This window comes from Patiria miniata, unplaced genomic scaffold, assembly GCF_015706575.1.
Source record: "Patiria miniata isolate m_02_andy unplaced genomic scaffold, ASM1570657v1 HiC_scaffold_9, whole genome shotgun sequence".
Taxonomy (NCBI): domain Eukaryota; kingdom Metazoa; phylum Echinodermata; class Asteroidea; order Valvatida; family Asterinidae; genus Patiria; species Patiria miniata.
In genome coordinates, this window is record NW_024037076.1 from 4294598 (window position 1) to 4438776 (window position 144179).

At 41.7% G+C, this 144179-nt stretch overlaps 6 protein-coding genes and 1 long non-coding RNA gene across 10 annotated transcripts; 3 read left to right on the top strand and 4 right to left on the bottom strand.

Annotated features, from left to right (window-relative positions):
• Positions 1–6396: 6396 nt before the first annotated feature.
• Positions 6397–9699, bottom strand: LOC119720201 (40S ribosomal protein S18). Its single transcript, XM_038189786.1, has 5 exons — positions 9575–9699; positions 8871–8969; positions 8580–8666; positions 8010–8203; positions 6397–6698 (listed from the first exon to the last, which is right to left on the bottom strand). Exons 1-5 carry the CDS (start codon positions 9575–9577, stop codon positions 6623–6625), a joined length of 459 nt encoding a protein of 152 aa, XP_038045714.1. The 5' UTR covers positions 9578–9699; the 3' UTR covers positions 6397–6622.
• A 39-nt stretch (positions 9700–9738) lies between these two features.
• On the top strand, positions 9739–37234 carry LOC119720200 (vacuolar protein sorting-associated protein 52 homolog). Its single transcript, XM_038189785.1, has 17 exons — positions 9739–9826; positions 12443–12571; positions 14049–14124; positions 15012–15079; positions 17622–17797; positions 18816–18966; positions 19614–19714; positions 21577–21709; positions 22469–22526; positions 23270–23400; positions 24691–24846; positions 27176–27294; positions 29555–29678; positions 30351–30554; positions 31487–31664; positions 34904–35022; positions 36113–37234. Exons 1-17 carry the CDS (start codon positions 9779–9781, stop codon positions 36257–36259), a joined length of 2118 nt encoding a protein of 705 aa, XP_038045713.1. The 5' UTR covers positions 9739–9778; the 3' UTR covers positions 36260–37234.
• A 13765-nt stretch (positions 37235–50999) lies between these two features.
• LOC119720108 (quinone oxidoreductase-like) lies at positions 51000–58403 on the top strand. Its single transcript, XM_038189653.1, has 7 exons — positions 51000–51266; positions 52071–52223; positions 53067–53282; positions 54585–54734; positions 55690–55791; positions 56333–56428; positions 57520–58403. The coding sequence occupies exons 1-7, from the start codon at positions 51141–51143 to the stop codon at positions 57679–57681; spliced, it is 1005 nt and encodes a 334-aa protein (XP_038045581.1). The 5' UTR covers positions 51000–51140; the 3' UTR covers positions 57682–58403.
• Positions 58404–61555: 3152 nt separating this feature from the next.
• Positions 61556–104898, bottom strand: LOC119720109 (fibronectin type III domain-containing protein 1-like). 4 transcript variants are annotated; one of them, XM_038189654.1, is made up of 22 exons: positions 104514–104898; positions 93285–93465; positions 90938–91068; positions 87449–87549; positions 86600–86694; positions 84541–84737; positions 81951–82029; positions 80662–80851; positions 79748–80094; positions 78984–79050; positions 76295–76491; positions 75450–75519; positions 74521–74586; positions 72143–72204; positions 71443–71478; positions 70155–70233; positions 69285–69358; positions 67630–68729; positions 65328–65423; positions 63657–63880; positions 62301–62451; positions 61556–62014 (listed from the first exon to the last, which is right to left on the bottom strand). In XM_038189654.1, the coding sequence occupies exons 1-22, from the start codon at positions 104708–104710 to the stop codon at positions 61954–61956; spliced, it is 3801 nt and encodes a 1266-aa protein (XP_038045582.1). In that variant the 5' UTR covers positions 104711–104898; the 3' UTR covers positions 61556–61953. The 4 variants fall into 4 exon arrangements, with proteins under 4 accessions (XP_038045582.1, XP_038045583.1, XP_038045584.1 ...); XM_038189655.1 differs by lacking the exon at positions 71443–71478; XM_038189656.1 differs by lacking the exon at positions 65328–65423.
• On the bottom strand, positions 93667–95050 carry LOC119720110. Its single transcript, XR_005270064.1, has 2 exons — positions 94769–95050; positions 93667–94034 (listed from the first exon to the last, which is right to left on the bottom strand). It is a non-coding gene; the product is annotated as an uncharacterized LOC119720110 (long non-coding RNA).
• A 298-nt stretch (positions 104899–105196) lies between the features above and the next one.
• LOC119720111 (endonuclease G, mitochondrial-like) lies at positions 105197–110620 on the top strand. The gene is made up of 4 exons (XM_038189658.1): positions 105197–105321; positions 106788–107326; positions 108186–108298; positions 110114–110620. Exons 2-4 carry the CDS (start codon positions 106793–106795, stop codon positions 110385–110387), a joined length of 921 nt encoding a protein of 306 aa, XP_038045586.1. The 5' UTR covers positions 105197–105321; positions 106788–106792; the 3' UTR covers positions 110388–110620.
• Positions 110621–121222: 10602 nt separating this feature from the next.
• Positions 121223–121998, bottom strand: LOC119720320. Its single transcript, XM_038189962.1, has 2 exons — positions 121571–121998; positions 121223–121451 (listed from the first exon to the last, which is right to left on the bottom strand). Exons 1-2 carry the CDS (start codon positions 121996–121998, stop codon positions 121223–121225), a joined length of 657 nt encoding a protein of 218 aa, XP_038045890.1.
• Between the last annotated feature and the right edge of the window lie 22181 nt (positions 121999–144179).

Consider the following 144179-nt stretch of genomic DNA (forward strand, 5'->3'; position numbering starts at 1 on the left):
CCCCGAGATTTGTCTAGTGTGAAAAGGGCTAAAGATGGTTGATCACCTCATGAGGAACGAGCGATACGAAATATGAATATCATTTGAAGTAGGGTGGGGCTGGGATGGGGCTTGGGGTGGTTGGGGGTGGGGAGGGGGGGAGGGGGGGTGGAGGGGGGGGGTGGGGGGTGGTGAGGGACAAGGAAAAGTAATAGGCTAAATTTTTGAGTGAATGAGAGCATTGTAACAATGCCATGTTCTGGGAACAGACTACTCCGAAAATTGGAAAGCTCAACTGTTGGGCTTCAAATTGAAATCAACTGGCTTCACTCTCGGGTGCAACATGTTAAAGAAAAGTCTCCTTTAAAAATTGAATTGAGACTTCAAACTTGGCTGGTGAAATACTGAGGACCTTGTCTTTGCCTTATGGAAATTTTGGAGAATTCTTTCAGCTTCTTTCGGCTAAAAGAGTGAGTAATGTTGACCTGATTTTGTTTTGCATGTTTTTCTGTAGTCGGGGCCTAGTCTGGGTACAGACATTAATCAAAGGTCATTGATGTAAGTTTAGACAATAAGCTAACAAATTGCAATTTCAGATTTAAGTAAACTGCTGCGATTAATGGGATTATTCTAAGGTTTGAACCCAGAATATGGCATCGTTAATATGCGCTCAGAAATATGGCCTGAAATTTACAGTCCTGACTCCCTCAAAATACTGCATATTAAATTGGAAATGCCTTTTACTTATGCTGACAAAGCAAACTTTGCCGATACTTGTAATATTTTTGTATATATCCAGTGAGAGATTATGAACATTGGCAATGTTTGCGATGTACTCATGAGTGGAACGCGTGGTGTTATATTTTTAAGGATTTCGGGCAGTTTGGTTAGGCCCAAAAAAATTTCTGGTTTCTGGTATGGAGCTTGCCCCAAAAGTGGTGGGGCGACGCGTTTTTTTTTTTCCCCCCAACTTTTTCTTCTTCTTCATATGTCGGCTAATGTTGCAAGATGATGCATTGATCCCCTTAAAACTCTCAAAAATATCCTTCAGGGTGGAGCTTGAGGTGACCTCAGTAAGGCCATAAGGCTTGAGAATTCTGCACCCACTTACAATCTCGACCAACACGAACATTCTTCGGGAAATTTGGATATAGTCAAGACAACAATCAGAGAAAACGGTAACGTCAGACCATACAGCGACATCAACTTTGTGCATGTGCTGCCAGGCTGGTCATTAGTCTGCAACCTTACATATTGCGCTAATTAAAAAGCGTTTACAGGTGGCCAGATACACGACCATCGCTCCCTCAGTCTGGCTTCCAGACGTACAATTACAAAATGTACATAATTACAACACGGTCTGCTAATGGTGCCCGACTAAATTTAGTGCAAAATATATGGGAGCCCATAGAAGCCACACAAAGCTCATACTCGATCGTAACCCCATCTAAAAACATGTTAAAATTGTGCAGCAGTAGGATTCCAATCAGTTTTGAGACATCATCTTACGTAGAAAAAAAACCTTTTTAATTTTGATGACGCGCATGGCTATGGCGACACGCGCATACCAGAAACCAGAGATTTTTTTTTGGCCTTACTAAAACTCAACGTATGTAGCTGCATTGCCTGAAATACTTCCAAGACGTTTTTGGTTAAGTAGTAACTTGACCACCGAGAAATAAGTTCTGATGTTTAAGATATGTGCTGTGCTTTTTACCATTCTCGACGTATATTGTTTTATATCCATGAAGTACGTCTTCCAGAGCCTTTATTGTGTAACTTTTATGAACATTATCAGCCTTTTAAAATTACTAAATTTGAAGAAATTCACTTGATGGTTTAGTATCCAAATACTTGACTGTAAGGGTTTTTTCCTCTTTTTTTTCAAAATCACCTAGAGAAATTGTCGTCGTCTTCGGATCCGAGACCAAAGTGGTTAGTGGGGCAGATAGGGGATATATTTGGGGGAATTGTGCCTTTGATGATACAAGCGTGGCATTTGGCACACAGTCAGAGTATGTCATGAGAAAGATATTTGGCTATAGGGCCATTGCAGATTTGTTCTTTGAAGAAATATCGGTAGAATTACAAACAATTTTTCAAATTTCAAAATGGCTGCCATTGCTTGTTATCCTACCTATATTTTTTTAGAGGACAAATCTACGATGGCCCTATAGCCAAATACCTTTCTCAGGACATACTCTGACGGTGTGCCAGATGCCATGCTTGTATCATTAAAGGCACAATCCCATCACCTATCTGCCGTACTACATGGCACTGCTTTATAAGCAAAGAATCCCAGTTTAAGGGACCGAAAAATCCCTGCTTACTATAGCAGAATATTCCGTGCTTACGGTAAGTGTATTTCACGCGTAAGTGTATTTTGGCTTCTGCGCCAGGTTTATCCCAAAAGGATTCTGTGCTTACGGGTTTGCACAGAATTTTTCTGCCAGCACAGTTAGCACAAAATTTGTGGTCGTAAGCACGAAATTATGTGGTTAGCAGAGCCAAGGAATTGGGCCCAGTATTTTTTCGTTTCAAATTAAAAAAAATCATGCATTGAGGGTGGTTTCAAATCCTCGTTTGTACCCTAATTTCTTAAAGTGAAAATACAACATTTGCAAACATCGAAAAATAAAACTACCAAGTTTTTACGACATACCTTACTAGGATGTTGGTAAATGACAGTATGAAGCATTCTGTAAAATTATGGCACCTGGTGTGAAGTCATTTTCAAGAAAATGGTATTTTTGTATAAATTTCCAACGGTGGTTGGCCGACCACCGTTGGAAAAACCTAACTATTTTTTCAACTACCGGTACTGCTTCATATTTACCATTTGTTTCAGTCCAAATTGTGTTTGCTATTGGTTACATGTTCATGAACGGGTGCAGGCCAGCTAGACTTGTTCCCTATACCTTACAATTTTCCGGCATCTATAAATTGATCCATTTCATTTTTAGTGGAGTCAGAGAACCAGACTACTTGAACATTTTTGTTTTTCTTGGTTTTTCAAGCATTTTTGGACACAAAACTTCAAACATGTCAGTGTAACAATATTTTGTTCTATTATACTACCCCTCAACTAGTTCATTTCTGAAAATTACAGCGAAAGCCAATGATGTACATTCCCTTTAACGTTTTCCTTTTTTTTTGCACTATGTTAATTTTGGGAAGTTTGTTTGCTATATTCCTATTGCTTTGCAAGTATCTACAGGTTTACAATTTTACTGTTATCCTTTTTCAGATATATGTGTATGTGCATGTGTGACCACCCAGCACAAAACGGGGTCTACCCGATGTTCCCCTATACCTATGTTCCCTGAAATCCTTAGGATTAGGGTTAGGGTTGGGTAAGGATTTCGGGGAACATCGGTATTGGGGAACGTAGGTATTGGGGAACATAGGTATAGACCCCACAAAACCAGTCAATTTGAGGACAATTTTTGAAAACTGGCATTTTGGGTTCATTGGAAAGGACATTGAATTAGTTTTCCTATGATGTACATGTAAATTAGAATCCGGCGACCAGAATTAGAAGCTTTGGGCAAGTTCGGGTAAGAACTATTGTTGACCAATGGTTAACCATAGTTTGACTAAAGTTAGCCCGAACTCTGTCTAGTCGATTATTTGGAACCAGCTTACTGGGTCTGGTTGCATCGCTGGTAACCAACAGCCACACGTTTTCATAGCGTACAGCAGGGAGCCAGGACCCAGAAGTTTTGCGATGACATTTTGACCAGCGTCTGATTAGAGACGTTCGCACGTTGCTATAAGTGTGCAGGCGTAAGGTACGTCACAAATCAACCACTAGTCGACTAATGGTCCTTGCCGAACTTGCTCTTTTACTGCACTGGTGTCATGCTCATGCGCATGCTGCATGCGTTCTTAAAGACGAGGCGCACCGCATTTTGGCCCAAAGTGCATGTGTACTACCTGAGTGCGACTCGCGCTAGCCTTGCACCACCGCAGAAAATGACTGCCGCCAGATTTGTTAATAGAATGATCAGTTCCCAATTTTTGGGTCTGTTTTGGAAAGTAAAAAGAGATTGAGAAATTTGTCGTTAAAAGTTTCCCAAATGAACTCCTTAGAATATTTTTACAAATGAAATTCATTGAGAACGAGATATATTCATTATTCTAGCTTCTTACTCCTAAATCACCATTTCGATCATTTTTACCATTTCGATAATTATTACAGGCTGTGTCTCAAAATACGGCTGCGCGACTTCCGATGGGTTTTGTGCTGGAGGGTCACGTATGTAGTCGTAGTTTAAGATATTTTATGCTCTTTTTCCTTTTGCAGAAATACTTATTTTTAAAAAATGCATTTTTAATTTTGATGACATCAAAGCATACTATCCGTAATATAATAGTTTTCACCGATTCTTCTCAAAACTAAACTAACAAACTTTCCACTTAATTGCCGACTTAAAAAACCTTAAAATTGTTTGCTTCAGGCTTTCAAGTATTCCTACTTTTTCTACTTTTTTCCTGGGTTTTTTTACCTTGCTCCAACTTTTCCTCCTTTTTTTTCTTGAAATCCCTACCTTTTTGTCCCACAACTTCGAAAAATGAAATCTCATTGAATATTTTTCATAAGTGTTACACACTGTCGTATGTAAATCACACGGTGAAGGGCTTGGGCGCAGGAGTACTGCAACTGTACTTCCCAAGAGCTTAGTTGAAGATTGAGCACAAATGTTGAGTGCAGAACATGCCAAATGCGTCTTATGATGCTGTGGATAGGATGAATCAATGAAAAGTACTCCTGAAAGCCTGCAAAAGTCCCATTGTCCTGGGTTTTGGGTGAAAATTTGACCCCACTGTTCTCCTTTTTCACATGGGTCTGCTTGAAGTCCAAAGAACATTGTTTAACAATTTATTTTTTATAGTCAAGGTATTTTTGCCAGAGGTTTTTATAATCACACGACATGCAAATTGTTGTGGGAAAAAAAGAACTTTTGAAACAACAGCAGTAAAGCACAATAATTTTAGTTTTAGGCATGTTCTTTTCACAACACTTTACGATCATATCTGATTCAAGGAAAATCTGAGAGCTTTTGAATGAAAGCAAATTCAAGCTGTTTCACAAGTTGTAATTTTGAAGGAAAAAGGTACACAAGTACATTAAATTCTATGTGTCAGTTGAACTCTTTCATTATCATAGCGAGCCAATGGGAAAAAAAATATTTTGTTTTTAGATTTAAGTCAAGTTTACTTAAAGGCACATGGAAACATTTGCAATTGCCTGTAAAGATGCCCACCGATTTACGAGAGATTTTTGCTCGAAGGGAAGATGGGTCTGGTACCAAATATCTAGTGAAATTATTTTGCCTGAAGTGGTATCATTCGGACAAAAACAATCATTGATGGTGGTTTAAAAAAGTGTGCCTACGGGCACATTTTTGAAAAAATGTTAATTAGCAGCGGCCATATTCAGTAAGGAGACCCTACAACTGTGCATAGGTTTTCTGTTTTCTCAAATTGTATACATGTACATCTACAGCCTGTCTAAAAAAAAAATGGTACAATCGAAAACGATTTTTTTTTTTTTCAATATTAAATCTCAACATAAGTAAGTCGTTTTGAGCATCACATTAAATAAAAAAGACCAGGCTTTCCAATACTTTTTGTCTCATCTCATTTGCTTTTGTCAATCCAGAGATAACTCCAGTTTACTGCGGAACACAAAAATCGAGTTTGTTTCTTTTGCCAAGTTGCAGTCTTTTGTGAGCTTCAAGACAGCATGGCACAGTACTCGAAACAGCTCTGCCCATGCATAAAAGTGGCACAAAATCGATTTTGGTGTATTGCACTAAATGGATTATATCTCTGAATTGACAAAAGCAAATAAGATCAAACAAACACTATTAGAAAGCCCAGGTTTTGTTCTTTAATATTATGCCAAGTAAGAATGACTTATTTTGAAATTTCATATTCAACCAATTTGTTTTCTGTATGTACCATTTTTTTGAGACAGGCTGTAGTATTCACCGAGCTGAAACTTCAACAAGTTAATTGTTCCGCACCCTTCTGAAGATTTTGGGCAATTTATTGCTTCAACCAAAAAAAAAAGTTTGCAAAGCAAATGATCGTATGTACCTCAAAATTGGACGTTGTTTAAAGTATATATAAGCAGACAGTATTCATTTATCAAATAATGCAACACATTTAATTTATTGCTGTATTTGTGCTTATGTCATTTACATTTTATCAAGCAAACCATTGTATTGATAATGTACAAAATGTATATGAAATTATTTTTGAATTGTACTTTCATAGAGGATGCCTGTATTCCGTGTACAAATTGGGCACAATATGAAAAATGTGGGGGAAATAACACATTTTATGGGTACATGTATGTATCTGGAGTATAAAAGCTACAGCCAGAAATAATGACAAATGAAAACGTTCTCCTTTTTACCAAATATTCCCTGTTTTGGGCATTTATTGATCTCGCAAAATATGTCCCTTGCAACTTTTTACTTCAAAATTCCAATGAAATGTAACTTGACAAAGGTCTGTTGAGCCATGTTTGCCCCCTTTGGCACAAGAAGGGCAGTATATGCACGATGTTGTCTGATTGGCCGCTTCCCTCAAGGACACACCCCCATGTTGACAATCTTGGGCTCTGATTGGTCTACTTCTTCTTGGACACACCCACTGTTCTTCCTCTTCTGCCAGTGGTCTTGGTGTGCTGTCCTCTGACACGCAGACTGCAGAAGATTTGGAAAAAAATGGACCAAAAAAATTAATCAAAACAAAAGCTTTCATTTTTACAAATTTCCAAATTTGATGATGAATTGCAGGTTAGGTCCAGGGGTACTTGCCTGACCATCCTATGTGGCCCAGGTTCGATTCCCGCCCAGACTAAAATGTTGATCTGGATGTATTCTCTGTTGAGGTTTTAATTAGAATATGTATCCAGGGTTTTCCTCCCACATTTAAAATTGAGAATTTCTTTGTCGTCTTCTTTCCACAGGTTTTTCCAGCTTACAGTGGAGTCAAGGCGCAGTGATTCGTTCCTCGCCTTTCACCTCTACGGCTCGGGTTCAATTCCTGCCCTGGTCCGCATGTGTATTGGGTTTTCAGTCCCTACCTGATTCCGTGTTTTTTTTCCCCCATAATACTTTTCTGGGCTTTTCCTCCCGCCTCTAAAATTGTAACTTCTTCTCATTGTCTTCTCTCTACAGGTTTCTTCAGGCTTGCAAGCTACTTTGCCTAGGGCACTTTTGAGGAATCCTTGGTACCATTGCCAGAGTATAATACCTACAGTGCCATGGCTACCTTCGTTTCATTAACTAGAGTTTTCTCTCCAAACCTTAATTTGTTGCCAACTTTGTCCTCAGATTTTAAGCCCCTCAGACTTTGACGACCCTTGCTGAATATATGACCAAATTCTGTGCTTTGACCATTGAATCCTATAACGGTGTTCCCAACATTTTATGAAAACAAATCCCTGAATTTTCTCTGATATTCCCCTGAGAAATTTTAAAAATTCCATGAGAAATATTAACGAGGTTGCTGAGAAGTCAAGAGGTGGTTGCAGCAAAGCAACTGAGATGATAATACAAAGGTAACTTGTGGACAAGCGATGGCCTCCCTTTTTCCCTTACAGCCTTCCTTTCCTCACCATATGCAACAGAGACCAGCATGCAACTTGGAAGTAACAAAAAACGAGGAAACTCCAATCTTTACAAGACTTTGTACAGTGTTTTTCAATTTTTAATGGCATAAGTGTGAAGTGAAAAACGAGGAAATCAGCTGATCCGAGGAAAAGTTGCATGCCTGAGAGACGCACGTCCGCTAAACTGGCGAAAACCTTTCCCTTCTGGGTCACTGTCACATTCCCTGATTCTGGCATTTTCCCAAAATTCCCAAATTTTTCCTAACTGGAAAGATCGAAACTGATTTTCAAGGTTTCCCCTTGCGTTTGAACACTGACAGCTTCCAAATGATCCTGAATCTAGCGCCAGACCCGAGATTTTGGAAAAAAAACAGTGGACAATCGAGTTACGGTGACCTACCCCCAGTAGTGACGCAGACCGCGATGGGCCCGGATCTTCTTCAGTCTCTCCAAGTCCTCGCGGAGTTTGTTGTCCAGGGCGTTGGCCAGGACCTGACTGAATTTGCCGTCGCGCTCGTCCTTCTGCCTGTTCAGGAACCAGTCGGGGATCTTGTACTGGCGCGGGTTGCCGATGATGGTGATCACCTTCTCAACCTTACGTGAAAATCAAACGGACCATTTAGGAATCCTTTGACCAATTGAGAATCCGTGCACTTGCAGCAATTAGAAACCACAGACCAATTCGGAATTGGGACACTTACAGACTCCACCAAAGAAATTAATATGGCATCCTGACATGGCATCATGAAAATTAAACGGACCATTTAGGAATCATTCGACCAATTGAGAATCCGTGCACTTGTACCAATTGGAAACCAAAGACGAATTCGGAATTGGGACACTTATAGCCTCTACAAAAGAAACTAATATGGCATCAGATACCAAAATCATTACCCACAATTATTCTCCCTTCTGGAAATTTAATTTGAATAAAAAATATTCAAACTCTTGACAACAATTAGGGGCCTACCTCTTCTTCTGTCAATTCACCAGCACGTTTGGTCAGGTCAATATCGGCCTTTCGACAGCAAACATTGGCGTAACGTCTTCCTACACCCTGAAAGATAACGGGAGTAAACAGAAAACAATCAGTCTTTGCAATTTTTTTTTGTATTTTGATATTTTGTAATTTTTAAATTTATTTTCAGGCCTAAATTAGTTTTTTACGGTCAATTGTGACTGTTAAGTTCAGTTCTCGTTTGTTTCTTTTGGGCAGATTTTTCAATAAACATATTTTTTAATGTTTGTTTGAAGACTTCACCTTGATGGCGGTGAGGGCAAACATGATCTTGCGTCTGCCATCAATGTTGGTGTTCAGAACACGCAAGATGTGCTGAAACTTTTCAGGTAGAACCAGAGTCTGGAAAAAAAAGGCACAACAAAATATGTTACAACATTTGCCGTGGCTATTGTATGTTTGGCAACCAAAACACGACTTTCAACTGCTATGGTTATGGAACCGACGTCATGATCTTAGGCCATGTAGGCTGTTGGAACCAAACTATCAACCAAATGGTTCTCTGGCATTTTTTTCCTTTTTAAAACAAACCTCCGACATTTTTTTGTCCAAAACCACTGATTTCATTTTCAAACAACACGCTAAGGCCTACGTAAACAATTTAAATTCTTGTGCAGAGCATGACATTCGAGTATTTTTAATTTAAGAATCGCGCGTCTGTGACATATTTTTTGTTAAGAATCCATATGCCTTTCTAATGGCCTACTGAACCTTTAAAAAATCTTAAAACAGGGGGGCCTAGTTGGAACGATCGAAAGTAACTGAAACAATCAACCCTCCGGTTCTTTTTCACTTTTTTTAGGTAGTAAAAGCATATTCTTTTTTCACGAGAAACCACGCAATGTGTGTATATAGTTTTACATTTATCGAAATGTCACATTTAATGTTGTTAAAAGTCATAACATCGACGATTATAATGGATTTTAGGGAAGCCTCCGGTTTCTCACCATGATGGCTTCAGAGATGGATCAGAAAAGACCGTACAAGAAGTCCCACAATGCAATAGTAATTTACGGGGATTCGCACATTTAGGATACGAGTATAATGATTGGCTTGTAGTCACATCATATACATTACAACGAAAATTCAATTGACCAATGAGGGCGAGTCTTGCATAATGATGGAACTAAAGGTGAAAGCGACTGAACAAAATGGCGACCACCGAGGGCAGCTCAGCAGAAGTTGGGCAAGAAGAAGAGGTGAGTTTGTAGTGGAATAACTATTGCATTGAAAATCTAGCACATAATTAATATGAATATTCAGCCTTCAGGTGGTAGCTTTGTATTTGAACAATTTGTATGTTAACAAAAGTAATAAGCTAATATTCTCTGCGTCTGACGTCTGTGCACAAGACGTTGAAGGTTAGTGCATAACGTTAGAGGGCGCCCTCCCGTACTCCCAACAGTATGCTGGGCGGAGGTGTCATGATTTGGGGGGGGGGGGGGGGGGCTGGGGGAATTATGTTACTTTAATAGGATTTCGAAAACAGTTATAGATGGGTTGACAGAAATTCAATGGGTTGAAAAGAAGGGTGAACAGTGTTGGAGTTGGACAACATGCTTTTGAGTTTTGTTGGCTACTTTTTTGGAGGGCATATAGTCGTGTTCCTAACGTGGCGCACTTCGAAGCTTACCGAACTTTCCTCGTGTAGTGTTGCCAAACCTCTTTGTTGATAAACCTCAAATTCATGCAGTGAAATGCTGGTACTTTTACCTTTTTAATGCTTGCTATTTAACCTCTGTGAACAATTTCGGTTTCATAAAATTTAATTCGAAATGCAAAAACGGTCGCGTCCGGAAATTGGGCACAAATTGGCGGAGTGTTCCCCAACGTGGCGCACTTGAATAAATCTCAGAAAATTCCAAATTAACATTTAAGAATTTCTGTAAACTTGATAAATTCTGATAAATCATTATAATCTTTACTTACAAACCCAGCCAGATGTTTGTCAGAAAATTATTTTCTTATTTTTCGGGGCATTTTCAAAGGTTCACTTTGCACTTGAAAATAAAATCGGAAAATCACGCCAAAATAATGTTTTCTTTTAACTTTGTAACGGGTAAATAAACTCGCGATTTATGAACGGGAGTGTTTAGAACTTGATGAAATTTCACTTTCTGTGAAATTTCAGTTAAAACTTTTGCTCTAGCTAGGCGCTACAGGCGAAAAATAAAAGTGCGCCACGTTAGGGGCCGCGCCACGTTAGGGTACATCAACAATATGCCATGACGTTGGGGGGCGGGGGGGGGGGGGCGATTAACTTTCTGTAACGTGTAGGATAGTCGGCGACGGCGTGAATCACCTTTTAATTATATTTGGAACAATGCAGTACCCCGCCCCTTAGACAGGTGAACGTGGCGTTGAAAACAACACCACGTTCCGGTGTAACTGTAAGGCCAAATAAAACATAAACATGTTTAGTGTCCAGCCTTTTTGAAAAAATGGAAGCAGAAGGCCCTTTTTTTCCCCTACAAAATGGCCGCCGGACCAGGCTATTTTTCAAGATGGCCATCATTATTTTTTTTTAATGGCCGCCATTGGACTCGAAAAAATGACATGCAGGCTCTTGGCCAAAAAAGAAAAGTCTCTGGTTTCTGGTATGCAGGCGCGTCGCCATAGCCATTCGTGTCGGCAGCATTTAACAAAAAATTTCAATGGAAGATGATGTCTCAAAACCGCCAACTCACTGGTTTGGCTGGAAAAGTGCTGCACAATTTTAACGTGTTTTTAGATGGGGTTGCGATCGAGTATAAGCTTTATGTGCAGGCATCCAACTGGGAAGTTACAAAAAGTTTCCAAGACTTTGTACAAGTGTTTTTCTATTTCTAATGACACACATGGGAAGTAAAAAAAAAGAGGAAATCAGCTAATACGAGGAAAAGTTGCATGCCTGTATGTGGCCTCTTTTGGCTCCCATAGCACTGAATTTTGTCGGGCACCATTTGCAGTCATCAACCGACAAAAACAACGCGTCGCCGCACCACTTTTGGGCCAAGCTCCATACCAGAAACCAAAGACTTGGGGGGGGGGCCTTATATGGGCTAGATGCAACAGACAAATGATGTCATTGTTTAATATTTAGCGTTTTGTCAGTTTAAAAAAAGAAGAAAAAAAAGAGGTGGCCTCCCAAAAGGAAGCAGGTGGGGACCCTCAACCTGTTTTTTTTTTAATTTGGCCTAATTTTGAATCACTCGATGTCATTTTAGTTTGATCTGTTACATATTACCATGCATAATTTTTTTGTCCTATAGGTAAATCATTTACTTGTTGGGCTTTCTGTGAACTCACACGAGTGTTGGATCTGTCATTCCCAAGAAATTGGATGAAAAATACGGCACAACAAACGTGTTCAAAATAATCAGAAAATCAAAGACACGCATGGTACTCTGCTACCCCAAGTTCCGCATGCGCAAAACGGTGGAAGTCCCACCAGTGGGTACTCGTCTTACGTTGCAGGGTAACCGCGTAATACCATGTTAAAATTCCGCTAAATCCACTTCAAAAATCTGCCAAATCACACGGTGTTACACGAATACACAACGAGTCTAGACGTTGTTATGGTTTGATCAGCAATATTCAGCCGCTGCGATAAAACCCCGCAGTGAGAGGGCGCTATCACGACCAACCAATATCACTCACGAACCGGTCAGAACAACGTCTAGGACATTTCCTAAAACCTAGTGTGGACATCCGTGTTTGATGGCACCGCGCGCTACGCTCTGATGAGTGGTATATTTCTACTGCTGGAATCCTGATATAAATACATTGTGATTATAATAATTATTTCCAGTTTCCATTTGTGTTGCCTCCCTCAGAGTTTAGACCTTCCTGAGCTGAATCTAGGAGTTCTAGATCTGACTTCAGATGAGTTCATTCTGGATGAGGTGGATGTCCACATCCAGCAGAATCTTGAGGATGACGTAGTCAAGGCCGCTTTGGAATCGGTGAGTGCAAACCAGTTGTAGTATTAAAATGGGGGGGGGGGGTGAGGGGGAGGGGGCTGGGGGAGGGTGGTGTTGGGGGGGCGGGGGTAGGTTGCATATAATTGGCCAACATCAAGTTTGGGGCCCTGTTTTAAATAAAGGCATTTACAGGTAGCTCTGTTGGTCAACCTGTAGTACTACATGTAAAAACTAAACATCCTATTCTTGTTCCTAAATAACTCTGTTGTTTACCGATAAAATTAGACCAACCTTTCAGATCATGTAAACAAGGCATGACAAATTTTATGGAGCGAGTTTCATCAGCTTTGTGCAAGAGTGTGATACTTAAAGGCCATACGAAAAAAAATCACTCTCGGAATCTGCCATTTTCCACTTGGTGTCCTCCAATGTTGATACAGCGCTGGAGACGGTGGCGGAAGGGGCACGCTGCGGCCGAAAGTTTCTGAAGAAACGCAGGGTCACCCCCTCGATTGCACACCTCGATAGTTTGGCGTTTTCAATCCTCTTAGGGAGCGTAGCACCATCGGCTTCGCCTTGGGTGCTATGCGCTCCTCGGTTGTTAACCCTAACGTACCTGAATCCATCAAAATCCACCCCCCTGTTTCGGGGGATTTCGGCGGATTCAGGATACCTCCATATTGTACAAACTAGGGGATTTTGATGGATTCAGGATTGTAAGCTTAGCGGAACTGCAGGATTTTGATGGATTCAGGATACCTCCATATTGAGCTGTTGTGGATTCAGGATCTCAACAGAAAACTCTTTGGCTATTTTTGTGGTCAAGTAAATACTGCTTGTAGCCCTGCCAGGTCTGTCACATGCTGTACAAAATGTATGTACTGGGCGGTTGGGAGCTTGTGACTGTGGCTTATAAGGCCTCAGCATATAAACAATGGATTATGTACATAACCCATCCAGACAAAGCAACGCTGGGGTCGGACAATGGCTCATTGAAATAGCCCTTCCAGACAATGCAAACATCATAGTATACATAATTACCCACAGCCCAAGTTGAAAGGAAAAACAACCCACATCATATCCACCAGTAGTTGAACCATTGCATTGGTGTATTGAGATGGATCCTATGCAACAACACACATCACAATTTTCATGCGAGCATGGTATCCTGAATCCGTCAAAATCCACCAGAAATTTAGGTGATGGATTTTGAAGACTCTATGGAAAAACATGCTGTATTTTTTTTTTATGCCACCATGGTATCCTGAATCCGCCAGAATCCATCGAGACTTTGGCGGATCGGGATACCTCCAGCATCTACACTGGGGGATTCTGATGGACTCGGGTTACCAGCAATTTTTTGCGTGACAAAATTGGTGGATTTCGGCAGATTCAGGATACTTTCTAGTAAAAGAGCCCCAGGAGTTGGGGTTAATGTGCAATGTATCCCACGTCACAGCAGTCATCAGTAGTCATCATGTTAAATGTCAACTGGTTGATGTTTGTCACTTGATTTCAGGGTGTGGATCTGAGGCAGTACTCCAAGCAGATTGAGAGTGAGCTTCAAGCCGTCGAGAACGCCTCCATTCAGGACTGTATCCTTTATATTGAACAATCATTACATTGTTCTCCAACCTGTAAAAGTAACCTGGTGCCCCGCCAAGCTCTCTGAGGCACCCGCCAAGCTTCAAAAGCTGCCGCCAAGCTTAAAAAGTTGCCCGCCATGCTTAAAAAAGAGGAAAATATAATATTAAAGACAAACAAGTGCCACTTCCATTAACCACCAGGATATATTTTGGCCAGAAACTCTGCCAAAAACAGTAACATACCAACACTTGTCAAACTGACAAGCCTGCCCATTGTAGCAATCAATCAGGTCAAAAGTCTCAAGGCCAAACTGCCTCAGAGTCCCTGGTCACTGATGTGTTAAAAAAGATGATGCTGAGCCAGTAATGAACTTGATTGTTAGTGTTACTGTGTTAGAAATGACCTAAAAGCTGTTATCCGTACATAAAGTACATGTTCATCTGCAAATAGCGCCCCCTAGCATACAGTTGTGTATGACTGCAAATAGCGCCCCTAACATAATTATAGCGCCCCCCCCCCTCCGCTTTTTGACGGCGCACCGACCTTTAATTTTCGAAGTTGGAGAACACTGCATTATACTCACAAGGGAAATATGCTACGGATTGCTCTTGCCAGAAATGCACCATTGTATCCCATGAAATACATTCAAATTCAGTCTTTGTATATTTCAATTTCTAGCAGATTACTTATTCTAAATTTCCATATTCCTCGTCAAAACATCGGTGTCAACTTCACTTGAATAAAATTTAGCATGAAAAAAAGGTTGACTTAATAATTTTTCGCACCAATTATTTCACATTTGAGAATCATTTTGTGAACCCTTTGACTCCCTTAAATTTGTGGAATTCACTTCTTCCTTGACTTTGAGCCCCCTTCCCTCTCCTCCGACCACCAGATATCAAAGAAAGCCAGAACATTGCCAGCCTGCATAACCAGATCTCAGCATGTGACACAATACTAGAGGTAACATTCATGTATTGCTTACATAACTATATTGTTAACCCTTTCATACCCACATTATTTATTGACTTGGCTCTCCCCAGGACCAAATTGTTTGCTCAGTCATGCGGAAATCGCTAGAGCGTGAAAAAAATGACCACTAGTCGAAAACTCACTTTCTTCAACCCAGATTTTCACTGCCAAGGAGTGATTAAAATCATAGGAGTTGTGTGTAAAGTTTGTTCCTTGAACCTTATTCTTTAATGTGATGTAAAAATGAAGTCCATACGTGCAAATGTAACAAAAGTTATGCCTTTTTGTTCATCTGGTCCCATTTATCAAACTGCGAGCCATTTCACCACATGACCAAATGGCACTCCATACCACAAATTGTGTGTGGATACTTATGAAGCACTTTTCTCATTTTTATGTAATGGTAACACTATGAATAAACTTAACCATTAGAAAGATCCAAAAACCCTCTTTCAGATGGTATTTAGTTGATGTATGGGCGGCCAAACATATCAACATGCCACCTTTCTGAAAAGTTGTAAATATATCAGTGTTGAGGGTGTTATGTGTGTGGTTTCCTGGCCGACTTAAGTCGCCCATGGGAATCAGCAGGGGGGTAGTTCTTGTCGGCAAAAGTCACCCATGGTAGGGAAAGGGTTAACAGCAGAAATGCAAAAATCTGTTCAACATGCGCCCCAGCTCTGAAAGGGCCTTTCACACTCTCCACAATCTCCACGTGGGACCCAGGTCTGACATAGAGGTTTCGGAAACCCCTTTCACACTAGCAAGAATCCAACCCAACCTGTGCGTGGGTCCGGTGTTTACACCGGTCTTGGGTTGTACCCAGGTAAAATCCTACCCTGGTAAGGACCAGCGTGGAGAGGCTCTACCCGGGTAGAGAATCCAACATCTACAGCCAACCCATGTGCACCCGGGGTAACTGTGAACGGTACACCATGCCTACCAGTGTTTGATTGACCCAGCTGCAACAGTATAGGTACGGCGCTCTACCCGGGGTAAAATCCCACCCTGGTCGGGACCAGGGTGGAGAGGCTCTACCCAGGTAGAAAATCCCAAATCTACAGCCAACCCATGTGCACCTGGTGTAAGTGTGAACGGTACACCATGCCTACCAGTATTTGATTGACCCAGCTGCAATAGTACATAAGTACGGTGCTCTACCCGGGGTAAAATCCAACCCTGGTCAGGACCAGGGTTGAGAGGCTCTACCTGGGTAGAAAATCCTAAATCTAAGTGTGAACAGTACACCGTGCCTACCAGTGTTTGATTGACCCAGCTGCAACAGTACATAGGTACGGAGCTCTACCCGGGGTAAAATCCAACCCTGGTCAGGACCAGGGTGGAGAGGCTCTACCCGGGTAGAAAATCCTAAATCTAAGTGTGAACAGTACACCGTGCCTACCAGTGTTTGATTGACCCAGCTGCAACAGTACATAGGTACAGTGCTCTACCCGGGGTAAATCCAACCCTGGTCAGGACCAGGGTGGAGAGGCTCTACCTAGGTAGAAAATCCAAAATCTACATCTGACCCATTTACACACTGGTGTGAGTGTGAACACTATGCATTGCCTACCTGTGTTCGATAGGACCTGGTTCTACTAATGCTGGATTTCAACTGGGGTAGGCAAAACGATAGTGTGAAAAGACTTAGTGTGGCATGTACACATTTATCAGTCGATTAATAAAGGGAATATACAACATTTGCAAACATCAAAAAACAAAACTTCCAAGTTGTGAAATATCTTACTGGACTTTTAGTGAATGTCAGTCTTAAGCCTCCTGTAAAATCATGGCACCTGGTGTGCTGTTATTGTCCAGAAAAATGGTGTTTTTGTATCAATTACCAATGCTGGTCAGCTGACCAGTGTTGGAAAGAAATAGCCTTTTGCAAATACTGCCACCAATTGACCATAGTTAGGTAGATCCGCATTTTGATTGCCATTGATTACACACCTACGAACGGGTACAAGCCAGCTAGACTGGTTCTCGAACCAAGGAAACAAAGTCTCTCCAGATGTCTCTTTCCATTAAAAAAAATTGAAACCGAGATATTATTGCTAATTGGAACAGAAGTAGGGCACATGTGAATCAAAGGGAGATATCCTCTGTTATGGTTGAATCTCCTCTTTAAAATGACCAATTTTATGAAAGGGTCTATTTACAGGCTTGTGCCACTTTTCAGTTGCGGTTTTTGTGTTGCCATTTGTCACAGAGTGAAAGGCTATGGAAAGTAGCACAAGCCTCTAAATAGACCCTTTCATAAAGTTGGTCACTGCTCAGTCAACCGTGAATGCAAGGACATGATCAGGGTGTCATTTTTAAGAGGCGATTCAACCCTAACAGAGGATATCTCCCTTTGATTCACATGTGCCCTACTTCTGTTCCAATTAGCAATAATATCTCGGTTTCGGGTTTTTTTATCCACCCTGTATAGTCTCAATCCTGTAAAATCCTCCATTTTGCAAAGAGTATTTTGGAGGATTTGGGAAGGTTAGGGTTAAAATGATTTTGTTTGGTTTATTTTCTCTCTCAGAGGATGGAGGAGATGCTGAACGGATTCCAATCGGACCTGGGCAGCTTGAGCGCGGAGATTCAGACGCTACAGAACCAGTCCATTGCGATGAATATCAAGCTGAAGAACCGACAGGCCGTGAGGGGGGAACTCAGCCAGTTTGTGGACGAGATGGCCGTACAGGAAACCATGATCAAGTAAGGGAAAAACTTCAATCACAAATCTTGATAATTCTGCATACTGTTCAGTTTTTGAACAAAGTGCCTTTTCTAAGAGTCACTATTCAACAGCATGTAGGATCATTTGCTGTTCTTGCATTTTGTTTGTTTCCAATCATAACACCACTCAAAATCCAAAGGAGAATGTTCAAATCTTAACCTATTGAAGTATCAGCTCCGTGGATATTACACATTTTAAGAAAACAGTGAAAAAGCAGGCACAGCCTTTTTATCTTGAAACACGATTTCTTTAAAAGAACTCTTTGTTCCAAAAATCAGTTAACTGACTGATTGTTGGAAATCACCTACATTTCTTGATTTCTTCTAAATGACAGCAAGCCAGACGGAACAATTTCATGGGGTGTTTAGTACCAGGACGATCCTTAATCCAATTAAGCTTTTATATAATAATTTAGTGACTTTTGATAATAATTTAGTAACTTTCGGAGAAATGAAAATGATCGTATATGCTTTCAAATGATGGTACATGCATTGGAAAGGCACAACTGTATACTGAATTTAAAGGTACAAAGAATCATTTGCTTTTTTGTGCATTTTTGTTTTCGTATGAAGCAACAACAGCAACTAACTTGTTGAATTTTCCACTCAGTTGCTGCTATACATTTTGAGAAACCAGAGAAATCATAATACACCATTTTTTAGGTCTCATGACTGGACTCCGTTGCTAACACATCGAAAAGTGCGCCTGTGGGCACCCTATTTTGAAACCACCTGCAGTGTTAGATTTCTCCCAAACGATACCATTTCAGGCGGAATAATTTCACAGGTTATTTGATACCAGTCCTATCTTCACTTTGAGCAAGTTTGTATGTCATTGAATCGGTAGGTACTCTTCCATGTAATTGTAAATGATCCTACGTGGCATTCAATCTCCCAAACGCAAAATTCCATCTTGTAAATAGTTTCAGTTCAATGTGATTGTCTTCATTGAAGTACTTCCTAAGCATTATCTACTCGCCTTTTGTCTTTTCGGCAGTCACATTCTCGACACCCCGGTGACAGAGCGCCAATTTCTGGAGCAGCTCCACGAGTTGAACCACAAGATCAGCTTCGTCAAGGAGCAATCATTCAAAGAAGCCATCTCGTGCAAGGACGTGCAGGATATCTTGGACAAACTCAAACTCAAGGTAATGTTCTAAATCCGCCCTCAGGTTGACATTGGAACAACGACACAGAGCAGTCAACGACTGACTTTCAGGATCAAGCTGCACCTGAGCTACGACCGTTGGGAACATTTCAGTCGCAGCTTTTTTTGGCATCCTTAGTGTAACTGCAACGATATTAAGACGATCGGCAAAATTTACAGTCGCAGAAGTAGACTTTTTTTTAATTTTGCGTCGTGATGGAATCCATCAGGCAGGAATCCATCGCAGTCGCCCTGTGTGAAGTTAGGACCTCCTGCGCGCATAAAATGTTATTGTAAATTGTCGTCTTGTTGTTGGTGATGTGAGCATGGTTGCGATTATTCTGTGTCGAGGTGCCGCTTGTTCGACGATAATCACCCAATTTCTCAGTTTTGTGACCTGAGCATGATTTTTGAGCTTGATGCCGACAGTTCCGTCGCAGTGCAAGCAAATCGTGGGTCGACCTGAGGCCGGCTTAAGGACTTGGTCATGCACCAAAGAGGGCGCTGTGCAGTTTAGCCAAAAAAGTAGAAGTTGAACATTCATTCTTTTATACTTTTTAAATCCCCATGAACGATTTAACTGAAGTGGTGCCAGTATTCGAGGAATAGTGACCGTATTTATTTTTCGTCAACTTTGCGTTTCCCCAGGCAATCGCCAAAATTCGAGAATTCCTTCTGCAGAAGGTTAACCAGATGCGGAAACCGATGACGAACTACCAGCTACAACAGAACACGATGCTCAAATTCAGGTAGCGGAAAACTTTCTGTTTTTTTTACATTTTACAGCATAGACATGTTCATCATGTTTGTTTTTGGAGAGACTGTCATAGCTGTATCACAAATTGTAAATCTACTAAAGGTTTAGCATAAAATTGAGCACTGATTTTTTTTTTTTAGATTTTTTTTGCATTTTAACTAACTTTGAATTTCTGGCCATTTTGTAATATTTAGTATCCATAAAGGTAATGGACACCATTTGTGAATTTTTTTTTAATGTTTTTGCCGATTCAAGGAATAACAATACAATAAATCTGAAGCAGCTTAAAAGGAAAATACAACATTTACAAACATCAAAAAATGAAATGATCTAATTATCACGAAATACCTTACTGGATTGTTAGGAATGACAGTCTAAAGCATCCTTTAAAATTGCGGCTCCTGGTTTGCCGACATTTTCAAGAAAAACTGCATTTTTCCAACGCTGGTCGGCCCACCAGCGTTGAAGAAAACTGGCTTTTTTTCAAAAACTGTTCTTAGTTTTTCATATTTTAGTTTTCTGAATTTTCTTTGCAATTGATTACACACCTCTGAAGGGGTACAGGCCTGCTAGACTGATTCTCAGACCTTACAATTCCCTAAAGTGTATGGTGCTCCGTTTCATCTTATTGGGGTCAGGGAACCAGACTACAAAAACATGATTGGTTTTCTTGGTTTTTCCAGCATCTACAAGCCCAAAACGTGAAACATGTCACTTCAACAATATTTTCTATAACATACTAATCCTCCAAATCTATTTATTTCTGAAAATTTGATGCAAAAGCAAATGTTGTACATTCCCTTTAAAGAACTTATCTTTCAAACTTCCAGCTCTGTAGATATCATGTGTTTGAGGAAGCTGTGAAAAAGCAACTGTATTTGTCTTGACGTAAAGCAAGCTTTCCGTTGAAAGTCTTCGCTTTCAAAATTTTTGTTAATTATATTTTGACTTGCACCCTCTTGTGGTATGATGCCCAGTTCGTTACTCAGGAAAATAATTTTCAATCACAGATAATGTAACCGATTGCAAACTTAATTAAATTTGGTCGATTGAAAAACCCTGGCTTTTTTTTATGATGGTTCAGTCCAAACCATTGCGAGGAAGTGATGTCAATTCCGCTTTTTTTGAAAATGACAGCGTACTAGGCGCAAAGATTTTATGGGATGCTTGATCCTATTATTGACCAACAGTGAAGTAGGATATTTCTTAAAGCTATAGTCCATCATTTGCAGCTATCCGAAAAGTAACTGGCGTAATTATCGTTGAAAAATATACTTGGTTGAAAAATAGTAAGGGGACTAAACTCCCTGTGAAATTATTTTTTCTGGCAATCTGTCATTTTGAAGTAATCAACAAAAGAAGGCCTTTCCAACGGTGCTTCTTAAGACGCACCGTAGGAAATTTAAATTAGTAGTTCGTTTTGTTATTCGGCGAAACGCGCGCAAGCATTGGCACAACGCACACGCACACGGGGTTGCTATATTTCTTCGGATCTGTACGCGACATCGCGTAGCTGCAATCGGCTCAGTGAGAACGTGTCTTGGACGATGAATTCAGGCCCAATTCAAAACATGATTCAGCAACTTTTGATTTGAAATTGAGGTCCTAGAATGCTGTTTTTCTCGGAATATACAGCTGAAGCTGTGCTGAAACTTCATCAGGTTAGTTGTTCAGTCCCGTTCTTTAGATTTTGAGCCACTTTTGTTGCTTCAAACGAACAAAATGCACAAATTACAAATGATGGACTACATGTATATCTTTAATTATTTTGTCAGTTTCGTTTTTGAACATTTGCAAATGGTTTCCATCTTTAAGTTGTAATCTTTGTACCTTTGACAACTGCATCTTCCGCAGGTTTTTCTTTGAGTTCCTGTTGTCCAATGAGAGACAAGTTGCTAAGGAGGTCCGCGACGATTACGTGGATACCATGAGCAAAGTGTACTACTCTTACTTCAAGGGCTACATCAGCAGGCTTATGAAGCTACAAGTGAGTCCCATTGAGTTTGAGCCATAGTCATAGCCATAGCTACAGTCATAGCCGTACATGTAGATACAGCCATTGCCATAGTCACAATAGATGTAACTTATCACAGTCACAGCCACTGCAATGCATGTAGCTAAAGCCCTATCCATAGTTGTTGTCGTAGCCATAACCATATTCACAAAGCAATAGCCATTGTCATAGCCACAGCAATAGCTTTAGCCATATCCTTATTAAATAATCGTTATAGGGCTCGTTCAAATGACGTCATTTTCTACAGACCATCCACACGTGGCCACGTGCATCGGCATTTTGAGCGTCATCTTGCATAACGTGCATCGGCTGCGTTGTATTTCGAACACATTTCGAGCAGCACGCGCGCTTGTTTGGAACATTTCAACACTGATGCGTGCTGGATTGCGTAAAATACGCAGTTGCAGTTCTCCTACAGAGATGGCCGTCGAGCCCTATTGTAACACCTCACCCACAGATTCTGTATCGTGATTGGCCGAGAGTGAGTCACATGGCATTCGCTATTTTTGCTGAGTTAGCCTAGACGTTGTTCCGACGGGTTCGTGGGTGGCATTAGTTGGTCGTGATAGCGCTTGGTGGCGGGGCGGGTTATCACTGCAGCAGGTTATCGCGTATCAAACCATTAAAAGTCTAGCCCCTAGACTATGTACAACGCGATATGAGTTAAATTCAAAGAAAATAACAGTTTGGGCATATTTATCTAATTTCTCTTGGTTTTTAATTTGTATTCAGTATGATGAAGTTGCAGACAAGGAGGATTTGATGGGAGTGGAAGACACTGCAAAAAGAGATATCCTTTTGAAGAATAATTACTGAATAATCAACTTCAAAACGTATCTGTTTTGAGTACATGGTGGACATTTGCGTATACATACATGTACCCCCTTGGGATGAAAATAAGAGACTTAGCAATTTCCCAAAACTTAGCGTGTTCTCCATTTTTGGCTACATCTCTGGCTTCAGGTTCATTGATCAAGATGCCTTTGATGTTCATTCAAAATTGACACTAAACACCACGTGAAATTATTCCGTCTGGCGTGCTATCATTTAGAAGAAATAAAAAAATGTAGGTGATTTCCAACGATCAGTCAATTTTGGACCAATGTTTGGAAATACAGAGTGCTGTAGACGAAATTGTGTTTTGTGATCAAAAGGTTGTGCATGGGTTTTCATTGCTTTCTCGAATAGTGTAATATCCCCCGAGCTGAAAATTCAACATGTTAGGTTTTTTAAAACACTCTTCTCTGGATTTTGAGTGGTGTTATTATTGGAAACAAAAAATTGCATGAAAAGCAAAGGTGGAAAAAAAATCAGTACACTTCTGTGCAGTTGTTATCAAGTTTCCTTTTTACTGGGATCCTAACCCCATGTAAAGCATAAATCAGTTTACGAGTGCGGTACTCACTCCAACAGATTCTAACAAAACATGCAGTTGGATTTTGAAGGGTTGGGGGTAGTTAGGGTTAATACAGTCTTAGTTCAATGGATGTGTTTTTAAAGAAGATTTATAGACGTTTCCTTAGCAGAATACACGGTTCTTTTCCAAGCCCTCGCTGAAGAACAGATCCACCGTCTTCACGCTGGGAAACAGAGGCAGCATCATCACGAGCAGTCTGGAATCCCCAATCATCATACCCCACGCGGCGCAGAAGGACGAGATCAAGGTAAAGGGGACAATGCAAAAGTAAACAGGCAGTAACTCGATCTTGACCCCGAGGTTTGCCTCAAGGTGATCCTCAAAGCTTCATGAGGTTTTACAGTGTTTTGTTGGTTACCTCAGGGTAAAACCAGAAGGACGAGGTCAAGGTAAGGGGAGAATGCATAAGTAAACAGGCGGTAACTTAAACTTTAACTGGAGGTTTACCTCAAGGTAAACCTCAAGGCTTTATGAGGTTTTTACAGGGTTTTGTTGGTTACCTCAGGGTAAAACCATGAGTTACCGCCTATAACTTGAGGTTCACCTCAAGGTTTTACGAGGTTTAACAGGGTTTTGTTGGTTACCTCGGGGTAAAACCTTGAGTTACCGCCTGTAACTTGAGGTTTACCTCAAGGTTTTATAAGGTTTTACTAGGGTTTTGTGGGGTAACCTCAAAAATTACATTACATGGGTCTTTTAAAGGGCCATGCAATGTAAATTTTCAATGCAGTCCTTGAAAATGCACCTGAAGTTGTGTCCTATTTAACCTTATTTTCAAGTTTCTTTTTTTGCCGTTTCAACAATATTTTGATGCCTTTTTGGTTTTGATGCTAATGCCAATTTCCATATTCATGAGCAAAAGTGTGATGTCATTTCAGGCAGAAACCTCAATGTAACAGCTATTTCAGCATTGAAAGTTACCAGTATTTCTGATATTTTGCTGTCGTAAAATTCTATTGCTTTGGTGAGTCATTGTTGTGTTAGTACGTGGCACTATTAAGCCAATGAGCAAAGTTTTCTCACAAGTGTGTTCAATGAGCAATTGTTTGGGTTCACAATTTGAAACAGAAAACTGTAACTGAACGGTGTCTTCCTGAAATGACATCACAGCAATAGTGCTCTCAGTTGTCTGGAAAAGCATGGACAATTTTAAAGTTTAAATATTTAAATGTAATATAGTTATCATATATTTAAGAGGAGTAGAAAGTTGCCCAAAATGTGTTCCTAAGAACAATCCTTGTTTATGGACCCTTTAAATCTTCTTTTTCTCAAACAGTTTTGAGAGTTTGTTTGAAAAAAATATGACTGTGCCAAGGCAGTCAAGCACTTTTTTTTAGAATGTCGTTTTACAAGAAAATCATAAAAAGCTTGAAATTACAGGTTTTTTGTGACACTTTTTAATTGCCACGAGAAAGTAATATCTGTCAAATCAGTCGCCAGTTTAAAAACTTAATCAATTTGAGCAAAACTTAACTTTGACAAGACCAATTGTTCAAAACACTGCCATTGTTAAAAAAAAAGTTTGGTTTTTTTCCAGCACACTTTTGAGAGTCTCTTTCGGAGCCAGCACTATGCCCTCCTCGACAACTGTTGCCGGGAGTATTTGTTTGTTTGTGATTTCTTCATGGTAACCGGCTCCAGTGCGCAGGACCTGTTCAACGCCATCATGGGCAAGACGCTATCTATGTTCTTGGTGAGTGCGAATTTGGTCGTGCTATTTAGCGTCAACAAAGCGTCACCAATCGTCAACAAACACGATCAGCGTCAACAAAGCGTCAACAAGCTCAAAATGCACTCTCAAGCTTTAGAAAGTTGTCATCATTATTCAATAGTATACAAATGTTGAGTGGCTCAGAGTGAAATGGGAAGAATATTGTCGCAAGGTAAAATCTGGACTTTTCCATTTTAAAAGGTGAAGCCGAGTGAACTGAAAAAGTCCAGATTTTACAGAGTGAAAGTATTCCTCCCATTTCACAATTTTAAAGCTAATATTTGTATTATATAACCTACTTATAGATCCTTGTAATTTGATAAATTTGAACTTTTATTTCAATACAAAATTGGTGGAAAATGTATTTCTCACTTCCAAACCACCCCTTGACATAAATGTTTGAACCCAACTCCGTAGCGCTGGCTCTTTGGACAAATTGGAACAACATGTGCTACGCGCAACGCTGAACGCGCACATCTGCATGCATTTGCAGAAAAATACCGCGTCATGGAACAAGAACGATCCTAACTGTTGAATAGTATTTCCCATTCCCCATGGGTGAATGGGACTTTTTAAGCCCCGGCGTGAATGGGAGCAATAACAAATGTCACGTGATGTGAATTCCACCAATCAAATCAAATGACACCGATCTCTGGGTCAGTTACATAAACTCTCATAGGTCGTACTTATGTTAGAAGTCAGTGGAATTCAAATTCACAATCCCACATAAAAACAAAATTTTTGGCAACAAATTATGGTGGCAGGAAGCCGCCATCTTTCTTTTCTCAGCGGCAATACGCTTTGCACATGCACGATTGTACCATTGTCCTAGGCAAAAAAGATGGCGGCCAGTTTGTCCGGAAGAATGGCACCGTTGTTGTCGTACTTTTTCGCTTAAAATTGCATATTTAAACATACTTATGTGATATGTTGGAAATAATCGTTGACAGCCCACTGATTATTGTGAACACCTTATGTTTTGCTGAAAAGTGTGTGTACAGCTTGTTGACACTTTGTTTACGCCTTGTTGATGCCTTGTTGATGCCTTGTTGATACTTGTTGACACTTGTTGAAGCTTATGACCCATTGAATTTTGTCAAAGAGTTTGTGGAACACCCAAATCTTTGTTCCAATTTTCTTTCTTTTACGTTACTTTTCTTTCACATACACAGGTTGAGTAAAAAAAAACGAAACCCAAAAGTCTGGGCCATTGTTTTAGTGAAATTCTACATGTAGCACTTTCAAAATCTAGGATATGAAAGCCCAATCACATAGGGATGTGTGTGAATTGTTTTCGTTTCGAAAGAACACTTACCTTTTTGTGAACCGTAGACAGAACTTTCAAACGGTGGTTGTGTTTAAAATTCCGTAACTTGAAAAGTACATGAGTGATTTGAATGATTCTTGTACTAAAAGAAAGCTTATGAATTGGGCTTTCGTATGCTAGATTTTGAAAGTGCTACATGCAGAACTTCACTAAAACAATAGTCCCGTCATTTGGGCTTTCGTTTTTTACTCACCCTGTATGTAGTAACACTAACATGTATCTTACATTTCGTCGGTTGTACCACGAACCGACGTATCGCATTATTTTGTGTTTCGAGAGAAAACCGATTTAAAGTTGGTCATTATTTTGTAGGTTCATTCCATATACTCCCTGTGTAAGAATTCAAGCTGTTTCGTTTTTGCTAGTAAATTATAGATTGAACTTTATTGTATGCAATCCGTGTGCATCTGAGTTGCTAAGTTTTTGAGAAATTCTGCTCCAAAGTTATTTGTCACTTCGTGAAACAGATTTTTATCATGTTTATCCTATGTTATACAACGCGCGTAATAGTGGCCGTGTGCCAGATACAGAGATACGTCGGTTCGTGAAACACTAAATTCCAATTTTTCATGTCTTCGCTGCTTTGTGACGTCATAGCACTATGGGAATTAGCGTGTAAAGCGGCGTATCGGGATACGCCACTTCGTGGTGCAGCATTTTTCATTTTTTAGAGATACGCCACACAGTCTAATTAGCGTTCTTAGTTAATTAGAACTCCGATCGGAATAAAACTTTCTGAGAATGAGCACTTTGATGAAATAATAACGTTTAATGACAAAAACTCAATTTGGTAAAAAATCGAGATACGCCGGTTCGTGGTGCGACCGACGAATTCATGAACCTGTACATGTTGTATGGCCTGAAATCACAAGGTTCCAGGTTCGAATCAAACTAGAGTCAATTGTGTTTTTCAAACTGAAAAATATGTATAAAGTGAAGTCGGTCAGTGTATATTGAAATTTTAATCCTTTTTGGTCGTTCCAGAAACACATGGACATGTACACCAACGAGTGTTTCGATTCCATCGCCATCTATCTGTGCATTCACATCATCCTGAGGTACCGAATGCTGATGCACAAGCGGGCAGTCCCTGCACTGGACAAGTAAGAGAATTCTAATCTGTCACGGGAACAAATCTGTATTGGATCCATGCATTAAAGGGAAAATACAACATTTGCAAACATCCAAAAATTAAAACTACCAAATCATTTTGAAATACCTTGCTTGACTGTTAGTGAATGACAGTGTAAAGCATCCTGTAAAATCATGGCACCTGGTATACTGTCAGTTTCAAGAAAAGTGGTATTTTTGTATCAATTTCCAACGCTGATCGGCCGACCAGCGTTGGAAAAAACTGGCTTTTTTTCAACTACTGGCCCCAGTTGACCATCGCACTTGTTTGCAATCGATTACACACCTATGAACGGGTACAAGCCAGCTAGACTGGTTCCCTGACCTTACAATTCCCCAATATATGTAAACCTGCTCTGTTTCTTCTTAAATGGAGTCAGGGAACCAGACTACAGGAAAATGATTGTTTTTCTTGGTTTTTATAGCATTTTCGAACCCAAAACCTCAAAAAAGTCAGTGTAACTATGTTTGCTATATATTTCCAACCCCCCAATTCCATCCATTTCTGAAAATTACAGCAAAAGCAAATAATGTATATTCCCTTTAACTTGCGAGGGCAGCATTCAGTCAAATCGTGTATGCCAGAAGTGTTTGCAGGCCATCAGCCTGGGGGTTTGGTCCGTATCAAACAAGGGGAATAATTCTCATTGTGATTTTTGGCAAGGTATGCACCCCTGTAGTTGGAAAATATGTGATAGCATTGCAGCGGTTGCAACTTTTTGGGTGCTATCACTTAAAAAAAAAAAAAAAAATGGCGGCCAAAACATGCTTGTTACCACATATAATTAAAGAGGTTGTGGAATGCTCAAAGACATTTCCATCATTTTTCGGGTATATGTAGCCTAAGGTGTGATGAAGTAAAAACGAATATTGTGTCTGTCATGAAATGAGTACAAAAGGTACTTTTGAGAGCTGTTTTTCGGGCCCTGTTTCGACCCAAACGTGCAATTTGTGTAAAAGTCGTCGTTGGGGGTAGCAAACAAAACATAGTAAATCGTGACATAATAAACAGGACTCGTTTATACTACGCTGCATCGGGAGTCCTGTTTATTACGTCACGATTTAATATGTTTTGTTTGCTGCCCCCAACAACGACTTTTACACAAATTGCACGTTCGGGTCGAAACAGGACCTGAAAAACAGCTCTCAAAAGTACCTTTTGTACTCATTTCATGACAAACACAATAATCGTTTTTATTTCATCACACCTTAGGCTACATATACCCGAAAAATGATGGAAATGTCTTTGAGCATTCCACAACCTCTTTAATCCGGTAACAAGCATATTGGCAGCCATTTTGAAACAAAAGTTAAAAGTAATATTAAACACCCAAAAAACCTCCACCACTCGCACTGCAAAGCTGTCACACATTTTCCAACTCTAGATATGTATACCTTGCCAAAAATCACTATGAACATTTGATACCGGTGGCCCAATTTTTGGACCAAAGCTGATAGCCTATCTGGCAAAGTAGGAAATATAGATCTGCTATTTTTTTTGGCTTGCATTAAAAAATTTCAGTGAAAGGCATCTTACCCAATATCCATATCTTTGTAGTTTCACCCAGTATCCATATCTGCAGGGTTCGACTTTAGCGGTAGCCCGCTAGCCAAATGCTAGTCAAAACAGCGGCGGGCTAGTCAAACTATTCCTTAAGTAGCCCGGCTGGCAAGTCAAACATTATTGGGATACAGCAAAGATGAAAGGACAGGAAAAAAAATAAATCATTAAATTCAGAAAGCTAACTTGTATCAATTTGTGTCTAATTTTATTAACTTTTTAGGGTTATTAAATCTTTTTATGAAAAACACTGACAAGATTGCCTCAGGATACATGCTTTACATGTATGCACATTGAGACACTCTATAAAAGAACAAAAATGCGGGCTAGTAAAAATGCCCACGGGCTGGTGAAGAGTCCGTTTCAGTAGCCCAGCTGGCTAGTGAAAATAAAAGTTAAGGTCGAACTCCGGTATCTGTCCAATGTAGATTCGTACAAGTATGCACTTGTACAAGGCCCGGGCTTTGCTTTGTCATATTGATTTTTGAATGTGACCGCTACCAGACCTAAAATTTGTCGGAACATTCAGAATCTTTTTGTTCGGGTACCAGAACCTTCTTAAAAGAGCCGTACCAATGCTGTAATGCCTTTGAATCGGGTTTATATCAGATTGGCAGTAAGCATGTTGATATGTTGGTTCTAACTTTGTTGCTTCTTCTTTTATTTTTTAGATATTGGGAGACCCTCTTAGAGATGCTGTGGCCTCGTTTTGAATACATCTTAGAGCTCAACATCAACAGCATCCGAGAAGCTGACCCACAAAAGATGGGCTCCATCGATGTCAGGCCTCACTATGTGAGTATGAGTTTTCTGGAACCCGAGTCTGAGCTTTCAAATTCCTCAGTTAGGTTTATAGGAAGCTGTGAGTAACTTGGTTTGAGTAACTATATTATCATGGTTTGAGTCAGGCTTCACTTTGTGAGTATGAGTTTCCTGGAACCCGAGTCTGAGTTTGCAGATTGCTCTGTTTGGTTACGAAGCTGTGAGTAACTTGGACTTTTTTCTTTTAACTTTTTTATCCAGCCTGAAAAATCCTCTTTTTCTGATTGAGTTACCTTGGTTTGACTCGTTGAACAGATTTCCTTGAATCTGAGTCTGAGTTTTCAAATCACTCAGTCAGATTTATAGGAAACCGAGAGTACCTTGGTTTGGGTAACTATATTTTTATGGTTTGAGTCAGGTGGCAATTTGTGAGTATGAGTTTCCTCGATCTCAAGTCTGAGTTTTCAAATCAATCAGTTAGATTTATAGGAAGCTGTGAGTAACTTGGTTTGAGTAACTTTTATTTTTATCATGGTTTGAGTCAGGCTTCACTTTGTTAGTATGAGTTTCCTTGAACCTGAGTTTTCAAATTCCTCAGATTGGTTAGGAAGCTGTGAGTAAATTGGATTTTGTTCTTTTCACTTTTTTGTCCGTGCCTGAAAAATCCTCTTTTGCTGATTGAGTTATCTTTGAATCGCTGGACAGATCACGCGTCGCTACGCAGAGTTCTCCGGCGCCATCGTTAGCTTGAACGAGACCTTCCCAGATGAGCGCGTCAATCGTTTGTTAGCGCGCCTCATGGCCGATGTAGAGAACTTCATCCTGAGAATGGCCGCCGAGTTTCCTGAACGGAAAGAACAACTCATCTTCCTCATCAACAACTACGATATGATGCTCAATGTCATCAATGTGAGCTGCAAATTTTTTTCTTTTGTTTGTAAATAATTGTATGATAATTTTGACTAACATCCCATGAACTTGTTATTAACTTGTGATAGACTTGTGATTGACTTGTGATGGACTTGTGTTTTGTGAATGACTTGTGATTGATTTGTGATTGACTTGTGATTGACTTGTTGTGCTTGAGTTGTGATTGACTTGTTGTGATTGAGTTGTGATTCAATTGCGATTCAGTTGTGATCGACTTGTTATAAGCTGGTAATTGGCTTGTGATAGAGTTGTGATGGACTTGTGATTGAATTGTGATTTACTTGTGTTTAACTTGTGATTGAGTTGTGTTTGACTTGTGATTGACTTGGGATTGACTTGTGTTTGACTTGTGTATGACTTGGGATTGACTTGTGAATGACTTGTGTCTAACTTGTAATTGACTTGTGATATGATTTGTATTTGAATTGTGATTGACTTGTGTTTGACTTGTGATTGACTCGTGAAAGACATGTAATAAACCTGTGATTGACTTGTGATTGACTAGTGATTGACTTGTATTGACTAGTGATTGTCTTGTGATTGACTTGCAACTGACATGTGATTGAGATGTGATGGACATGTGATTGACGTGTGATTGACTAGTGATTAAATTGTGATTGACTTGTGTTTGACTTGTGATTTACTTGTAACTGACATTTGATTGACATGTGATTGACATTTGATGGACATGTGGTTGGCGTGTGATTGACTTGTGATTGACTTAATATAAACTTGTGATTGACTTGTGATAGACTTGTGATTGACTTTGTGTTTGACTTGTGATGGACTTGTGAATGACTTGTAACTGGCATGTAATGGACCGGTGGTTGACATGTGATTGACTGGTAATTGACTTGTGATTGGCTTGTGTTAGACTTGTGAAATATCGTCTGAGTCCTATTCCATCCTAGGAGCGGACGGCAGAAGATTCCCGTGAGTCAGACAGCTTCCGGCAGCTCCTGGAGGCACGGACACAGGAGTTTGTGGAGGAAGTTCTGATGCCGCATTTCGGCGGCATGATGATGTTTGTCAAAGACGCGGAGTCAAAGTTGGAACGTGGCCAGGCGGAGCACATGAAGAACCAAGAACGTGAGTTGGTTTTTTCCAATCTCGTTATATTTCCAGGATAAATTGCAGGAAACTTTGTCAGCAATTGGTTATCAGGAATTGGTGGCAGGATTCTGAATAAGTTCCCCTGGAATTTCTCCCGAATTTAGAATTCTCCTGATTTTAGTGTGCAATTAAAGGCAACCAATAATCATAAGCATAAACAGCCAATGATCAGGATAGGTTTGAAATTTACTGACCGCCGGAGATTTGGACATCATATGACACTAGATGGCGCTATTCAAAGTTGACAGGACTGGATACCATCCTGACAGTGGGTGGCGCTGTTCATGTGACCCCTTTACAGTCGACTCCCGTTATAACGAGCTCGGTCATAACGATAACCTGGATGTAACGAGCACATTCTGCCAGTCCCGATCAATTTGTGTACATTACTATGGGGAAATATTTGGTTATTACGTGCACGGACATAACGAGACTTCGGCTATTACGACGATTTTGGCTGACCCAATGCGAGGAAAAGCATTGTTCTCAACCCATTTACAACGACATCTTTTCAAAACTACGGGCATTGCAGCTTGTCAACGACAGACCTTTTGTCCCGAATCGGGTATCATGCTCCCGTCTTCCAATTCAAGCAACACACTTAAGCTTCACCCTTCAATGTACCTTTGTAAAGACTTCAACCCAACGTTATTTCATCTCGCCGATCTTTATAAATAAATTCAATGGGACTGTGATAATCGGCGCAGTGGACCGCTGGTCTAGTCGCTAATCCCCCGCTGCGGTTTCCCTTAGCGTGACCAGGTTTGAAGTTTGCTTACGACTGCGGTACCACGTTTCTATATTATTACAAACTAACAATAGGGGGCGCTCAGGAGTTAAGTGTTAACATTGTAAGGAATAGCCTTTAGTACTAGCCTTTAGCGTAATTGCTCCCTATTGTTGGCTTGTGGCTATAAAAAAAAATACGAAGTAAAGAACACAGCATCACAAAACAAACGGCTCTTTTCAGAGCCACCACAACTTCCAAACAGAGATAATTCAGTCTGTCTTCAAAAAATAAAGTTTAAAACATACCGTGTTTCCCACCCCCAAAAAAGAATCCGAAGAATAAAAAAATAAAAATCTTAAACAAATTAAGAACCCCTCCGGCCCCGCCGAAAAAACAATCCCAATGAAAACAGGTTTCCAAGATCTTCAAACGCCCCACCACATATACATTGTACAAATTTTAATCCAAAATTATTACTTTTGTTTATTTATTATTATTATCTTAAAAGAATCCCTCCCGACAAATAATAATCACCAATTGCTGCGAAATTACACATTTAGACACTTAAACCCGGAAGTAATATTAGCGCCCTCTCTTGCCCGATTCCAGCAAATGCAAAACGAAAGCAAAATGTCACTTGGCACGAATGTGCGCTATAGTTAACCGAAATAATTACAATTTCAAAGAATCCCTTCAGAAACAATAATACCCAACTGTTCCAAAAAGTCAACAACCAAAAAGCATCTAAGGATCAGGAGTCATTAAAACCCGGAAGTAATGCATGTATTGGCGCCCTCTCTTGCCCGATTCCAACAAATGCAAAATGAAAGCAAAATGTCACTCGGCACGATTTGTGCGAGTGACCTACTTGCCTGATTCTTCTCAGCGATGATGCCTTTTCCTCCGGATTCAGGTCCTCAAATATTGAACAATGTTCCCTCAAAGGTATTTTATTTATTTCATTTATTCATCACCATCAGTTAAATATTTAATATACATTCATAAATACCTCAGACAGTTTAGCCATTCCTATTGGTCGAGAGCCCGTCACGTGGCCGGTATTAAACGGATGATAAAGACATGGCTAGCTGGTCTTAAACACTTTTCCAGTGTCACAATAAAATGTGGACTCCTAAAAATCCAGTGCCTCTTATCGTTTCATTGGTTGAACGTTCACAATCCTCACGTAGGCATGCGCAACACTACCAGGGAGTTAGAATTTTATAGCTCTAAATTCAAAACGCAACGCGCCAGGTGCGTTCTGCGCGACATCGCATAGAACATGATACGCGCGCGTCAATCTCCATAAAAGGGTTGTTTTCATCTTACTCGCCAGCTGAACACTCCATTATTTTGCAGGAGGGATGATTCAAAAAGCATAAAGTGAATTTGTTGAACAAAATCGGGATGTTTTGAACGAATTATATGATTTTTTTTTACCGAAAAGGTATTTATGAATGGGAATAAATATGTACTCCGTCGGTATTTATCACTCTGTTTAATACCACTTAGAGTCTGGGTGCTGATAATTACCCTCGCCTCCGGCTCGGGTAATTATCAGCACCCAGACTCTAAGTGGTATTAAACAGAGTGATAAAAACCTCCGGAGCACACATTTATTCCCTTATTATTAACAGACGTACATACCAACAAATGACCATCTTTTCATGTCTTCGGACGTGCGTTACACGATTAAAACACGCACGCACATGTACCGTACCTTGTGCACAACGAATGGGGAAAACTGCGCTCCGGAATTAGCGAGGTTCCGGCTATAACGACAGTATTGTGAAAGTCCATCGGACCTCGTTATAACGGGAGCCGACTGTATAACACACACTGGCTGCTTATAAACACAGGCACGGCTGACAGTTTAAAATGTCAAGATTGCCTCGACTTGCCTCCGGGTGATGTCTAAACACGCTTATCTCTTGTGCCTTTTGTACACACACACACAAAGTCTGTGAAGTCTGTGGAGGCGGGGCCGTGTGTTGATCTTGAATTGGCCGTTGTGCACGGCCTATTGCTGTACAATTCACGCTCCAGTGCACACCCCAGAGTATTGAAACATATGATTTTTCGGCAAGAAACATCGTACAAATGCTGTTGAAATGAGTCTTGCGAATCAGTATCTGTGGCATTTGGCTGTATATCAACAGTTGGCTGGGAAATTTTGCCTTAAAGCAAAAGTCCACATTTTCGGCAAAAACAATGCTGGCCCGAAGTGGTTAAGATTTATTACTTTAATGTTGTCTGCAGATAAACATATTATTATATGTGTTGCTATATCTTTATCAATTTACAGAACATAAGGAGAGTAAATCATAATGTAATCTCCAAGGCATACTCTTAGTAAACCCGCATTTGTTTTTTTGTATGTTTAATTTCAGTGTTGTAACCCTTCCCCAGGATTATGGGGTTTGTTCCTTTTTGTGGAATAAAACATTACATAAATATTATTTATAATTTGTTGATATTTTTTCAGGTCGTGTGGAGCAACTGGTGAGAGACTTTAGCAGTTCCTGGAAGCCTGCCATTGAGATGATTAACCAGGACGTGATGCGATCCTTCACTAACTTCAAGAATGGCACCAGCATCTTACAGGTACATGTCTAACACATGTCAAGCACATGTGACTTGCATGTGTATCACATGTTTAGTTGGGGTGCTGTGGTCCAATGGTTAAGGTGTTCGACTCGTGTGCCGTGGTACATGGGTTTGAATCCTGGCCGTGCTCTTGAGCAAGGCACTTTACCATTATTGCCTCGTCCTTTGGATGGAAAGTAAAGTCGTAGGTCCCATGTGTTGTGTAATGCACGTTAAAGAACCCAGTAACACTTATCGCTAAGAGAAGGGGTTTGCCCCGGTGTTTCTGGCAGTGGCTGTAATATGCGCCGCAGCACCTTGTAAATCCTTATAACTCCAGTAGTATTATTATTATTATTATTATCACATGCCCACCAGAAGTCAACCACAAGTCAGTCACATGTCCATCATGTGCAAGTCTATCACATGTCCATCACAATGCCATCACTTGTCGGTCACAAATCTATCAGTGATGACTTGTGTTGATTTGGGATGACTTTTGGTGACGTGTTGACATCTGGTGATGTGTGATGACATGATAACTCGTAACGCTTTGTGATGACTTGTGATAACTTGTGATGACTCCCGATGACTTGTGATGACTTGTAATGATTTTTGATGCCTTGTGATGACTTGCAATGACTTGGGATGATTTGTAATGAGCTTTGACATTTTGTGATCATTTGTATGATGTGATGTCTTGTGATGACTTGGTCTGGTGCACTGAATTCGCGGTCTGCGGGTAATTCTGCAGGTTGTGGGTTCAAGTCCAGCCTGGGGTTATGGTGTGTATGTGTGCCCTTGGGCAAGGCACTTTGTCGCTCATTGCTTCTCTCCACCCAGGAGTAAATAGGTACCTGCAAGGGCAGAGATGGTTATTGTGATTGATTGTAGCTGCTTTGCACCGAAATGGCAGCATCGAGCTGTATACTCCCCAGGGAGCTGAGATTGTCTTTGGAATGTTTCATTGGCCCAATGAGCAGGGTAATAATGATGTAGCGCCTTGAGCACCAATAATGGTGGATACATGCACTTTATAAATACGCATTAATAAAAAAAATTAATGACGTGTGTTGACATGTTATGATTGTTTTTTTTGTCTTTCCAGAGCGGTTTGACGCAGCTGATCCAGTACTACCATCGCTTCCAGAAGGTGCTCTCACAGCCACCCTTCAAGAACATGGCGGTGCGAGGCGAGCTCATCAATATTCATCATCTCATGGTAGAAGTTAAGAAATTCAAACCTGCCTTTTAATGACATCTTTTAATCTTTTGCTTCCATGAGAGTTTTTGAATCGTGTCCATCTTCAGGAGATTTAAGGCCCCAATATAGGGCCATGTTCTCCTCTAGGGAAGATCAGCATGAATTCGAATCACAGCACTTGTAAATGAGACAGATATATATATCTCATTTGTAAATAATTGTAGATATCTAATATCTTGTGGTATTCCAAGTTTGTAAAAATCGATATCTTAATATCATCTCAGTGTTATAAAACTGCAATTTATATGTTAAGTGATTATTAGGAAAATGTTGTGCCCGAATACCGCAAATCTGTTCATTTCGGTTGAAAAAACAAACTATTTCTTATATTGCATCAAAAGGACTTACTGACATTTTCTGAAGGGATGTGCAATTTTACTTCAATAATGCGTCAAATAATTTTGCTGTTTTCCAACAATGGATACTCTTTGTTAAAATTTTTGCCCATATGCTTGTTGTATGAATATTCAAATGTTCTCATCTATTACATCTAAAGGTGTGCTGAAATTTTTGCAGAAGTCAAATTCTGACCAAAGTAAATTCTAAAATTGCAAGGGGTTAACCTTTGAAAATTAGACTTTACTGCAAACAACTCAAAATTACCACTGGATGTAAGAAGAATGCATTTAAAATGTTTATGCATCCAATATTTGGGCAAAAACGACGACAATTTGGGGAAAAGTTATAATTTTTGACAGATTTTGCCAGAATTTTTGACACATTTTCCTTTTGAATGGAATTAGACAGGAATCGCACAGGAATGTGTTTTTTTCTGCAAGTTTCGAGCAATTTTATTTCTTGGCCAAAGTTAAACCTGGCATTTTTAATGAAATTTGGTCAAACATTGACTTTTCTGCAAAATTCAGAAATACCTTTTGATGCAAGATAAACATGTTTTAATAATCATTAGCATGTTTCGTCAAAGCTTTGACTCCTTTATAAAATAAAGAATTGATCGAAAAACTATATTTTTGGTGCTTTCATGAATTAACTGTGTCCCCATTAGTGACCACCCCGTTCCCAGGGCCATCAAACTCATTCCGGGGTCTTTCAACCTTGTTTCCAGAGTATCAACTGGATTATCAACTTCATACCCGGGATTATCAACCTTGTTCCCTAGAAATTAACCTCAATCCCAACTTTGGAACCAACCATCCGCGGATCTTATTTTTTATCGTTCGTGAGGGACTTCCCCAGGAAAAAGATTGACCTATTCCCCAACAAAAAGTTGAGATGACCGAAAAAAGATGAACTTCACAAACGATGGCATTAGTTCTGAATTGATTCAATTGCATGTTAATTCCAATACTTGTTCAAAACATTAATACTCTTGTACGTCGACCAGCTGAAGAGGGACGCAGGATACAGGATGCCGCTGAGGATACTGCGACATGATACCACTGAGCTGAGGACGCTGATGCGTGGAAGGTGACCATCAGAGGTTCCCGAGAAGGTGTCGGCAGAAGACGACCTCTGGCATCATCACATAATAACAGTTGACAGCTTCAACAAATTCTTGCTCACAGAGATGTAATGAGTCACTGATTTTTGTGACTCGAGTCGAGTCGAGTCATTTTAAAGAAGTGACTCGAGTCGAGTCGAGTCATTAGGTCAAGAAGGTCGAGTCGAGTCGAGTCAAATACTTAGCTCGAGTCGAGTCGAGTCACAAATATTTGAGCACTATACAATAAAAAACACAAGAGAGAAAGTCATTTGTTGGCTTTTTAAATGTTGCATTCGGGCTACTTCATGAGGCGACACCACATTTGACTGTAGCACGCCCTCTTTTTTGTGGGGGTGCATGTATTTGATTGTTTTTAAATTTCTCCCTGTGAATGCAATGGCACACATATCCAAAAATCGAGGAGGAACGTGTTCTGAGACCCTTTAGGCAACTTCCTTGCGTGATTCAGGCAATTTCAGTTTTCGACCAAAATTTGAAAAATTGCAAGGGGTTAACTTTGCTTAACGTTTTGTTTAATCAAATTTGGCCACAAATTGACTTTTCTCCAAACAACGCAGCAATTCCTTTGAAATAAAAAACACCCATTCAACATTTTGAACATCTTGGCAAAAACTAACCAATTGTTTTTTGATTGTAAGGAATATTTCTATTCGATTCATTCTTTCGCGGTTCCTGTCAATTTTCGAGGTACACTGCATTGTTTTGGCTGCTCATATTATTTCTACTGTTTGACCATTTCTCTTGCCATTCAACAGGCTTGTGTTATATATAATGTATAATCACCAGAGGCTATTTCACTTCGATACATGCTGTATTTCTAGGGTTAATGTTGGACAAAGAGTATAAAGCTGATTTTGTTCCATAAGTCGGATTGTAGTTTTCGCGGTGAATACACTGGCATGGATTGTTCGGGCCACAATACTTTTAATGTTCAACAATTTCTCTCAGAAATCAACAGACTTGGGTTATTTATCACAAACAAATACCCAGACCGAAATTCAACTCAATACATCAACATTTTCTCAAGTTATCGTTCGGAAAACGAGTGTATTGTTTTGTCCCCCTGAAAGTTTACTTTCGTTCGGATTGTATATTTCGCGGTGAACACACTGAACTGTTCGGGTAATAATACTTTTATTGTTTGACAATTTCTCTCAACAATCAACAGACGTGTGTTATATATCACAAACAATTAACCATACCGAATTTCAACTCAATCCATCAACATTTTCTCAAGTTATCGTTCTGAAAACAAGTGTATTTTTTCATATGTAAGTTGACATTCATTCGGATTGTATATTTCGTGGTGAACACACTGAACTGTTCGGGTTATGATAATACTTTTATTGTTTGACAACTCAACAATCAACAGACTTGTGTTATATATCACAAACAAATAACCAAACCGCATTTTGCGCATTGGAAAATATGTTCTAGGGTCCCTTACGCATCTTTCCTTAAAGTTTGCCGCAATTTAATTATTTTTTTTTGGCCAAAAATGGAAAAATGCAAGAGGTTAGCCTGAAATAACGGTTGCCGCTAGAGGTATCTGTGGTCATATGTGCCATTAGGGGTGACAAAACGGAAAGTACCTCCCTTTGGCATCTTTCCTGAAAGTTTGTCGCAATATTGCATCAAAAGTCAGAAAATGTATTTTTTGGGCCAAAATTGAAAAAATTGCAAGGGCCTTAGGGGCCTACATTTGTTATCACATTTGGCCAAAAAATGACTTTTCTTCAAACAACGCAGAAATGACTTTTGATGCAATGAGAGTATCATACAATATTCAGACTGCCGTTATTTCAAATATTTTGGAACCAATAATCGATTTATTGATTATAAAAAAATCATATTTTCCACTAATTTTGACCCAAATTTTCGACGCATTGTTCCTGTCTAACGACACATCTGTCCAGTAATCGAGTTGGAATGTCTTCTACGCTCCCTTGGGCATCTTTCCTGAAAAATTGGTGCATTTTCATTTTTTGGCAAAAATTCAAAAAATTGCAAGGGGTAAGCCTTACATTTTTCATCAAATTTGGCAAAAAAATTACTTTTTCTCCAAACGACGAAGAAATGACTTTTGATGGAAGGAAAGTATTGGACTGCCATTATTTCAAATAATATAGCGACAATAGTCGCCTGTAGCGGTATACCGCTGGAGGCGACCAACACAGTCGCCCCTAGAGGTACGTACCGCTGGGGGCGCTCAACAACCGTCGCCCGTAGCGGTATACCACTGGAGGCGACCAACAACAGTCGCCCCTAGAGGTACGTACCGCTGGAGGCGACCAACACAATCGCCCCTAGAGGTACGTACCGCTGGGGGCGCTCAACAACCGTCGCCCGTAGCGGTATACCGCTGGAGGCGACCAACAACAGTCGCCCCTAGAGGTACGTACCGCTGGAGGCGACCAACACAATCGCCCCTAGAGGTACGTACCGCTGGGGGCGCTCAACAACCGTCGCCCGTAGCGGTACCGCTGGAGGCGACCAACAACAGTCGCCCCTAGAGGTACGTACCGCTGGAGGCGACCAACACAGTCGCCCCTAGAGGTACGTACCGCTGGGGGCGACTCGCCCGTAGCGGTATACCCTAGCGATATACCGCTGGAGGCGACAACACAGTCGCCCCTAGAGGTATGTACCGCTGGGGGCGCTCAACAATGAGTCGCCCGTAGCGGTACATACCGCTGGAGGCGACAACACAGTCGCCCCTAGAGGTACGTACCGCTGGGGGCGCTCAACAATCGTCGCCCGTAGCGGTACCGCTGGAGGCGACCAACATCAGTCGCCCCTAGAGGTACGTACCGCTGGAGGCGACCAACACAGTCGCCCCTAGAGGTACGTACCGCTGGGGGCGCTCAACAACCGTCGCCCGTAGCGGTATACCGCTGGAGGCGACCAACAACAGTCGCCCCTAGAGGTACGTACCGCTGGAGGCGACCAACACAATCGCCCCTAGAGGTACGTACCGCTGGGGGCGCTCAACAACCGTCGCCCGTAGCGGTACCGCTGGAGGCGACCAACAACAGTCGCCCCTAGAGGTACGTACCGCTGGAGGCGACCAACACAGTCGCCCCTAGAGGTACGTACCGCTGGGGGCGACTCGCCCGTAGCGGTATACCCTAGCGATATACCGCTGGAGGCGACAACACAGTCGCCCCTAGAGGTATGTACCGCTGGGGGCGCTCAACAATGAGTCGCCCGTAGCGGTACATACCGCTGGAGGCGACAACACAGTTGCCCCTAGAGGTACGTACCGCTGGGGGCGCTCAACAATCGTCGCCCGTAGCGGTACCGCTGGAGGCGACCAACATCAGTCGCCCCTAGAGGTACGTACCGCTGGGGGCGCTCAACAACCGTCGCCCGTAGCGGTATACCGCTGGAGGCGACCAACAACAGTCGCCCCTAGAGGTACGTACCGCTGGAGGCGACCAACACAGTCGCCCCTAGAGGTACGTACCGCTGGGGGCGCTCAACAATCGTCGCCCGTAGCGGTACCGCTGGAGGCGACCAACATCAGTCGCCCCTAGAGGTACGTACCGCTGGAGGCGACCAACACAGTCGCCCCTAGAGGTACGTACCGCTGGAGGCGACCAACACAGTCGCCCCTAGAGGTACGTACCGCTGGGGGCGACTCGCCCGTAGCGGTATACCCTAGCGATATACCGCTGGAGGCGACAACACAGTCGCCCCTAGAGGTATGTACCGCTGGGGGCGCTCAACAATGAGTCGCCCGTAGCGGTACATACCGCTGGAGGCGACAACACAGTCGCCCCTAGAGGTACGTACCGCTGGGGGCGCTCAACAACCGTCGCCCGTAGCGGTATACCGCTGGAGGCGACCAACAACAGTCGCCCCTAGAGGTACGTACCGCTGGAGGCGACCAACACAATCGCCCCTAGAGGTACGTACCGCTGGGGGCGCTCAACAACCGTCGCCCGTAGCGGTACCGCTGGAGGCGACCAACAACAGTCGCCCCTAGAGGTACGTACCGCTGGAGGCGACCAACACAGTCGCCCCTAGAGGTACGTACCGCTGGGGGCGACTCGCCCGTAGCGGTATACCCTAGCGATATACCGCTGGAGGCGACAACACAGTCGCCCCTAGAGGTATGTACCGCTGGGGGCGCTCAACAATGAGTCGCCCGTAGCGGTACATACCGCTGGAGGCGACAACACAGTCGCCCCTAGAGGTACGTACCGCTGGGGGCGCTCAACAATCGTCGCCCGTAGCGGTACCGCTGGAGGCGACCAACATCAGTCGCCCCTAGAGGTACGTACCGCTGGGGGCGCTCAACAACCGTCGCCCGTAGCGGTATACCGCTGGAGGCGACCAACAACAGTCGCCCCTAGAGGTACGTACCGCTGGAGGCGACCAACACAGTCGCCCCTAGAGGTACGTACCGCTGGGGGCGCTCAACAATCGTCGCCCGTAGCGGTACCGCTGGAGGCGACCAACATCAGTCGCCCCTAGAGGTACGTACCGCTGGAGGCGACCAACACAGTCGCCCCTAGAGGTACGTACCGCTGGAGGCGACCAACACAGTCGCCCCTAGAGGTACGTACCGCTGGGGGCGACTCGCCCGTAGCGGTATACCCTAGCGATATACCGCTGGAGGCGACAACACAGTCGCCCCTAGAGGTATGTACCGCTGGGGGCGCTCAACAATGAGTCGCCCGTAGCGGTACATACCGCTGGAGGCGACAACACAGTCGCCCCTAGAGGTACGTACCGCTGGGGGCGCTCAACAACCGTCGCCCGTAGCGGTATACCGCTGGAGGCGACCAACAACAGTCGCCCCTAGAGGTACGTACCGCTGGAGGCGACCAACACAATCGCCCCTAGAGGTACGTACCGCTGGGGGCGCTCAACAACCGTCGCCCGTAGCGGTACCGCTGGAGGCGACCAACAACAGTCGCCCCTAGAGGTACGTACCGCTGGAGGCGACCAACACAGTCGCCCCTAGAGGTACGTACCGCTGGGGGCGACTCGCCCGTAGCGGTATACCCTAGCGATATACCGCTGGAGGCGACAACACAGTCGCCCCTAGAGGTATGTACCGCTGGGGGCGCTCAACAATGAGTCGCCCGTAGCGGTACATACCGCTGGAGGCGACAACACAGTCGCCCCTAGAGGTACGTACCGCTGGGGGCGCTCAACAATCGTCGCCCGTAGCGGTACCGCTGGAGGCGACCAACATCAGTCGCCCCTAGAGGTACGTACCGCTGGGGGCGCTCAACAACCGTCGCCCGTAGCGGTATACCGCTGGAGGCGACCAACAACAGTCGCCCCTAGAGGTACGTACCGCTGGAGGCGACCAACACAGTCGCCCCTAGAGGTACGTACCGCTGGGGGCGCTCAACAATCGTCGCCCGTAGCGGTACCGCTGGAGGCGACCAACATCAGTCGCCCCTAGAGGTACGTACCGCTGGAGGCGACCAACACAGTCGCCCCTAGAGGTACGTACCGCTGGAGGCGACCAACACAGTCGCCCCTAGAGGTACGTACCGCTGGGGGCGACTCGCCCGTAGCGGTATACCCTAGCGATATACCGCTGGAGGCGACAACACAGTCGCCCCTAGAGGTATGTACCGCTGGGGGCGCTCAACAATGAGTCGCCCGTAGCGGTACATACCGCTGGAGGCGACAACACAGTCGCCCCTAGAGGTACGTACCGCTGGGGGCGCTCAACAATCGTCGCCCGTAGCGGTACCGCTGGAGGCGACCAACATCAGTCGCCCCTAGAGGTACGTACCGCTGGAGGCGACCAACACAGTCGCCCCTAGAGGTACGTACCGCTGGGGGCGCTCAACAACCGTCGCCCGTAGCGGTATACCGCTGGAGGCGACCAACAACAGTCGCCCCTAGAGGTACGTACCGCTGGAGGCGACCAACACAATCGCCCCTAGAGGTACGTACTGCTGGGGGCGCTCAACAACCGTCGCCCGTAGCGGTACCGCTGGAGGCGACCAACAACAGTCGCCCCTAGAGGTACGTACCGCTGGAGGCGACCAACACAGTCGCCCCTAAAGTTATGTACCGCTGGGGGCGACTCGCCCGTAGCGGTATACCCTAGCGATATACCGCTGGAGGCGACAACACAGTCGCCCCTAGAAGTACGTACCGCTGGGGGCGACTCGCCCGTAGCGGTATACCCTAGCGATATACCGCTGGGGGCGACCAACACAGTCGCCCCTAGAGGTACGTACCGCTGGGGGCGACTCGCCCGTAGCAGTATACCCTAGCAATATACCGCTGGAGGCGACAACACAGTCGCCCCTAGAGGTACGTACCGCTGGGGGTGACTCGCCCGTAGCAGAATACCCTAGCGATATACCGCTGGAGGCGACAACACAGTCGCCCCTAGAGGTATGTACCGCTGGGGGCGACTCGCCCGTAGCGGTATACCCTAGCGATATACCGCTGGAGGCGACAACACAGTCGCCCCTAGAGGTATATACCGCCGGGGGCGCTCAACAATGAGTCGCCCGTAGCGGTACATACCGCTGGAGGCGACAACACAGTCGCCCCTAGAGGTACGTACCGCTGGGGGTGACTCGCCCGTAGCGGTATACCCTAGCAATATACCGCTGGAGGCGACAACACAGTCGCCCCTAGAGGTACGTACCGCTGGGGGCGACTCGCCCGTAGCGGTATACCCTAGCAATATACCTCTGGAGGCGACAACACAGTCGCCTCTAGAAGTACGTACCGCTGGGGGCGACTCGCCCGTAGCGGTATACCCTAGCGATATACCGTTGGGGGCGACCAACACAGTCGCCCCTAGAGGTACGTACCGCTGGGGGCGACTCGCCCGTAGCGGTATACCCTAGCAATATACCGCTGGAGGCGACAACACAGTCGCCCCTAGAGGTACGTACCGCTGGGGGCGACTCGCCCGTAGCGGTATACCCTAGCGGTATACCGCTGGAGGCGACCAACAACAGTCGCCCCTAGAGGTACGTACCGCTGGGGGCGACTCGCCCGTAGCGGTATACCCTAGCAATATACCGCTGGAGGCGACAACACAGTCGCCCCTAGAGGTACGTACCGCTGGGGGCGACTCGCCCGTAGCGGTATACCCTAGCGATATACCGCTGGAGGCGACAACACAGTCGCCCCTAGAGGTATATACCGCCGGGGGCGCTCAACAATGAGTCGCCCGTAGCGGTACATACCGCTGGAGGCGACAACACAGTCGCCCCTAGAGGTACGTACCGCTGGGGGTGACTCGCCCGTAGCGGTATACCCTAGCAATATACCGCTGGAGGCGACAACACAGTCGCCCCTAGAGGTACGTACCGCTGGGGGCGACTCGCCCGTAGCGGTATACCCTAGCAATATACCTCTGGAGGCGACAACACAGTCGCCTCTAGAAGTACGTACCGCTGGGGGCGACTCGCCCGTAGCGGTATACCCTAGCGATATACCGTTGGGGGCGACCAACACAGTCGCCCCTGAGGTACGTACCGCTGGGGGCGACTCGCCCGTAGCGGTATACCCTAGCGATATACCGCTGGAGGCGACAACACAGTCGCCCCTAGAAGTACGTACCGCTGGGGGCGACTCGCCCGTAGCGGTATACCCTAGCGATATACCGCTGGGGGCGACCAACACAGTCGCCCCTAGAGGTACGTACCGCTGGGGGCGACTCGCCCGTAGCGGTATACCCTAGCAATATACCGCTGGAGGCGACAACACAGTCGCCCCTAGAGGTACGTACCGCTGGGGGCGACTCGCCCGTAGCGGTATACCCTAGCGATATACCGCTGGGGGCGACCAACACAGTCGCCCCTAGAGGTACGTACCGCTGGGGGCGACTCGCCCGTAGCGGTATACCCTAGCAATATACCGCTGGAGGCGACAACACAGTCGCCCCTAGAGGTACGTACCGCTGGGGGCGACTCGCCCGTAGCGGTATACCCTAGCGGTATACCGCTGGAGGCGACCAACAACAGTCGCCCCTAGAGGTACGTACCGCTGGGGGCGACTCGCCCGTAGCGGTATACCCTAGCAATATACCGCTGGAGGCGACAACACAGTCGCCCCTAGAGGTACGTACCGCTGGGGGCGATCAACAACGGTCGCCCGTAGCGGTATACCGCTGGAGGCGATCAACACAGTCGCCCCTAGAGGTACGTACCGCTGGGGGCGACAAACAGGTCGCCCCTAGAGGTATATATATGGAGAAAACAATTAACTGATTTAAACTGATTTAAGTTTTAACTGATTTTAACCCTAATTTTCGTCGTAATTTATTTACAAAAGCACCTGCCCACAAATCGCAAGAGAATGTGTTCAGGGGTCCCTTTAAAGCAATTTCATTTTTTTGCCAAATTGAGAAATATGCAAGGGGTTAGCCTTAAATTTTTAATCAAATTTGGTTAAAACTTTACTTTTCTGATAACAATGCAGAAATTCCTTTGGCAGTAAAGAGAAGCATCAATCGCGCATTTTTGTCGTATGTGCCTCTAGGGGCGATCAGTAACGGTCGCCCGTAAAGGTTTGTACCTCTTGGGCTATCAACCTCATTCCCAGGGGCATCGACCTCATTCCCAGGGGCATCGACCTCGTTCTCAGTACTATCGACCTCATTCAGGGGGCACCAATCTCGTTCCCAGGAATATCAACCTTTTCCCAGGGTTATTGCCTTGTTCCCAACTCTTTCCACCCAACCACCCCTGGATCTTTAATTTTTGTATCATATTTGTCATATTACCCACAGATTCCATTCTTCGACTGATGCGTGTATCATTACCCACCCCCATAAAAAAAAACACCAAAAATGGGCTCAGTTCAATTTATTTATTCCAGTAATTGTTTCTCAACATCAAACGCTCAGTTCAGCAGCTGTTAATCAATATATCGCTAATTACAAAGTTCTCATAGAACAATGGCATATAGATTTAAACTGTACAAAGTACGTGTAGTAGTTTTTTATTACATACAATGTATAATTCATTTGTTTTACCATACTTTAGTTACTCAATCTTTACCTAGGGTGGTTTGCCATTTAAGTGTAACAACTTACTAGCTCTACTTATTGTCTCCACAAAGTGTGTTTTATTTTTGTTCACTTAACGCCGACTTCGTTTGGGCAGATCGTGATCCACGTTTACAGAAGTCTATACAGGTGGTGACCAGTATTTGTTTAGCGCGCCCTCTTTTCGTGAAAATTCTGCTCCATTATTTGCTAAACTAAATATATTACAATACAATAACCTTAATTTAGGAAAATGTCTATATAAATGTATGCATAATCTACTCCCATCCTGTTTTAATTCTTGTTTTACCTACAGCATCTACATTCATGTATATAACACTCAAAGTAAAGTAGTGCTAGGGGAAATTTGTTCGTCCAATATTAACAGAACGTCAATGTCAAAAAACAGTGTTATTCATTCAGGCACTTTGTACTGGAATATTTTAGATGATTCTCTTAAATCATAACCCTCACTATCTGTCTTTGTTAAAAACTCATTTTCGCGAATTATATTCATAAATTGAAATGTTATTATTTTGTGCTTTAATATTTAGGCCTTGTCTCACACTTGTCCTGTCTGTCCCACGCAGTGTTTAGTTTGTCCCTTATTACAGTACTTTGGTTGTATGCCATTGGTAAGGGCACAAAAGCGTCTGCTTAACCTTACACCTAAATATTGTCATTTAATTTCACACTTTATTATTAAAGAAAAAATGCAGTAGCAACAATACACACAAGATCTTAATACTTGTTTTCATTGGAAGTGACAAGAATATAGCGGTAGTTTTTCAATTATTACCAAATCCTTTCATCAATACATGTAAGAGGGTGCTATTTTGCTTTTGTCACACAAGGTACTCCTTGTCAAAAGTGCATACGAACAGTACACAATCATGCAGTCCTTCTAAATAACCCACAAAAAGGTTTGAAGAAATATTGGACACTACCATTGTCTAAACAAGCTGTTTAACATTATTAACAAGTAAAAGGGGAACCGTTATACTCCAAGAAAATGAGGAAACGTTTGACATTATATTTGTACACAAAGCTATAGAGACACTCCTGTTTTGCCTTGAATAACGGCTTTGGCTCATGAATATGAAAATGTTCATTAGCATAAAAAGTAAAACGTTGAAATTTCTCCCTTTTACTGCTACAAAGGAGGTGAAAAGTCATAGTCACATGGCAATAAAGCTGTTTAAAATGTATCTGTCATACAAATCATATTACATGTTCCCTTCAATCATTACGTACATAACTATCAAATAATTATACTACTGACGTTTTCTAATTTATACATGCATTGTACATAATTGTAATGAATGTCATCATTGAAATAAATGTTACCACTACACTGTACTTGTATAACTGAACTTCTGACACCATTAATCAAGTAAACTGAACGCCATTTTCATTCAATTTTTTCAATACAATTAAGTAACCCTTCACGGAGTAAACTTGTTATTCAAAATAGGGCTAATGAAAATCAGTACAAACTAAACATGTTTTTTTAACCGTATTTTTTTGGGAAAGAATCTCCTATTTAAAAACGCTAGTGCAGCCATGTGGTTGCGAAGGTTGATTTCTAAAGGTTACGTAATACTTATTTCAAATGCAACAACATGCACACAGACATATACATATATGGAAATTCGCTGGCGAAATCTTTGAAAATCAATGTCTCACGTTTGGAATTTCACTGCTCTGTTATATATAGCGTCCAAGTACGTTATCGGATTAACTTTGTTTAACAACGGCGACGCTTAGGCCTTCGCAACCGCGTGGCTGAGTGGAGTAGAAAATTATGTTTATCTTGCATCAACAGGTGATCCAAGGTCGTTATAACGAAAAAGCGATTTTTGACCAAATTTCATAAAAATTGCAACTAAATTCGCTCCAAACAAATTGGGCATCTCTCCTGCAACTTTAGAGCAATTTACTTTTCCAGCCAAAATTGGGGGGAAATGGTAAGGGGTTTATTCCCTTACACTTGTTGACGATGTTTGGTCAAAAAAAATTACATTTTCGGAAACGCTCCAGAAATGCCTTTTTGACACGCAAGAAAAAAGCAATATACCCATCAGTACGAATACTTGGGCAAAGATAATCAAATTTAATGAGGAGAAAGTTAATTTTTTTTTCCACTGATTTCGAATGTGGTCGCTATTTTTAAAGGAGAATTTTATTTCAAACTTGAGAGACCAAAGGAAAAATAAATTGAAATGAAAATGTTCTAAAACTGGACATCATAGTTTGGAGAAAAGCCTCATGGAGTAGCCTCATGAAGTGCGTATCTCATTCTTGGCCAATGTCCTTCAAGACGTTCCTGCTAGAAGACGTCTTTAACAGATCCAGAGAAAAGGAAGCAAAGGGTGCATTTATTAATGACTAAATAACTTTTTTATCAAGTACACCAAGCTCTTTTGACATTATTAATATTATATCAACTGTTTTCTATCTAGGCCTATAGATTTATTTGAAAGACTATAATTGATGGAAACTTGAGGCCTTATTTAGTGGACTAAACGCACGAGATTTTTGCTGTTTCCTGGTTTTTGTTTTTGCTAAACACTCCATCCAGTGTAGAAATGCAATTGTTTCAAAATGAATTAAACAACTTTTAAACAGTTATTCCCCACTTGCTGAAATATGTTTGGGAGGATCTGATATTTGGTGGTACAACTTTGGATTTGGATTTTTTTTTTTTTTTGGCAAAACACTCAATCCAGTGTAGAAATGCAATTGTTTCAAAATGATTTAAACAAGCTTTTTTAAGCAGTTATTCCCTCTTGCTGAAATCTGTTTTGGAAGATCTTATTTTGGTGGTACTTCATTGGATTTGAATTTCAAGTTTTCAAAATGGACAAATAAAAGAGCAAAGTTAAAAAGAAGTTTGTTGTTCTTATATACTTACCACTAACAATGTTTACACTGCTCGGTTTTAATGAGGTGAAGTTTTTCTCTAGACTCTGGTACCCTCTACTTCTGGCCTTCGTGTTGTTAGCCCGGGTTTACCTCCAGAAATACAAAAGTAATTAAATACAACAACCAAATCCAAGAACTTAATTTGATTACAATACTTGTGAATCAGAATTCTCTGTTTAAAATAATGACAACTCTGTGGTGATATTTTTGATGTACATGTATGTTCTCAAAACTCCAGGAACTTCTCCGCGCTTTTGATCCATTTTTAAATTCAACACAAAAACCTTTTGTGAGCACAATTTCTGACGATGATGTTGTCTTTTGCTCCTACATATTTCAAAGTATAAATGCAGTCAACTGTTTTGAAAGACTATTGTTTTAAAAACTCATTTGAAATTTGCCTGCCATGACATTATAGCGTGTCCAGAGTGGTTTTGCACACACATTGGGAGAGAGAGCAGGGCACAGATAAACATTCAAGTCTGACTTACTCTGAACAATCCATCAAACGACTCCACTTGCAAACTGTACTTGGGTCTTGAATTCTTGGGTCTTGTGTTTTCGCTGGCTCAAATTCGAGGGCTAATGGCTGAAACAAAGGTACCTTTATACAGAATGAGTAAAAAAAAAGCGGAGCCCAAACCCCCTAAATATATTTCATATTTAAATATATATATATATGTAGCACCAAATTAACATATGACTGGAAGGCCAATTTGAGCTACTTTAATTTAGATAAAAAATTGCTGAAATTGCTCAATCCGTTCTCAGAATATCACCATTTTAAACGTAATGAAATCTGTTTTTTCCAAAAAAGCAGTTTATTGTGTATTCTGATCTGACTCTTTTTGGAACAACAAAGAAAATGATACAGAAAACTTGTTTTAACAACTGTCAACAACAGTAGTTAGGCAAATATATGATTAATAATTTTTAAAAGATTGGCCTTTAAAAGGACTTTGTTGAATATTTTTTAACTTTTAACTTAAGTTTCATCGCTGTTGATGTTTAAAGACGATTGGGACGACGATTCTTGAAATCGCATTTTTTTTTCTCGAAAGATATGTTTTAGGGTCATTGTGTTTAAATGGTGATATGCTTTGAACGGATTGACCAATTTCATTACTGTTTTTCCGAAAGTACGTGGCTTATGGAATTGGCTTTCCAGTTATTATTATGTTTGGGATGCATATTTGTCTAAATATGAAATATAATTTTGGGGTTTAAATAGTTGAGGGGGACAAGTAATTCAATCAAGATCTGATCGAGTAGTCAACTTTGGTTTTCTGCGACACAACTCCCAACATGACACGCCCACAGACTGTGGACACGCCCCCTGCATAGCCCGCCCTCAAGAGGCAACTGATGGTTAAGTTTGTTTACCTGCTCGGTTTTGTGAAATTCTGAACTCGCATTGCTGCTTGTTTCTTTGGTTCTCAGTTTGTTCAATGCGCTGATCGCCAAACGAAAACACATGCTTCAAGTGTTAATTCATGTCTAATAAAGTAGCAGGTGTATTTCGTTCCATCATGAAGGCGATACGTGTCAATCAATTCGGTGGTCCGGAAGTTCTCAAACTTCAGTCAGATTTGCCCATTCCGAAACCGTCTGCTGGGCAGGTGAGTCCTACAGATTTATCGAGATTTTGCATTTGATCGAATGTTTGAAAGAAAACACAAAATCTAAATTTATAGAGAAAATGGTGAGGTGTCAATCATACAAAAATGTCAACATTTTTGCATAATTTACTTCAAAACAAGAACTTCACTTTGAACTTCAGTGAACTTGAAGTTTGATTTTGTAAATTTTTTGTTGCTACCCGTACCCTACTGAGATTCAATTTGCACACGTGTGGCGAACTGTGGAATATAATAAAACTAAAACATGAATCATGATGTACGTGTGTATGCGCGTTGAAATGGTGAAAAGGCTGGCTTATTGTTTGACAGGAATTTGACAGGAACACCAAAAAAATAACAGAATGCAGATAAATTCTAGAAGTAGCAATACTAGATACTGACACTGTCCAGTTTATAATACCCAGTCTGCCAGTGTTTTCTGGCCAATCACAAGCCCGTCACATGCCTGGTCACAGTGATATACATAAAGGAATGCTTTGATCAGAGTACATTTGAGTAGCTTGTGACTGGACTTGGGACTTGTGATGACTTGTGATTGACTTGTGAGGACATATTATGAGGACTTGTGGTAGACTTGTGAGGACATGTGAGGACTTTATGATGGACTTATGATGAGCTTGACTATTAGCATTACACTCCAACTATACCAATGGCCCCTATACTACAGTCCCAGATATAGTTGAGGAAGTCATAACTCAAAGACAATGCCAACTTCAGTTGGGACGATGTTGAGTTGCGGCATATAGACAACGAACAATGTCTAGAATTACTATGAATCTACAGGTACTGATTAAGATTGGAGCCGCTGGAGTGAATCCCGTCGAGACTTACCTCCGCGCTGGTGCCTACGCCAAGCTGCCTGGCCTGCCATGGACTCCTGGGAACGATAGCGCTGGAATCGTACAGGAAGTGGGGTCAGGGGTCACCGACATTAAGGTCAGGGCCTGGTCACCAACATTAACTTGTCCAAATATTGACAGCAACAAACTGAATGTGCACAAGTAAGCTGCCTAAGGCTCATTCTAGACGCCGTGCTACCGCCACGCCGAGCTATTAGAAATGTGTGTGGCAATAGCGCGTCCACAGCACGGCAGTTGCTCTAAACGCCGAACTTCATCGTCTGACTTTAATGCATCTGGAGTAACTGGCCAGGTTAAAGCAGTTCAATGAACTTTCAACGCGGTCAAAATATTTGCGCCAATAAGCCTCTGTACTGATGGCGTCACACTTTGTTTACATGTGCACTTTCCTATGGAGCCAGTGGGGGCCCACGGTCCACTGAGCACCATAGGAAAGCACACACGTAAAAAAAGTGTGACGTCAGTAGTACAGAGGGGTTATTTCACTCCCCATGATGCGGACGCAAGAGAGGCTATTGTGAGCATGCGCATTCCTAAAATGTTTGCTCCAATTTCGAATTGAATTCAGTTCGGCAGTTGGCATGACAATGGCGCGCCGTTTGGAACAGTGCCGTTCAGAAAGACGACAAAGTGGCAGCCCTGTCAGCCTAAGGATGGTGCCATGCCGAACTCAATTCGCCGAGCCAAGTAGTTTTAAACGCCTGCTATCGCCATGCCGAATTAAATGGCACACTCTTCGTGGAACTTTTTACCGGCGCAACACGCAGTTGCAGCTGGCAGTTTCGAATATCCAAATATTCGGTCCAACGCAATTGCGTGTAATCGAACACTAAATTATTCGGAAATGAACAGCCCTAGTAACAAAAGTAGAACTTTGATTCCTTTGCAACTCACTATGAAATTATTCCATTGTCAACAGGCTGGGGATCGAGTGTTCACCAAGGGAACGTTAACTGGCTCGTATGCCGAGTACGCTGTGGCCGATTCGTCTTGCGTCTTTGGTCTGCACGACGGGCTGGATTTCAAACAAGGTGCGGCGTTAGGTATACCTTACTTCACCGCTTATAGAGCACTCGTGCACCGCGCCCGGGCCAGGGCTGGCATGACGGTGCTAGTTCACGGTGCAAGCGGGACGGTAAGTACAAGCAGTGGATTCCGCGCACAAGTACCCCCTCAACGGTTACAAGGGGAGAGTTGGGGGAGACATCTGGGAGGGACATTTTTACAATATTGGATGGCTTTGAGGTGGATACAAGAATATATTGCACGAGCTATGACAATATTGCACGAGTCGAAGACGAGTGCAATATTGTCATAGCGAGTGCAATATATTCTTGTATCCACCGAAAACAAGCCATCCAATATTATTATTATTATTATTTATATCAGGCTGACTTGATCCGCAAGAAGCACAATTCAAGACACTGTCTTCATTACATCTTTTTCGTTTACATCAAACTTTTTGAAGCTGCCACTGTAATTGTTGACAACAGTGCGTGTATACCTGGCCTTCTGCGCGCTGCATGCGTGCGGCATGTTCCATGTTTGACCGTACGCGCGCGCTACGCTCTGTTGAGTGGTTGACAACTGTGACTTTCTATGCTCTTGATCAAGCGCGAACCAGCGAAAATGCCCGGATGACTGCAATAATAATGTTATTGCAGTCAACCTGGTACTTTATTATTGTAGTCATCCGGGAACTTTTTATGAAAGCATACAATACGCTGATTTATTTTTACCGTTGGAAGCTGGATATAAATAATAATCAAATACATTGATGCTCATTGAACATGCTACGGTGTTAAGCATAATCAGACCATAAAAATAAGTCATGTGTACTTCGCACGATATATGAACCAGTGTGACACGTGGTGTGTTTCTCTCACAGTGGGTTTTTTCAAGTAGACACGAAACTGCATCTACCGTTTGTGCACAAAGTCTTAAAGCTGCAGTCCATCATTTGCAGCTATCCAGAAAGTAACTCTCGTAATTATTGTTGAAAAACATACTTGGTTTAAAGATAGTAAGGGGACTATTCTCTGTGAAATTATTCTCTCTGGCATGCTGTCAAAGTTGGAAATTTCTGTCAGTAGTTCAGTTATTTTCAGCGAAGTGCGCGCAAGCGTTGATACAACGCACATGGGTGCGCGCCCTCTATAATTCATCAGATCAGTGTGTGACATTGCTTAGCTGCAATCGGCTCAGTGAGAACGTGTCTCGGATGCTGAATTCATCAGGCCCAATTCAAAACATCATGGTTGGAGTCTGGAATGCTGATAATAACCCTCGGCTTTGCCTCTGATAATTATCAGCATTCCAGACTCCAACCAGGAGTCTTTAACATAGTGTTTAACACCTCCCTAGCACACATTTATTCCCTTATTAATGAACTGGAGATGTTTTCATCATTTCGCCTTTTACTCCCCTCTGCATACAGGTCGGCATCGCGTCAGTCCAGTTTGCTCGGGCCTATGGTATGACGGTCTTGGGTACAGCCGGATCTGAGCAGGGCATGAGCCTTGTTAGTCAGATCGGTGCCCATCACGTCTTTAACCACAGACAGGAGGGATACATAGAAAAGATTACGGTAAACTTGACAACACAGATTATAACACCTCACTTGAAGATTCTCTTGATTGGTCGAGAGCGAGTCACATGATCATTTTTTCTATTTTAACTATTTTGCCTTGCATGGCCAACAAGACTATACGACGACAACAAAGACTATCCAACATCTGTAGTAGCAACTGGGCCTGCGTTGACATGCATACAAGCATGGGTGTTGCACGTATTGTTTCCACATGCTACAGAGTTGGGTTAAAACATTTCATGAAGGGGTAGTTAAGACAAGTGCAAGTAAATTTTTGAACTAATTTCATGTTGAAGTAGAGGTACATTTTTATTATTTAATCAGTTATTTCTTAAAATCAAGCGGAATCTGTGGGTGAGGTGTTATAAAACAAAAATTGACTGCTTTAACTTGTGGTGTAGTAAAACTAGCCTTCCTCGGTGATCTATGGAACGTTCCATTTGATTTTTAAAATAAAAATCTTTCTTCAAAGTTACAGTGTAATAGCTGGGGTTGACTGACCAGTCAAACTATTCCTTAAGTGGCCCGGCTGGCGAGTCAAAATTATTGGGCCACGGCAAAGATGAAAGGACAGGAAGAAATAAATCATTAAATTCAGAAAGCAAACCTGTATCTAATGTGTGTCTAATTTTATTAACTGTTTGGGGTTAAAGTATTAGATCTGTTTATTAAAAACACTGACAAGATTGCCCCAGGATACACGTTTTACATGTATGCACATTGTTGTTTACGAGACACTCTATAAAAGAAAAAAACATGCGGGCTAGTGAAAATGCCCGCGGGCTAGTTAAGAGTCCGTTTCAGTAGCCCGGCTGGCTAGTGAAAAAAAAAGTTAAGGTCGAACCCTGAATAGACGGCTTAACATACAAGTTGTTCAAGACCCGACAATCCTTTTAGTATTGTAAAGTATCATTTTAGAGAAATAAAATCCATTTTTGGGTGCGATTTTCAGGAAGCAACAGGTGGGCGAGGTGTTGACGTAGTGATTGAGATGCTTGCTAACGTCAACTTGCAGCGAGATCTGGAAATCCTAGCACCCAGAGGAACGGTTGCAGTAAGTATCGCATGCCCCCTCCCGGAGCGCTGTGTGTTTTCAGATAATTTTATGAGTACATATTTATTCCCATTCTTAAAAACATTTTCGGTCACAGTGTCAAAACAAATCAAAAATTATAGCTTTCCAACAAATTTGTTCAGAACTTTGACTTTATGTTTTTGAAACACCCCTTTAGACATGTTATGGTATCTGCCTCTCGCGGGAAGTCGTAAACAACTCCTTATATGGAGATCGGCATGCACAGAATGCAGCTGTGCCAGTGTAGTGTGAATTTAGGACTATGGGTAGTATTGCGCATGCCAAAGTTGGGATTGTGCATGGTCAAGCAATAAACGGGTAAAAGGGACCTAATTTCATAGAGTCAAATTTTCATGTGCCACTGGAAAGGGTATAAGACCAGCCAGCCGGTGTTTTATCAACGCAGCCCATCTCTGCTAGAACGTCCAATTACAACGATCAATCACCAAATTTGATGTCACGAAATCATTGAAAACTTTAAGCAAAAATAATCACATGTAGTACAATTCTTTTTTTCCAGGTTGTCGGAAATCGCGGGAACATCGAGATCAACCCTCGACTGACTATGGGCAAAGAGTCTTCAATTGTTGGTGTTATGGGGGCAATTATAACAGAGGTTAGTTTAATGTATGAAATTTTTTTCAGTACATGTATTTGAAAGAACAAACTCATCAGCTTTAATCTGCTATCCAAAACAGAGAAATTCACTGATAACATTTTTCTAAAAAAGGCAAATGTTTCATGGTTGCATTTTTTGGGGTCAACATGTACACGTACATGTAGGTTAGGCATTACCATAGAGCTATATTAAATTACTTGAGCACTAACTCCTCATTCTTGTGCGCGGAGACGCTCCGGGCGCAGACATTTTGAATTCATGTGCGTGTTTGTAGAACATAATGAAATTAGATGGATTGAATTTTGAAAGTGTACTCTATAAATGCAACGCACAAGTAGAACGTACGCAAACAACTTCAGCGCACCACGATGGTTTAAAGAAAACGTCATGGTAATCATCTGCACGCGCGTTGCGCTGTTTGCGTATAACAATATGAAACGCTCACTTTCTGATTGTGCGTTTAGATGTTGGGCGTTTCGGTTTCGATAACGCACTTATGTAGAATACAAACGCAGATATGCAAATAGCCGTATAAAAGCCGTACAAAATTTCGAGTTTTCCATAGGTTTGTGCACAACCAGCAGGCATCACTTTGTACACGAGTCAGCGCTTTAGTAATTTAATATAGCTCTATGGGCATAAGGCCAAAAATAAAAAAGTCGGTCTCTGGTCAGCGCGCGCGTCGATTTTAATCATGCGTGTCAATCTGTTTTTTTCCAAAATGTTCCGAGGTAGCTCCAACAACGCCCTCTATTGCCGCACCTCCTCAATTTTTTTTACCAAAGAGCACCAAGGAATGGGAATTTGCACCAAGGCAAATGATCGAGAGCCCCAAGGTAAATTATGGAGGACACCAATGTACATGAGGACACCAAAAAAGCAAAATAGTACCCCACCTTGTCTGTACAATCCAAGCTTGAAGAAAAAAAAAAAAGCAAAAAAAAAAAAAAAAAAAAGCCGCGTTGCCGCGTCAATTCCGGAACTTTGGTCTGACCAGAGACCAAATATATTTTTTTTGGGCCTAACATAACTACAAGGGAAAGTGACATTAGATACATTTGCGTATTTATTATCCTTTTTTTTTTTAGGCCGATAAAAGGGAAACCAATGCAGCAATGCAGGCCGGTATGGAGAGCGGATGGCTCAAGCCCTTTGTTGGCAAGGAGTATCCTCTTAAAGATGCTGCTGTGGCCCATGAAGACATCATCAAGACAACATCAGCCTTGGGAAGAATTGTGCTCGTACCATAGACAACCAGGATCATGGAACAGTTCATGGATGACATCATGATGACATCACACTGACATCATCAGTGTGACATCAGCCATGGGAAGAATTCTACTCGTACCATAGACCATCAGAATGATTGCGTGGATCATGGGTGAAATCAAGATTCAAAATTCATGATTTTTGTTATTAGTCATGTAAAAAAAATTTACATGACATATGCTCACCCATGTGCAATCAGTAAAAAAAATTATAAAATATCCATACAAATATATGACGTCACAATGACATCAGCCATGGGAAGAATGTTTGTGATATAATTGACAACCAGGACAAATTGAACGGAACACGATGACATCATGATGACATCACCAGTGTGACCACAGACATGGAAGAGTTGTACTCATACCATAGACAATGATACACATCCAGAATCATTAAATGAATCATGGATGACATCACGATGACATCATGGATGACATCATGGATGACATCACGATGACATTGTCAGTACGACATCAGCCAGGGGAAGAATCGTACTCATAACATAGACCATCAGGAGGATTGAATTGATCACGGATGATCAGGAGTTTGGGTTAAGTTGGTAATTTGAAGTTGTTTTCCTTTATGAATCTTTAGGTTATGAATTCATCAACCTCGTGCCCCGTGGGTACGATCTTGCAGCGCCATGTTGTTTCCCATCATGCCTTGCGCGATCGTAACCCCTGGAATTGTGTAATTTAAATGTACCAAAATACGGTACATTATAATTAGGGCTGCAGTTTATCCATTTTACGTGCCGACGCCATCTTTAAAATGTTAAAAGTTGTGATTTTGAAGTATCAATCCTTTCAAACACAACGTTTGGACGTTGTGTTAATTAGCAAAGATTTGTATTAAATGTACATATACCCCTTTTGTGCCTTTACAACCTTTACAACCACAGATACAGGTTTTTTTAGCGAAAAATGCGGCTGACATAATCCATATCATACATGTCATACAGGCATCACGACTTATGAATCATAATTTTTTTTTTCGTACGTGATGTTACGTGTAAAGCTAAGCATGCGAGCGCGAGCGCATTATGGGCGCACCCGGCATGCAATCTTCGAAATGCCCGCGCAGTGCGCTGTGAATAGCCATTCAGCGTCATTTACGTCATCATCACAGCCAGGGGTTAGTGTAAGGAACGAGTACGCGCCCCTGGAGTCGAGGCTGTCAATTCATATACCTAATTTTAAAGATTTTAATCTTATTTTTTGACTGGAATGCCTAAAAGGCAGCTCCAAAACAACACTTCGTACATTTATGATGACATAGCATACTCATCGTAACATACGATGAGTAACCATGAAAGTTGCGCTGAGTTAAATCCATCGTAAGTTTCTTGAAATGGTGTATACCATCTATCATAAGTTACGATGGGTTACCCGTTGTAAGTTAAGACACAAAAAAAATTCTAGCGTTTCGTGACATTTGCCTTGGGATGCATGACATCATGATGACATCATGATGACATCAGAGTGACATCAGAATTGAATTAGTTAGTACCATAGCCAACCAGGACGGAATGAGTCATGGATGACATCATGATGACATCATCTTCAAGACAAGACCTTCCAGTCTGCTAAAAAAAAAGGGAAGAAATTTATTGGAAAATATTGTTTCTCTTCAATTATTTTGTTCGCATTATTATTCATACAATTTTCAAAATATACAAATGGTGTAAAGATTTATACAAAATTTTTATAAATTCTATACATTAATTATGTCATCAATTTATTTGAATAATAGATTTGTCTGATCTTTTGGGAAATAAGAGGGAATTTTACATTTTAATTCTCAATGACTAGCTGAAGAAACAAGACACTGAACTGAAAGTTTAAATTAAATATTTTTTTTAAAGCTGGTAGTGAGAGCCCCCACTCTAAAGTGTTAAAAAGCAGCTGCTTTTGTTTTCCTGTATTTCAGAACAAATTGCAGATTAAATTAATTAAAGGGAAGATACAACATTTGCAAACATCAAAAAACGAAATGATCAAATTATCACGAAATGTCTCACTGGATTGTTAGGGAATGACAGCCTAAAGCATCCTTTAAAGTTGCGGCTCCTGGTGTGCTGACATTTTCTGACGAGAAAAACTGGCTTTTTTTCTTCAAAACGTGCTCCTAATTTTTCATATTTAGTTTGACTGCATTACCATTCTTTGCAACCGATTACACAACTGTGAAGACTACAAGCCTGTTAGACTGATTTTCATGATCTTACAATTCCCCGAAGTCTAAAATTGCTCCGGTTCATCTTAAGTGGCGTCAGGGAACTAGACTACAAGTACATGATTGGTTTTCTTGGTTTCCCAGCATCTACGAACCCAAAACGTGCAACAAGTCAATGTAAAAATATTTGCTATAACATACTTAGGCAAAAAAAAAAGTCTTTGGTTTCTAGTATGCACGCGTGTCGCCGTAGCCATGCGCGTCGGCAAAATGAAAAAGTTTTTTTTTCAATAAAAGATGATGTCTCAAAACCGCCAAACACACTGGTTTGACTGGAATCCTGCTGCTGCACAATTTTAACGTGTTTTTAGATGGGGTTATGATCGAGAACAAGCTTTATGTGGCCTCTCTGGACTCCCATATATTTGCGCTAAGTTTAGTCGTCAGCCGACATTTGAAGCAAAAAAAAAGGTAAAAAAAAAAAAAGCCGCGACACCGCACCACTTTTTGGGCAAGCTCCATACCAGAAACCGGAGACTTTTTTTTTGGCCTAATCCTCCAATCTGAAAATTGCAGCAAAAGCAAATGTTGTACATTCCTTTAATTCCAACATTGTGAGTGTTAAGGTATTGTACTTGTTAGGAGTAATTGGTGAAATTGCGCTATCGCTAAGTTGTGCTTTAAATACGTTTGCGCTATCGGTTGATCGTGTAGAAAATGTCAGACTTTTTAATGCCCTTAAAAAAATGAAATACGTTTGCGCTATCGGTTGATCGTGTAGGAAATGTCAGACTTTAATGCCCTTAAAAAAATGAAATACGTTTGCGCTATCGGTTGATCGTGTAGGAAATGTCAGACTTTAATGCCCTTAAAAAAATGAAATACGTTTGCGCTATTGGTTGATCATGTAGGCAGTGGCGTCACCAGACTTTTCAGTCTGGGGGGGGGCACCAGCATTTGATGGGGGGCACTTAGGTGGATACGGATCGCCGTCCTGGGGGAGGGGTCTAAGGGGACGGGGTGCCCCCCTCCCCTTTGGAACATTTTCGCATACGGAGGATGGGCTAGATGCAAAATGGTGCCACATTTGATGCTAAATTCGATCTGAAGATATCTCCAGAAATTGCTATTTAACCAACTCAGATGATGGGAGTTGAATATAACAAAATATATATATATTTTTTTACCAACCCAAATCTCAGATGGGGGGGCACTCGGGGGGGCACTAGGTTTTCCAGGGGGGCACGTGCCCCCCCTGGCCCCCCCTTGGCGACGCCACTGCAGACTTATAATATCCTTAAAAATTTTATACCCAAGTGCCCCTCTTGCAGACATAAATGTGTCCCCTCGAGCAGAGATTTTAATTTGTTTTCAGTAACCGTTTTCCAGATACTTTTGATATGAACGAAGAATTTGGACACATAATGCGTAGTTTGCATAAGGGCTAGTTTTGAAGAGGGCCCCTATTTTGGGTGATGGTACGCGCCCTCCCCCCCCCCCCCCCCCCCCCAACACTGTTTGATTTTACGGAGGCCAAGTGTCTGGTGAAAAAAACGTGTCGACATTTCAGCACGGATGTGCCAAAAAAAAAAAATACTGGATACGGTACTGCACCGACGGAAGATGTCTTTTACTGAGCAAGTGCCCCTTTTTTTGGGGGGGGGGGGGGATCCCCCCCCCCCCCAGTTTGAAAACAGTTCTGCCGCCGCTGGCTAACATTTCCTAAAGGTCTACAACGGACGTTATCATAGGACAATCATGATTCAAAATATTAGGACCCCTCCAACATGTGTGGACTTTCTTTTTTTGCAGTGTTATGCTTAGGATACAATGCATAATGAATGGTGGCACGTTTGACCAGTATCACAGAATGATCAACCGATAGTGAAACGTGATTGGTCTGGTCCATCATGTACCGTATACTCTTGAAAAGTTTTTGAAAATGAAAAGTTTTGGAAACATTAGAAACTCCTTTTTATAAAACTATATAGCTCTCTATGGTACAGTGATTATTCTCTAAACTAATTCAAGTAACTACATTTCCTGAGACTGGCTTCGGGCATTTGTGCATACTTTCAGCTGGCTATGTCTGGCACCGGACTACTTTTTGTCTTGGCCCCGCCTACAGATACCGAGCTGTTGAAAAAAAAAAAATTCAAAAGAAATCACATGTGGGCAATTCCACGTTGTCTGGTGTTATTATCATAAAGTGGATGTTAATACCGATCAAATGTGCAAGTTAATTTCTACAATATTTTGAGAAAGAAATTATTCATCCGACTTATTTTGCTGTAGTAGAAATATCGATAGTGCTTAGATGGTCTTGTGATGGCTTGTGATCCATCACAAGTACCTTGATTACAACACGTCTGTATTCCATTCAAATCCCAACATTTCCCTTGAAAATCCCAGACATACTTACAGATCATTTCGATGCGAGTATTTCAGTGCAACCATTGCTTTCGGCGTTGTCCTGCCCTCGTTATGATCATGAGTACATTCATGGCAAACCAGGCCTGCCTTACGATCTGTACTCAGCTGGGAAAGAGCTTCAAGCTTCTTCGCATAGGCACCTAAAAATGTATCAATTTTTCGATTTTAAAAATATACTGTTATACGGTGGTCTAACTAAGGGAGTGGCGAAGGGCGGGGGGTAGAAGGCAGCAGCATGTCCAGCCTTTTATGGCGGGTGGTGGCATTATTAAAATACAGCATGGTTTGAAGGAAAGTAGTGGGAATTACTAGTCCCGAGGTGTAGGTCAGCTTGACTATTCGCGTCGGGAGGTAGTCAAGCTGACCTACACCGAGGGAACAGTAATTCAAACTACTCTCCAGAAATAAACCATGCTGGATTTGTTTTACAACACCTAATAAATATTTAGCAGCCTCACTGTCTCTTTAGTAGCCTCACTGCCTTGTCAATAACGGCCTAAGTTTGGCATCTTTACTCACAATTCAAGTTCTTCATCACAGTACAAAATATAGTCTGGTGCTAACACTCTACAGGGTGAGTAAAAAAAACCCTGAAACCCAAATGTCGGGACTATTGTTTTATTGAAGTACTGCATGTAGCACTTTCAAAATCTAGGACATGAAAGCCCAATTCATAAGCTTTCTTTTAGTACAAGAATCTTTCAAATCACTTATGTTCTTTTCAAGTTTAAACACAACCACCGTTTTAAAGTTCTGTCCACGGATCACAAAAAAGGTGTGCGTTCTTTTAGCAAAACGAAACAATTCACACACATCCCTATGTGATTTGTTTTGGTAAGTGATTTGAATGATTCTTGTACTAAAAGAAAGCTTATGATTTGGGCTTTTATATCCTATATTTTGAAAGTGCTACATGCAAAACTTCACTAAAACAATGGTCCCAACATTGGGTTTTGTTTTTATTTTACTCACTCTGTATAATGTGTTGTTACTGCAGTAGTAAAGAGGATTACAACAGACTGGTTTCGTAACGATTACATGCCATAGACTTCACTATGAGGCAGGTTCCAGAGGGAATTTTTGGTGCTACCAGAAAAAACTACCGCATGGCAGCGAGCTGGATACTCACCGGGATGACGTCACCTGGGCGGTTATCATTTTTACTTCCCGGACGTGCATGGAATCAGCCAATGACACGCTCCAATTTGATCATGAATATTTATGAGGTGTAGTAATAATACCTAACTGTATCAACGTCTTGACCCGTCTAAAAGATAAATGTAAGACAAGTTTTGTGAAATTGGCCCTAGCCCCCCCAAAAAACACAATAATTGCACCGACTCACTTTTATCGTACAAATTGGCACTGGTTGGCCCTCTGTGCATCGGCTGGCCGGGCAGGTTGGTCGGCTGCGTTCTGTACTGCGTCGGGATAAACTGGTACTTGTTTGTGGCTACCGGCTTACTGGCCGGGAAGTCGGGTTCGTACTGGATGGCGGTGACGCCTTGCTGTATGGGGAACGCTCCCGGGTAGCTGGCGAGCTTGGCCAGATTCTTCTTAAGTGTGGGTCTGGAATTGGGTAGAAATTGATTCAAGATTGTGTTGCGTTTCAATCATAAACAATTGATCAATTTAAAAAACACATTGCTTAATACTTTTATCATTTAAATTACTAACAATTTAATTTGCTTAATTACCGGTAATGTCATTAAAACAGAAAAGGAAAGCATTCAACGAAATGAGCTGAAACATTACCAAAAATACAAAGATCTTTTAGCAGAGAATTTTACAAGGTACATGTATTCAAAGGTATTTGTTTGTTTGAGAGTCAGGGTGGCTTAAGTTGATAAATCATCTTTTTTTTTTTTTTTCTTTTTACCTTTTTTGTTTAATTTTTCAACCTTACCAAAAGGGAAATGAACCACAAATACTATAACACCAAAAAAAAAAAATACAAAATTGTGAGACGCTCTGGCAAAATGAGACAGAATGGGCAGAAGCCGTAGTGGAGAACAATGACAAAATTCAAAAGAAACAAAAAAAAACGAATGGAGGTCATTTTTTCTCAATTTTCAGATTTTTTTGTAAACTTTGATATGGCTACTACACATTATCTAAAGAAATAGTATAAAAATCGTGGAATCAAAGTGCTTTTAAGGAAATCAATTGGCATCTTTCATTTTCACAAATACAAAATTCGTAACAAAAGAAAGTATTTTGCTGTTTGGACATGTTGATTTATGCGAACTTTAAACAGCCATAACTTGTCAACGGAATGTCTGATTGAAGTGAAACGAACAGTATTGTACATGTAAGGAGAATTTTATTCTCTTTCCTAATCCCTGCAAACCCCCATTTTGCCCTCTGCTCAGTTCTGTCTCATTTTTCCAGAATGCCTCACAATTTATTTTTCAAACTTAAAGGGAATGTACAACTTTTGCTTTTGCTCCAAGTTTCAGAAATAAATAAATTTGGAGGATTAGTATGCTATAGCAAATATTGTTAAAATGACTTGTTTCACGTTTTGGGCTTGTAGATGCTGGAAAAGCCAAGAAAACCATTTATGTTGTTGTAGTCTGGTTCCCTGACCCCACTTAAGATGAAACGGAGAATTTATAGACTTTGGGGAATCGTAAGGTCAGAGAATCAGTCTAGCAGGCTTGTACCCCTTCACAAGTGTGTAATCAATTGCAAAGTGTTTTTGCAGTTTTTGCAGCAAAGAGTTTGCAAGCAGTTTTTTGAAAGAAAAAAACAGTTTTCTCCAACGCTGGTTGGCCGACCAGTGTTGGAAAAATACAACTTTTCTTTAAAATGTCAGCACACCAGGAGCCACGATTTTACAGGATGCTTTAGACTGTCATTCCCTAACAATCCAGTAAGGTATTCTGTGATAATTTGATAATTTCGTTTTGTGATGTTTGCAAATGTTGTATCTTCCCTTTTAAGATTAAAAAAACCCCATTATTTTGTGAATAAGTCCTGTTTAAGAAGCAAGGATACATAGTTTCCATTGTACCTGTGACTACTGATGATGGAGTTAGCTCGTTGGTAGAAAGATGAATAATCAGCGAGGGCGCTACGAAACGGGATAGCGTTATCTGCTAAGGCAGTCCTGGAGTAGTAAGCATTAAGCACATGATGGGGAGTGGGTTAAGCATCAATGAGGAATGACAGACTAGCAAGCGATAATAGCATGCAAGCACAGCACACCACTAAAGTAGTAATTCACAAGCCAATTCACAAACGGTCACAAGAATATCACAAGCCAACTCACAAACGGTCATAAGAAAAAGACAAGTCAATTCACGAATGGTCACAAGAAAATCACAAGCCAATTCACGAACAGTCACACGTCAATCACAAGCCAATTCACAAACAGTCACAAGAAAATCACAAGCCAATTCACGAACAGTCACAAGAAAATCACAAGCCAATTCACAAACGATCACAAGTTAATTCACAAGCCAATTCACAAACGATCACAAGTAAATTCACAAGCCAATTCACAAATGGTCACAAGAAAATCACAAACCAATTCACAAACAGTCACAAGTGAATTCCCGAGCCAAATCTACAAACGGTCACATGTAAATCACAAGCCAATTCACAAACTGTCTCACGAAAATCACAAGCCAATTCACAAACGGTCACAAGAAAATCACAAGCCAATTTACAAGCAGTCACAAGTAAATTCAAGAGCCAATTCACAAACGGTCACACGTAAATCACAAGCCAATTCACAAACGGTCACAATCACAAGCCATCAACTTCACAAATGGTCACAAGCAAATCACAGGCCAATCCACAAGTCAAGTCACGAGAAAATCCTAAGCCAAAATGTTCACAAATGGACACAATCACAAGCCAATTCACAAGACTGGTCACAAGTAAATCACAAGGCCAATTTGCAAGACTGGTCATAAGTACCAGTAAATCACCAGTTAATTCACAAGCCTGGTAAACAAGTACATTGTAAACCACAAGCCAATTCACAAATGCTCACAATCACAAGGCAATTCACAAACGGTGAAAACTACAGGGTGAGTTAAACAAACAAACCCAAAAACAAATGTTGGGACCATTGTTTTAGGGAAGTTCTGCATGTAGCATTTTCAAAATCTAGGATATGAAAGCCCAATTCATAAGCTTTCTTTCAGTACAAGAATCATTCAAATCACTTATGGTACTTTTCAAGTTACGGAATTTTAAACACAACCACCGTTGTAAGGTTCTGTCCACGGATCACAAAAAAGTTCAGTGTTCTTTCAGCAAAACGAAAACAAATCACACAGGGATGTGTGTGAATTGTTTTCGTTTTGCTAAAAGAACGCACAATATTGTGATGGACTTGACTACAATTGTGTATGATTGTTACTCTAGCAACAAAAATACAAACTTGCTGGAAATGTGTTCCGGTACATCGTGACACTTTTAAGTTTGTATCCGGCCTAATCTAGGCACCAAAATCTCGTATTTATTTTTAAAAATCTGAAATCATGCACTGAGATACCATATCTTTTCTGTTCACAATATGAAGTATGTACCAATATGTATACATCCTCTTCAAATTCACATTATTTGCAAGGAGGGAAGGAGCCTTCTACTTATAAAATATTGATGCCAAAATGGATAAAAGTGCCCCCTTTCCCCCCCCCCAGGTCCAACCCCAACCGACTGCCAGTCATCAGCCATACTCAGCATGACGAAATAAGATGCAGAAACACCATGGAAGATTGTTTTAATTCACGGCAAACACATGGTTAGAAATTAGAATATTTCAACTTTTTTGACAAACAAAAGGCAAAATTTGTTTTTAAAGGACCACATTTGCCAACAGTGGTGACAGAGCACCTTTACTGTAAACAAAAGTAATCTCCAACGAGCAAAAAAAGATTTGGGTTTGTTGTAACAACACTGCATGCAACATGCCAGAATAGCAAAGCTGTGAAAGTTAATGCACTACCACACGCATGCTCAGGAGGGGGAGGGGCTTGAGGGTTCAAAGGGGGGGGGTGTAAACTATCTGCGAAGACACAACAAGCCAGTTGGGTATCTTGATAAAGTAGTCCAGGTCAAAACCCTGACCGAAGTTACGCGATGTTAAGCGACCGCCCATTCTGCTAGTAGTTAATGCATGAACACTGTGCGCCCTTCTCCTTGCGCGTTCATGCTCCTTGGATGAGCGCTCGATTATCCCGAATGACCCATGACCCATATCATTGTGCGTATGCCCGGTTGAAATACCGTACTGGCTTTGTAGCGACGAATTAAATTCAAAACTGTCCAATTTTGGGAATGATTGAACTATTAAGCCATACCTGGTCTGAGTTATCCAACTAGCAGGAGGAGCTGTGCTGACCTTTGACACATCACCTCCATCCCAGGGGAAGATATCAGGAATGTGTGACTCAGTTGCAGTGAATCCTTCTGGGTGAAGAGGTTGCAATGAGGTGTCTCCTTGCGACGCTTTGGTTGAGGTTCGTCTCTTCTCTTTGGAGGGTTTCTTGTCCGACTTTACCGTTGTCATGGTCGTTGCTTCTGAAGACGACGATGATTTCTTGGACGTCCCACTGCCAGATCTCGAGTCCCTGTACACGATCTGACCGTTCGCTAGTAACGTAAACTCCTTGCCGGAGGTTGCGATTTCTCTCGACGGTGGCACCCCGTCTAACTTCAAATCACGCTTTGCGACGTGTGAGTTTGAGCCCACGCTGCTACTCAATCGCGGATCCCACGTCACGCTTGTCGGTGTCCGTTGTAAGCCGTCCTTCCCCGGCCCAACAGCTCGGTGGGAATTCAGAGACGTTTTACGTGTGGTGGTGCTTTTCAAGCTGCGTAGAAGTCGATCCAGCTTAAAAGCCACTGGGTCCGATTCCTGGTCGCCGTGGTGACCAGCGGCATGGCGTTTTGTCTTAACATATTGCATTGTAGTCTTGGACGGTTTCTGTGCGCTTGCTTCCCTGCTGCTGTCGGCATATCTTTGGTTTGCGTTGGAATGATCGTTTGACTCTTTGGAGTTCACTTTGGCTTGACCCCTGACCTGAGGTTTGACCTCGTCAGAATTTGACCTCTCGGTTTTGGTCGATCGTTCATATTCATGTTCCATTTCAGTTGAGGTTTTCTTGATGCTCTCCCTGTGGCCTTTGTTGGAACTTTTGGAGGTATCCCTATCCAATCCCCTACTTGTTTCAGGTGAGGTTCTAGAATGACTACCTCCTGAGGTTCCCCTCTTGGACGAGGCGCCATCTTGAGGTTTCCTATGTCTACCGTGTGAGGTGCTTGAGGTTCTGTAACTGAGGTGATCAGCACCAGGCCATCGCTCCTCATCATCATCCTCCCCAGTCTCTGAGGACGAGGTTGAACTTCTCTCGCTGCTCCATTCAGCGAGGGGCTCCATTGTTGTTGAGGATTTACTTCCCTGCTTTTACAAAATAAAGTCAAAGAAATAAACCTCAAAGGAAAACGGACAGGGTTCACTTTTTGAGTTATTCTCTGAGGTAAAACTAAGAAAATGACTAATGCACAATCTTAATCTGCATCCTCAAGGATATCTTATCTATTAGACCTTTCAAAGCCAAGCCGTGGTTGCCAGACTATCCGCTCTGTTCACAAGTACCCCCTCACCGGCAAAGAAAGTACAGTTGGGGGTGACCGACTGACGCCATCTTGCCTGACTGCAATTCATTTGCCGCGAAGCGCGGCCACTGCGTGTGTACATGGTACAAATCCCCTGGTGTACATGCGTCACAAACAAGGAACGGTGCGCGCCAACCAGCGAAATGTCCCGCCCATGGGACGCCGTTGCTAGGTAAAAGGGCGTCCTCTTTCGTCGGCGCACGGAGCCCATTGTGCATTTCCGACATTTCCGACATTAATCAGGGCTGTGATTGGTGAAAAAAACACTGGGCAGGGTTTAATTGATCGGGCTATTCTTCAAGGAATTAAAAAAGATTTTTTACAATCAATAACTCACCCGCTTCTCCAAACCACCGGCAGATTGTTTTTGCCTGGAGTGGGTTTTGGCGTGATAGCTATCATCACTGAATCCTGCAGGCAGAAATCAATACGCAAGTTCAATTTGTATCAAATGAACATGCTTAATTTGAATCCTTACAAATGCATCATTTGTGATGCGATCAAGCTACATGAGTCGTTTGTCGACCCTAATCAACATTTTTTTATTAAAGATTTGAAGAGAGCACAATCTCAGCATTACTGCTGTGAAAACTGCATGGTGATACTATCTTTAGTTCAAAAATTATGGAAGTCGGGACACCAAGAGATGTGATGAAGTGATGTGATGAAGTGGCCCTATTTTGGCCTGTATCTCCAAATAAAAATTCCTGACAACCGACTCATTTAGCTTGATCGCATCACATTTGGAGAACATAATTCCCTTCATTTTAGCATCTAAAATTACTTAAAACTTCAGGAAATCCATCAATGCCAAGTCTCTTTATTTATGTTTAAGGTGATAAGTTTTCTCTGAAAAAATTTAACAGTATAAAAAACAAATTCACTGTTACAGTGCTCCAAAAATGTTTGTAGGCAATAAGAACTAACTCTAAGAACGAAGCGCTTTACATTATTATCACCCCTGATCATTGGGCCAATGAAACATTATTGAGTGGGAAATTCACTGAAACCTGACCAAAAAACAACTGATGGAGCCTTACCAAATTCAAGATGTCAAAACTTAATGTCTTGAAGAGTACTGAGCCCCTCAACTTCCCCCTGTTTAGAAATGTTCTGTAGGCTGAGGACCTTTATGAAGTTAAAGACATCTTTCTAGTTAACGTGGCTTATGACTGCAATTTCCGCAAGTTAAAAAAAAATGTTGTACCTGATGAGGGGCGAGATGACGATCGTAGACTAGGAGGCTCAGTGTAGGTTGGAGATATGGGTTGCTTCAGATGTCGCTGCTACAAACACACACAAAAATAGATGCATTTGTTTATGGTGTAAATCGAGATCTGATACACCGTACCCTCTGGAGACATGTGTACAATAGGGAACAAAAGATTGTATACGTCTCCACAGGGCAATTTCTATAGATGAATACGTCTCCACAAGGTTTTCACGAAAAAGATATATGGATTTTACTCAAAAAGTAGGAATTTCCAAGGTGTGTTGATATGTCGCAAATGGAAGAGTTCTAGAAAAGGGATATTAAATCCAAATTTCAGCCAAGGAAATTAATTCTGGTGAAAATAAGAGCATGTTTAAACTACACTTTCAAACTTGAAAACTTTAGTACACGAGAACAAAGGAATGTCTCCACAAGGGTACAAATTCCAGTATGTGAGGACACACACGTGCAACATCATCGGTGAATCAAGGACAGTGAACCAAATCGAGGACGACCTTGATTAGAAAACGTGTACAAAACCAATGAGAGCTGTTGCGAAAAAGTTAGAGTACAAACAAAGGAAAAGGGAAGAGGAACAAAAGAAAATCCTTGTTTTACACATTAAACAAATGTGTATGTACATGTTTTACATGTACAAACTAACAATTCAAACAATTATTTCTAAAAGAGAGTAAAGGAGCCAATGTAATAACTAAGATCTGATGCACAAGTACAAACAAATATTTTGAACGACACAAGGCAAGCCTAGTAAAGCTGGTTCCAGAGTGCACACAATTCTATTTAATTCAGGCGATTCACAATGCAGTGCGTCACCAAGAGTTTGCCATGGAGAGTTCATTTTTCCCAGTGCATTGTGGGAGATGGTCGACAAATTTGCAGCGCGGGACATTTGAAATTGTTAGTTTTTCCAGCCAGAAAGTTTGTAAAAGTATGATTCGAATATAATGTTTGCCCTTTTCTTTTCTTTTTATCAATATGGAGTTTTTTGTAAGGCGGCAGAACGCTATGCCCCAATCTATGACAAATTAGCTGAAGTTTTCTACTGACACTCATTCAAATGGGCCATGTTTTGTTGACCGTAATCTTGAAAAATGAACTCTCCATGGCAAACTCTTGGTGGCGCACTGCATTGTGAATCGCCCGAATTGATCCAGAATAGCTAAAAAGTTGTTAGAATTATTAGCTGTAGTGGTAACGTGATGGAAATGAAAAATCCACTTCTGCAAACAAAACTCCACTTTATACAAATGAGTGCTCTTACCCAGAATACATAAGACTGAGTCAATGACTGTTTCCTCTGATGGCAGCATTACAACAAATCAAAGAAAAAAATGTTTCAAAATATCTTCTGGATGTAAGTATGCACGAACAAACTGTTACCACACACCTACATGTAGATCTAATTCAGTTGCTGGTATGTACACAAATTTGTGGGCTAAAAAGGTCGGAAAAAGAATATAAGAAAAATATTCTGGTGATCATATAGCTCTTTATATTAAAGTCTCAAAGTGCTACAGAGTTATTCATAAGATGGAATTTTGCGTCGGGGTGATGTAAATCAAATTAGGTTTTGCTCTTCATCGACGTATGCTACGGACTTATTACCCCTGTTCATCAGGTCATGAGACCACTTTTCTGCAGCAGCTCGAGATCAGCGCATTTTGGTCTCTACCCTCAAAGGTAACCAATTAATCTAATGGATGGAGATAGGCAATTGTAGTAAAGTGTCTTACCCAAGAACACAAGCAACAGTTCAAGGTTTGAACCCATGTATCATCACTCCTTAGTCCAACACCACGACCATTGGACAACAAATACATGCACAAAAATACTTGCACTTTCCTGTGGCAAGTTAACCAATATCTTCTCATGGGATTTTTTTGGTAAGGCATAAATAGTAATTCTGAATAAAATAAAAAGCAAACAAATTTCCTATATATAGACATAAATTTACACTGTACCTTGGCCGACCTCTTCCGACCATGTCTTGAATGGGCCCTGGAGCTTTTGTCTTTACTTTTTCCTAAAAAAACCACATCAAGAACTCAATAAAACAGTGCTCAGCACCTTCATTCAAATTGTGCCAGGGATAGAAATGAATAAATACATAAATACTTGGTTTAATTAACAAGTTAATCATAAACACCTAGGACAGTTTACCTATTCCTATTGGTCGAGAATTTTTCATGTGGGTGGTTTGTAACTGCCGTTTAAACACTGCTTGGTGTTTAAAGCCAGAGTCCATCATTTGCAGCTAACCGAAAAGTAACTGGCGTCATTATTGTAAAAAAAACATTTTTGGTTGAAAGATAGTAAGGGGACTAAACTCCCTGTGAAATTAATCTGGCAAGCTGTCATTTTGAAGAAATCAACAAAAGAAGGCCTTTCCAATGGTGCTTCTTAAGACGCACCGTAGGAAATTCAAAGTAGTAGTTCATTCTGTTATTCGGCGAAACGCGCGCCAGCATTTGCACAACGCACACGCGTGCACGGTTGCTATAATTCGTCGGATCAGTGCGTGACATCGCGTAACTGCAATTGGCTCAGTGAGAACGTGTATGGGACGCTGAATTCAGGCCCAATTGAAAACATGATTCAGCAACTTTTGATTTGAAATCGAGATCCTAGAATGCTATTTTTCTTGGAATATACAGCTGAAGCTGAGCTGAAAGTTTGTCAGGTTAGTTGTTTAGTACCCTTTTTTAAATTTGAGCACTTTTGTTGCTTCAAACGAACAAAATGCACAAATTACAAATGATGGACTATATCTTTAAGTGGTGATGTTTAAAACCGGTCACCAGACCACGCACTCCACGCGTAAACATGGGCGTCGCCAGGATTTTTTCTAGAGGGGGGCAAAAAAATGTTTTTGCCAAAAAATGCTTGTATTTCTCAACACATTCTCGATTTATCAGTTTTAGAGGGGGGCAAGGACATTTTGCCCCCCCCCCAACTCATTAAATTTACACCACTTTGTCTTCGCGCCTCTTTTTCTTTTTTTTTCTTCCTTTTTTTTTTTCTTTTCTTTTTTTGCTTTTCCGGGGGGGGGGGGGGGGGGGGGCAAGTGCCCCCCTTGCCCCCCCCTCGCTACGCCCATGCGCGCAAAGTAGCGCTGCGCATACCAGCTACATCAGGGCAGCGTTTTGGCGCAGTGACCGTAAACATGTTTCTGGTTCGGGACTATTTTGGTGCTTCGGTTATACTGAAATCATATCATTGTTCCGACGAAGGTTAAACCGAGACTTGCGATCGGTTCACTTACTTTTCAAGATGAAGGAAACAAGTTTGAGCAAACAACGTTACTTTGTTTCCACAAAAGGGATTTAAACAGTGGGATTGTACAGTCGGCTGGGTAAAGTTGATACATAACAATTACTCTGCCTAGGGAAAATACTGGAAAAGTATTAAACTGCCCGACTTTTGCTTGCAAATCGCGTAAAATTGACATCGGTTACAAAGTGACATCACGAAAAAAATGTCCGTCAGGTGTTTTCGCGGTGCACTGGAAACATGTTTCACGTCATGACTGTGACGTCAGAAACATGTTCCAGGTCAAGGGATGCCAAAACCCGGCCCTGGATGCTTGAGATGAAACTGATATGATCTCCATATGAGGAAATGTGGCATACCGCGTGTGCCGCACGCCCCATAGAAATGGGCCAAACATGGAGTAAAACTGCACACCAAAATCGTTCAAAGTTTGTCAACTTATCCCATTTTTATGGTTTTTACTAAACAGATAGTTATGAATGGGAATAACAGTGTAATGGAGTAGTTATAAACGTGATGTTTGAAACCAGCTAAGGGCCTGATCGCCGATAATAGTCTTCGCCTTCGGTTCGGGCCATTATTGGCAGTCAGGCCCCTCACCAGTTTCAAACCATGCTTGCACAACTCCTCCATCACACTATTCTCCCCTTTAACACAAAACTAGAATTTTAGTTTCAGCATTAAATAAGGCCAAAAAAAAGGCTTTGGTTTCTGGTATGGAGCTTGCCCCAAAAGTGGTGCGGCGACGCGGCTTTTTTTTTTTACCGGTTTTTTCTTCTTCAAATGTCGGCTGATGACTGCAAATGGTGCCTGACTAAATTTAGTGCAAATATATGGGAGTCCAGAGAGGCCACATAAAGCTTATACTCGATCGTAACCCCATCTAAAAACATGTTAAAATTGTGCAGCAGCAGGATTCCAGTCAAACCAGTGAGTTTGGCGGTTTTGAGACATCATCTTGCGTTGAATTTTGCCGACGCGCATGGCTACGGCGACGCGCGCATACCAGAAACAGGAGACTTTTTTGGGGGCCCAAAGCAATGTTTAAAGTTCAGTTAATTCTGCGTACCAGGTGTTTCCTCTGTCATTCTGACTGGATGAGAGAAGAAAATAGGAGCTGTCGATTGCACATTATCTGGAAGCAAACAAAAATTGAAATGGAAAAATCAATAACCTTACTACTCCATGGATTGTTTTTTGGTTTTTTTGCTCAAGAGCCAAATTACTAAATACTAAACACAGCAAAAAATGAAAGTCCACACTCATTGGAGGGGTCATCATTTTTAATCTGATCATCTAAAGCCGGCCTCAGGTCTACCCGCTATTTGCTTGCGCCACTACGGAACCATCGGCATCACGCAGAAAAATAATGCTCAGGTCACAAAACTGAGAAATCGTGTGATGGTCACAGAACACGTCGCAGAAGTTGAATTTTTCTACTCTTGCGAATGGTGATTTTTTGAGCGCCAACTGATTGTTTTAATATCGTCGCAGTTACACTCAGGTCGCACAAAATCGGCGACTGAGTTGTTCCCGACGGTTGTAGCTCAGACGCAGCTTGATTCTAAAAAGTCAGTCGCCAACTGATCTGTGTCGTTGCAAGGTCGACCCGAGGCCGGCTCTAAGATGACGTCGTTTAAATAGACCTTTGGGGAATGTTGATACCCTGTTTTGATACCCTGTTTGCTTCCAAAGGCTGTAAATTGTCCAATATTGACATCGGTTTATGAAAACTGATGCAGTTTGAAAAGTTGAACAACGACATCGACAAATTTAATAGGAAACCACCTACATTAGGCTGGATACCTCCGTTGGTAGAGCGCCAGTACAGTACTACGGAGGACGCAGGTTCAAACCCTGCTCCAGCCAATTATAGTTTACTGATACAGACCAAAAGCACATTGACAATTCACCCAAGTGGAAAATGTGTTCTACCATAAATTCACAGAAGATTTTAATATGTTTCGCACTTGTGACCCAGACTTAAGGAAGACTTACATTCATCTTTGGGAGTTTTCTTTTTCGCTGCATCACTTTCACACTTCCCTTCACTTGTCACAGCTATAACCTGAAAAAAAAAAAAGAAAAAGGTAAATAATGACTTGTCCAATTTCAAGACTCTATTGGACGACATTTGTAATTAGAAATATTTTGATACCTTTTTGGAATCAGAAATATAAGAGGTATAAACTCTCCTGAAGACGGTCAGAGCATACTGACCGGAGCGTCGAGTTTATACCTCTGGTTCTTTTCAGAACCATTCTCTTAGTTGAAAAATTATTCACACATGGTGTTTCCGCAAACCTTTCGTTATTTAGTATCTCCACCATGCAAGCCTCAAATCTTACTCAAAAAAACAACAAACCGGAGTAGGGTTTTAACCTGCGACCTCCGGATTGCCGTTCCAGTGCTCTACCAACTGAGCTATCCAGCCCTATGTTGGCGGTTCCCCATTTTGTCAATGTCTTTGTGCAAGGGGCACCGGTCAGATGTCAAACCAGGAATTACGCCCAAAGTCATGATACTAGATACATCATTATGCTGCAAACCCGGGAAATAGCAAATGGGGAACGGGGATCACTCAAAAGGATACAGCTTTATAACACACTGTTCAAACACCTCAGAAGTGAAACTCATTACGTGCATTAGAATAAGTTGAAGCTTAGGACTGGATAACTCAGTAAGTAGAGCACCGGAACGGCAATCCAGAAGTCGCAGGTTCAAAACCAGTTCCAGTTAATTTATTTGTTCACTTTCAAAATTGTGTTATTCAATAACGATATCAACAAATGTTGTAGAAATTAGTGAAATCTAGCCAAATTGATATGCTGGGAATGACTTACAGTGAATTTATACTCTGTGTTTGGGGTGAGGCGGTGCGCTGTATAGCTGAGCTCCGTGCCGGAGTAGATAACCTTCCCGTTCTGAGTCAACTCAAATCGATGAAGTCGACCTAGAGGGAACTCTGGAGGCGTCCAAGTCACGTGGATCTCACTACGACCTCGGACGGTCAGGCTTGGCTTGCCAGGAGCATGCTTGCCTACAAGAAGAAAGCTTACTTAGATTAAAAATCGTACTGGTACTAAACACCCTGTGAAATTATTCCATCTGACTTGCTGTCATTTAGAAGAAATCAAGAAATGTACCGTAATTTTCGGAATATAAGCCGCGCGGCGTATAAGCCGCAGCACGCAAAAATCTGCAAATTAAGATTTGAAGTCGGCGTATTAGCCGCACCGGCGTATAAGCCGCACCGGCGTATAAGCCGCACCGACCGCTGCGGATTCAATTTTGTAAGGCCTCCAAATTCTAGTCAAAATGCTCTGAACCAGTTCCATTTACACTACAGAAGCTATTCAAAGGGCCACAAAAGTTATATCAAACCATTTACAATCGATACTGTTACAAACAAATATGGGAATTGATGAGAAATAAACACCGGGAACTGCTGCCGGCTGCCCCGTCATAGCCCGGCAGCCTGCGCCACGCACGCCGGTGAGAGAGTATGAAACCCACCGTGTGTTGTCTGACTGGAGCGCTACAAATCTTGCTTTGTGGCAACAGATGCTGATTTGTTTTGTCCTAAGAATAAACAGGTCCGTTTTTACCTCAAAACTTATCAAATTGTTGCGATTACTAACGAGTAGTTGCGATAAAAATTCAAGTTTCGATCGTAACTTTCTTCGGAAATAGTCAAAACGAAGCGGACATTTTAATAGACGAATCCATTAATTTTGTAAGGGGTGATTTAGTCCCTCTTTTGAGTTTTACATCGTTTCTTGAATACATTTCAAGAAAACAAAATATATTGTGACGTTGAACAACTGATTATGTAATAAAAAAATGTTTCAAACGCCATAACAATTTTAGTCGTCTTTTTTCTTCTTTTTTTAACAGCGGAAATATTGGTAATTATTGTTCACAAGAAAGAACACCCCTTTATTACCACAAATGGTGTGGTCCGCTGGGGGGAAAGCATGCTGCATATCGCTGCTGCACTGTACCAGTATCACGTACGGCTGGTCGCAAGTGTCGAAGACAACTTTCATCCCCGTACTTTTTACCGCTCGGTACCTTTACGTGAGACGTGGTTTCGGTTTGTTAATGACTTTCTTAATTTATAATTCATTTCAGCAACACATCTCTTCTTGTACCAGTACATTAAATACACATGTGAATCTTATTTTTATTCTTCAAGGCTCGGCGTATAAGCCGCCCTGTGTATAAGCCGCAGTAAACATTTTCATGGGCAAATTCAACGTATAAGCCGCGGCTTATATTCCGAAAATTACGGTAGGTGATTTCCAACAATCAGTCAATTGACTGATTTTTGGAATGAAAGAGTGCTATTGACGAAATTGTGTTTCGTGATCAAAAGGTTGTACATGGTTTTCACTGTTTTCTCGAAAAATGTTATATCCACTGAGCTGAAACTTCCACAGGTTACGTTTTGAACATTCTTGTTTGAATTTATAGCGGTGTTATTACTGCCTTCAAAGGTATGCAGGACCGTTACATTTTAAGCATTTTTGTGTGTGTGACGAAGCAACAAACTTGCTCAAAAACTCAAGTAGGGTGCCCAACAACTAACCTGTTGCAGTTTTAGGTAGAGGCTACATTTTCTTCTTTGCTAATGCATGTAAAAAGTGTGCCTGCGGGCACATTTTTTTCAAAAATCACCTTCAATGATTGTTTTCTTTTGAACGATACCATTTCAGGTGGAATAATTTCACAGGGTATTTGGTACCATTCCCTATTTTCACTCTGAGCAAGGTTATTCTCAAAGAAGGGTGATTAACAACAAACTTGATAAACTTTTAGCTCAGTGAATGCTGTACATGTATATTCCGAGAAAACAATATTCTAGGATCTCGATTTCAATCCAAAAAGTTGCTGAGTCATGTTTTGAATTGTGCCTGAAATCAGCGTCCAGGACACGTTCTCATTCAGCCAATTGCAGATACGCCATGTCACGCACTGAACTAACGAATTATAGCAACGCGCACGCGTGTGCATCGTGTCAATGCTTGCACACACCTATTCACGACCTAAATTAAAAACAAACTACTAACGGAAATTTCCAAAAATGTGTCTTTAGACGCATCTTTGGAAAGGACCTTCTTTTATTGTTTTCTTCAAAATGACAGCAGGCCAGAAAGAATAATTTCACAGGGAATTTAGTGCCATTACCATCTTTAAACCAAGGATGCTTTTCAACAATAATTTGGTCAGTTACATTTTGAATAGCTGCAAATGATAGACTCTACCTTTAAATCGGTCGGTCCATTTCATGGTACTGTATAAAGTATGTGCAATAACCAATGTTCCTACATGCCTTTAATACAAAAGATTATCTTGTAAGAAACATGCATAGAACTTCCAACAATGTCATCTTCTTACAAAGAATCCAAACAAAGGAACAAATACTTGTCCACGGAGGGAGAACATCTCAGAGGAACTTTGGACTTCTCCTTCCCACTAGTTTCAGTCTAGAAATGTTAATTTGAAAATAAAACAATTTATTGAACTCACCCAGCTCTGTTGTGGTAGCTGTGATGGTGGCTTTAGGTCCTTTCCCTTTGTGATTGAAGGCACACACCTACAATCGGAAAACAAACGGGATGCTCCTGATCTCAACAATTATTACCAAATTTTCCTGGGTTAAAGTCGCTCTCCCCATGCCATTTTGCGAGATTTACCCTGAAATATGGATTTGCTTTTTAAATATGCTATGTTTGTAGCATTACAAAAGATATCCACTTTTGAATGAAACATAAATTGGTGTATGTTTCCAACCAGCAGTTGTCTGCCACAGAAACAGAAACATTAAATGAAAATATAGCCTGCGGTTAAACCACATGAACTGATGATGTATCCAGCACACAAACTGTTACCGTTCGATTGCAAAACCGAGCTAGTAGTGTCTGTTATCTGTTAGCTTCTGTACAAACGCCTGGTGTGGCTATCGCGTACAGCCTCATGGTGTATGTATGAGGATAGCTGCCAGAAACACCAGGGCGAACCCCTTCTCTTAGCGATAAGTGTTTGCTGGGTTCTATAGCGTGCATAACACAACACACTGGACCTACAGCTTTACGTCCCATCCGAAGGACGAAGCAATAATGGTTAAGTGCCTTGCTCAAGGGCACAAGTGTCCGGGCCCGGGCTCGAGCCCACGCCACTGTTGCCTCTGAAACACCGGAGCACGAGTCCAGTGTTCTTAACCGCTAGGCCATCTCACCCCCACTGTAGTAGCATTGAACCACAACACTTAATCTGAATTATGAGGTACTCACATGAAGGTCATAGGTCGTGCCGGGCGTCAGACCGCTCACAATGCTACTCAACTCTGTCGTTGTCTCCACTGGTTGTTTCCCGTTGTACACCACGTATCCCTTGAGGGCGCCGTTGTTGAATTCCGGGGGTGCCCAGCCTAGCTTGAGCTGGGATATCGTCACGGCCAGAATCCTCAAACCCTGCGGGGTGTCCGGCGGGGATTCCTCGGTGGTCGCTACGGCGACTTCGCTCAACGGGCTGTCGTCGCCTTCGGTGCTGAGCTGAAGTCGAAAGGAGTACTGCGTGTCGGCGCGGAGTCCCGTCACAAGATGGCTGAGAGATTTGCCGTCGTAAAGAATCTCAGAATCTGTACATTAAACAAGCAAAATAAAGAATGGTTCAAACTATTACAACAGTGTACAGGTTTATTAAAACCATTCTGTGGCAAACGTAAGGGTGACACCCCCGAGTGTTGTAGTACTCGTACTCATACTTGAGTACGAGTGCTCTATTTCAAAATAGCATTTGAAAGCTGAATATCCCAGGTTTAACATTATATAAGCATCATGAACATTTTTTCAATATTCCAAGGACACAGCAGCAGCATTTTGGGGGGGGGGGGACAGGCTGTACATCTTGAGAAAGCCAAGAAAATGAATGCACAGCATTTTAGGTATCGTAACTGGATTCCACTGCTGACGCACTAAAGTGTGTCTGCGGACACCCTATTGTGAAACCACCTCCAATGCTAGTTTTCATCCAAACGATACCATTTCAGGCGGAATAATTTCACAGGGTGTTTGATACCAGTTCTATCTTCACTTTGAGTAAAGTTTCTGTCAGTATTCAATTGGGAGGTACTTTTGTGAGTATTGCAAATGATCCTGCATGGCTTTAGTCTCTTTAAAGAGCAGATCTTAACATTTTCACGTACCGTTGTACAATCTGTACGTAACCTCCAGACCGCTCTTCAGCGCGACCTCATCCCACTCAGCGAAGATCTCACCGTGACCTTTGACCTGTAGCCTGGGTGGCGGCGGTTGGTGCAACGTTTTCAGGAGTTCCAATGTCAGCTCGACCTCGTCCTTCAGATCTTGATGGGACGGACCTCTGCACTGAACAATCTGTGGTTCATAATAGATGAGAATATGTTAAGAGAAAAAAACCCTTGTCTAATGGGTTTTGGCAACATCCCTTGAGGGTGCTATGTGCTTTTCACATGAAATCATCTATCAAATTATCCCGTTTTCAAAACGGTTTCTACAGTCTTGCTGAACAAATACTACTTGGAGAGCGACTCTCATCGGCTGAAAATAGGCTTGGGGCGGGGGGGGGGGGGGAATGGGGATGTGCCAGTGAATTTGCAATACACACGATTCAGCCGACAAAAGCAATTATGGGGAAATGTTTCAATCGATTGAAACATTTCCCCATAATTGCTTTTGTCGGCTGAATCGTGTGTATTGCAAATTCACTGCCACAGTTGTTACGCCACTCAGAGGTCAATTGGTGCAACCACACCTTACTGGTTCATGCGCACAGCAATGGCCTAGTGAACACTGCGGTTTGCAATGGCTGTGTTAAACCTGTTTCATTATTGGCTTGATTCTCCTCTGAAATGAAAACAAGCACAGCTGTGGTTGTAACTTGTGCGGTGACTATCTGCTAAAAAGCCAGTGGAACGCCGCTATAATGAACATTGCGGTGGCTTCCCCTTCTATTTCTTGGGGAAATAATAGCCACTTGTCGTTCTTCTGTTAACAAAAATGTTTGGTAAGTTTTGTACACAAAAGTCGGGAGCCATGGAGGATGTTCGGTATAGCCGAATGATTGGTATAGCGGTGTTCGGTATAGTGATGTTCCGTTGTACTAATTTGTGAAAATGTTCTGTGAAAAATGCGCGAACTGTTGTTGATGAAGAGTGCATAACCTGGGGAGATGGCGTCACACTTTCTCAGTGCATATACTAGTGACAAATAGTGCCACCTATTATCCACTAGTGTCCCAGATTGTCCACTTTGAACAGCGCCCCCTAAAGTCAGATGGCGTCCAGCCCAGCCCCCCTTTGATTTGCGATGGCCAGGTGACCGGGAAAACATTCCAGGCTATTCAAGAGCGGATAGGCTATCAGCAAATTCTTGTCACACCCCAAATTTCAATTGGTCTAGCAAGGCCCCTCCGACATTTGACCTCTGATTTAGAGACGTGCTATAGTTAACCCACCTGCAAAGCGGGGACAACATGTGAATGGTTCCTCAGCCTCAGACAGCCAGCTCGTTTACTTGCTAACGTCCGCAATGTCCTGGTCAAAATGAAAACAGATATTACATATAGTAAAGATTGAAGGTACTAGGATCATTTGCTCTTTGTGCATTTTTTTTCATTTAAGGCCATTCTTTGGTCACTGCTTGACATAAAATCTGGCTGATCTGATTTTTGAAGCTTCACCCCTTGTTAACTATCTGAAATATTACTTTTACTGATTCATCAGGTTTTTCACTCCCTACCTCAGAGTATACAGGGTGAATAAAAAAGCGGAACCCAAACCCCCAAAAATATATTTCATATTTAAAAAACATGTAGCACCAAGCATAATAATGACTGGAAAGCCAATTTCATAAGCTACTTTTAGATGAAAAAAATTACTGAAATTGATTAATCCGTTCAAAGAATATCGCCTTTTTAACGCAATGACCCTAAAACCTGTTTCGTCCAAAAAAAACCCCGCAGTTTATTGTGTATTCTGACTGTTTGGAACAACAAAGAAAATGACACAGAATACTCGTTTCAACAACTGTCAACAACTGTAGCACACAATATATTTATTAACAACCCTGGTTAGGCATACAACAAGATTTATAACATCCATTTTTTTTAAAGACGGGCCTTCAAAAGGACTTTGTTGAATATTTTTCACTTTTAAACTGAGGTTCTATCGCTGGTGATGTTTGAAGACAATTGTGACGATGACTCCTATTTTTGGATGAAAGAGGTTTTAAGGTCATTGTATTTAAAAAGTGATATTCTTTGAACGGATTGAGCAATTTCAGTATTTTTTTCATCTAAAAGTAGCTTATGAAATTGGTTTTTCAGTCATTATAATGTTTGGTGCCACATATTTTTTTACATATGAAATGTAATTTTTGGGATTTGGGTTACGCTTTTTTGACTCACCCTGTAGTTTCTACTTTCACAAATTGTGTCAAAATATTAGGAGTCATCATCAAAGTTTGGTCATGTGGGTGACGTATCAGATGTAAAAATGTTATCCGGCCCCTACCGAAAATTCATGCTTTTCTCCAAAGTTCTAAGAACACACATTCCCATACTTATTTCGGAGTAAGACTAGTCTTTTGTGATTTACAGAATGCGTAAACAATGTACGCCCTCTGCTTTTAATAATGTTATTAAATGGGAATTGTTCTGTGGTCATGCATGTGACATTTAGATCTGTCAGGTGTGTGACATTTTGTAATTAAATTATGCTAATTTATGCACAGAAAGACTAACTTATGAAACTTCTTAAGAAATTGGCATCTTTATGTACTAACAGCAATTTTAGTGAACAATAATCATTTGTTTTATATCGCATAATTTTTCCCCCAAAAATTAGTAACGTTCAATTTCTTAAGAATCGCTCTGAAGCAACAAAATTGCTTAAATCTTAAATAAGGTGCATAACAACCAACTTCTTCAAGTTGCAGCCCAGGGGATACTATACATTTTGAGAAAACAGAGAAAACAATTTTTGGGCAGGGGGCTCGTTACCGAATTCTGTTGCTAATGCACATAAAAAAGTGTGTCAAACTTAAACTGTTTGACACACCAAAATGTGACTTAGTTGACACACCCCCTTGCATCACAGCCAAGCAACAAGACACCCACAATACACACACCGTCTAAAATTTGTATCCTTGTGGAGACATTTCTTTGTTCTCGTGTAGTAAAGTGTTCAATTTTGAAATTGAAGTTTCAAAATGCTCTTATTTTAACCAGAATTAGTTTCCTTGGCTGAAATTTGGACTTAATATCCCTTTTCTAAAATTCTTCCATTTGCGACAAATCAACCCACCTTGGAAATTCCTAGTTTTTGAGTAAAACCCATATATCTATTTCGTGAAAACCTTGTGGAGACCTATTCATCTATAGAAATTGCCCTGTGGAGACCTTTACAATGTTTTGTTCCCTATTGTGTGTGAGTCTCCACAAGAATACAAATTTGTGGTCACAATGACTCACACACATACTGAAATTTGTATCCTTGTGGAGACATTTCTTTGTTCTCGTGTAGTAAGTTTTCGAGCTTGAAAGTGAAGTTTCAAAATGCTCTTATTTTAACCAGAATTAATTTCCTTGGCTGAAATTCAGACTTAATATCCCTTTTCTAAAACTCTTCCATTTGCGACAGATCAATCCACCTTGGACATTTTTAGTTTTTGAGTAAAAATCCATGTATCTATTTCGTGAAAACCTTGTGGAGACGTATTCATCTATAGAAATTGCCCTGTGGAGATGTATACAATCTTTTGTTCCCTATTGTGTGCATCAGCAAGGCACAATGACACAACCAGGACACACAAACAGACACCTGCATGGCACGGTGCACCCCCGAGGCACAATGACGCACCCATGAGGCTCAATGACGCACCCATGAGACACCCGTGATGCACCTGTGACACACCTGAGATGCACACGACACACCCATCAGGCGCAGTGACTCACCCCCTAAGCACAATGACACACCCACCACATACAATGTCTCACCCATGACGCACAGGATCCATCTTAAAAAGGAAAGGTGCACGATACTCACATGGCTGCAAACCACGCTGTCTCTGAATCCTCGTTACTCAGCTGTGACCCCAATCTCTGTAGCATGACCTCTGAACTTTTGTGACCTAGCAACCTGCCGTGACCTTGAGCGCTGGTTGCTAGGCAACTGATGGCATAGCAAGCGTTCTTGCCACATCCGGAGTCTTTACTGGCCAGCATGCTGCACAGCCGACTCATCTAAAAAAAAAAAAGAGTACAAAGCAAATGAGACATCGTGGCACCGGCAGTGGAAATTTGCCAAGTTTGAAAATCAAAGTCATGAGTGCAACTTAAGCAAAGTCCTAGCATGTACACAGACTCAAAATGGTGGATCATTGTAGACAGCCATTTAAAAATCTGATAGTTCCAGTTCCAAAATGTTGATTGTCAATTTGACCTACAGTATATGATGTATAGGGGTCAACCTAATTTAAATATGTACGTATGCATCAATCAAAAAGGTTGCTGCATTAAAGCTATAGTCCATCATTTGCAGCCATCCGAAAAGTAACTGGCGTAATTATTGTTGAAAAACTTTGTTATTCGGCGAAGCGCGTGCAAGCATTGGCACGACGCACACGCACCTCCGGTTGCTATAATTCGTCGGATCAGTGCGTGACGTCGCGTATAGCTGCAATTCACAACAATTCAAAACATGATTCAGTAACTTTTGATTTGAAATTGAGATCCTAGAATGCTGTTTTTCTCGGAATATACAGCTGAAGCTTAGCTGAAACTTCATCAGGTTAGTTGCTCAGTATCCTTCATTAGATTTTGAACACTTTTGTTGCTTCAAACGAACAAAATGCACAAATTACAAATGATGGACTATATCTTTAAGGGTGTGCAGGTGAATCGGGCCAATCAAACTAAAAGGGAGGCGGCACGCACAAGGCCAGTTGCCTATCGTTATGTACATGTGTGTTATAAGGTCAGGGTTCAGCAATTTCAGGGTCAATTCTAGCAAATTCCACAGCAAATTAACACAAGTAAAACAAGTCGAAACAATTCTCCAATGATTTTGTTCGACAATTTTACCTCATTGTTTTGTTAAACACCCCTCTTGTCATGTCTATGGTATGTGCCTCGCGCGTGTAGTGCTAAAAAATCTCCTTTTATGGAGATTGGCATGCGTACTGCGCAATGTGGTGCAGAACGCAGGGTCCAGGAATAAAGTGCTTTAAAACCAGCCGGTGTTTTACCAGCGGTTCAAAACCAACCATGTGACGGGCTCTGGACCAATAGGAATGGATAAACTGTCGGAGGTGTTTATGGATAATGTGATAATAAAGCTACATGTATGGACCTGTCATAAATGTGATGTTTAAAACTGGTTCGAGGCCTAGGTTGTCAGAACAGCCTCGCCTTTGGCTCGGACCATTCTAGGCCGCCAGGCCCCTAACCGGTTTTAAACGGATCTTCACGGTTTGAAATTTGTGATAACCGTGGGAGTACCGTATTCATCCTTAGTACATTCGTGGTTATCCGTCATCTTCCTTGGGTATTCATGGAGGGGCTACGGAAGTTTTAAACCGTTCATACTTCCGTGGTGAACCGTCATAAAAATTAATCCGTAGTACAACCGTGAGACATCCGTAGGACAACCGTACCTATTCGTAGTGTTATTCGTGGCTATTTGTGCATATTTTTGGAGATTCGTAGCTCATTTGTGGTAGAAATCTCTACGAATTCGCTACGAATGTCCTACGGATATGCCCAGATGTGCTAGGGTTCTGCTAAGGTTGTACTACGAATATCCATGCTTTATTTGTAGGAGAACCTTGGTCATCCGTGCCCCAATCGCAGACAACCGTGGCGTTAACATCATTATTTTTAGTAATACCGTCAAAATTCTTCAACGTTCAGTCCATGTTCTTAACAAACCGTAGTGTATTGGTAGAGAAACGTCAGGACAGTCGAGGCCATTCGTCCTGAAACCGTAGTGCATTGTTAGAAAGTCGATTTCTCCACGAATCTCGACGGTTCATCGTGATCGATTGATTCTTGGTAAACTGTGAATATTCGTAGCTCCAACCATGAAAGTGTGACTGGGGCCTTACCATTTTCTCTGAGTCTGGATGCTGCAGTAACCTCACTCTCCCCGTTTCTAAGTCACACAATCGTCCCAAAGCAAAGGCTGCGTTCATCCCTCGTCCTAGTAATAAAAAAAAGACACCATCACTCAAATTAAGGGGTTTATCATTTCATTTCAGGGTTTTTTTCTCATTTTGTTTGCTTACAGATTGAGGTTCACCTGAAAACAAAAATTTGACCGCCCCTTCAAATTTTGTGTTTTGCCCCACTGTACAGCAAATCGGTAATTTCTGACTTAAAGGGAAAATGCAACATTTGCAAACATCAAAAAATAAAACTACCAAATCATTTTGAAATACCTTGCTGGACTGTTAGTGAATGACAGTGTAAAGCATCCTGTAAAATCATGGCACCTGGTATACTGTCATTTTCCAGAAAAGCGGTATTTTTGTATCAATTTCTGGCTTTTTTTCAAATACTGGCCCCAATTGACCATCGCACTTGTTTGCAATCGATTACAAACCTATGAACGGGTACGAGCCAGCTAGACTGGTTCCCTGACCTTACAATTCCCCAATGTATGTAAACTGCTCTGTTACTTCTTATATGGAGTCAGGGAACCAGACTACAGGAAAATGATTGTTTTTCTTGGTTTTTATAGCATTTTCGAACCCAAAACCTCAAAAAAGTCAGTGTAACTATATTTGCTATATATTTCCAACCCCCCCAATTCCATCCATTTCTGAAAATTACAGCAAAAGCAAATGATGTATATTCCCTTTAATGCTCATTTTGTAGTGACAGGTCACACATTTCTGTGCTGAAAAGGCAGTTCCATGAAATTAGCATCTGAAGGAAGGGATGTATTATCTTACCTGCTTCATCAATGCCAAGGGAGTCTATCAGCTTAGTCATAATCTGATGGGAGAAGTTGTGATCTAACATCATCTGACATCCCTCCTCCGCAATGGATACCCTGGAAAAATAAACAGAAAAATAGCCTTCATTGATCATTTGTGAAATCAATAGAGTTTCATAAGCGGAAACCTGAATCATCAAATACAAGTCGAGTGCTATTATTTCCAAGCAAACTTTCTCGATCCTGATTGGTCAATCTATGGCAACAACGGTGTGGTATTATCCGATATGTACCACGGTCCATATCGCACTCCACATATCTTGCTATTCTAATATGCACGCGCCATTCCTATTGAGCACATGTTTAAAGATATAGTCCATCATTTGTAATTTGGGCATTTTGTTCGTTTGAAGCAACAAAAGTGCTCAAAATCTAAAGAAGGGTACTGAACAACTAACCTGATGAAGTTTCAGCTCAGCTTCAGCTGTATATTCCGAGAAAAACAGCATCCTAGGATCTCAATTTCAAATCAAAAGTTGCTGAATCATGTTTTGAATTGGGCCTGAATTCAGCGTCCAAGACACAAAGTGCTCAAAATCTAAAGAAGGGTACTGAACAACTAACCTGATGAAGTTTCAGCTGAGCTTCAGCTGTATATTCCGAGAAAAACAGCATCCTAGGATCTCAATTTCAAATCAAAAGTTGCTGAATCATGTTTTGAATTGGGCCTGAATTCAGCGTCCAAGACACGTTCTCACTGAGCCGATTGCAGTTACGCGATGTCACGCACTTATCCGATGAATTATAGCAACCGCGCGTGTGTGTGCGTCGTGCCAATGCTTGCGCGCGCTTGACCGAATAACAAAACGAACTATTAATTTAAATTTTCCTACGGTGCGTCTTAAGACGCACCGTTGGAGAGGCCTTCTTTCGTTGATTACTCTAAAATGACTACAGCTTTAATAGGGTGACATCTTTACAGTGCATCAAGATATAATTTATCTTTAAGTACTCGTGCTTGAGGTGAACAGAAAATGTAGTGCATCTGTGTCCCATAAATCATGAGGCCGAAATATTAAGGATGTGACTTTGCGTTTAATTTTGTAAACTTTTAGCAAATATTTGAAATACCGTTTTAAACTTCACAAAGGCTGACGCCTGCCCATTGATGTCTGTAGACCGGCGTAATTGACACGATGAATCAACAAGGTAGCAGTCATTGAAAATATAAAAACTTAATTACGCAAACCCCGAAAGTAATCAAGCACTGCTGTGCTTCTAAGATTTTGTAAATTTAATATGTTTGAATAAGGGAATAAATGTGTGCTCCGGAGGTTTTTATCACTCTGTTTAAGACCGCTTAGAGTCTGGGTGCTGATAATTACCCGAGCCGGAGGCGAGGGTAATTATCAGCACCCAGACTCTAAGCGGTCTTAAACAGAGTGATAAATACCGACCGAGCACATATTTATTCCCATTCATAAATACCTTTTCGGTAAAAAACCCCCAAATAATTCGTTCAAAAAATCCCAATTTTGTTCAACAAGTTCACTTCATGCTTTTTGAAACATCCCTCTAGCAAAATAATGGAGTGTTCAGCTGGCGAGTAAGATGTAAACAACCCTTTTATGGAGATTGACGCGCGCGTAGCATGTTCTGCGCGATGTTGCGCAGAACGCACCTGGGGCGTTGCGTTTTGAATTTAGAACTATAAAATTCTGACTCGCTAGTAGTGTTGCGCATGCCTACGTGAGGATTGTGAACGTTCAACCAATGAAACGGTAAGAGGCACTGGATTTTTAGGAGTCCACATTTTATTGTGACACTGGAAAAGTGTTTAAGACCAGCTAGCCATGTCTTTATCATCCGTTTAAGACCGGCTACGTGACAGGCTCTCGACCAATAGGAATAGCTAAACTGTCTGAATAGCTAAACTATAGGAATAGGAATAGCTAAACTGTCTGAGGTATTTATGAATCATTGTTAATTATTTGTGCCATTTGTGTTTAACTCAAAGGAAGATTGCGTGATGGTACATGTAGGTTCCTTTTTTTATAATTTTGGTTTTGCTTAAACGTTTTGGGAAATTTGTAACACTGATTTAGAATTTTTTTTGTTTAAATGTTTAAACGTGTAAAGGTCGCATCCTTATGGCATAAGAAACACAGGCTGTCCGCACGTTGTTACTGGTCAGTAGACCGGTCACTCTACTGATGGTCAATTCAGACTTACCTTGCTAAGACCAGGGCTGCATTGCTGGCTGTCCAGACGTTGTTACTGGTCAACAGACCGGTCACTCTACTGATGGTCAATTCAGACTTACCTTGCTAAGACCAGGGCTGCATTGCTGGCTGTCCAGACGTTGTTACTGGTCAACAGACCGGTCACTCTACTGATGGTCAATTCAGACTTACCTTGCTAAGACCAGGGCTGCATTGCTGGCTGTCCAGACGTTGTTACTGGTCAGCAGACCGGTCACTCTGCTGATGGTCAATTCAGACTTACCTTGCTAAGACCAGGGCTACATTGCTGGCTGTCCAGACGTTGTTACTGGTCAGCAGACCGATCACTCTACTGATGGTCAATTCAGACTTACCTTGCTAAGACCAGGGCTGCATTGCTGGCTGTCCAGACGTTGTTACTGGTCAGCAGACCGGTCACTCTACTGATGGTCAATTCAGACTTACCTTGCTAAGACCAGGGCTGCATTGCTGGCTGTCCAGACGTTGTTACTGGTCAGTAGACTGGTCACTCTACTGATGGTCAATTCAGACTTACCTTGCTAAGACCAGGGCTGCATTGCTGGCTGTCCAGACATTGTTACTGGTCAGCAGACCGGTCACTCTACTGATGGTCAATTCAGACTTACCTTGCTAAGACCAGGGCTGCATTGCTGGCTGTCCAGACATTGTTACTAGTCAACAGACCGGTCACTCTACTGATGGTCAATTCAGACTTACCTTGCTAAGACCAGGGCTGCATTGCTGGGTGTCCAGACATTGTTACTGGTCAGCAGACCGGTCACTCTACTGATGATCAATTCAGACTTACCTTGCTAAGACCAGGGCTGCATTGCTGGCTGTCCAGACGTTGTTACTGGTCAACAGACCGGTCACTCTACTGATGGTCAATTCAGACTTACCTTGCTAAGACCAGGGCTGCATTGCTGGGTGTCCAGACATTGTTACTGGTCAGCAGACCGGTCACTCTACTGATGATCAATTCAGACTTACCTTGCTAAGACCAGGGCTGCATTGCTGGCTGTCCAGACGTTGTTACTGGTCAGCAGACCGGTCACTCTACTGATGGTCAATTCAGACTTACCTTGCTAAGACCAGGGCTGCATTGCTGGCTGTCCAGACGTTGTTACTGGTCAGTAGACTGGTCACTCTACTGATGGTCAATTCAGACTTACCTTGCTAAGACCAGGGCCGCATTGCTGGCTGTCCAGCATTGTTACTGGTCAGTAGACCGGTCACTCTACTGACGGTCAATTCAGACTTACCTTGCTAAGACCAGGGCTGCATTGCTGGCTGTCCAGACGTTGTTACTGGTCAGAAGACCGGTCACTCTACTGATGGTCACTTGCAGACAAGGTTCCTTCAGCATCCATTCTCTTCCACCTGAGCTCTCGGCCTTCAATAGGAATAACACGGGAAACATGGAAAAGAAAGGAAGTTACGGAATAGGAAAAGTTAGGAAATAAGACATTCTGGAATGCTCATCAACATAAACAACGCAAAAAAAGAAAGTCCACACTCATTGGAGGGGTCACAATGTTGAAAGCCATCGTCTTATGATAACGTCAATTATGTAGACCTTTTGGGAATGTTGCTAGCTACATTTGTGTGACAAGCAGATTTTCTGATTTATTCGAGTGAAGAAACTCCTAACCGTAAGTTTGAGAAGTATAGATTTTGAAAACAGAAAATTTTCTGGAAGTTTAAGTGAGTTTCGTAAGTTTGAGAAGTATAGATTTTGAAACTCGAGTGAAATTTGAAATTTAAGGTTATTGATCACAATCCGAGAAAATTTTGTTTTGGAGATTGGTTGTTGATAAATGGTTTGAGACCTGAAGTTTGCAGATTGAGAATTAGTGTGAACTGATTGATATTTGAAATTCTCGTAGTTGAATTTGGAAGTGATTTGTTTTTGAGAGTATTAATTCATTGAAGCGTTGAGAAATACCAAATTTGAAGAAGTTTGCAGATTGAGAATTTATTGGAAATCTGTACCTGATTTGAATAAGTCAAGTCATAGAAATTGTTTTGGACTTGTGAATTTTTAATTTTGTAAAATTTGGGGATTTTGTGTAAATAAATTTGCTTGTATATTGTTTATAGAATATTGAGAAGTGTCTAGTTGGTTTTCATTCATTTCATGGGAGTGTATGGCATATTTCCTAAATTCTTTTTGTCCGATGGAGTCACCAAAAGTGACTGTGTGACAAATTTAATTTTTTTTAAAAGAACCTTGTTTGCGATTGTAAATCGTCAAACATTGACAACATTTTATGAAAAATGATGCAGTTAGAAAAGTAGCAATTTTAAGGAGTACGCGAGTGGAAATTGCTGCATGACAATGTTACACTGCCCAAAACAAATGGCAGGGAATATCGATCCCACAGTGCTTGCGTGCATGGGAGCACGCAAACTTGAATTACCCGCACTTTGTTTGGGCACTTGCACTCGATAGGGGACATTACGGGCGTGTGAGTTTGCACTTTGAAATTTCTCCTCACGTAATCTTTAATTTTCCAACTTTTCGTACCGCTTCATTTTTTTCATAAACCGTTGGCATTTTTTGACGATTTTTTTTCTTTGGTAGCAAACGGGGTATCAAAATGTAGCTGGCAAAATTCCCCAAAGGTCTATATACAGTGTACATGTATTTGACATCATCATAAGACAATCAGATTCAAAATTACAATCCCTCCAATGAGTGTGGACCATAGAGCTATATTAAATTACTAGAGCGCTAACTCCTCATCCTTGCGCGCGGAGACGCTTTGAAGCCACTCTGGGCGCAGACATTTTGAATTTATGTGCGTGTTTGTAGAACACAATCACAATAGATGGATTGAAGTTTAAAAGTGTACTCTAAAGTGTACGCACAAGTAGAACATACGTAAACAACTTAAGCGTGTCATGACGGTTCAACAAACGTCACGGCGAAAAGCATCTGCAGCGGAGGGGCGCGCACACGTTGCACTGTTTGCGTAGAGCAAAATGACACGCTCCTTTGCTGATCGTGCATTTCGGTTTTAGGCGTATCGGCTTCGATGACACACCGGTATGGAATACAAACGCAGATATGTAAATAGACGTACAAAATATGTACAAAATTTCTAGTTCTCCATAGGTTTGTGTACAAACACGGATGCGCCCAGCAGGCATCACTTTGTACATGAGTTAGCGCTCTAGTAATTTAAAATAGCTCAACGGTGTGGACTTTCTTTTTTTGTGATGTTTATTTTCAACTTGTATATTTATTCCAACCAAAAATCCTCCTTTTTTCCCTTTGTTTTTGGCATCTACAACCCTCTGGGAAACATTTTTATTTTGGGCACAAGCAGATCTGTCTTGTAAGCAGAGGACCAAATTATTGTCAGGGCTGCCATAAAACATGGGCCGATTTTTTTTTCGGTCGATCTCTCATTTAAAAGTGAGTAACTTTTATATTGCTAGAAAAATATAAATTCAGATAAAGAACCTATTTTTGGGGAGGAAATTTGAACATTGTATCGTGGGAGCTGGAACACATTCCATATGAAGAAGTTCAATACTGGTGCATGAAGTCCATATTTTGAAAAAAAAATACACTGCGACATATTTTCAAAATTTGTTGTTTACCAGGGTTCCAAGGGTACCAGCAGCATTCATGACAGACTCATCGTCGTCATAATCCAACATGTTCGTCAGATCAGCGAGGACGTTGTGGGGGTGTGGCCCATTGACCAGTGACAGCACTCTCCTCTGACCTTCAACACTCTCAGCCACGGTGCCAAAGATGTAGGCGGAGTTTCCAGCAACCCTGGAAGAAAAATATGAATTATTCATTAATCATCAATAAAATACCGTTGGTCAAATCAGCCAGGGCATTAGGGTGTGGCCCATTGATGAGTGACAACACTCTTGTCTGACCTTCAGAACTATCAGTATCAGTGATTGTACCAACATGACCAAAGATGAAGGCAGAGTTTGACCAGCGACACTGGAAGAAAAATATGAATTATTCATTAATCATCAATAAAATACCATTAGTCAAATCAGCCAGGGCATTATGGGGGTGTGGCCCATTGATGAGTGACAACACTCTTGTCTGACCTTCAGACCTATCAGTATCAGTGATTGTACCAAAGATGTAGGCAGAGTTTGACCAGCGACACTGGAAGAAAAATATGAATTATTCACTAATCATCAATAAAATACTGTCGGTCAAATCAGCCAGGGCATTATGGGGGTGTGGCCCATTGATGAGTGACAACACTCTTGTCTGACCTTCAGAACTATCAGTATCAGCGATTGTACCAAAGATGTAGGCAGAGTTTGACCAGCAACACTGGAAGAAAAATATGAATTATTCATATAGCATCACAATACCTAGCCTTGGTCAAGGTGCTAGTTGTTATTAATCCCGGCCGTAGTGCGGTAAACGATATCCTCGCTAGTGCTATGCATGCGGTGCTAAGTACAGCGTGAACAGCGACCTAACGCGGCCACCATTTCTATGCAAATCAGTTGGACCCAATCTAGCGCCTTGGTTCAATCGTCGGCAAAAGATTATGTTTTTCTTTATTTTGCGCTGGATTTCTAGCGCACGACCTCGTATGCGAATACAGATAAGTGTAGGCTGGGCTAATATGTGGAGTGTCCAATCACACCTTGGTAAATCCGGACGTCATCAAATTGTTTGCAGCCATTCGCCTTTTTTGCGGACGTGACAGGAACCACAGTTTTTCTGCATTGGTGCCGTGTGCAGAGACACACAATGTGTACATGTACGTGTATGGATTATGTACGGTGCCACTTTTCACTCTGCAAGTTTCCATGCAACGATCGACCAATAAGAAAACGACATTTAAGGTCAGCTAAGGCTATTAACATAATGAGCACCACCCCCAAAACCTCACATGGACGATTGAACCAAGGCGCTAGATTGGGTCCAACTGATTTCCATAAAAATAGTGGCCGCGTGAGGTCGCTGTTCGCGCTGTATTTTTAATGCACTGCATGCATGGACATATGACTGCATGCATAGTGCTAGCGAAGATATCGTTTACCGCGTTACGGCTGGATGAATAACAACTAGTGCCTTGACCAAGGCTACACAATACCAGGTATATTCAAATTATTGATGACACTAAGAGGGTGTGGCCCACTGATGAGTGACAACACCCTCGTCTGACCTTCAACACTCTCAGAGATGTAGGTGGAGTTTCCCGTAACCCTGGCAGGAAAGATATGAATAATTCACAAAGTATTGCAAACAAGGTGTATTAGTCAATATGGGGCTGTGGCCCATTAACTTTCAAAATTCTCAGCAGCTGTACCAAAGATATACAGGGTGAGTCAAGAAAAGCGAAACCCAAAACCCCAAAATTTATATTTCATATTTTCAAAAAAAATAGGCCTACATAGCACCAAAAAGAATTATGACTGGAAAGCCAATTTCATAAACTACTTTTTAGTTGAAAAAATTATTGAAATTGCTCAATCCATTTAAACAATATCACCATTTAAATGCAATGACCCTAAAACCTGTTTCGCCAAAAAAAGGAATTTACTGTGTATTCTGACTGTTTGGAACAACAAAGAAAATGACACAGAATACTTGTTTCAACAACTGTAGTACACAGTATCTTTATTAACAACCCTGGTTAGGCAAACAATCTGATTTATAAAATCCACTTTTTTTAAAAGACGGGCCTCCAAAGGGACTTTGTTGAATATTTTTAACTATTAAACTGAGGTTTTATGGCTGGCGATGTTTGAAGACAATTGTGACGACGATTCTTGAAATCGCATTTTTGGACGAAAGAGGTTTTAGGGTCATTGTGGTTCAATGGTGATATTCTTTGAACGGATTGAGCAATTTCAGTATTTTTTTTCATCTAAAAGTAGCTTGTGAAATTGGCTTTCCAGTCATTATTATTTTTGGTGCTACATATTTTTTTAAATATGAAATATGATTTTTTTTTTTTGGGTTCCGCTTTTTTTGGACTCACCCTGTACATGTAGGCGGCGTTACCAGCAACCCTGACAGAAATGTATGAATTATTCATTAAGCATGAAAGATAGGACAAAATTCAATGACGGAGAATAACAGCAAATTTTGGAAATACTTCTTAGCTCAATCCAAAACTTTAACTACAAATTACTTGACATAATTTGCAAGAGGTTTTGTAAATAAATTAGTTAACAATGATCATTACATTAACTTCTTTTCACTACACAATTTGATTTTTGAAGCTTTCCAGCTACAATGGCCCGGACATATGAATAATTAATTCATTGAGACTAGTGTATGAATTATTCATTAGGTGAACATGTAGTTAAACACCTCTAGCAACCAAGAAGAATACTTTTGATTGTTCATTTGGACATTGATTTCATGCATAAATTATATGTGCAGTGCTCCAAGGCCATGCAGCATTTTCTGTCAATGTATTGTAGGCATGAATTATGTATGAAAAGTTGAACATACATGTAGAGCCAATGGCCAAATACTTTAAGAGTTCTCAAGAGTTGTATGAATTATGGCTTTAACCCGCTCAAAGAATAGTCTGAGTATCACCTGTTCTCCACGGAGCCCTTTCTCCGGTCGAACGTCTGACATCTCCTGACATGCAAATTTATGCAAGCTGCGCGCCAGCCAATTGGAATCGACTTTACTAAATCGTGACGTCATTTTATTCCCAAATCAGGACTAACGCTGTGATTGGTCAATTCGAATGCAGTGTTTTGTAATACAACAACAGCCGGGAGCGCATTCGCGTCACATGATACCGAGCGCCGCGCTCCGTGACAGTTTTTCTTTATCCATGTGTCTGACGCCCAACAGGTGAATGACCGAAGACCCGATAGGCCTATAGTAAGCGCTCGCTGATTGGTCAAAATCTAGGAAGTCAAGAGGCAGGGTCTTGCCTAATTAATCAGCAAATCTGTTCGCGCGTAATAGACCACGGCGAATACTCAAAGAATGGGAACAATGAATTGCAGATGACAAAAAAAAAAGTGCCAAATAATCTCAGTCGGCCGCGATCATCGCATAGCTACCGGGGTAGGATTACAATGTGTGAATTCAACCCTGCCAAAAACTTAATACGTAAACCAGTCAATGTCACTGGATATGAATGTTTGTAGCATTTGGCTCAAAGCTTTCTGAACTGGAGCGCGCCATTAGCGCAATGTTAAAAGCACTTTTTAAAACTGTATAAAGGCGTGCAAATGCAAACAAGCAAATTCATTAGTTACAGGACATTGTATTCCTAAATAGTTGTTTTAAAATTGCAGAATATTGAAAGCACTTGACTTGACAAAATGCAAAAACCCCTGAAATCAGGAAAAATTACCACCATTTCAGGGTTCGACTTTAGCGGTAGTCCGATAGCCAAATGCTAGTCAAGACAGCGGTGGGCTAGTCAAACTGTGTATTCCTTAAGTAGCCCGGCTGGCGAGTCAAACATTATTTACATGTAGGCCATCAGCCTGGGGTTTGGTCAGTATCAAATCAGGGCATAAATGATTATAGTGCGCATGCGCAAGGTATACCGCCCCTAGAGTGGTAAACTGGTGGTACTGTAACAAGCATTTTGATGGACGTTTTGAAAAAAGGTGATAACATCCCAAAAGCTGCCACTGTTGCAATGCTATCACATATTTTCCAACTCTGGAGGTGTATGCCTCGCCAAAAATCGCTCGACGATTATTCCCCTCATTTGATAGGCCTACCGGTGGCCAAAATTTTGGACCCAGGCTGATGGCCTAATTGGGCTATGGCAAAGATGAAAGGACAGGAAGAAATAAATCATTAAATTCAGAAAGCAATCCTGTATGTGTCTAATTTTATTAACTGGTTAGGGTTAAATAATTCTATGTGTTTATTAAAAACACTGACAAGATTGCCTCAGGATACACGTTTTACATGTACATGTATGTCTATTGTTGATCATGAGACACTCTTTAAAAGAAAAACATGTGGGCTGGTGAAAATGCTCGCGGGCTAAGAGTCTGTTTCAGTAGCCCGGCTGGCTAGTGAAAAAAAAGAGTTAAAGTGAACCATGCATTTCCAGATCTTTTAATACAGAAACTATTTGCAGCAATTAATTGAAAACTAGGCCGTTATCATCTACATGTATCGTGCATACATGCACGTACATGTACCTGCACGTACAATAGAGTTTTTTTATCAAGTGTATTTTAGCAAAATACTATCTGAGCTTTGGAATCGTGTCAGGCCTGTTGTGCACGTTGACTAGGGAACACGTTGTGATCGTATTGACACAAAGATATCACTCTCAGGAGTAAATATTTCCTTACAATGGATAATCTTTGCTATCTGGATTTCATAGTGATATCATTATAGCTGGGTGTAAAATAATTCCAATAATGTAATTTGAACATGTCCACTTCAGTTAAACGATCCAATAACTTAAAATCACGAGAAAAAAAACTTGCGAGTAATGAAATGATCAAACTCCCCCCCCCCCCCCCCAAAAAAAGAGCAAACATTTTCAACATTTTTCTCATTTTTATGCGATTAAGGATAATTTCTTGTGCACACAATTTTTTTTATCCATTTTGTAATCAAACTTATTGAAGACGACAACTAAAATAGAACAAGGAATAGGGCCTACATAAATAAAAATAAAAAAAATAAAAATTAAGAAAAACAAACTCTCTCCGTCAAAAAAACAGCAGAATAAAAAAACCACATTTTAGTTGTCTGGAAAATCAAAACGGAAACTCTCATTTAACCTGAAAGTTTATCCGTGTTTGTGATTCAATCTCAAATCAAAAGATTTTGATAGAAAACTTCTGGTCAAAACGTTCAGGTATAGGAATTTTTGTTTTGTGACCAAAAGTTAATAGAAACATGCATGTTTAAGGAAAACAAACTTTGCCTTACAAGTAATGCAGAATTCCATTTTGATTCCACGGAGAAGTGGACATGGCTGAAAAATCTTCAGAAAAGTTCTACAAGCATCAGAACAGCAAATGTGATATCAAAATAAAGGGGAAAACGAGACCTTTCATTTGAGTGGTACCGGTATGCCAGTGCGATGGAATGCAGTTAAGCGTGGTTTTTGTTGTAAAAAAACCCCTGTTTTTTGGGGGGTCAAAAATCATGTGTTTTTGGAATTCATTTTGGTACCTTGTTTTAACTTGGAAAAAGTGAGTGTTATTGTGAGTTTTTGTTTTTACATGTAGGTCAGACAGAAAGGTTCAAATTCTATGCCAAAAGAGTTTTTTTAAATTTATTATGAGTTTCTTAAATGTTTAAACTAGTACTTAAAATTATCAATGCATACGATGAGATTTCTGAATCAAGACCTCCCAAAAATTATGCATATTCATGTAACGAAAGTTACCAAAGTTTAAACTGTTGTTGCCCCCCCCCCCCCCCCCCCCCCCGCAAGAAAGCTTTCCTCTTTGTAGGCCTATTCATATCTTTAAACGTAGATGTTTACAGTTTTCAAATGAAAAAAAAAAAAGCCTGACTGTTGAAACCAATGCATTAAGTTGTGAGACTCGTTTGTGCGTGTCAATTAAGTGCCTGAAAATGTAACGAACGTTACCGTGCAATTGCACATTTACTTCACTGTATGAAGCTTCCAGAACGACTTCCTTTTCTTTGTGTTCTCACTGTCACAAGAAGCCATATTGGTACTCCTTGCAATATTCAGTGATACAGTAAACACTGTGCCATGTAGGAACTGGGTATAATGACTATTTTGGGTTTGTGTGTCTAGAAGCACAATACTTTGTTATGAATGGCTTCGTGCCTTTCACTTCTGTGCTCTTTTCAGTGTTTCCGACATCTGACATCAGTGATGTGTTCCACTTTACAGGGAACAATGCTAACGTTTGCCAACATTGGCAACATTTGCACAAGTGGGACCGACCGTTTGCCACCAGCGTTGACGAAAGTTGGCAACAAAGGTGAACAGTCTGCCTGACAAGTGAGATGCTGGTGTCTTTTGCTGTGTTTTTTTCCCAAAATGGCAGACACAAATAATGAATGTAATGAATTTTTCAGTTTTTGTTACGTGACAGTCAGTTCATAAATTATCAATCACGATAAATTTTCTATTTTAAGAGCTGCTAACGAACCAAGCGTGCTGCCATTTTGTCAACAGTTTTTCTATAATAATAATAATAATAATTATTATTACTTATAAAACGCCTTCCATCTTAATGAAAAAGACCTCAAAACGCTGTACATTTGAAAGACCAAACTTGTACAGAAAATGAACAATTCTTCAAATAAAAAATACCCCATTAATTAGTTAGAGGGAAAAAATATCGTGAGGCTACACAAATATTGTAGTGCTAAAAAAACCAGTAACTAACTATCTTGCACAAACCTCCACCAGGCTAAACAATTCCCCGCCATGTTGTCAGTACACCAAAAGAAATACTCGCATAAATGGTGAAGAATCCTTTAAAAAAATCCTGGATCCACACCCAGATCCGGATCACTTCCAAATCTAATCTATTTCTACTTGTAGCAAGGACCACCCCTAAAAATTGTTTCATGCAAATCCGTCCATAACTTTCGGAGTCAACCAACAAACTAACCAAATCTGATGAAACTTAAATCCTCCTTGGCAGAGGTTCCGGTAATAAAAACATTCCAGAGGTAAAGGGGTACATGTACGTGTGGTCTAGCGGTAGAGCACATGATTCATGATCGTGAGGTTGTGGGTTCGAGCCCGCCATGGCCATGTGTGTTGTGCCCTTGAGTAAGGCGCTTTACCTCAATTACTCCTCTCAACCCAGGTGTTAAATGGGTACCGGCATTGTTCAATGCTGGGAAGGTAACAGACTCGCTGTGGAGGAGGTGTGGCGATCCCCCCACAGCAGCATATGAGTCTGACCCAATCATGCCAATCGCTAATGAAAGAGAGATGGGCACTCCGTTCCTGTGAACACAGGTTCGTCCCCTTTACCTTTCTACCTGAGGTACCGGTAAAACTCTAGCATTGCCAAAAAATATAGTAGTTGCTAAAAAATGAATGGCAATCTAGGAATTGCTAAAAAAAGTCTGGTAAGGCCAAAAAAAAAAAATAAGTTGGTCTCTGGTCAGCGCGCGCGTCGATTTTAATCATGCGCATCAATCTTTTTTTTTTCCAAAATGTTCCGCGGTAGCTCCAACAGCCGCACCTCCTCAATTTTTTTTACCAAAGGGCACCAAGGAATGGGAAATTGCACCAAGGCAAATGATCGAGAGCACCAAGGCAAATTATGGAGGACACCAATGTACATGAGGACACCAAAAAAGCAAACTAGTACCCCACCTTGTCTGTGCAATCCAAGCTTGAAAAAAAAAAAAAAAAAAAAAAAAAAAAAAAAGCCGCGTCGCCGCGTCAATTCCGGAACTTTGGTCTGACCAGAGACCGAATATTTTTTTTGGGGGGCCTAATGGCTAAAAAGTCTGGAATGGGTGTTTTAACTGACACTCTAACAATGACATTGTTGTGCCATAATCTGAGTATCATCCGTTGTTCAACGGAGCCTACTTTATAGGTTCATGTATCTCTGCTACAATGTCTAATATGTGTGCATGCAAATTTATGCACCAGCCAATCAGAGTCGACATTGGAAGCTGTGACGTCATTTCGTGCAGAAATGTGAACTAAGCTGGAAATGGATTGGTCAATTTGCTGCAGCTACCACGTTTTTGTAATACAACAACGGGTTTAATACCGAAGACCCAATAGATATGGTCAGAATCTGGAGGTCAAGACGCAGTGTTGTTTTGCATAATTAATCAACGGATCTGCACGCATACATGTACATCATAGACGTTTATGCAAGCAGATACTCCATGGACAACATGTTCGCAAGTCCTTGGTAACAAATGCAAACACGCTCGCGTGATTGGAACCAACGCACTCCTAAAATAAAGTGAGTACCCTAAGGATAGGAATATCAATCTGAAAAAATAACAAATTTCCAACAGAATTTTGGATAATGAAACTTTCAATTTACAGGTGTACTAAATAAATCAATTGTACTACATTGTTTATTTCGGGGAAGATGCGCTAAATTGTACTGAGTGTTGACTGATTTTGACTATCTACTGGTAGTACAGGTGGTACTGTATACATGTACCGTATGTAGCTCCGGTAGTCAATACTCGGGACCAGTAAGTTTTACACTACTTCCCCTTAAAGGTAGAGTACATAATTTGCAGCCATCCAAAAAGTAACTGACAAAATTATTGCTAAAAAGCATACTTGGTTTAAAGATAGTAATGGCCGGCAATAAACTCCCTGTGAAATTATTTTTTTCTGGCAAGCTGTCATTTTGAAGAAAACAACAAAGGAAGGTCATTTCCAAAGATGCTTCTAAAGACACATTTTTCGAAATTTCCGTTAGTACATACTGAATTTTTAATTCGGCGAAACCGTGAATGGGTGCGCGCGAGTTTTGACATGACACACATGCGCGCGGTTGCTATTTAGAATTTGTCGGTTCAGAGCGTGTCACTGCGTAGCTGCCATCGGCTGAACAAGAACGTGTCCCGGACGCTGATGTCGGGTGCAATTCAAAACATGAGTCGGCAACTTTTGAATTGAAATCGAGATCCTAGAATATTGTTTTCTCGGAATATACAGCATTCACTGAACTAAAACTTCATCAGGTTAGTTGTTCAGCACCCTTCATTAGATTTTGAGCACTTCTGTTGATTCAAACGAACACAATGCACAAATACTCTAACTTTAATTAACCACGGTGTATTTGTTTACAGCAGTACAGGCCCAGTATTTACAAGTGCGCATCTATCCCATCTAATAATCAACAGTTTACTCCAGCTATTCCAAAAAACACCACCCAATACCCACTCAGCCACTGGTCTCATGCAGTTGTCAATATTTGTCTTCATCTCGTTCCTTTATTAACTCGCCCACACCCAGACACTCGGATCCCGAACGCAAACCCATTACACCGCAACAAGTCAACACGTCAAGACATAGAGCACAATGACAAGGCGCTGGCGTGTTTGTCCAGTCAACATTACTTTGTGAATCCACCGCTTGTACGGAATTAAATTCTGTGAAACGATCTCTTGGTGTGAGTTGGCCCTTAGGGACCGGTTTCATGGTATGAATATTGCACATACGTTTCAAAGCAATACTTTGCATTTGAGATAATACTGAGGCCTGATGCAAGATGAAAATTATTAGAAACAAATTGACAACATTATTCAATTGTTTGCAGAAAACACATCATGGGGAGTCAGGTTGGCGCAGTGGATACTTTCCTCGATTTCTACAGCTATACATATGGTCTGGGTTAGATTTCTGCCCGGACCACATAATGATAATAATACCGGAGCCTTATAGCACACGTACATGTACCGTATCTACCAACAATTAGGTACTCAAGGCGCTGGAAATTATGTCTAATATTATTATTAAAGACAGGTAAATGAAGTTTATGAGAAATATGAGACCCATTATGTAGCACCTTATAAGGGTTTACTAGGTGCTGCGACGCATTAAGCAGCCACTGCCAGAAACACTGGGGCTAACCCCTTCTGTTAGCGATAAGTATTGGTTCTTTAACGTGCATTACACAACACATGGGACCTACGGCTTTACATCCCATCCCAAGGACGAAGCAATAATGGTAAAGTGCCTTGCTCAAGAGCACAAGCACCATGTTCCAACGGTCAGGATTCGAACCCAAGTACCACTGCACACGAGTCGAACACCGTAACCACTGGTAACTATTGGACCAAAGCACCCAACGATTAGGATTTCAAACCCTACCTGCTTCCATGGGTTTCCCCCAGAAGAATATTCTGGGGGTTTTCCTCATGAAAATGCACTATTTTTGTGGGTGAAGTTGAAAGTCTTGGCGACGATTTGGATGACCCATATGCAAGAATATATAAAATGAAAGTGCATGACTGCACATTCACACGCACGTTGCAAAACGTGTGCGCGGGACAATGCTCATTATCATTCACGACTTTGACGCAAGCAGTTGACCTCGCTATTGCGCATGCTCACAACACGATTGAAATATGCTACACACACTCAGTGGGCAATGTTTGTTTCGAGTGAGTGTGCGTCAGCCTTTGTGAACGTTTAAACGTTTCTTAAAATATTTGCTAAATGTTTACAAAATTAAAGGTACCGTATAATCGCATGCTACCTACCATTTCGCACGTACATGACTCAGAGTACATGTACCAGCGTACTGTGCGTGACCTCAGAAAATCAAAAATTGCGCTCATACGTTTGGTCGTTTTTCCCCTCAAATTTCTTGGCAATGCCAGATTCTACGCTTCTACGCTCGTGTGAATTCACAAAAAGCTTCAGAAGTAAGTATTTACATGTAACAATACATGCACGAAAAATAACAAGTTGCGTAATGGATGTTTTAAAGAGTGGCTGTTTTGAGTGTTTCTACGTCACTCAGGAGCATGGCATCGTTATTAACGCCACGTTTACGAGTCCACCCAAAATACTGATCAAACGTGGCCCAAATGCCTCTGGCCGTACTACTATCACAAGCTCGTACTACTAGAGCTTGTGATAGTACTGTACGGCCAGAGGCATTCGGGCTAGATCAAACTTTAAACAACCAGGGTGTCAATAAAATAAAAACATCAAAGAACCAAGTCATTTTTAAACAATAAAAACTGTGTAAATACTAATAAACTACAATCATTAAAACAACTGAAAAAAAATTACAGGCCAATTTATTTTTAATTAATAAATAATTACACATTTTTCTTCTTCTTTTAATTTAAACAAATTAAAGTTTATTTGATTAAACCGCACACTGCCATCTTCAAACAAATCAACGGCAACACCAAACTGCAGGTTAAGAGATATTTACCGAGTGTTTTCAGCGCTCAGCATACGGACCAAGCCCCACATGAAATCCTCCGACCCGTAATGGTCGAGAAACGCCCCGATGGTGTGAGCCTTGTCACGGTGAAGATCGTCCACCAACAACTCCAGAGCAGAGTGGCTGGACGGACCGTCCTCCAACAACCGCTCAAAGTAGTCATTCCGCCGCCAATTCAGGCTCATTTTGTCTCAAATTGTAGCTTACGGCATTGCTGAACTGTTCGTTGATTCGTCTGGATGCTTGAAATGTGAAATACGCTCTCTAGGAAAGACACAATTTAGCAAAGAAATCCCTTTTGAGAATTTCCCTGTAACGGTTCTCTATGGCACTTGTCGTTATGCACTTGTTTACATTGCCTACGCACAAAATACACATGTGCCATGGGGCGGTGTGGTTCCCGACCATTTCACATTGTATTTTCGTAAACCAAACTACTGCAATCAATTACATTTTCTTTATTGCCGTGTAGATGGTGACATCAAATTTAGATCGATTTTTGTTTAAAAAGATACTTTAAAAGCCTTGTTTGCTACTGGAAGATATACAAACATTGAAGAAAAACCAATATGATATAATTTGCTCCGTTTTTAATCTTTTGAAAATTATTTATTTTCCTTTAAAGATTAACATGTGATGCAAGATAACCAAAGGTTCAGTTTGTTTACAAAACGCAACGACACAAGAGGGCGCTATATAACATTAGTGGTTCGCTCTTCATGGGGGAAACCCCTTCGCACATGAGTAATTTGAGCAATTAGAGCAATTACTCTTCTTGCAAAGTCAAAGATTTCAGGTAAACATGTACAATTTGTATTTCGACCACAAGACTGAGGGAAATAATGTAGTATCCTGACGCCACTTCTTTGGTTGTTTACAAAGTCTATGGAGAGTCGAGTGCATTTTCAAAATTGGAAATGTTTCTCACCCAGTCCATGGAGGAAGGAATTGCCCAGTCCCACTCCCGGTCCCAGATTCATCTTTTCAACATTTTTGCAATGACCGACCTTCATTGAGATAATATATGATGAAAAACGTGGCGTCAGGATGCAACATTCTTAACTTATATCAATTATTTTAAACCATGGAGATAGAATTTTTTAGAACAAAATGAATTTTATTATTAGTATATTACACAAATTATTAAAGCACTGACTAGCATGACTAGTGACTAGTCCGAGTAACTTGGACCTAATTTATCGCCTTTTTTAACATTTGGACATACTATCGCCAGACCATGTCCAAATGTTAAGAAAGGCGATAAGTTAGGTCCAAGTTACTCGGACTAGACTAGTGACTAGGGTATTTCAGTGCACTACCTGATTTGCTGTTTTGATGGATTTTATGTTCATTCATGATGAGTAAAGATAAGATAGTGGATATTTTGCCGGAGGTAATGACGGCAAACTAACGTTTACTAAAGGTTTGCCGGCGGCAATCCATATCAACAGAGGGCGCTGTACTCTTTAAGATAGGGCTGAATTTTAAGATGTATTAAATTCCCACCAAGATTGTGTAGCACGTTTGGTGTAGTGGTTAAGCACTATTCTTCTTTTATTATTTTAACATGTCTCAAACATTTTATTGCAGAGTATTACATTTTCTTTTTCAGATTTGTGGCTCTGGAGGATTTTTTTTTAAAGGGAAATAAAGTCCGAAATTATAAAATGGTCTGAATCCCATCTTGTGAATACGAGGTTACAACGATAATATTGGCATGGAGCCAGACTAAAATTTGTCACCGAAAAATGTTAAAGTACAAAAAAACAGTAACTGCGCATGTTCAGTGCATATCCGGCAAACTAACGTTTACTAAAGGTTTGCCGTCTCCGGCAAAATATCCACTGCCTAAAGATAATGATGTATGCAAGTCAACTAATAATACGTTACGTTGCCCGTCCATTAAAGCATTTAAAGAAACGGCTGTCATTGAGCAGTGCCACAGTAGTCTAGTGGATAGCGAGACTAGACGCCTGGTTCAACTTCAAATCCACCAATGCCCATTTTTCATCTACTATTTTTCTTCTTCAAAAACTAGTATAGTTATAATTTAAGAGAAAAGAAGAGTTCAAGAACCTAAGTCAGTGTCTTGCCGTCATTCCAGCGAACCTACTGACAAGGGTTCTTAGAGCACACTTGGGCACGTTAGCGTCTGGAAATAGATGGCTTGTCACAGCAAAATAGCACTGCCTTTAAGGTTTAACATTCAATGATTAAATTTTTGTGATCTGACAAAACTTTCTTGTATGTTTTATTTTGCAGGAGACATGATGGCTCCGTCGATTTGGCCAGTAGTTTCTGCCATCTCCCTCGGCGTTGGGGGAGTCTTCGGTTCTTTGTATGAAAGATCCAAACAACATGCTGCAAACAATCTAACTTTAAACCCTGGAAAAAGCAATTCAGGATGGACACCGTTCACTCAAGCCGCGGCTGCCAAGCAACAGTATCCAAGTCAACCGCCGTCTCCAAACCGATCCGGTGAAATTATGAAATTTGGTTTCCCCGACTACGGGCAAATTCAGATGCACGATAACTATGTGATCTCGTACGACAGGAGAATGAGAAACGCCAAATGGGTCTTTGAATGCTTAACACGAGACGAGGTGAAATACAACGACGCCATTGATAGGACAAACTGTCAGTTTGAGGTGGACCAATCGGTGCATCCGTTCTTCCGGTCCACCAATGAGGACTACAGAGGGAGTGGCTATGACAGGGGTCACCTAGCGGCAGCAGGCAATCACAGACGATCCGACGGGGTCATGCAACAGACTTTTTTACTCAGTAATGTTTCTCCTCAGGTAAAAAAAAACACCGCAGTGGCTATCGTTAGGCCAAAAAAAAAAGTCTCCGGTTTCTGGTATGGAGCTTGCCCCAAAAGTGGTACGGCGACGCAGCTTTTTTTTTTTTTACTTTTTTTCTTTAAATGTGGGCTGATGACTGCAAATGGTGCCTGACTAAATTTAGTGCAAAATATATAAGAGTCCAGAGAGGCCACATAAAGCTTATACTCGATAGTAACCCCATCTAAAAACACGTTAAAATTGTGCAGCAGCAGGATTCCAGTCAAACCAGTGAGTTTGGCGGTTTTGAGACATCATCTTACATTGAAAAAAAAACTTTTTCATTTTGCCGACGCGCATACCAGAAACCGGAAACTTTTTTTTGGCCTGACGGCAGTTGACCATCTGGTTCCCTGACCTGACAATATTCAACGTCAGGATCATTTGCTCTTGGAACCAGACTATCAACCGAACGGTTCTCAGACTTTCTTTCCCTTTAACAAAAGCAATCCTCCATTCATGGATTACTAAGAAAAAGTAAAATCTGCTTCAACAAAACGTAGGATTTGATTAAAATCATAAAAGTAAAGAACACATTTGTACATTGCGGATTCCATCCCAGGACCTTCGGCATGATAGTCGAACATTAATTAATTAAATAATAAAAATAAAAATAATGACCGGGTTTGGGGGTGATCGCTGTTAACGGACCTCGACTTTGTCTCTGTCCTTTAACAGCGGTCACCCCCAAATTTTGTCATTATCACACAGTGAAGACCGGATCCTCACACTGTCATTCCCTTATTAAAGGTTTATGATTCAAATATTTATTCAAACTGCTGTATATTTTGTCGTTTTCCTCGTCTGAATCCTGCAGGTTGGCGACGGTTTCAACCGCGGCATTTGGAACAATCTGGAGAAGTACGTCCGGGGCTTGACGAAGGTGTACACCAGGGTGTATGTTTGCACAGGACCCTTATACCTACCACAGTAAGAATCTCGCTGTCTTCGTTTAGGCCCCAGCTATAGTTTGATTGTCCCAAAGTAGTTGTGATTGTCCCAGCTATACCGGATGAGTAAAAAAAAAAGAACCAAAATGTCGGACCATTGTTTTATTGAAGTTCTGCATGTAGCACTTTCAAAATCTAGGATATGAAAGCCCAATTCATGAGCTTTCTTTTAGTACAAGAATCATTCAAATCACTCATGTACTTTTCAAGTTACGGAGTTTTAAACACAACCACCGTTTTAAAGTTCGGTCCACGAAAACACAAAAAAAAGGTGTGCGTTCTTTCTGCAAAATGAAAACAATTCACACACATCCTTATGTGATTTGTTTTCGTTTTGCTGAAAGAACACTGAACACTGATCTGTGGACAGAACCTTAAAACGGCGCTTGTGTTTAAAATTCCGTAAGTCGGTTGCGTTTAAAAGTATGTAAGTCATTAAGTGATTTGAATGATTCTTGTACTAAAAGAAAGCTTATGACTTGGGCTTTCATATCCTAGATTTTGAAAGTGCTACATGCAGAACTTCACTAAAACAATGGTCCCGACATTTGGGTTTCAGGGTTTTTTTTGCTCACCCTGTAGTTCGATGTCCCAATTGTAGTTTTGATTGTCCCAGCTACAGTGGGGACTGTCCCAACTATACATTGCTGTAGTTGGGCGTTACATCTTTATTCTGTGTCTAAACTCGTCTTACATTTTGGTTGAGGCTTTATCAAAGACCATGCCACATTTGTATACAAAAATAGGACAACTTTTGTCACGCGATGCCAAATTTCAGCAAACTGCTGCGCTGCCTGTTTATGTCTTGAAATACGAGTGGTTTAAAAGTGTCTATATAAACTGCTTAAAGGTATAGTCCATCATTTGTAATTTGTGCATTTTGTTCGTTTGAAGCAACAAAAGTGTTCAAGATCTAAAGAAGGGTGCTGAACAACAAACCTGATGAAGTTTCAGCTCAGCTTTAGCTGTATATTTCGAATAAAACAACATTCTAGGATCTTGATTTCAAATCAAAAGTTGCAGAATCATGTTTTGAATTGGGCCTGAATTCAGCGTCCAAGACATGTTCTCACTGAGCCGATTGCAGCTATGCAATGTCGTGCAATGATCTGACGAATTATAGCAAACGTGTGTGCGTCATGCTAATGCTTGCGTGCGCTTCGCCGAATAACAAAGTGAACTACTAATTTGAATTTCCTACAGTGCTTCTTAAGAAGCACCGTTGGAAAGGCCTTCTTTTGTTGATTTCTTCAAAATGACAATCCTGCCAGAAAGAATAATTTCACAGGGAGTTTAGTCCCCTTAGGCCTACTATCTTTCAACCAAGTATGTTTTTAACAATAATTACGCCAGTTACTTTTTGGATAGCTGCAAATGATGGACTCTGGCTTTAAAGCATGTTCCAGTTGCTTGTTGGTATGACGTCACTGGTAACATCGTCTGTAATATTGTTATATGGGCAATTCCAGCTTTATTTCATCTCCGTAACGGAGCTTTAAGAGCTCAGTGAATAAACCCAAAAATGTACTTTTCAAATCTTATACATGTATCCATCATCTTGTAATGGTCAAGGAGAATACAGACTAGGAGTTTTGGATCATTTCTCTGAATTACTAATTAGATATCATGGATAATTTTTCTGTCACGAACATTACACTTCCTTTCATAATGCGGAAATTTCCTAAACTGCATACCTCAAGATAACGTGTTCTGTTGATTACTCCATTTCAACATGATAGTTGACATTTTTTAAAAATTGTTGTGAAATTTTTCTTTTTGATGTTTTTATCAACAGCTGGGAGTCCAACCGAAGGCAATATGTCAAGTACGAGGTCATCGGTACCAACTCTGTAGCGGTTCCGACTCACTTCTTCAAAGTCGTACTCGGAGAAACAAAGAACCAATCCTACGACCTGCGAGCGTTCGTCGTGCCAAACAAGGCCACGTCAGACGACACGCCTTTGAAGAATTTCCTCGTCCCGATTGACGTGATAGAAAGAGCGGCAGGGATACTATTGTTTGAACGTCTGCCGAAGAGCCTGTTACGTTCTGTGAATGCACCATTGTGATTGAAATATTATTACAAGGTGTTAACACTACGGGCTCCGTGCACAAGTACCCCCTCAACGGTTACAAATCGAGAGTTGGGGTTCACTTGTACCCCCCGCCCTGCAAACAGGATGCTGGGATACTCTGATGAGCTCCACAGAATCTTGTAAAGGAAGTGACCTATGACCTACATGTATGTATAAAGCATCTGGCTGCAGCTGTTCAAGACCGCAGTTAGACAATGTGCGCAAATGCTATCCGAAAACTTCCCATAGAAATGCGCACATTCCATACCGGATGTGATTTCTGTTTCATTGCGGACCATGTGGACAAAATGTTGAGCGTCGCATAATGCAATCCGACCGTTCATGATTCGAAACAGAGCCTAAGCAAGTGACGGGAATTGTAAATTTACAACACCGATAAGCTTTACAGAATTCCCTACATTATTACGCTTTTCAACGAGAAAAAAAACATCTCTAAACTGGAATAAAAGAGTAATGAATCAGTCTTAACGGCCGTTTCTAACCTTGCAGAGTCATGACCTTGATGACGCTCAGGTCACTGGTCATGCAAAATCCATCAGAGTATCCCAGCGTCCTGTTTGCTGGGTGGGGGGGGGGGGGGGGTATGAGCGAAGAGTTGGGGAAGACCACCTGAACCTATTGCTAACAGTGAATTAACTATGGGGAAGGGAAAGGCTGATCCAGAACCCAAGTTTTTGGGGGGCCAAACAAAAATGTTGGTCCCCCATAAAGTGGGTTCAAAAAATTATGGCGTGGGGTTCGGGCCCGCTTAAAGGGAATATACATCATTTGCTTTTGCTGTAATTTTCAGAAATGGATGGAATTGGGGGGTTGGAAATATAAAGCAAATATAGTTGCACTGACTTTTTGGAGGTTTTGGGTTCGAAAATGCTATAAAAACCAAGAAAAACGATCATTTTCCTGTAGTCTGGTTCCCTGACTCCATATAAGAAGAAACAGAGCAGTTTACATACATTGGGGAATTGTAAGGTCAGGGAACCAGTCTAGCTGGCTCGTACCCGTTCATAGGTTTGTAATCGATTGCAAACAAGTACAATGGTCAATTGGGGCCAGTATTTGAAAAAAAGCCAGTTGTTTCCAACGCTGATCGGCCGATCAGCGTTGGAAATTGATACAAAAATACCACTTTTCTTGAAAATGACAGTATACCAGGTGCCATAATTTTACAGGATGCTTTAGACTGTCATTTACCAACATCCTATTAAGGTATTTCGCAAAAACTTGGTAGTTTTATTTTTCGATGTTTGCAAATGTTGTATATTCCCTTTAAGGGCCCAGAATTTGTTTAGGATTCTTATTTGCTCTTTTCACACTTCCGCCATGGGCCGGGATATTTTGGGTTTCACGAACTGACATCCTCCACAGTGCGGCAGTTTTAGAGGGCACCCCGTGCATTTTCGGTTTCACAAACTGACACTGATCTTAATTTTACCAGTTGAATCGCTTTTTATAATTAAACATTGTATAATCACAAAAGTAAACGGATAGATTAAATTCGTGTCAAACCTTTAAAACCGTTTTTCTCCGTTCTGTATTGCCGCATCCTGCTTGGGTGTCAGTTCGTGAAAATGAAAATGTACGGGGTGCGCTCTAAAAGTGCCGCACTGTGGAGGATGTCCGTTCGTGAACCCAAAAAATCCCGGTTCTGTAAATACTCGCGCGTGCAGCGCACTCACGCGCGCATGAGTGTGAGTTCGTGGTGACGGTGACGAATTATTATCCCTGTTCATCAGGAATGAGGCCAGTTTTCTGCTTTGGTCTCTACCAATAAGAATATATAAATTAGTAGTGCGTACTTTGCGCAATACGCGCACGAATAGGTATTTGCACACTGCGCGTTCCTCCCACTGGGGCTCTCGAAAGGGATCCCAAAACGCCATTTATTGTTTGTGCACGGGGACCTTAAAGGGAATGTACAACATTTGCTTTTGCTGCAATTTTCAGAAATAAATGGATTTGGAGTAATACTGTTATAGCAAATATTGCTACACTGACTTGTTTCATGTTTTGTGTTCGTATATGCTGGAAAAACCAAGAAACCAATCATATTCTTGTAGTCTGGTTCCCTGACCCCACTTAAGGTGAAACGGAGCAATTTATAGACTTTGGGGAATTGTAAGATCAGAGAATCAGTCTAGCAGGCTTGTAGTCTTCACAGGTGTGTAATCAATTGCAAAGAAAATGTAGATGTACTAAATATAAAAAAGGAAGGAGCACTTTTTGAAAAAAGCCAGTTTTCTCCAACGCTGGTCGGCCGACCAGTGTTGGAAAAATACAGTTTTTCTTGAAACTGACAGCACACCAGGAGCCACAACTGAACAGAATGCTTTAGACTGTCATTCCCAAACAATCCATTAAGATATTTCGTGACAATTTGATCATTTCGTTTATTGATGTTTGCAAATGTTGTATCTTCCCTTTAACTTTAATTCACCAAAATACCAAAAAATAATTATCATTTCACAGTACCGTAACTTGATTACTCGAGTACTCGCGAGTAGTTCATGCTACTCATTTTACTCATGGTTTTTCATCTACTCAAGTACTCGTCCTGGCGCGAGTAGAGGCAGCTTTTCTCGAGTAGCAATTGAAAGTTTAGGGTTCCGCACTGCTTGATACATCCCCTGCAAACAGAGAATCATCACTCTCTCTCCCTACGATTCCATTCTTCAAAAACAAAATTGAAGTAAATGACTTAAAGGGAAGATACAACATTTGCAAACAGCAAAAAGCTGCTCTTAATTTTTCAGAATTAGTTTTTCCGCATTTTCTTTGCAATTGATTACACACCTGTGAAGGGGTACAAGCCTGCCGGACTGATTCTATGACCTTACAAATTCCCAAAGTTTAAAAACTGCTATGTTTCATCTTAAGTGGGGTCAGGGAACCTGACTACAAGAACATGATGTTTTTCTTGGTTTTTCCCGGCATCTTCAAGCCCAAAACGTGAAACGAGTCACTTTAACAATATTTGCTATAACATTCTAATCCCCCAAATCCATTTACTACTGAAAATTGTAGCAAGAGCAAATGGTGTACATTCCCTTCAAAATGTCGCACAGTAAGGACATCTCAGTGCTGAAGAATGTGGTGTGATTTGCACGCTATTTGCTTGTAGTTATTTCCCATCATACTAACGTATATGTAAGTTTTTCTGCTTTTATGGGAATTTGGTTAACTACTCGTGAGTAATTTCTTTGCGAGTACACGAGTAGAAAACTCCACTACTCGCCCCCAGGCCTAGTTAACAGTAAACTCAACTGACTTGCCAAAAATGATGTAAATCAAGATGTGTTATTACATGTAGTGCATTATGTGGAAACTTTCTGTTGGGGTTATGCAGTTCTTAAGTTATAAATACTTACATTATTACATGTATTTGCATAAATATATAAATAAGGAATCCAAAATTCTTTATATCTTTACAAATTGCCAAAGTTAGTACATGTATTCAGTTTAATTTCATTTGTGTTGCATATATTTTTCAATTTCAGCTGATTGTAAAAGTGGGACACTATCATCTCAATAAAAAAACAGTTGTTTGTCGAAGATGTAACATGCATGACAACATAGGAATGAAGTTCAGAACACAAAACAACATTTATTTGACATTTTGTTGTGCAGCTTTTTGCAATACTGCTTGGGCAGCCGTGAGGGCATAATAGGATCATTCGCTTTTCATGCATTTTCTTCGTTTCCAATATTAACACGACTCAAAATTTAATCCAAGGAAGATTGTTCAGAACCTTTCCTGTTGAAGTTTCAGCTCAGTGGATATTACACCTTTTCGAGAAAACAGTGGAAAAAAAACTGCATGAAACACGATTCTGTCTGTTGTGTTTTATCAGGGTTCGACCTTAACTTTTTTGTTCACTAGCCAGCCGGGCTACTGAAACAGACTCTTAACTAGCCCGCGGGCATGTTCACTAGTTTGTATGTTTTTTCTTTTATATTGTCTCATAAACAACAATATGCATACATGTAAAACGTGTTTAGGGCCTGAAAGATGACCCCTGGTGGCGTGCTTCAGGGCCCCTCAAAAAGAATAATTAACGTGTAAAAGTCAAGAGTTTTAAAAATTAGTTTGGTATATTGATTTCTTTAAAAAATCACCCACGGAATTTTATGAAAACTGAAAAATTGCATGACGTGAAAGAGAAATATCCTGCCAAAATCTGACCTGTCACTTCTGAAAACTTCTGTGTGGACTCGTGGAACTCGATTACTCGTTTTAAGCATGAAAATTTATGGAATAATTTTGTGACAGACAATTTTTTTGGAACAAACTTGAAGGATTTATCTTCATTTACAAACAATCTAAAATGACCGTTGATGTCTATGGTTGATAAGAACTGTATTAAAACGTGATCCGAACGAAACCTAGAACTATCAGATGTAGTTAGGTATTAAAATCTTCGCAGACTGGGAGGCGACGGCAGTTTGGCTTGTACGACCAGCTTCTGGTGGAACTTGGGAACGAGGACCAGGCCTCCTTCTAAAACTTCATGCGGATGCCCCCTGAGATGTTCCGAGTTCCAGAGTGGGTCCAAGGATCACCAAGGAACACACTGCCTACAGGGAGCTGCTGGAGCCTGGCCGGAAGCTTGCCTTGACTTTGCGTCACCTTGCCTCTGGAACCACGTATGCCTCGATGAAGTTCGGTTGGAGGGTCCCCCACACCACCATTTCAATCGTCGTCAGAGAAGTTTGCCAGGTGATGATCTGTCCAACCATTCCTGAGGGATGGCGGGTTCCATTGCTGAGAAGGTCTGGAAAAACTGGAACCTACCCCATATACTTGGAGCCCTGCATGGAAGGTACATTGCATGCCGGTGTCCTCGAAATAGTGGGTCCATGTACTACAACTACAAAGGATTCTACTCCATTGTTCTGATGGCGCTTGTAGATGCGGACTACAAATTCATCTGGGCAGATATTGGTGGCGCTGGAGCAGCATCAGACGCTCAGAGTCGGAGTTGAAAGAATTGGCTGAAGATGGTAGGCTAGGTTTTCCTGCACCAGATCCTCTGGCCAACGACAACCAGGATGTGCAACGGAAGCTGCAAAGTCAAGGGAGGCATGGGACATCAAAGAGGCCTCGGAGTGGGCCGAGTGGACAGAGCCATCATGGGACCGAGCTGGAGAAGGCGAGCGCGAGCCCGCATCTTCTTCCAAGACATCCGGAACTACAGGGGATGATGGCTCTTGCAGTGGGGGCTCGGCTCTTCTACCTCCTCCTCGGCTACTGGTAGATGGCTTTGAAGGAGCAGCAGTAGACTCTTCAGGTTTAGTCCCAAATAGATAATTGTACAGTTTTGTCATGTTTGTTATAATAAAACACACAACGTAGAAGTCCATTAGAAAACAAACATCAAATCTGATCCAGAGCAGGACAGTCAATTTGTTACTGCTCATTGTGACAACTGAGATTTTCCCAACAAAAAGCAAGCAAGCAAGCAAAAAACACCCCCCAACAAAAAAAACCCAAACTAACAAAAAAACGAGCAAATAGGTCGCTAGAATGAACTCTGCGATGAATGCGGCAAACTTGTTCCGCCGAGTGAACATTTTCAGATTTTCAATACTGACTTTTTTTTTCTAAATTGGGCCCACAGGTGTTTTTTTTTGTTGGATGTGCACCGATGCATCTGTTGACGAGCGCTGCATGCCTTGACAGGATTGAATATACATAAAAAAAGAGAATTTTTTTTTTTTAAAAACACCTTTTTATTTTGTAAAAGTGCGTTTGGGGTAACATCTGTTCTGAAGTGGCTCCAATGTTTGTGCGTCACAGGCTACAAGCTCGTCGCTTTTCTGTCCAATTTTACCGGTTCATCGGATGACCGGATCACCGGTACTTTTTTTCACCGTTGTGTAGACCCAACTGAAACCGCACACGCACACGAATGATCTGTCGTATGATGACTAGTCAGACATGATGACTAGATGACATGATTACAAAATGGCAGCCGTCAATTTTGAATCATGTGACTTCCTTTGTGAATCTGATTGGCTGACATAAATATTTCGTTGGTTGTTACTTGATATGTACCTATACCGGGATGCGTAATAAAGCCCGCCGCACACCTTTCCGATTTTACTGGTTCACCGGATCACGTGACTTCCTTCTTGAATCTGATTAGTTAACGTGATTAAAGTGCAAGCCCGCGGGAACGGGGGTGCTGTGGGTGCTGCAGCACCCCCAACTTTTTGGATTGGGGTGCTGGAATATGCTTCAGCACCCCTTACTCCCGGGCAAAAATGTGTTCCAGCCAGCAGTGTTCTTCGACGTTGAAATTGCGCCGCTACCCTATAGGCCTACATTATGCTTGCTCTACAAATATCTCCTTCGTTTTGTTCGTTTCTAGTTTTGCCGCGGCTAAGCGAGGTGCTTCGAACGTCTAGCACATATACTGTAAAATATCAAGAGGAGGTATTTTCAAAATCTTCAGGCAGTGCAGAATCGATATTTCTCTCAAGGTATCTAAAATCATGACATGTCTATGATATTTCCGCCACGATGGAAGCTTTGACCCGAAACCAATAACCTCAGCCATGACAATGGTGGCAAAGTTGATAATGCTTGCCAGGATTTTTTTCATTCGATCTTTCAATAGGGGCACGTGTTTCCCCTGAAGGTTTTTTTTTTTCATTTAAAGGTTTCATTGACGTTGCTAACATTCTGTACTCAAGATTAACAAATATCAAGGTTCACCGTGACACATCCCCAACATAATTCCAGTGTAGTTTCGTTTTAATAAAAAAGCTATTCATGTTTTACCCTTTGCAACTTTTTCCTCATTAAATCTCAGTAGACCGATAAATCCTTGCCTAGCCCAAAACGTGCTATATCTACCGAGCATAAACATAAAGATGCATTTGGTATTTTATCTTTTATATTTGCCGTTCCCTGTAACAAACAAATGACACTGCAAATATATCGAGAGCTACATTGTTTGGTGAGATAGAACTTTGGGGAATGCGAGTTCGTTACAGTCAAGTGTCACTCACCCAATTCTGTTCCGATGTGTGTGTGCGGTACTGTCCAACTGTTCTCCCGCACGGTGGCTGGCGGTAGAATTTGCCTCGACTACCGCGAGACGAAACCGATCCTGGTCCCGCGAATATATATTTACAAATGTTCACAAGGTTACCGACGGACGGACGAAGACGACGAGAATTAACTAACTAGTATAAAACTTGGAATTGCTGACGAATAACGATGATAAACTGGCAAAACTTGGCACTTCGAATTTACAGGAACGCGACGTTATTAAGACGTTAGAACGAAGGGGCACGTCCTTCGCACGTGTTTGTGAACCAACGAAAAGTCTATGTGAAACGCGTATTATGTACAGGTACCAGCGACACGCGAAAGTGCTGACAGGTCAAAGTATGACGAAATGCTGACAAAGGTCAGAGTTCGCGCGGGGTGGTCACCACATCAGCCCCCTCCAGAGAGCTTCTGGAAGAAGTGATCGAAGAAAAAAAAAAAAAAAAACCACATATATATACAATATTTACAGCGTTCAACCACAGTCGAACTGGGAGAGGTGCGCGGGCCAGTGAACCCGACGGCCGGTGCGTGTTGTTCGCTCGGTCGTGGTACTGTCCTGATCAACTGGAGCAGGCAGGGGAGGTGCCACCGGCGGGTTTTGAGGAGTTGGCACTGGCGGTTTTGGCGATGTTGGTTGTGGCAACGCGGTTGAGGGATCCATCTCAAGATACGCGACTTTCAATCTATCCAAACTCACTGTGTCGCTCTTGCCGTTGATGTCCAGTGTATAGTATTTGTCTGCTCGCTCAAGTACACGATATGGGCCCTTGTACGGAGGTTCGAGTGGTTTGCGCACATGATCACATCGGACGAAAACGTGTGTGCAAGACAACAAGTCCTTGTGAAGCTGTGTGGTGCGGGTGTGCGGTCGTGTAGGTGCTGGCGCTATCTGACGCATGACGCGTTTGAGGCGATGAACATAATCTCCTGGGTCTAATCCAGCATCATTGACGGGTGCGACAAACTGTCCAGGGAGGCGCAATGTAGTTCCAAAGACGAGTTCCGCTGTCGAACACCCAATGTCCCGTTTGACGACTGTTCGGATCCCCAGCAGAACAAGAGGGAGCGTTTCCGTCCACCTGTTGGGCTCGTCTTGTGCTTTGAGTGAAGCTTTCAACTGTCTGTGGAAGCGCTCCACTAGTCCGTTTGCGATAGGATGGTACGAAGTAGTGCGGATGCGTCGACTTCCAAGTAATGTTGTCAAGGCGTTGAACAGGGCTGATTCGAATTGTCGGCCGCGGTCGGTGGTGATTGTCGATGGTGTGCCATATCTTGTTACCCAATTGCTCACAAACGCTCTGGCGACAGTTTCTGCAGTTATGTCTGGGATCGGAATGGCTTCCGGCCACCTTGTGAAACGGTCAATGCACGTGAGTAGGTATGACTGACCGTTGGACGGTGGAAGTGGGCCGACAATGTCAATATGCACGTGGTCGAAACGGGCATCAGGGGTGATGAAGGTTCCTAGTGGTGTGATGGTATGCTTCTGCACCTTGGATTTCTGACAACGGATGCAGGTTTTAGCCCACGAACGAACATCATGGTTCATGTTGGGCCACACAAAACGTGCGCTGACTAGCTTGAGAGTGGCTCTGATTCCGGGATGCGACTGGGAATGCAAGGAGTCGAACACTGCTCTTCGCATCACCTTGGGGACGAAGGGTCGAGGGGTGCCGGTAGCCATGTCACAAGCTAGGGTGTTCTTGCTTGCAACCAGCGGAATGTCCTGTAGCTGAAGAACCGACTGCTGTTTGTGTTGGAGTAAGTCCTCATCATTGCGCTGATGCTCGGCCATGGCCTGGAAATCGATGGTAGATGATGACATGGCAGAGAATGTGTTCAGGCTAATGCGTGACAACGCGTCAGCGACGTCGTTGTGTTTACCCTGAACATGTCTGATGTCAGTTGTGTACTGCGACACGTAGTCAAGTTGTCGGATCTCGCGGGGGGAGTATCTATCCGAGCTTGCAGCGAGTGCGTGTGTCAGCGGCTTATGATCTGTTAAGATGGAGAATGCGCGACCCTCGACAACATGGCGGAAGTGGCGGATGGCAAGGTAAGCCGCTAACAGCTCCCGGCCGAACGTGCTGTACTTGGTCTCCGCAGGTTGCAGCTTTCGTGAGAAGAAAGCAATGGGACGCCAGATGTCATGTTCCAGCTGTTGCAGGACTCCACCAACGGCGAAATCAGAGGCATCGACCATCAGGCTTAACTCAGCATCGGATCGAGGATGGGACAAGCGAGTTGCATTGATCAAAGCCGACTTGACTGCTTCGAAGGCATCGATTGCCGTGTTGGTCAGTTCGATTGTCTTCTTGGGTTTTCCAGCGAGGAGGTCGGTCAGAGGTCGTGCCAAGGCAGCACAGTGGGGGATGAAGCGGCGATAGAAGTTGACCAGTCCAAGAAATTCGCGCAATTTCTTGGTTGAATTGGGGACTGGGAACCGTTTGATCGCGTCAACCTTTGTGTCCAGTGGCCGAATACCGTCCTGGTCGATCTGGTGGCCTAGGAATTGTAGTGACGGCACACCAAATTCGCACTTGGCGGGATTCACCACAACACCGTACTGATCAAGCCGCTCGAAAAGCGTCCGAAGATGCGACTCGTGCTCTTCTTCGCTATGGCTGGCGATGAGTAAATCGTCGATGTAGGCGTATACGAAATCCAACCCGTGTAACACTTTATCGATGAAACGCTGAAACGTCTGGGCTGCGTTTCGCAGTCCAAAAGGCATGCGCAAGAATTCGAACATGCCAAATGGAGTGGTGATGGCCGTCTTCGGAATGTCACTCGGCTCCACGGGGATTTGATGGTACGCTCGGACTAAATCCACCTTCGAGAAAACGGTCTGGCCATGCAAAGACGAAGTGATGTCATGTACATGTGGGATTGGATAGCGATCAGGGACGGATGCATTGTTCAGAGCGCGGTAATCCCCGCATGGTCTCCAATCACCCTGTGTTCCTTTCGGCACCATATGCAATGGCGATGACCAACTACTATTGGAGGGACGGATGATGCCCAATTGTAGCATGTGGTCGAACTCCGCCTTGGCGATTTTCAATTTGTCCGGAGCAAGGCGTCGTGGCCTGGCGGATACAGGAGGGCCTTTAGTTGTGATGTGATGGGTGACATCATGTTTGGGTGTTGCATCCTTGAAGCAAGGTTTGGCAATGGCAGGGAACTGACCCAAAATGGCTGTGTATTGAGTGTTCGGGGATGGGCCAGCAAAAACAGGGCTGAGAACATTGGTACTTGTTGCAATGCCTTGAATGCTAAGACTAGTGGTGGAATCTATGAGTTTTCTGTCCTTCATGTCAACCAATAACCCGAAATGGCGAAGGAAATCTGCTCCCAAAATTGCGACTGGTACATCAGCAACTGTAAAAATCCACCTGCATGTACGCCTAAGACCCAAATCAATTGTCATTGAACGCTCACCGTATGTGTGAATCCGTGTCTTGTTGACTGCCTCGAGCACAAAATCACTCCTGCAGCACTGCTTGTCTCGTGGCGTTGGAGGGAGGATGCTGACCTCAGCACCGGTGTCCACGAGGAACTTGGAGCCTGTGATTTTGTCATATACATGGAAAAGGCGACATTGATTGGGTGTGCCAGTGGATGAAGTCGCCCCTATCCGCTGGCCTGCTGGTTTCCCTGGGCCGTGTTGGAACTGTGGTTGCGTGTGTAGTTGCATGGTTCCTTGCAGTTACGAGCTTTGTCCCCGTATTTCCAATGGTACCAGCAGGAATCAGTAGGGTTGTCCCCCGACGCGGAAGAACTGCGATCGCGTCTGTGCTGGCTTTGGTCGCGACTGCGGCTCCTCGACCGACCGTGTTGATACTGGTTCTGGCGCACCAACAACTCCATCTGGGCCGTGAGCTTTTCGACTTGAGCTTGAAGCAACTGTATCTCCGATGCAGCAGATGGCTTGACTGTAGCAACAAGTGCTGGTGCTGGAACGGCAGCACAGGCCTGAGCTGGTGACGGGGAAACTTCAACGATTTTGTCCGCGAGCTTAGCGAGTTGTGCGATGTCGACGTCGCTTGTCGAGGCCAAGATCAATTGGATGTTTGTTGGCAGGCGTTGCATGAACAACTGCTTCAGGATTGCAGGCTCCAGTGTGTTATTGCCGAGGAGTTGTTCCATGGTGCGAAGTAACTGCGAGGGCTTCTTATCTCCAAGCTCTTCTGTAGTCAACAGTTTTTGGAGGCGCTTTCGCTCCGACTCGCTAGTGCGTTTGATGAGCTCCTCCTTCAGTTTGGAATATGGGTTATCAGCCGGTGGGTTGACTAACAAGTCCCTTACTTCCTGCGCAATGGATGGTTGTAGAGATGCGATCACGTACGAGTATTTCGTGAGCTCCGATTTGATGCCCCGGGTAAGAAACTGCGCCTCAACTTGTGCGAACCATATCACCGGGTCGTTGGGCCAATACGGTGGGAGTTTCAAAGCTACTGCACTGACTGGTGATGCTCCAGAAGACCCTCCAGAATCTGGGTTTTGCGGCTCCGATTTGGTAGCCATCGCACGTTTTTGGGTCACCACTTTGGGGAATGCGAGTTCGTTACAGTCAAGTGTCACTCACCCAATTCTGTTCCGATGTGTGTGTGCGGTACTGTCCAACTGTTCTCCCGCACGGTGGCTGGCGGTAGAATTTGCCTCGACTACCGCGAGACGAAACCGATCCTGGTCCCGCGAATATATATTTACAAATGTTCACAAGGTTACCGACGGACGGACGAAGACGACGAGAATTAACTAACTAGTATAAAACTTGGAATTGCTGACGAATAACGATGATAAACTGGCAAAACTTGGCACTTCGAATTTACAGGAACGCGACGTTATTAAGACGTTAGAACGAAGGGGCACGTCCTTCGCACGTGTTTGTGAACCAACGAAAAGTCTATGTGAAACGCGTATTATGTACAGGTACCAGCGACACGCGAAAGTGCTGACAGGTCAAAGTATGACGAAATGCTGACAAAGGTCAGAGTTCGCGCGGGGTGGTCACCACAGAACTAAAGCGGCCCCTGGCCCTGTGGCCCCACGCCGTAATGAGCAAAACATACGCGAAGGAATTTACTAAATGTAAGAAAGCAGCCTTGCAACAATAATATTTACATGCGATGTCATGCATAATGATACAATTCTTTTTTTCAGAATGAAATGGAACCCAAATGGAGATAAAATACAGGGTTCTCCACTACAGTTAAACGTTTTAAGAGCAACAATATATTCTAAACAAAACAATGAAATAAATTCTCTGATAATCTCAAAAAACTTTTGCTAAAAAGGTCAAATGAAAGTGGCAAGGAATCGCCCCCAGATTGCACCGCAGAGCATCTATATTCCAAATTAAGCCTCGACGTACATGTAAGGGCTTTGCGCTTTGCTTTCGCATTAACTTTGTCCGTTCTTTATTCCAGCACCCCCTGGCAAAAGTTTGTTCCAGCAGCAATGGTAAAGTGTCCGGTGAAATCAGAGTGCTGCCCACATACCTTTCTGGAGACATCGGATCCAGTGAAATCGGACGCGAAAAAAATCAACATGTTTGATTTAATCCAGTCTCACCATGTGCGGTCAGATCAGTCCGATTTTTCAGCGCACACCTCTGCTTTAGAGGCTTTGTGACTTGAGTTGTCCGCCACATTTGGTGTAGTGTAAAGTGCGGACTCTATAAAAAAAAAATAATACGGACTCGTTGGTACTTGGTTGTATTGCGCAAGCCTCTGTGAAGATTAAAAGTAAGACAGACTATTTTATGGAGTTCAAATCTCAAATGACACCGGCAAGCAATTGCGAAACGTCCCCCATGAAACCTTGTCGCCCCCCCCCCCCCGTCGCCCCCCCCCCGTCGCCCCCCCCCCCCCCCCCACTGAGATTTTGAGTTTCTAAAAAAATTATCATTGATCTACATGACGCCCCCATGAAATGTCCCAGCCCCCCCCCCCCCCCCCCCCCCCCGGCGGCAAATTATGGCTGTGAAACATGGACGGCCAACAAGAATGAGTAAAAGAAGATGACAGCTTTCGAATTGAAATGTTTAATACAGAAATAAAGTTGAGAATTATCAATTACAAACTAAGAAATGAGGATATTCTAAAACAGTTGGGCATTCCCCCTGCGGACGACTCCTGAACATGATCAAGAAAAGAAAATCGACTTATTTTCGGCATTTAACCCTATTGAAGCTTGCTGTCTGAATAGTTACAGTCAAAAAAATCAATCCTCTTCCCCTGCCATGTCATTTTACATAGGCTAGTCACCAACAGTCAGGTCATGATATTTCAAGCAAGCACAAACAAGACTAGTCAAATTCAGTCAACAGACAAAAGCAATGTCTTTGTGTCCAAGATTGATTCAATCCGCTCAGATTTACCTCTAGCTATCTCTGATGACACATGTATTTATGCCAATCCAGCATCCGCTCTGACCGTTTTCCTAATGCCTCTCCCGATGGGATCTGCTCTGAAATCTCGAAGTCACCTTCAAAATCGAGTGACCTAGACCCCATACCAACTTGGCTCCTGAAACAATGCACTGATTCAGTTGTGCCTGCAATCACTAATATCAACAATAGCCTGCAGTCCGGTGTTGTTCCCCCAGCCCTTAAAACTGCCCACGTACGACCTTTGTTGAAAAAGCCATCATTGGATCCGAACGATCTTCGCAACTACCGCCCGGTATCCATTGCTCTCAAAACTACTTGAGCGCGTCGCATTCTCCAAGCTGTCCATGTTCCTCCGACTGAATAACCTCCTTCACAATTATCAGTCTGCCTATCGTTCACACCACAGTGTTGTATGAAACACTACTCATTCACCTGTCCAATCATATTCTCCACCAGATGGACGTCGGGAAAGTTACAGCGCTTGTTCTTCTCGATCTATCCTCGGCCTTCGACACGATCGATCATGCCGTCCCGATCAATCGCTTACGCTCTCTAGGAGTATGTGGTTCATCTCTGAAATGGTGCGAATCCTACCTGTCTAATCGACATCAAACCATTTGCATCAAAGGAGTGAAGTCTGTCCCTACTGTCCTTGACTGTGGTGTTCCTCAAGGCTCTGTCGGAGGGCCTTTACTATTCACCATCTACATCCAACCACTTGGTAAAATCATCCAAAAATACAACCTGCTATGCTGATGACATTCAACTGTATCAGTCATTTCAACCGTCCCTTTGTAATGCTCTGTCCACTCTGAAAAATCTTGAGGCACATGCATCAATGAGATCAAGTCGTGGATGGCGGCAAACTGTCTCAAGTTAAATGATAGGAAATCAGAATTCATAATGTGTGGCTCTAAACAACAACTCGCCAAGATCAACATCCCCGGTATCCACATTGGTGATTCTGTCATCCTACCTTCCACATGTCGGAACCTCGGAGTTACTTTTGACTGCAACATGTCACTCATCAACCACGTCGCATACGTATCAAAATCGGTCCGTTATCACCTCAGGAATCTCGGCTTCATCCGTAAAAACCTCAATCGCACAGCTCCAGAACAACTGGTACATGTACATGCTTTCATATCTTCCCGCCTGGACTTCTGCAACTCTCTCCAGTACAACTTGCCGCAATATCTAATTGACAAGCTTCACTCCTTCAAAATGCCTCTGCCCGTCTTGTCACACTGTCCAAACGATCAACCCACATCACCCCCATACTCAAATCTCTTCACTGGCTCCCATCACCAATCGCATTACATTCAAAGTTCTCCTTCATATATTACATTCACTACAAGGCACTTCAACCGGTTACATCAATGACTTAATCGCTTTGTACCATCCAGCCAGAAATCTCCGTTCACGAGAACTACACCAGTTGACAGTACCTCGTACCAATCATTCGTGGGGTCAATGGTCTTTCGCTCATGCTGCCCCGGAACTTTGGAACAATCTCCCACTTGAACTACGCCAAATGAAATCCCTGTCCACATTCAAATCTAACCTCAAAACCCATCTGTTTCTACGTCGTTTTTGTAATTAATGTTTTTCTTTGTATGTAAGTGCCATGAGCGTCATGCCTGGCGGATACCGGCGCTTAAATACCAAGTGTTCATTATTATTACACGTGTAATGGTACCACTAAGGAGACACCTTATCGTAATTTCTTCGCACGATGGGAGACATCGGCCATTAGGGAGACATTTTCCAGTGTTGTAGTCTAGTACTTTTTTCCCGAGTACCGAGTACTGTCGAGTACCTCGGTAGCCGAGTACGAGTACGAGCGCTTGTGCTTCCGAGTACAAGAACATGTCTCCGAGTACGAGTACTTGAACGTACGAGTACTGCCACTTCCGAGTACGAGTACGGGTACAAGTACTTGTATTCCGAGTACGAGTACGAGTACTTGTATTTCCGAATACGGCACCGGGTACATTATTATGCTTGAAGCCTAAAATTATGTGTACTGGTAATCTCTTTTGATACTAGGGTTCGTCTTTGTAAGCTTTTTTAATTTTTTGAATGTAATTTGTTTTGTTTTTTAAATCGGCAACAGCAGGAAGTATTTTCCAAGGAAATGCTACACAGTTGAGACACAGACATGGAAGTTTAGGTCAACTGTCATTTAATCAAATTAATCTACAATGCTGTGCATTATTATTCTTGTATTTTCGGGTCCTTATTCCTCAGACAAAAAAAACACAAGTACAAGTGACTAAAAGACCAGATGCATCTTTATGTTTATGATCGGTAGATGGCAAGTTTTGGGCTTGGCAAGAATTTATCGGTCTACTGAGTTTCTATGAGCACTTGCAGAGGGTAAAACATGAATAGCTTTTTTTATGAAAACGAAACTACACTGGAATTGGCGTAAGGCATTGCTAGTTTCAATAAAAGCCCGTCCCACTCCTAAAAAAAACTAGAAACACACAAAACGAAGGAGATATTTGTAGAGCAAGCATAATGTATAGCGTAGCGGCGCAATTTCATCGTCGTAGAACACTGCTGGCTGGAACACATTTGTGCCCGGGAGTAGGGGGTGCTGAAGCATATTCCAGCTTTATATAAGCTTTCTTTTAGTACAAGTATCATTCAAATCACTCACGTAGTTTTCAAGTTACGGAATTTTAAACACAACCACCGTCTCAAAGTTCTGTCCACGGATCACAAAAAAGGTGTGCGTTCTTTCAGCAAAACGATAACAATTCACACCATGTTCACACACATCCCTATATGATTTGTTTTCGTTTTCCTGAAAGAATACTAACTTATTTTGTGATCCTTGGACAGAACCATAAAACGGTGGTTGTGTTTAAAATTCCGTAACTTGAAAAGCAAACGGTTTTGGAAAGCTAATGAACAATTGTTTTTCTTCACCACAATTAGCTGTACTTATTCGTTTTATATATTCTGACAAATTGGTAACAATATAAAGATCAGGATTCTCTGAAAAGATCGGTAAAACCAAATCGGCTTGATGTACTCCTGGTCTACTTTGTTTTCATAAACTTCCTACTCTTAGATGACACTCTTTGTCAGATATTAACACATCCTCAATGCATATTAGATGCAATGTTTGGATTCGCCGAGCTATCACCAGAGCCAGCAACTTAACTACTTGTTTACTTTTAGAACAGCTCTTTTGTGATACCTGACGACTTCAGAAAATTGGGCAAAACACCAACATCCCATATTATTTTATAACGAGGGAATGATGGTCTACAATTAAATACCCCTTTCATAAATCTGGTGGTTAATGCATGACTGCCAAAAGTAACGCCATCTATGGGCAAAATAATGGACGAAATTGCCGGCCTGGCAGAATTAACAGAACTATAACTGAGACCACTATCAAAAAATCTGTTAAGAATTGTAAGGCATTGCCTATTGTTGGTTTTATAGGGTTAATTCCATGTTGGCTACAAAAGGAGTCCCATCTTCTGAAATATGAAGCATACTGGTTTTTGTGTCTTGCTTCTCCACGAAGCCACGATGATCTCGTTTATTTCCGACCAGCTTTATTTCCAACTTTGTTGGTTGTTTTTATGTCATGAACTGCTTTGGTCAGATTGTCCCCCAAAAGAAGTTGTGTGACTGGGACAAATGGAGCACAGAGGCGTTGATACTGAGTATTTAGATCGGGACGCATTTATAATAGCTCCCTACGCCTAAGATTCAATTCGATGTTGGTATTAGCCCTGAGTGTTACTGTATCCGTGGCTAGTTTCACCTCGTCTTTGACGCTTTGCTTAGCCAGTAATTTCTCCGTTAATTGGAGACAAGGAACAAATGACGAGACCAGCAATTTCTGGACTCGCAAGAATTTTAAGTCTCGTGAGCGAGTACCAGGTTTGAGTAACGCCCATATTTCTGGGCTGATTTAAGTTTTCATCAACTTGGTACAATTTTGAGGCCTGCAATAAGCTTTTTGTTTTTCGGCCAATTTCTCATCGGAAAGTTTCGGCATGAGAATTTTGTCAGTCAGAGTAGCGGAGCTTGTCTTTGACTTTTGGCCCAACCTTATTGTCTGTTCCCCCGCAGTTTTCAATGGTTTTTTAACTTTGATTTAGAAGGTTCGGAATTATTGGCTATTAAGCCATCTTCCATCCTGTACTTGGGTTTCAGAAACCTGTCCTGACGGTGCTGGGTGTGGAGACAAATCTGAAAACCCAAGTCCAAAAATTCAAAACGCATTCAAGAATTTCGTATGCCATTGCCAATTAAAGCAGTAGGCCTACAGACAGATGTGCTAAATCTATAATACGATACATAAGCATCGGCCTATGCATATAATAAGTGAAGAGAGAACGGAGGTTGGCGTCCGTTCTTCAGCTGGCTAGATCGCACAAATGAAGGCTGGCTGGTGAGCGCTATCTCACGTAATCTCTGTCCAGAGTGACGTCATAATGGTGAGGTAGAACCACGGAGGTACTGTAAAATTATGAATACGGGACTCCTACGGTTTATCAGGAATTTTAAACCGTGGATAACGGTAGCTCCAAATCGTGAATGTGTGACTGGGGCTTTACAAAAGAAAGAAAGGTGCAGCTCTGAACTTTAATCGATGAATTGTAGCCCTAACCCGTAATCGTCCGTCACGGTCAGCAGTTGCGCATAATGCAACTCAGGCAGCAGATCGTGCACGACAATTGTGTAATTCTCAACATGAACTTTCAAAGCCGAGCCGCCTGGAGTCACTACATGGAGTACGTTCGTGGTGGGATGTACGGGCGGTTGTTTTTCCCGCTGAGATAAACTACTTATAGCGTGACATTTCTTCAAGAATAACATTTGATGTGCTTCACTGATTCTCATCTTCACTTGCCAACTATACGTGCGGTTTAATAAGGGCACAAGCAAGATGAGTGGGGAGAGAAGTGGAGAGAAACTGCTATGGTTTCTGCTCGTATTGATGATGATGTGGCAGTACGTCGTGAGTATCCCGTCACAGGGTAAGTTCTGCATACTACATTGGTGGCAGATCATGGTCGATAACCCCGTCGATATTTCATTAGAAAAGCAAATTTGGACGTGTAAAGTCTTCATATTCATTTATTATTTTTGTAAGGTATATTTTAATAGTGAAAAAGTGAAAAGGGGGAGACTTTTTCTCGGGAGTTCCTTCCAATTTACTTGTTATATTGACCTTAATTTATCACCGGTTTTTGTTTTTAATTATTGGCTAATCAAAATCAGAATCAAATAATCTTATCCAATCACAATCGTTCTTTCCATACACTTCTTGAGGTAACTGAGTAAAATTTACATGGAAACCAACTTGGGCGGACAAGGTCTTTTTCAGTTCTGAGAACTTGCCGAATTGTCAACGTTTTCTAGTTGCACCCGCATTCATTTAGGGGCCTATCCAGAGGTGTAGCCCGAGTGTGAGTGCATGGGGCACGTACGGCCCCTTGTGCTCATCAAGGCCGGCGTCCCCGTTGTGTCACAACGTGACCAATCCTTTCATCTGACTGTCATTGGTGGCTTACACTGATCCGTGAGCAGCTTATTCTACCAACTTTTTTTAAGCATTCTGAATTATGTTCTTGTTCTCATACAATTTCAGTTCTTGTGATGAACCCACCCCGTTTCATGTACATGTCTTTCTCCAAATCGGTGTATGTGCAGGGCTACAAATTGTGCTTCAAACAAAATCAACTCTCTTGCGAATTTCTTTACCTGATTACAACTGCAACTCTTTGCGTCATTCTTATTGGGTGATTTGGTACGACTAGTCTGAGTATCATCCGCTCACGGAGCCCTATCTCCTGTCGAACGTCTGATACACTCAACCAAAAAAGAAAGCCCCCCCCCCCTTCCAATACTTTTTTGGTCTAACCCCAAAACTACTGATCACCTCTCGCTCAATAATGACTAATCAGTACGTACATTCCTTCGCAAACCAGCCGTACTCTGTATTTGGCCCAAAACAGTGATAATGTTTACGAATTTATGCAATTTATGACAAATGATACCGAAAACAGTTGCACTTTTGTATACGTGCAAGTTGTGGTTTACACTCACCTTGCACTGATGTATACTGAAATTTGATACAAAAAACAAACAAAAAGGAGATCCCGAACCTGTGTTAACAGGAACGGAGTGCCCATCTCTCTTTCTTTAGCGATTGGGCCAGACTCATATGCCGCCGTGGGGGGATCGCCACACCTTCTCCACAACGAGTATGTTACGGTACCTTCCCAGCATTAACACCTGGGTTGAGAGGAGTAATTGAAGTAAAGTGCCTTACTCAAGGACATACAACACGCATGGCCACGGCGGGGCTCGAACCCACAACCTTATGATCATGAATCCTGTGCTCCACCGCCAGACCACACGTGCCCACTTTAAACAAAATCATTGGTTGTACTGGAAATGTTAAATTTTCGTGATCCTTTGTTCTGACATAAAATTATTCATAACTTAACTAATGAAATAGTGTCTAATGAAATAGTTGTCGGCCTGACCTCTCTGCGTTTGTAACTCAACAAACGCCTTGACCTCTAGTTCAATACTCAATTTGCCAGGCTATTCAATACTATTTCCCCGCTGGTCACGAATCACAAAGGCGATCACGGATGCATGATTTATCGCGTGCTCTGCCAATTTTTTTATAATTTATTTTGTGGGGGGGGGGGGGGAATTGAATTGAATTACCTCAGGTATTTTAGGCGGTTCCCAACTTGATGACCTCGTGTTTGTTTGGGTTGAATTGTCCCCAACTTTGCCAGGGCTGCTTACAAAATCTATGGCCTCGAAACTTGCCTTGTTGCATTCAATTAGTTTTGTCAACTATAAAGGTGGGCTAACTACTTTTCTTTGAAGCAAGCGCAATGAACCGCTCAATTAATCACCCATGCAAAATTTTGTATTACCCATTCAATTTCGGGAACCCCCACACCCATTGGTGAATAGTGGTCAAGGACGTTATTGGAATTCTTGAAATTAAAAGAGAGCCCCCTCCACCCACAAAATGCGTTTCTCGTGAAAAAAACACAACAATACTGTGCAGTTGTTAAGATATTTTGCAGTTATCCAAAAAAGAGTGTTATGGGTGCACAACTGTAAATAGGCCTAAACCCATCCGCCGAGCTCATGAATAAAAGTTATACCCTCAAAATATTCCATATTAGAGAATTCTAAGAGCCATAACATTGGGGAATTGAAGAAAAATGGGAATGAACCACTGGCCCAGACTTGGGCCTTCCAATTCTGAGTATTTTGGATGCAATTGAGCTCGAAAGTGGCGCTACTTTTTCATGTTGTGGCGGGATCGTTTTTCAAGATGGCTACATTTCCGCTTTGGGAAAAACTAGTGCAGTGCCCGTCTAAAATGTGCATGTTCGGGAAGGGCAAATTGCTTGACCGCTGGTATTGGTTGCTTGCAGCGTTTTTGAGAACTTCTCGTGCAAACAACGCACCCGATTCAATGGTGTTGTTTTCACAGGTTGAACACACACGTACATTCACACGTTGAACGCACATTTTTTTAATGTGGACGGAATTATAGGAAGAAAACGCAGAAAAAAACTGTGCTTTTGTTTATCCCAATGTTGGTAATGGAATAGCCCCCCCCCCCCCCCACCCAGTGAAGTACCCATTGTTGATAATGGAATAGCCCCCAAGTGAAGGTCAGCAAGGGCCAAGTTCGGGCAAGGACCAGTAGTCGACTAGTGGTTGATTTGTGACGTACCTTACGCCTGCGCACTGATAGGAACGTGCGAACGTCTCTAGTCAAATGCTGGTCAAAATGTCATCGCAAAAATTCTGGATCCTGGCTCTCTGCTAGCGTTATGAATGCTTGTTTGTTTGTTTGTTTGTTTGTTTTATTTCCATTCATACTTCAAACATACAATGAATAAAGATTAATGATCGAATCAAAGTGTATCAAAATAGAAAAAGCAGAACAATACAGCATGAATGGGGGTGGCATCCAGAGAAGGACTGGCCTTCTGTAGTGGAGCACCCGAGACTGCGGTCAAAGTAAAGTACATGTATTTGGAATAATGCAAACAATGAGATCCCAGGTAGAGTTTATAAATGTAGTAAGTTCGAACATAAAGTGAGCACATACAAAAACATAAAAGTCGTATACATAAAGGAGAAAAAAATAGGGAAAAAAGGAATTAACGTCTTGCTGAATGTAGGCACGAGTAGCAGTTAAGATTTGTACAAACAAAATCATTGTACTTATTTAAATAGAATTCCTTGAGGTGTTTAACAAAAAGCTTTTTGGATGAACTGACCAGAAGAAGTCTAAGTTGATCAGGAAGACCATTAACAATTCAAGGCAAAATATTACGGTAATTAGCTGATGTTATGTCCAGTCTAAATGTACTACTACAATGAATACAATTACTTTGTCTTGTAGAATAATGGTACAAGTCCTGGTTTTTGGTTACCAGCGAAGCAACCAACCTCAGTAGGCTGGTTCCAAATAGTCGACTAGAGTAGTCAACCATCGTCGACTAGACAGAGTTCGGGCAAGCGTTAGTCGACCAGTGGTTAACTATAGTCCTTGCGCGAACTTGACCTAGCTCTCTGCACACGTACACGCCACTGATCTCTATATAAAGACTGTATAGCGGATATCCATACACCATTCACACAGCACTCTTTGCATATTGACCAATTCGCCCCGGTCTCACGAAGATGGCCGCGTATGATACGAACTTTCTAAGCGTATATACAGCGCGCGTTGTATCAACAGTTGACGCGCATTTTGGTCACGTACACATGTTATGATGTTCTAAAAAGGACACATTTCCGTAGTGATTATTATTTCCAAAACGCCGAAAAAGTGAAGTACGGCTTAAAAAAGTGAACCACGACGTTAGAAAATTGTAAACCTTGGTCAGTGGTGGTGGTCGAAATACATGTATGAGTAAAGTGAACCGCGATGTTACAAAAGAAATCATGCTGTCTATAAAGACGGCAACTTGTCCTTTGTAGATCACCAGCCAGTCTCACCGGTCTCACCAATATGGCGTCAAATTCATTCATTGTGCGGCTCTTTATCCGCTATCCAGTTTTTATATAGAGATAAGTTGTACACGCGTGCAGTGTTAATTGTGACATTACACAACTCAGTGGCGCCATACGCACGCGTGGTGTTGCGTCATATTGAGCACGCGCGCTTTAGCTTTACATGACGTAAACAATTGAAAAGAACGGCAGTGCGTGGTGTTATGATCTAAGCTATATACTGCCACGTTTGCCTCAGAAAATACTGCTTTTTGCAGCTTTTTCGAGAACCGCTCGTCCAAACAACTTCCAACTTGGCACTGCACATTCTGTGGTCCCGAGCAATATACCCGCCGATTTTCAACTTCATATGGTGCCTGGTTCTAGAGATAATCGAAATACAGACAGACAGAGATTCCTGGAATTATAGTCAGATTTAGGTTTTGTAACGAAATGCAAAACTATGGCATTTAACATCAACGACAAGTTTATTTAAATATTTTTCAAGGGAAAAAAAACCCAGAGACTTCCAGATTTTTGGGTCGGCCGGGTGAGGGCAACAACAAATTTTTTTTGCCTATAAGAGTACATGTATACCCAACTGTAACCTGAAAATGTGCCTGTTTTGCTGGTTCGAAAAGGACAGTTCAGGGCGTATTCGAAACCCCGTTCTCGACTGACCCGCGAACAATGTTCTAGGGCTGTGCCGATTACTGGAACGCCTGTGTGCGCGTGGTGTGCGTCTGGCCGAACATTCAAAATGGCAGCCGCCGTATTTAAAGCTATAGTCCATCATTTGTAATTAGTGCATTTTGTTCGTTTGAAGCAACAAAAGTGTTCAAAATCCAATGAAGGATACTGAGCAACTAACCTGATGAAGTTTCAGCTAAGCTTCAGCTGTACATTCCGAGAAAAACAGCATTCTAAAATCTCAATTTCAAATCAAAAGTTACTGAATCATGTTTTGAATTGTTTTGAATTGCAGCTATACGCGACGTCGCGCACTGATCCGACGAATTACAACAACCGCGCGCGCATGTGCGTCGTTTCAATACTTGTGCGCGCTGCGCTGAATAACAAAACGAACTACTAATTTAAATTTTCCTACGGTGCGTCTTAAGAATCACCTTTGGAAATGCCTTCTTTCGTTGATTACTTCAAAATGACAGCTTCCCAGAAAGAATAATTTCACAGGGAGTTTAGTTCCCTTACTATCTTTCAACCAAGTTTGTTTTTCAACAATAATTACGCCAGTTACTTTTCAAATGGCTGCAAATGATGAACTATAGCTTTAAAACACCGAATGAAAAGAAGGGAAAACTATCTGATTTTATGAAAATAATTAAAATATCTGACTAGCTACTTGCAAAGACATGGTCACGTTGCTCCTGCACTGAACGAGTAGTTCTTTCAATTTTACAAATTTTAAATAAACGCAAGTTGCGGGGGGAGGGGGGGGGGGGCTGGTACCTATCTATTGTCTATTTGTGTGTGATGTTCATCCACACCACAAGCTGCCAAAAGTCTGGCGCCGCTTGTCTCACATGCATTCACGACTTGTGCACAATAGGTTAAGTCAAGCAGGTTCTATCCGGTTCGTAAAAGGGACTGCGTCATACACGCGCACGCACCACCGATTACTAGCGCCCATTGGCTTAAAACCCCCACTTTGTACGGAATCTACTGCCGCTTCAAATGCAATGCTACTATACTCCGTGCGGTGGGCGTTGTTTAGGTTGAAATGGACGTCAAACCAACGAACCGGAAAAACCTTCCTTTCGTTAAACCTTGAGTGAAAGGTATAGACCTTTCTGCGCTTGGTCGGCAAACTGCATTTTTGCCAACCAAGTTTTTTGCAAAACTATGGAAGGTCCAACACAGCAAAAATGAAGAAGAGTTATTACAAATCACCAAAATATTATTTGATACTTGAAAATACAACATTTTCAACAAAGCTACAAAATAATTTCCACATCTGCCTTTTTACTATGTGTTGATGGCGCGGCGTTTATGAGGACTTTTTTTGGAAAAATATGTTGCCAACCACGGCTTCAATTTATGCGCTTACGGCAGCCCATACAAAATGGCGCCAATGTTTACAAACAAAAGAAAGGCCTGTAAGGCTGCCATAAGGGCATACATTTAACCCGTGGTTAGAGACGGATTTGACCATGAAGAGCAAATTAACACCCACTTTGTGTAGGATAAGAATAAGGCATTTGTATTAGGTCCTTGGTAGCGTTTGTTGGTTATTTCGTATTTTCAACAATCGAATAATGTGTTTGGAAACATGTACAACTGTTCTTTATTTTTGCCACGTTGACCTCCCTTACGAAAGTGTCCCATGGCAACTTCCCAATGGGTTTTCCATGGGATTTTTTCCCCATGGATTCCCAAGGAGAAATTGGACACCATGCAATTCCTGTTTACATTCCCATGGGATTTCCCATGATGCTTTAACGCCTTTTCGCCATGATGTTTCCCCATACTTTCCCATGTTGGTTCATCCCATGCTTCCTATGGTGATTCATCCCAAAATGATTTCAAAAGTTCCCATGGCACTTTACCAAAGCAACTTTTCCATGAGATGTTTACGTTTACGTAAGCTTCCATAGTGTGCCAACAAGTGTTTGATTGGCAAGAAATGTCCATAGTTGTGCCGACCGAAAAATGTTCTTATTTTAGAGCGACTCAATTCGACCAAAATAGACTTCGAACAGGAGTACAGTTGTACTGCATTGACTAGTCTGTACGACAGAGCCGTGTCGAATGACCTGCTAATGTCGATCCTTCGCGCGCAGTCACTCCCAACTGTTTCCAAATTTCAAACCTTGAACATACCTGCGGAAATGGGCCTCGTCATATCGGCTTCTTCTTGACCTAAGGGTAAAGGGAGAGTCAAAAAGAAAGTTACCCGGATTAAAGATGTGTTTTTCTTAAAAAGCAATCAAATTTGATACACCAATGAAGTATGTCTTAAAGGGAAGATACAACATTTGCAAACATCAAAAAACGAAATGATCAAATTATCACGAAATATCTTACTGGATTGTTAGGGAAGGACATTCTCAAGCATCCTGTAAAGTTGTGGCTTCTGGTATGCTGGAATTTTCAAGAAAAACTTTATTTTTCTATCGCTGGTCGGCCGACCAGCGTTGGAGAAAACTGGCTTTTTTTCAAAAAGTGCTCCTAATTTTTCATATTTAGTTCGTCTGCATTTTCTTTGCAATTGATTACACACCTGTGAAGACTACAGGCCTGCTAGACTGATTATCTGATCTTACAATACCTCAAGTCTATAAATTGCTCCGTTTCATCTTAAGTGGGGTCAGGGAACCAGACTACAAGAATATGATTGGTTTTTCAAGTATATTCGAACCCAAAACGTGAAACAAGTCAGTGTAACAATATTTGCAATAACATACTAATCCTCCAAATCCATTTATTTCTGAAAATTGCAGCAAAAGCAAATGTTGTACATTCCCTTTAAAAGAGCACGTTGTTTTACTCATCTGAATTTCTGAAATTGATACATGCCATCAGAAGGCATGCGCTTTACTGACAGAACCCATTTTTATGGCTGCCCATGATATGCCATCGGAAGCTACATATTGTGCTTAGTGAGAATTACAGATTACTCACATTTAAATGAAAAATGAGATTTTAGCAACTGAAATCAAGACTTTAACATTATTTTTTACTGTCAGATTTTGGGTTTTCAATATGAGGAACAAGTCAACTCTTTTTTCCCTGAAATATTGATGACGATTTTTGTATGTGTTCCTTTGCAAGTTCTTGATCATTCAGGAAGGAGGGAAAACGTCCATGTTTCATTGTACTAATGGAAATTCTTCAGTTCGTAGAACGGTAAATGATCAGTGGTGGACAGCCGAGTTTTGTGATCTTTTTTGTTAAATAGACATAACTTGGTAATAAAGTATGCAAATTACGTGAAATTTTCACAGTTAAAAGTCAATATAATATACTTTATTTGTGTTAATGAAATGGTTTAAAAATGGTTGTAAGCTTTTTTAATTTTTTGAATGTAATTTGTTTTGTTTTTTAAATCGGCAACAGCAGGAAGTATTTTCCAAGGAAATGCTACACAGTTGAGACACAGACATGGAAGTTTAGGTCAACTGTCATTTAATCAAATTAATCTACAATGCTGTGCATTATTATTCTTGTATTTTCGGGTCCTTATTCCTCAGACAAAAAAACACAAGTACAAGTGACTAAAAGACCAGATGCATCTTTATGTTTATGATCGGTAGATGGCAAGTTTTGGGCTTGGCAAGAATTTATCGGTCTACTGAGTTTCTATGAGCACTTGCAGAGGGTAAAACATGAATAGCTTTTTTTATGAAAACGAAACTACACTGGAATTGGCGTAAGGCATTGCTAGTTTCAATAAAAGCCCGTCCCACTCCTAAAAAAAACTAGAAACACACAAAACGAAGGAGATATTTGTAGAGCAAGCATAATGTATAGCGTAGCGGCGCAATTTCATCGTCGTAGAACACTGCTGGCTGGAACACATTTGTGCCCGGGAGTAGGGGGTGCTGAAGCATATTCCAGCACCCCACCCCAGCACCCACAGCACCCCCCGTTCCCGCGGGCTAGAGTACATGCAACAAGCGTTCAGATGGCTGAGAAAAGATTTCTTTATTTTCCACTTAGTTTGAACCACTGTTCTGAGTGTTCTTACAAAAGTTGTTCTTTCAAAAATCTTTTTAATTCCTTCAACCCTCCTATGCAAGCATACATTCTAAGCCAAGGTGTCCTTTCAGACAAAATCAATCACACAGGCAAGCGTAAGCGAACGTTGAAGGTACACTTACATGTACACGTAAAAAGTACACATGCAACGTGCATGCAAAAAAAATGGCAGATTCGCGTTTCTTGTTGTCTACGCATTTGGTGTGCTTCGCATTCATACGCTAGGCCGCTGTGGACCTGCTGCAGGTGTAGCATGAATTTAGGTTTTATGAATTACGGACTCATTGGTGGTATTGCGCATGCTCATGCATGGATAATTAGAAGAGGGACCGGTCACGTGAGAGGGTTTAACCAATAAAAGGGAAAAAGATGTCCTATTTTCATACGAGTCTTCTTTCTTTCGGAGCCAATTGCATCCAAAATGCTCAGAATTTGGAAGCCCAAGTCCAGGCCAGATGTATAGTGCCATAATGTCTTCAATTCTTCGATTCCATGGCTATCAGAACTCTATAATATAGAATAATGTGAGTGTATAACTTTTATTCATGAGCTCGGCGGACGGATTTTGGGCCTATTTACTGGGGTGTGCCCCTGAGGTTCGACGACCGCGCGAACTGTACAGGGTGAGTAAAAAAAAGAAACCCAAGTGTCGGGACAATTGCTTTATTGAATATCTGCATGTAGTACTTTCAAAATCTAGGACATGAAAACCCAATTCATAAGCTTTCTTTTAGTACAAGTATCATTCAAATCACTCACGTAGTTTTCAAGTTACGGAATTTTAAACACAACCACCGTCTCAAAGTTCTGTCCACGGATCACAAAAAAGGTGTGCGTTCTTTCAGCAAAACGATAACAATTCACACCATGTTCACACACATCCCTATATGATTTGTTTTCGTTTTCCTGAAAGAATACTAACTTATTTTGTGATCCTTGGACAGAACCATAAAACGGTGGTTGTGTTTAAAATTCCGTAACTTGAAAAGCAAACGGTTTTGGAAAGCTAATGAACAATTGTTTTTCTTCACCACAATTAGCTGTACTTATTCGTTTTATATATTCTGACAAACTGGTAACAATATAAAGATCAGGATTCTCTGAAAAGATCGGTAAAACCAAATCGGCTTGATGTACTCCTGGTCTACTTTGTTTTCATAAACTTCCTACTCTTAGATGACACTCTTTGTCAGATATTAACACATCCTCAATGCATATTAGATGCAATGTTTGGATTCGCCGAGCTATCACCAGAGCCAGCAACTTAACTACTTGTTTACTTTTAGAACAGCTCTTTTGTGATACCTGACGACTTCAGAAAATTGGGCAAAACACCAACATCCCATATTATTTTATAACGAGGGAATGATGGTCTACAATTAAATACCCCTTTCATAAATCTGGTGGTTAATGCATGACTGCCAAAAGTAACGCCATCTATGGGCAAAATAATGGACGAAATTGCCGGCCTGGCAGAATTAACAGAACTATAACTGAGACCACTATCAAAAAATCTGTTAAGAATTGTAAGGCATTGCCTATTGTTGGTTTTATAGGGTTAATTCCATGTTGGCTACAAAAGGAGTCCCATCTTCTGAAATATGAAGCATACTGGTTTTTGTGTCTTGCTTCTCCACGAAGCCACGATGATCTCGTTTATTTCCGACCAGCTTTATTTCCAACTTTGTTGGTTGTTTTTATGTCATGAACTGCTTTGGTCAGATTGTCCCCCAAAAGAAGTTGTGTGACTGGGACAAATGGAGCACAGAGGCGTTGATACTGAGTATTTAGATCGGGACGCATTTATAATAGCTCCCTACGCCTAAGATTCAATTCGATGTTGGTATTAGCCCTGAGTGTTACTGTATCCGTGGCTAGTTTCACCTCGTCTTTGACGCTTTGCTTAGCCAGTAATTTCTCCGTTAATTGGAGACAAGGAACAAATGACGAGACCAGCAATTTCTGGACTCGCAAGAATTTTAAGTCTCGTGAGCGAGTACCAGGTTTGAGTAACGCCCATATTTCTGGGCTGATTTAAGTTTTCATCAACTTGGTACAATTTTGAGGCCTGCAATAAGCTTTTTGTTTTTCGGCCAATTTCTCATCGGAAAGTTTCGGCATGAGAATTTTGTCAGTCAGAGTAGCGGAGCTTGTCTTTGACTTTTGGCCCAACCTTATTGTCTGTTCCCCCGCAGTTTTGAATGGTTTTTTAACTTTGATTTTAGAAGGTTCGGAATTATTGGCTATTAAGCCATCTTCCATCCTGTACTTGGGTTTCAGAAACCTGTCCTGACGGTGCTGGGTGTGGAGACAAATCTGAAAACCCAAGTCCAAAATTCCAAAACGCTTTCAAGAATTTCGTATGCCATTGCCAATTAAAGCAGTAGGCCTACAGACAAATGTGCTAAATCTATAATACGATTACATAAGCATCGGCCTATGCACATAATAAGTGAAGAGAGAACGGAGGTTGGCGTCCGTTCTTCAGCTGGCTAGATCACACAAGTGAAGGCTGGCTGGTGAGCGCTATCTCACGTAATCTCTGTCCAGAGTGACGTCATAATGGTGAGATAGAACCCAGGCATGCAACTGGGAAATCACAAAAAAAAGAGGAAATGCAAATATTTCCCAGACTTTGTACAGTGTTTTTCTATTTTCAATGGCACACGTGGGAAGTGAAAAAAGAGGAAATCAGCTGATCCGAGGAAAAGTTGCATGCCTGAGAACCTCGGAGGTACTGTAAAATTATGAATACGGGACTCCTACGGTTTATCAGGAAGTTTAAACCGTGGATAACGGTAGCTCCAAATCGTGAATGAGTGACTGGGGCTTTACAAAAGAAAGAAAGGTGCAGCTCTGAACTTTAATCGATGAATTGTAACCCTAACCGTCACCGTCCGTCACGGTCAGCCAGTTGCGCATAATTCAGCTCAGGCAGCAGATCGTGCACGACAATTGTGTAATTCTCAACATGAACTTTCAAAGCCGAGCCGCCTGGAGTCACTACATGGAGTACGTTCGTGGTGGGATGTACGGGCGGTTGTTTTTCCCGCTGAGATAAACTACTTATAGCGTGACATATCTTCAAGAATAACATTTGATGTGCTTCACTGATTCTCATCTTCACTTGCCAACTATACGTGCGGTTTAATAAGGGCACAAGCAAGATGAGTGGGGAGAGAAGTGGAGGGAAATTGCTATGGTTTCTGCTCGTATTGATGATGATGTGGCAGTACGTCGTGAGTATCCCGCCATCGGGTAAGTTCTGCATTCTACATTGTTGGCAGATAGTCGATAACCCCGTAGATATTTCATTAGAAAAGCACATTTGGACGTGTAAAGTCTACATATTCATTTATTATTTTTGTAAGGTATATTTTTCTCGGGAGTTCCTTCCAGTTTACTTGTTATATCGACCTTAATACATCACCGGTTTTTGTTTTTAATTATTGGCTAATCAAAATCAGAATCAAATAATCTTATCCAATCACAATCGTTCTTTCCATACACTTCTTGAGGTAACTGAGTAAAATTTACATGGAAACCAACTTGGGCGGACAAGGTCTTTTTCAGTTCTGAGAACTTGCCGAATTGTCAACGTTTTCTAGTTGCACCCGCATTCATTTAGGGGCCTATCCAGAGGTGTAGCCCGAGTGTGAGTACATGGGGCACGTACGGCCCCTTGTGCTCATCAAGGCCGGCGTCCCCGTTGTGTCACAACGTGACCAATCCTTTCATCTGACTGTCATTGGTGGCTTACACTGATCCGTGAGCAACTTATTCTACCAACTTTTTTTAAGCATTCTGAATTATGTTCTTGTTCTCATACAATTTCAGTTCTTGTGATGAACCCACCCCGTTTCATGTACATGTCTTTCTCCAAATCGGTGTATGTGCAGGGCTACAAATTGTGCTTCAAACAAAATCAACTCTCTTGCGAATTTCTTTACCTGATTACAACTGCAACTCTTTGCGTCATTCTTATTGGGTGATTTGGTACGACTAGTCTGAGTATCATCCGCTCACGGAGCCCTATCTCCTGTCGAACGTCTGATACACTCAACCAAAAAAGAAAGCCCCCCCCTTCCAATACTTTTTTGGTCTAACCCCAAAACTACTGATCACCTCTCGCTCAATAATGACTCATCAGTACGTACATTCCTTCGCAAACCAGCCGTACTCTGTATTTGGCCCAAAACAGTGATAATGTTTACGAATTTATGCAATTTATGACAAATGATACCGAAAACAGTTGCACTTTTGTATACGTGCAAGTTGTGGTTTACACTCACCTTGCACGCATACAAAAGTGCAACTTTTTTGTCGCTACCATTTTCATAAATTGCATAATTGTGTACACATTATCACTGTTTTGGGCCACACAAAGAGTATGGCTGGATTGCTAAGGAATTTCTGTACTGACAAGTTGTAGTTTGAGCAAGAGGTGCCCAGTAGTTTTTGAGTTAGACAAAAAAGTATTGAAGGGGGGACTTTCTTTTTTTGGTTGAGTGTATATCTAGTAATGCACATTTTATGGGGCGCCGCGCACCAGCCAATCGGAGTCAACGTTACTAAATTGTGACGTCATTTCATTCCCAAATCTTGACTAAGATTGTGATTGGTCGATCCGGATGCAGTGTTTTTGAAATACAACAATGGCCGGGCGCGCAAAGATCTACAAAACCTAGACACGACCATGATCGCCCAATATAATCGTTACAAAGCGCGTGACCGCAGACTTTTTTGCTCAATTCACAGCGTCAAAAGAATAATGGATGTCGTGTCTAGGTTTCATCTATGATAAAGCCCGAAAAAGAAAGCGCCCGCTGAATGGTCATAATATCGAGGGCATGACGCAGTCTTTTTTGCATAATTAATCTGCAAATCTGCTCCAACCTTTCAATCTCAAAGGCTGTGACGTCATCAAACCGGAAGTTTGGTGTTATTATTATATACACTTATATTTTCCATATTTTCATACGTTATATTAACCTCATAATGAACATGTGTCCTCTCCGGACTAAATCAGTATTCATTTTCCCTGACTGATGACGTCATCATACAAGAAATAACTTGTTGTACGTGTACATAAAATGTAAACTGAAATTTGATACAAAAAACCAAACAGGAGATCCCGAACCTGTGTTAACAGGAACGGAGTGCCCATCTCTCTTTCTTTAGCGATTGGGCCAGACTCATATGCCGCCGTGGGGGGATCGCCACACCTTCTCCACAACGAGTCTGTTACGGTACCTTCCCAGCATTAACACCTGGGTTGAGAGGAGTAATTGAAGTAAAGTGCCTTACTCAAGGACATACAACACGCATGGCCACGGCGGGGCTCGAACCCACAACCTTATGATCATGAATCCTGAGCTCCAGACCACACGTGCCCACTTTAAACAAAATCATTTGTTGTACTGGAAATGTTAAATTTTCGTGATCCTTTGTTCTGACATAAAATTATTCATAACTTAACTAATGAAATAGTGTCTAATGAAATAGTTGTCGGCCTGACCACTCTGCGTTTGTAACTCAACAAACGCCTTAACCTCTAGTTCAATACTCAATTTGCCCGGCTATTCAATACTATTTCCCCGCTGGTCACGAATTTCAAAGGCGATCACGGATGCATAATTAATTTTATCGCGTGCTCTGCCAGTTTTTTTAATATATTTTTGAGGGGGGGGGAGAATTAAATTGAATAACCTCAGGTATTTTAGGCGGTTCCCAACTTGATGACCTCGTGTTTGTTTGGGTTGAATTGTCCCCAACTTTGCCAGGGCTGCTTACAAAATCTATGGCCTCGAAACTTGCCTTGTTGCATTCAAATAGTTTTGTTCGTAAAAGGGACTGCGTCGTACACGCGCACGCACCACCGATTACTAGCGCCCATTGGCTTAAAACCCCCACTTTGTACGAAATCTACTGCCGCTTCAAATGCAATGCTACTATACTCCGTGCGGTGGGCGTTGTTTAGGTTGAAATGGACGTCAAACCAACGAACCGGAAAAACCTTTCTTTCGTTTGTAAACCTTGAGTGAAAGGTATAGACCTTTCTGTGCTTGATTGGCAAACTGCATTTTTGCCAACCACGGCCTGCAAAACTATGGAAGGTCCAACACAGCAAAAATGAAGAAGAGTTATTACAGATCACCAAAATATTATTTGATACTTGAAAATACAACATTTTCAACAAAGTTACAAAATAATTTCCACATCTGCCTTTTTACTATGTGTTGATGGCGTTATGAGGACTTTTTTTGGAAAAATATGTTGCCAACCACGGCTTCAATTTATGCGCTTACGGCAGCCCATACAAAATGGCGCCAATGTTTACAAACAAAAGAAAGGCCTGTAAGGCTGCCATAAGGACATACATTTAACCCGTGGTTAGAGACGGATTTGACCATGAAGAGCAAATTAACACCCACTTTGTGTAGGATAAGAATAAGGCATTTGTATTAGGTCCTTGGTAGCATTTGTTGGTTATTTCGTATTTTCAACAATCGAATAATGTGTTTGGAAACATGTACAACTGTTCTTTATTTTTGCCACGTTGACCTCC

Bases quoted from the DNA above. Each gene is read 5' to 3' on its own strand.
- LOC119720201 (XM_038189786.1), bottom strand. The intron at 8,667-8,870 runs GTGAAGTCTTCA...GTTATCTTTCAG, and splicing joins TTGCCCTCACCGCCATCAAG to GGTGTAGGAAGACGTTACGC. The intron at 6,699-8,009 runs GTAGGTCACCGT...AATCTTCTGCAG, and splicing joins GGTCTGCGTCACTACTGGGG to TCTGCGTGTCAGAGGACAGC.
- LOC119720200 (XM_038189785.1), top strand. From the start codon at position 9,779: ATGGCGACCACCGAGGGCAGCTCAGCAGAAGTTGGGCAAGAAGAAGAG. The intron at 21,710-22,468 runs GTGAGTCCCATT...ATTTGTATTCAG, and splicing joins GCAGGCTTATGAAGCTACAA to TATGATGAAGTTGCAGACAA. The intron at 27,295-29,554 runs GTAAGAGAATTC...TTTATTTTTTAG, and splicing joins GCAGTCCCTGCACTGGACAA to ATATTGGGAGACCCTCTTAG.
- LOC119720108 (XM_038189653.1), top strand. From the start codon at position 51,141: ATGTCTAATAAAGTAGCAGGTGTATTTCGTTCCATCATGAAGGCGATA. The intron at 52,224-53,066 runs GTCAGGGCCTGG...CATTGTCAACAG, and splicing joins CAGGGGTCACCGACATTAAG to GCTGGGGATCGAGTGTTCAC. The intron at 56,429-57,519 runs GTTAGTTTAATG...TTTTTTTTTTAG, and splicing joins TGGGGGCAATTATAACAGAG to GCCGATAAAAGGGAAACCAA.
- LOC119720109 (XM_038189654.1), bottom strand. From the start codon at position 104,710: ATGAGCCTGAATTGGCGGCGGAATGACTACTTTGAGCGGTTGTTGGAG. The intron at 82,030-84,540 runs GTGAGTATCGTG...CATTTTGACCAG, and splicing joins ACAGCGTGGTTTGCAGCCAT to GACATTGCGGACGTTAGCAA. The intron at 80,095-80,661 runs GTACGTGAAAAT...TTTAATGTACAG, and splicing joins TACGTACAGATTGTACAACG to ATTCTGAGATTCTTTACGAC.
- LOC119720111 (XM_038189658.1), top strand. From the start codon at position 106,793: ATGATGGCTCCGTCGATTTGGCCAGTAGTTTCTGCCATCTCCCTCGGC. The intron at 107,327-108,185 runs GTAAAAAAAAAC...TGAATCCTGCAG, and splicing joins TCAGTAATGTTTCTCCTCAG to GTTGGCGACGGTTTCAACCG. The intron at 108,299-110,113 runs GTAAGAATCTCG...TTTTATCAACAG, and splicing joins GGACCCTTATACCTACCACA to CTGGGAGTCCAACCGAAGGC.
- LOC119720320 (XM_038189962.1), bottom strand. From the start codon at position 121,998: ATGGCTACCAAATCGGAGCCGCAAAACCCAGATTCTGGAGGGTCTTCT. The intron at 121,452-121,570 runs GTTGTTCATGCA...CCCCGTCACCAG, and splicing joins GAGCCTGCAATCCTGAAGCA to CTCAGGCCTGTGCTGCCGTT.